The sequence below is a fragment of the Rhinoderma darwinii genome, chromosome 4 (assembly GCF_050947455.1).
Source record: "Rhinoderma darwinii isolate aRhiDar2 chromosome 4, aRhiDar2.hap1, whole genome shotgun sequence".
Classification (NCBI taxonomy): Eukaryota; Metazoa; Chordata; class Amphibia; order Anura; family Rhinodermatidae; genus Rhinoderma; species Rhinoderma darwinii.
The window spans coordinates 267,787,851-267,932,029 of NC_134690.1; the positions used below are offsets into that span (position 1 = coordinate 267,787,851).

The 144,179-nt window shown below is 42.2% G+C and overlaps 1 protein-coding gene across 1 annotated transcript; it reads left to right on the forward strand.

Annotated features, from left to right (window-relative positions):
* Nucleotides 1-11,269: 11,269 nt before the first annotated feature.
* On the forward strand, nt 11,270-98,274 carry IFNGR1 (interferon gamma receptor 1). The gene is made up of 7 exons (XM_075862467.1): nt 11,270-11,667; nt 78,145-78,259; nt 79,949-80,118; nt 86,424-86,581; nt 88,612-88,765; nt 90,241-90,365; nt 94,499-98,274. Exons 1-7 carry the CDS (start codon nt 11,565-11,567, stop codon nt 94,889-94,891), a joined length of 1,218 nt encoding a protein of 405 aa, XP_075718582.1. The 5' UTR covers nt 11,270-11,564; the 3' UTR covers nt 94,892-98,274.
* Nucleotides 98,275-144,179: the final 45,905 nt, after the last annotated feature.

Genomic DNA, 144,179 nt, shown 5'->3' on the forward strand with positions numbered 1-144,179 from the left:
ACATGAAAACATACATACATGCAAACATACATGCACATATACACATACATGCACATATACACATACAAACATGACAACATACATACAAGAAAACATATACATACATACATACATACATACATACATACATACATAACAACATACATACAAAAATAAACTCACCTAAGACGTTCCCACGAAGAGCTGAACGGTCCCGTCACTTTTCTTCTCCCATTCACAATAACATAGCGGTGGGCGCAGATGAAGTAATCACGTGGGCCTGATATGATTACGTCATCTGCGCCACAACGCATTGTTACTATGAATGCGAGCGGCGCCAAGAAGAAGGAAGATGGCAAGTGACGGGACCGTTCAGAGCGCCGTTAGAACGTCTTAGGTGATTATTATTTTATTTTATATATTTTTAGTTGTTCGCCGGGTGCTGATGCAGCACCGATGCGGCGGGTACAAAAATGTAGTGACAGGGTGGGGGAGGGAAAAGTGGCTTGCCGAAACGGGGTGAATGTAGTGTAGTGTAGTGTAGGGTTCATGACATTCACGGTAAGTTCGTCTCAATCGGGCTTACCATGCCCGCTTGAGAGGAACATTCTCCCGATGTTGCTAGAACTACAGTATCTAGCAACATCGGGAGCGCGCACACTGCAGAGCAGAGCGGCTTGATTGACATCGAGCCGCTCACGCCCCTTTTTAGAAAAGATAACCAGCACTTGCTGAGTTATCAAGTGTAAAAAAAAGGCACTTAGGAAATGAATTTTAATTTTTTTTTAACACCAAATGTTTTAAAATTCATTTCCTGCTTAGAATGTATAAAAAAAAAAATTTGAGTCAACTTGGGACAACCCCTTTAATCGCTGCACAACTTGATCTCACGAGATCATGCTATGAATGACAGCAGTAGGATGATCTTACGCTGTGTAGCGATTAATGTGGTGATAGCGAAATTTACTTTTTTCCCCTCAAATTTTACACAATTTGTCTGCTTTTAACGGAAAAATATTCAGTTTATTTAACAAATAAGGCTGCTTATTTCAAGCCTTATATGTCCTGAAAAAACATACAGGTATGCAAAGTCGTTAAAAAGATATTGGTGTTTATCCCCTTCAGGACACAGCCTGTTTTGGCCTTAAGGACACAGCCAATTTTTTCAAATCTGACATGTGTCACTTTATGCGATTATAACTTTGGAATGCTTTTATGTATCCAAGCAATTCTCAGATTGTTTTCTCGTGACACATTGTACTTTTTGTTAGTGGTGAAATTTGGTCGATACATTCAGGGTTTATTTGTGAAAATCACCAAAATTCGGAGAAAATTTGCAAAAATTTGTATTTTTCTAAATTTAAATGTATTTGCTTGTAAGACAGATAGTAATACCACATAAAATAGTTACTAGATAACATTTACTAAACGCCTACTTTATGTTGGCATTGTTTTGTTAAAGTGCTTTTATTTTTCTAGGACGTTACAAGGCTTATAACGTTAGTAACGTTAGCATCAATTTCTCACATTTTCAAGAAAATTTCCAAAACCTATTTTTTTAGGGACCAGTTAAGTTCTGAAGTGGCTTTGAGGGGCCGATATATCAGAAACACCTATAAATCGCCACATTTTAAAAACTGCACCCTTCAATGTATTCAAAACAGCATTTAGAAAGTTTATTAACCCTTTAGGCATTTCACAGGCATTAAAGCAACGTGGAGGTGAAATGTACAAAAAAAAATAAAAAAATTTGCAGTAATTTCATTTTATTCCATTTTTTTTCTGTGACACATAAGGTTTTACCAGAGAAACGTAACTCAATATTTATTGCCCAGATTCTGCCGTTTTAAGAAATATCCCACATGTGGCCCTAGTGTGCTAATGGACTGAAGCACTGGCCTCAGAAGCAAAGGAGCACCTGGATTTTGTAGCCTCCTTTTTATTAGAATATAATTTAGGCACCATGTCAGGTTTGAAGAGGTCTAGTCATGCCAAAACAGTGGAAACACCCCCAAAATGACACTATTTGGCAAACTACACCCCTCAAGGAATTTATCGAGGGGCATAAGGAGCATTTTAACCCCCCAGTTGTTTTTTTGTTGAATTTAGTGGAATTAGGCAGTGAAAATGAAAATCAAATTTTTTTTCAACTAAATGTAGAAATAAAACGTATACATTTTTACAAGGAATAAAAGCAGAAAAAGCAGCAATATTGAAAAGCAATTACTCCCAATTATGGCAACACCCCATATGTGGTGATAAACTGTTGTTTGGACACCCAACAGAGCTCAGAATGAAAAGAGCACCATTTGGCTTTTGGAGTTCAAGTTTTGCTGGATTGGTTTTTGGGTGCCATGTCGCATTTGCAAAGCACCTTAGGGACCAAAACATGAAAACCCCCCATAAGTGAGCCCATTTGGGGAACTACACCCCTCAAGGAATTTACCTAGTGAGGGTATAAATAGACCAAGGGCGGGAGCTAGAACCGTCAGGCCAGGCTGTGATAGGTTCTCCTTCTCCTCAGCCTGCAAGCCTGAGTGGTAACAGATCGCGTCACTCTGGCAGACCTTGGAGCTGATGAAGGCTGATTAACCCCGGGCGTCGACACAGAACCTGTGTCTGGCAAACCCTTTACACTTTATTCTGCAGGTCGATACGATTACGGCGATACTATATGTATATAATTTTTTTTAGATATTTTACAGCGTTTGCACAATAAAATACTTTTTTTTAAAAATCATTTATTTTTTGTATCTCCATATTCTGAGAGCCATATGTTTTTTTTCTTTTATTGGTACAATTTTGGGGTACATGCAACATTCTGATCACTTTTTATTCTGTTTTAGGCAGGCTGGTGACCAAAAAACAGCGATTCTGGAATTTGTTTTTTAGTTTATTTTTTACAATGTCCACCGTATAACATGATATCTTTATAGTTTTTGGTCGTTACGGACGCAGCGATACCAAATATGTGTATTTTTTTATTGGGAAAAAGGCGGTTATTGTTCTTTTTTAACTTCTTCTATTTTTTTTACATTTTTATTAACTTTCTCTTAACTTTTTTTTTTGTCCCACTAGGGGACTTGAAGGCATGAAGCCCTGATCGCTATTCTAATACACTGCACTACCTACATAGTGCAGTGTATTAGAGCTGTCCGTTATTCACTAACAGCAAGCCTATTAGGCTTTGCCTCCGGGCGGTGCCTAATAGGCTTCCGTACTAGGCAGACTAGGAGGCCATTGTTAAATAAAACGTATACATTTTTACAAGGAATAAAAGCAGAAAAAGCAGCAATATTGAAAAGCAATTATGGCAACACCCCATATGTGGTGATAAACTGTTGTTTGGACACCCAACAGAGCTCAGAATGAAAAGAGCACCATTTGGCTTTTAGAGTTCAAGTTTTGCTGGATTGGTTTTTGGGTGCCATGTCGCATTTGCAAAGCACCTTAGGGACCAAAACATGAAAACCCCCCATAAGTGAGCCCATTTGGGGAACTACACCCCTCAAGGAATTTATCTAGTGGTATTGTGAGCCTTTTGATCCCACTGTTTTTTTTTACAGAATTTATTGAATTTAGGCCGTGAAATTTAAAACCTAATTATTTTTTAAATAAAATGTCGATTTAGCTCAGATTTTTTTCATTTTCACAATAGATAAAGGAGAAAAAGCACCCCAACATTTGTAAAGCAAACTCTTCAAAGCACGGCAATACCCCTTATGCGGTAATAAAATGCTGTTTGGACACACGGCATGGCTTAAAAAGGAAGGAGTACTATTTGACTGTTGGAGCTCAAGTTTTGCAGGAATGGCTTGCTGCGCCATGTCGCATTTGCAAAGCCCCTGAGGGACCAAAACAGTGGAAACCCACCAAAAGTGACCCCATTTGGGAAACTACAACCCTCAAGGAATTTACATAGCGGTATATTGAGTATTTTGACCCACCTGTTTTGTTTTTTTTTTGCTGAATTTATTGGAGTTAGGCATTTTCACAAGGAATAAAGGAGAAAAAGCACCCCAATACTTGTAGTGCTATTTTTCGAGTACGGCAATACCCAAGATGTGGTCATAAACTGCTGTTTGGACACACCACAGGGCTCAGAATGGCAGGAGCGCTACTTGGCATGCAGATTTTGCTTGATTCGTTTTTGGGCGCCATGTCACAATTGCAGAGCCCCTGAGTTACCAGTACAGTAGAAACCCCTGAGAAGTGACTCCATTTTGGAAGCTACACCCCTCTGGGCATTCATCTAGGGGTGTAGTGAGCATTTTGACCTCACAGGTGTTTCAAAGATTTTATTAAAATTAGTGAAAATGGACAATTACATTTTTTTCGAAAAAAATATGTTGTTTTAGCTCCAATTTTTTATTGTCACAAGGGTTTATAGGTAAAAAAAAACAAAAAAAAAAAAAACACAATTTGTTATTCAATTTCTCCCGAGTAAGGCAATACCCCATGTGTGGCCCTAAACTGGTGTTTGGGCACATGGCAGAGCTCAAATTGAAGGAGCGTGATTTGGCTTTTAGAGTGCAGATTTGCATTTGCAGAGCTCCCTTATGTACCAGAGTACAGTGGAAAACCCAGAGAAGTGACCCCATTTTGGAAACTACACCTCTCAAAGCATTTATCATTTGCCTGGACATATGACAGGGCTTAGGAGTGAAAGAGCACAATGCACATGTGAGGCCTATATTGGTGATTTTCGCAGCATTGGCCCACAATTGCAGGGCTCTGAGGTCAAAGTATTGACCCTCATTTTGGAAACTGCACCCCTCAAGGCATTTTTTAGGGGTGTAGTGAGCATTTTAACTCCAAAGGTTGTTTTTTTAATTAGAAATAAACGCTCAGCGGATGGTGCAAAGTGAAAATTGCAATTTTCCACTGATATGCCATTTTAGTGCACAATATGTTGTGCCCAGTTCGTGCCACTTAAGACAAATACCTCATAAACTGAGCAGGTTCTCCCGGGTATGGCAATGCCATATATGTGGAAGTAAACTGCTGTTTGGGCACGCTGTAGGGTTCAGAATGGAGGGAGCAACATTTGGCTTTTGGAGCATAGATTTAGCTTGGTAGTAGTTCTGTTTGGGATTTTGTTGGTATTTCAGTTTATAATGTGGGGGCATATGTAAGCTGTGCGGAGTAGATCAGGGTATAATAAGAGGGTACTATAATGGGGTAAATAAATTATAATCCACAGATATGTGGCCAGAGAGACAGAACTTTTTTATTTTTTCTCCCCCGGAGCGGTTTTAGGGCTTATTTGTTGCAGCACAATCTGTAGTTTTTATAGGTACCATTTTGGGGTACATGCGATTTTTTGGCAAGCAAGGTGACCAAAAAACAGTAATTCTGACAACGGTGACTTTTTTTTTTATGACGTTCAGCGTGAGCTATAAATTACTTTTTACTTTATTCTGCGAGTCGATCCGATTACGGTGATACCATATAGTATATGTATATAGTTTTTTTTAAGTTTCTCAGCGTTCGCACAATAAAATTACTTAAAGCTGACATACCCGCTGTAATGGCCAGGACCGGAGCTAGCCTCCGATCCCGCCGATTAACCCCTTAGATGCAGCGATCAAAAGCGATCGCTGCATCTAGGTGGTTTCTAGCCTGTCGGCACTTGTGCGCCGCGATGCCGGTGGTTGCTATGGCAACCAGAGGCCTAACAATGGCCTCCTGGTCTGTCAAGTACGGAAGCCTTTTAAAAGGCTTACTATCAGGGCAAAGAAGATGGCACATGCTCAGGTTTCTGAGTCTGCACCATCAGCCACTGCTGTCAGTTGTTTGTTATAGCTGACACCCTGATCTAACGGCCAGGACCGGAGCTAGTCTCCGATCCACCCTATTAACCCCTTAGATGCAGTGATCAAAAGCGATCACTGCATCTAGGTGGTTGGATTGCACCCGATGGTTGCTATGGCAACCGGATGCCTAACAATGGCCTCCTAGTCTGCCTAGTACGGAAGCCTATTAGGCACCGCCCGGAGGCAAAGCCTAATAGGCTTGCTGTTAGTGAATAACGGACAGCTCTAATACACTGCACTATGTAGGTAGTGCAGTGTATTAGAATAGCGATCAGGGCTTCATGCCTTCAAGTCCCCTAGTGGGACAAAAAAAAAAGTTACGAGAAAGTTAATAAAAATGTAAAAAAAATAGAAGAAGTTAAAAAAGAACAATAACCGCCTTTTTCCCAATAAAAAAATACACATATTTGGTATCGCTGCGTCCGTAACGACCAAAAACTATAAAGATATTATGTTATACGGTGGACATTGTAAAAAATAAACTAAAAAACAAATTCCAGAATCGCTGTTTTTTGGTCACCAGCCTGCCTAAAACAGAATAAAAAGTGATCAGAATGTTGCATGTACCCCAAAATTGTACCAATAAAAGAAAAAAAACATATGGCTCTCAGAATATGGAGATACAAAAAATAAATGTTTTTTTATAAAAAGTATTTTATTGTGCAAACGCTGTAAAATATCTAAAAAAAATTATATACATATAGTATCGCCTTAATCGTATCGACCTGCAGAATAAAGTGTAAAGGGTTTGCCAGACACAGGTTCTGTGTCGACGCCCGGGGTTAATCAGCCTTCATCAGCTCCAAGGTCTGCCAGAGTGACGCGATCTGTTACCACTCAGGCTTGCAGGCTGAGGAGAAGGAGAACCTATCACATCCTGGCCTGACGGTTCTAGCTCCCGCCCTTGGTCTATTTATACCCTCACTTGCAGAATGTTCCTTGCCTGTGATTGTCTGGTTTCCTGGCTCTGCTATTCCTGCTATTTACCTGATTGACCGCTGTAACTTATTGACCCTGGCTTATTGACGTTCAATCCATGTCGCCTCGGCAGCCAATCACAGGCTGCCGCGTCACAAAAGAAGGTTGGACTGGAGGAAGAAGTGGGACTCGGCCCCAAGACAGTTATTGATAGAGACAAGTGGCTACCGATTAGTGTAATATTTTTGTCATGTTTTTCTGCCCGCCCGGCGGTTGCTAGGCAACGGCTCCGTCACACACGGATGCCTTCCGTGTGAGTTCAGTTTTTTTGACGGCCCCATTGACTTGCATGGGCCTCACGGTCACGGAATCCCGGACCAAAGTAGGACATACTCTACTTTGGAACGGAAAGGAGCAACGGACCGTCAAAAAAACTGAGGTGTGCATGGCCCCATTGAAATGAATGGGTTCAGGGTGCTATCAGTGACAAAAACGTGCATGAGGCCTAAGAATTGTTCTGACGATCGGGCGGTGCCTAGTCAAGCAAATTGTAGCCGAATACAACGCTGGTGCTCCAGCTAACGTGCATGAACGCACAACTCGTCGTTCCTTAGTACGGATGGGCTAAGCAGGCGACCAGTTTGAGTGGCATTGATGTCTAACTGAAACAGAAAGGTAAGACTCCAGTGGGCATAAGAGCGCAAAAATTGGACCACTGAGCAGTGGAAAAACATCGCCTGGTCAGATAAAACCAGATTTCTGTTGTATTATGCTGATGGGAGGGTCAGAATTTGGAGCAAGCAGCATGGCCCGTGGAGGTGGAGTACCTAAATCTTCACCATGACGACTTTCTACAGGTGTGAAGGCCAGAGAAGGTCTAAGGTGCTACTAGATAGGTGTCTTTATTAACGTGACCATTCAGTGTATACATACACAGTCGAGTCACATTATTATGACCACCAGCTAATATCCAGAGTAACCGCCATGTGCAGCACGGACAGCAGCTAGACGCCCTGGGAGTGACTCATTAACGTGCTGGTAGGTTGTCCCAGGTATCTGGAGCCATGATGACTGCTGTGCAGCCCACATTTCCAGGATCCATAGAGCGAACAAGACGATCGAGGTGGTCCCACAGATGCTCAATTGGGTTAATATCTGGCAAATTAGGGGGCCAGGGAAGTACTTGAAAGTCTTGGTTGTGCTCTTCCAACCACTGTCGAACATTTCAGGCCGTGTAACATGTCGCATTGTCTTGCTGGAAGACTCCATATGCCCCAGGGAAGACAAACAGCATGTATCGGTGGACGTGATCTGCAACGATGGATTCATTCCCGATGGATTGGCAACCCTTTGCCAATCATCGGTGGTACAAATCCGATACTGCCATGTAAATTTAAGCCTTTTTTTCCGATTCACCTTTGTTAACATAGGAGCAGCGACCATTCGTCTGCTTCGGAGCCCCATACGCAGTAGGGTTCGCTAAACGGTTGTTTTAGACACACCTCTGGTAGCCCCCTGGTTGACCTTCACGGTGAGCTGCTCCACTGTAGAATGTTGTTCAGCCCTCGCGCATTTTCGTAGCCGACGCTCACCTCTCACATCAATGGCACGTAGTGCTCCACAGTTTCCATGTGGGTTATTCCCAACGGTGCCATTTGTTCACTCACAATAAACTTTCACCACAGCAGCACACGAACAGTTCACAAATTGCGCTGTTTGAGAAATACTGCCACCCTTGACTGAAAGCCAAAAATCATCCCTTTTTGCAACTCTGACAAATTGCCCTTTTTACCCATGGCAACGAGTGATATGTGTTCAGACAGCCTATCGCACACCTTATATAACCACCAAGCCAGCCCACGATACATCACTTCCTTCATGGGCCACGCTCTGCCGACGTCAAAAGTATGAGGTGGCCATAATAACGTGACTTGACTGTGCATAAGGCTCAGTTCACGCTAGTGTCATGGCTTCCATTTATAATGGAGCCATAACCACTGTGACAAATCTTTCTCACTGTAAGAATAGCATTGCAGACTGCACTTCTGTTGCCATAGATAATACCTAAAACTTAATGTAAACCCTGATACACAAGTGTGAACAGTGTTGGGTACCTCCAATGGTCACACCGCCAGAAGTTCAAGTATAATTTTATACAACTGAAAAAAACATTTCATTTCTGCAAGCCCCATTCAGATTAATTGGACAGTCACACAAATTTCTGCAACCAATCTGCCACGTGTGAATATACCAAGCATCATTATTTGGAGGTACCCTTTAACAATAACCCCTACCCGGCATTAGTGGTACAAAAATGGCTTCTTGTCCAGTTTTTTTTTTATATAACCGGCAATGCTGAAGGAGCAATAGCTGCAGGTACAGTGAAGGAAATAAGTATTTGATCCCTTGCTGATTTTGTAAGTTTGCCCACTGTCAAAGACATGAACAGTCTAGAATTTTTAGGCTAGGTTTATTTTACCAGTGAGAGATAGATTATATAAAAAAAAACAAAAACAGAAAATCACATAGTCAAAATTATATATATTTATTTGCATTGTGCACAGAGAAATAAGTATTTGATCCCCTAACAACCATTAAGAGTTCAGCCTCCTCCAGACCAGTTACACGCTCCAAATCAACTTGGTGCCTGCATTAAAGACAGCTGTCTTCAAGATCACCTGTATAAAAGACTCCTGTCCACAGACTCAATTAATCAGTCTGACTCTAACCTCTACAACATGGGCAAGACCAAAGAGCTTTCTAAGGATGTCAGGGACAAGATCATAGACCTGCACAAGGCTGGAATGGGCTACAAAACCATAAGTAAGACGCTGGGTGAGAAGGAGACAACTGTTGGTGCAATAGTAAGAAAATGGAAGACATACAAAATGACTGTCAATCGACATCGATCTGGGGCTCCATGCAAAATCTCACCTCGTGGGGTATCCTTGATCCTGAGGAAGGTGAGAGCTCAGCCGAAAACTACACGGGGGGGGGAACTTGTTAATGATCTCAAGGCAGCTGGTACCACAGTCACCAAGAAAACCATTGGTAACACATTACACCATAATGGATTAAAATCCTGCAGTGCCCGCAAGGTCCCCCTGCTCAAGGCGGCACATGTACAGGCCCGTCTGAAGATTGCAAATGAACATCTGGATGATGCTGAGAGTGATTGGGAGAAGGTGCTGTGGTCAGATGAGACTAAAATTGAGCTCTTTGGCATTAACTCAACTCGCCGTGTTTGGAGGAAGAGAAATGCTGCCTATGACCCAAAGAACACCGTCCCCACTGTCAAGCATGGGGACATGCCCTATTTTCGGCCGTTCTTCCGGCTCCCATAGAAGTCTATGGGGCCGGGTAACTCACTGCCATCACTTGAATGTGCTCCAAGTGACGGCTGTGTCTTCCATCGCTCGCGCTCTCTCCTTCTCCTCCCCACAGTGCGAAGTGCATGTGAGGAGGAGGGTATTTTTTTTGCTCCTGGTAGGAGCGGAATCCCCGGCCGCAGCTTCGGCAACGCTGTGGCCGGGAATTGGGGATTCCACTCCAGCAGAAGTCCCTGACTTCACGGTGTCCATATACGGACAAAGTGAAGTCAGGGACTTCTGATGCAGAATCCCCGGCGATTCCGCTTCAGGAGAAGTCCCTGGCTTCACGGTCCATATATGGACACAGTGACGTCAGCGACTTCTGAAGCGGAAGCCCCGCCGATGTGGCCGGGGATTCCGTTCCAGGAGAAGTCCCTGACCTCACTGTGTCCATATATGGATACAGTGACGTCAGGCACTTCTGAAGCGGAATCCCCAACCCTTTGGCCGGGGTCTCCGCTCCAGGAGAAGTCCCTGACTTCACTGTCCATACATGGACATTGAAGTCAGGGACTTCTCCTGGAATGGTGGCGCTATCTACAGACAGGTAGGGGGGGGGGGGGTGTGCTGTGTAAAACCTGCAGGGGGTAGTGTTGCATTACCTATGGGGGGGCTGTCTGGCATTACCTACAGGGGCTGTGTGCCACCACCTACAGGGGACTGTGTGCCACCACCTACAGGGGGCTGTGTGGCACCACCTACATGGGGCTGTGTGGCACAACCTACAGGGGGCTGTGTGGCACCACCTACAGGGGGGATGTGGCAGTTATCTAGAGGGCATCTAGAGGGCAGTGTGTGGCATTATCTACAGAGGGAAGTATGTGGCAAAAATGTACACATGAAATTCATCCGATTTTAAAACGGACGAAAAAAAAGGGATGCAAGACGGGTCAAAATCAGCCGTTAACACGGCCCGGCACGGATGCAAAACGGCCGGGAAAAACTGTCCAAAACGTCAGTTTTTATCAGCCGTCACTCGGACCCTGTCGTGTGAATAAAGCCTTAGCGCTTCGCCCGGGGAGTCCTCAGCGAGTAGAGGAGCTCCCTCTGCTCCGAACTAAATCTAAAGCAGGAAGTTGACGGTTCCCTGCTTCAGAATAGGGTTCAACTGTATCTGCGTCCTGAGGACACAGATACAGTTGACAGCAGGACATACCCCCGACCTCCAGGGACAGCCGGACACCGCCCTAAAGCCGGGACTGTCCGGCTGAATCGGGGATCGGTTGGGAGGTATGTAACTTATGCAGCAGTTCTATGTCACACAGGAGCAGGCCGCGCTGTGAGGAGGCTATTGGGAAGGACCTGTGCTTGACGTGAGGCTGTACTACTGGATGTGGGAGTGTCTTCCATGTACTGGACAATACGTGCCTGGAAGCAGCCGCCGCTTCATACCTCTATACTCATGTTGAGGGGATTTCCATAGTCTCAATTTCCAGGGTTGTTCATAACATAAAAAACCGCGCCGGTGCCGCTGTCAGACATGGAAACTATTCTAACGAGAAGCCTGCCTGTCCTGCTGCTAGCTGCACTCACAGTACTTGCGGCTGGTGAGAGGCCCACCTCGACGAGCGGACCCATGACAGGTAATCTAAACAGACTGCGCTGCCCAGCAGGCACATGTTGCCAGTTTTCCTGTAACTGTTCAGCGGGCTTCAAGCCTACGTCTATGTCTTTTACCCTTCTGTATCTTACAAAAGACATACGTCATATTCACAAGGCCGGAGTGCTGGCACGCATAACTGGCAGCTGCCTTGTGTTGTAACAGACGTGTTTATAGCAAACAACCAATATATTACTGTATGGCATCTATGTGCACCACTATTTTACACTATGCTATAGAAAAATATCCCCTTCATGTATGTGCAGCAGTATATTACACTATGCTATAGAAAAATATCCCCTTCATGTATGTGCAGCAGTATATTACACTATGCTATAGAAAAATATCCCCTTCATGTATGTGCAGCAGTATATTACACTATTCTATAGAAAAAGACCCCCTTCATGTATGTGCACCACTATATTACACTATGCTATAGAAAAAGATCCCCTTCATGTATGTGCAGCAGTATATTACACTATGCTATAGAAAAATATCCCCTTCATGTATGTGCAGCAGTATATTACACTATGCTATAGAAAAATATCCCCTTCATGTATGTGCAGCAGTATATTACACTATTCTATAGAAAAAGACCCCCTTCATGTATGTGCACCACTATATTACACTATGCTATAGAAAAAGATCCCCTTCATGTATGTGCACCACTATATTACACTATGCTATAGAAAAACACCCCCTTCATGTATGTGCAGCAGTTTAATACACTATGCTATAGAAAAAGATCCCCTTCATGTATGTGCAGCAGTATATTACACTATGGTATAGAAAGAGATCCCATTCATGTATGTGCAGCAGTATATTACACTATGCTATAGAAAAAGATCCCATTCATGTATGTGCAGCAGTATATTACACTATTCTATAGAAAAAGACCCCCTTCATGTATGTGCACCACTATATTACACTATGCTATAGAAAAATATCCCCTTCATGTATGTGCAGCAGTATATTACACTATTCTATAGAAAAAGACCCCCTTCATGTATGTGCACCACTATATTACACTATGCTATAGAAAAAGATCCCATTCATATATGTGCAGCAGTATATTACACTATGCTATAGAAAAATATCCCCTTCATGTATGTGCAGCAGTATATTACACTATGCTATAGAAAAAGATCCCATTCATGTATGTGCAGCAGTATATTACACTATTCTATAGAAAAAGACCCCCTTCATGTATGTGCACCACTATATTACACTATGCTATAGAAAAATATCCCCTTCATGTATGTGCAGCAGTATATTACACTATGCTATAGAAAAATATCCCCTTCATGTATGTGCAGCAGTATATTACACTATGCTATAGAAAAATATCCCCTTCATGTATGTGCAGCAGTATATTACACTATTCTATAGAAAAAGACCCCCTTCATGTATGTGCACCACTATATTACACTATGCTATAGAAAAAGATCCCCTTCATGTATGTGCAGCAGTATATTACACTATGCTATAGAAAAATATCCCCTTCATGTATGTGCAGCAGTATATTACACTATGCTATAGAAAAATATCCCCTTCATGTATGTGCAGCAGTATATTACACTATTCTATAGAAAAAGACCCCCTTCATGTATGTGCACCACTATATTACACTATGCTATAGAAAAAGATCCCCTTCATGTATGTGCACCACTATATTACACTATGCTATAGAAAAACACCCCCTTCATGTATGTGCAGCAGTTTAATACACTATGCTATAGAAAAAGATCCCCTTCATGTATGTGCAGCAGTATATTACACTATGGTATAGAAAGAGATCCCATTCATGTATGTGCAGCAGTATATTACACTATTCTATAGAAAAAGATCCCATTCATGTATGTGCAGCAGTATATTACACTATGCTATAGAAAAAGATCCCCTTCATGTATGTGCAGCAGTATATTACACTATGGTATAGAAAGAGATCCCATTCATGTATGTGCAGCAGTATATTACACTATTCTATAGAAAAAGATCCCATTCATGTATGTGCAGCAGTATATTACACTATGCTATAGAAAAAGATCCCCTTCATGTATGTGCAGCAGTATATTACACTATGGTATAGAAAAAGATCCCCTTCATGTATGTGCAGCAGTATATTACACTATGGTAAAGAAAAAGATCCCCTTCATGTATGTGCAGCAGTATATTACACTATGCTATAGAAAAAGATCCCCTTCATGTATGTGCAGCAGTATATTACACTATGCTATAGAAAAAGATCCCCTTCATGTATGTGCAGCAGTATATTACACTATGCTATAGAAAAAGATCCCATTCATGTATGTGCAGCAGTATATTACACTATGCTATAGAAAAAAAACCTATTCGTGTATGTGCAGCAGTATATTACACTATGCTATAGAAAAAGATCCCATTCATGTATGTGCAGCAGTATATTACACTATGCTATAGAAAAAGATCCCCTTCATGTATGTGCAGCAGTATATTACACTATGGTATAGAAAAAGATCCCCTTCATGTATGTGCAGCAGTATTTTACACTATGCTATAGAAAAAGATCCCCTTCATGTATGTGCAGCACTATATTACACTATGCTATAGAAAATGATCCCATTCATGTATGTGCAGCAGTATATTACACTATGGTATAGAAAGAGATCCCCTTCATGTATGTACAGCACTATATTACACTATGCTATAGAAAAAGATCCCCTTCATGTATGTGCACCACTATATTACACTATGCTATAGAAAAAGATCCCATTCATATATGTGCAGCAGTATATTACACTATGGTATAGAAAGAGATCCCCTTCATGCATGTGCAGCACTATATTACACTATGCTATAGAAAAAGATCCTATTCGTGTATGTGCAGCAGTATATTACACTATGCTATAGAAAAAGATCCTGTTCATGTATGTGCAGCACTATATTACACTATGCTATAGAAAAAGATCCTATTCGTGTATGTGCAGCAGTATATTACACTATGCTATAGAAAAAGATCCCATTCATGTATGTGCAGCAGTATATTACACTATGCTATAGAAAAAGATCCCCTTCATGTATGTGCAGCAGTATTTTACACTATGCTATAGAAAAAGATCCCCTTCATGTATGTGCAGCAGTATATTACACTATGCTATAGAAAAAGATCCCCTTCATGTATGTGCAGCGGTATATTACACTATGCTATAGAAAAAGATCCCATTCATGTATGTGCAGCAGTATATTACACTATGCTATAGAAAAAGATCCCCTTCATGTATGTGCACCACTATATTACACTATGCTATAGAAAAAGATCCCCTTCATGTATGTGCACCACTATATTACACTATGCTATAGAAAAACACCCCCTTCATGTATGTGCAGCAGTTTAATACACTATGGTATAGAAAAAGACCCCCTTCATGCATGTGCAGCAGTATATTACACTATGCTATAGAAAAAGATCCCCTTCATGTATGTGCAGCACTATATTACACTATGGTATAGAAAAAGATCCCCTTCATGCATGTGCAGCAGTATATTACACTATGCTATACAAAAAGATCCCCTTCATGTATGTGCAGCAGTATATTACACTATGGTATAGAAAGAGATCCCATTCATGTATGTGCAGCAGTATATTACACTATTCTATAGAAAAAGATCCCATTCATGTATGTGCAGCAGTATATTACACTATGGTATAGAAAAAGACCCCCTTCATGTATGTGCAGCAGTATATTACACTATGGTATAGAAAGAGATCCCCTTCATGCATGTGCAGCACTATATTACACTATGGTATAGAAAAAGATCCCCTTCATGCATGTGCAGCAGTATATTACACTATGCTATAGAAAAAGATCCCCTTCATGTATGTGCAGCAGTATATTACACTATGGTATAGAAAGAGATCCCATTCATGTATGTGCAGCAGTATATTACACTATTCTATAGAAAAAGATCCCATTCATGTATGTGCAGCAGTATATTACACTATGGTATAGAAAAAGACCCCCTTCATGTATGTGCAGCAGTATATTACACTATGGTATAGAAAGAGATCCCCTTCATGCATGTGCAGCACTATATTACACTATGCTATAGAAAAAGATCCTATTCGTGTATGTGCAGCAGTATATTACACTATGCTATAGAAAAAGATCCCATTCATGTATGTGCAGCAGTATATTACACTATGCTATAGAAAAAGACCCCCTTCATGTATGTGCAGCAGTATATTACACTATGCTATAGAAAAAGATCCCCTTCATGTATGTGCACCACTATATTACACTATGCTATAGAAAAACACCCCCTTCATGTATGTGCAGCAGTTTAATACACTATGCTATAGAAAAAGATCCCCTTCATGTATGTGCAGCAGTATATTACACTATGGTATAGAAAGAGATCCCATTCATGTATGTGCAGCAGTATATTACACTATTCTATAGAAAAAGATCCCATTCATGTATGTGCAGCAGTATATTACACTATGGTATAGAAAAAGATCCCCTTCATGTATGTGCAGCAGTATATTACACTATGCTATAGAAAAAGATCCCCTTCATGTATGTGCAGCAGTATATTACACTATGCTATAGAAAAAGATCCCCTTCATGTATGTGCAGCAGTATATTACACTATGGTATAGAAAGAGATCCCCTTCATGTATGTACAGCACTATATTACACTATGCTATAGAAAAAGATCCCCTTCATGTATGTGCACCACTATATTACACTATGCTATAGAAAAAGATCCCATTCATATATGTGCAGCAGTATATTACACTATGGTATAGAAAGAGATCCCCTTCATGTATGTACAGCACTATATTACACTATGGTATAGAAAGAGATCCCCTTCATGCATGTGCAGCAGTATATTACACTATGCTATAGAAAAAGATCCCCTTCATGTATGTGCAGCAGTATATTACACTATGGTATAGAAAGAGATCCCCTTCATGTATGTGCACCACTATATTACACTATGCTATAGAAAAAGATCCTATTCGTGTATGTGCAGCAGTATATTACACTATGCTATAGAAAAAGATCCTGTTCATGTATGTGCAGCACTATATTACACTATGCTATAGAAAAAGATCCTATTCGTGTATGTGCAGCAGTATATTACACTATGCTATAGAAAAAGATCCCCTTCATGTATGTGCAGCAGTATATTACACTATGCTATAGAAAAAGATCCCATTCATGTATGTGCAGCAGTATATTACACTATGCTATAGAAAAAGATCCCCTTCATGTATGTGCAGCAGTATTTTACACTATGCTATAGAAAAAGATCCCCTTCATGTATGTGCAGAGGTATATTACACTATGCTATAGAAAATGATCCCATTCATGTATGTGCAGCAGTATATTACACTATGGTATAGAAAGAGATCCCCTTCATGTATGTACAGCACTATATTACACTATGCTATAGAAAAAGATCCCCTTCATGTATGTGCACCACTATATTACACTATGCTATAGAAAAAGATCCCATTCATATATGTGCAGCAGTATATTACACTATGGTATAGAAAGAGATCCCCTTCATGCATGTGCAGCACTATATTACACTATGCTATAGAAAAAGATCCTATTCGTGTATGTGCAGCAGTATATTACACTATGCTATAGAAAAAGATCCTGTTCATGTATGTGCAGCACTATATTACACTATGCTATAGAAAAAGATCCTATTCGTGTATGTGCAGCAGTATATTACACTATGCTATAGAAAAAGATCCCCTTCATGTATGTGCAGCAGTATATTACACTATGCTATAGAAGAAGATCCCATTCATGTATGTGCAGCAGTATATTACACTATGCTATAGAAAAAGATCCCCTTCATGTATGTGCAGCAGTATTTTACACTATGCTATAGAAAAAGATCCCCTTCATGTATGTGCAGCAGTATATTACACTATGCTATAGAAAAAGATCCCCTTCATGTATGTGCAGCGGTATATTACACTATGCTATAGAAAAAGATCCCCTTCATGCATGTGCAGCAGTATATTACACTATGCTATAGAAAAAGATCCCATTCATGTATGTGCAGCAGTATATTACACTATGGTATAGAAAAAGATCCCCTTCATGTATGTGCAGCAGTATATTACACTATGGTATAGAAAAAGATCCCCTTCATGTATGTGCAGCAGTATATTACACTATGGTATAGAAAGAGATCCCCTTCATGTATGTGCACCACTATATTACACTATGCTATAGAAAAAGATCCCCTTCATGTATGTGCAGCGGTATATTACACTATGCTATAGAAAAAGATCCCATTCATGTATGTGCAGCAGTATATTACACTATGCTATAGAAAAAGATCCTATTTGTGTATGTGCACCACTATATTACACTATGCTATAGAAAAAGATCCCCTTCATGTATGTGCACCACTATATTACACTATGCTATAGAAAAACACCCCCTTCATGTATGTGCAGCAGTTTAATACACTATGCTATAGAAAAAGATCCCCTTCATGTATGTGCAGCAGTATATTACACTATGGTATAGAAAGAGATCCCATTCATGTATGTGCAGCAGTATATTACACTATTCTATAGAAAAAGATCCCATTCATGTATGTGCAGCAGTATATTACACTATGGTATAGAAAAAGATCCCCTTCATGTATGTGCAGCAGTATATTACACTATGCTATAGAAAAAGATCCCCTTCATGTATGTGCAGCAGTATATTACACTATGCTATAGAAAAAGATCCCCTTCATGTATGTGCAGCAGTATATTACACTATGGTATAGAAAGAGATCCCCTTCATGTATGTACAGCAGTATATTACACTATGCTATAGAAAAAGATCCCATTCATGTATGTGCAGCAGTATATTACACTATGGTATAGAAAGAGATCCCCTTCATGCATGTGCAGCACTATATTACACTATGCTATAGAAAAAGATCCCATTCATGTATGTGCAGCAGTATATTACACTATGGTATAGAAAGAGATCCCCTTCATGTATGTGCAGCAGTATATTACACTATTCTATAGAAAAAGACCCCCTTCATGTATGTGCAGCAGTATATTACACTATTCTATAGAAAAAGATCCCCTTCATGCATGTGCAGCAGTATATTACACTATGGTATAGAAAAAGATCCCCTTCATGTATGTGCAGCAGTATATTACACTATGGTATAGAAAGAGATCCCCTTCATGTATGTGCACCACTATATTACACTATGCTATAGAAAAAGATCCCCTTCATGTATGTGCAGCGGTATATTACACTATGCTATAGAAAAAGATCCCATTCATGTATGTGCAGCAGTATATTACACTATGCTATAGAAAAAGATCCCCTTCATGTATGTGCAGCAGTATATTACACTATGCTATAGAAAAAGATCCCCTTCATGCATGTGCAGCAGTATATTACACTATGCTATAGAAAAAGATCCCCTTCATGTATGTGCACCACTATATTACACTATGCTATAGAAAAAGATCCCATTCATGTATGTGCAGCAGTATATTACACTATGCTATAGAAAAAGATTCTATTCGTGTATGTGCAGCAGTATATTACACTATGGTATAGAAAAAGACCCCCTTCATGTATGTGCAGCAGTATATTACACTATGCTATAGAAAAAGATCCCATTCATGTATGTGCAGCAGTATATTACACTATGCTATAGAAAAAGATCCCATTCATGTATGTGCAGCAGTATATTACACTATGCTATAGAAAAAGATCCCATTCATGTATGTGCACCACTATATTACACTATGCTATAGAAAAATATCCCCTTCATGCATGTGCAGCAGTATATTACACTATGCTATAGAAAAAGATCCCATTCATGTATGTGCAGCAGTATATTACACTATGGTATAGAAAAAGATCCCCTTCATGTATGTGCAGCAGTATATTACACTATGGTATAGAAAAAGATCCCCTTCATGTATGTGCAGCAGTATATTACACTATGGTATAGAAAGAGATCCCCTTCATGTATGTGCACCACTATATTACACTATGCTATAGAAAAAGATCCCCTTCATGTATGTGCAGCGGTATATTACACTATGCTATAGAAAAAGATCCCATTCATGTATGTGCAGCAGTATATTACACTATGCTATAGAAAAAGATCCTATTTGTGTATGTGCACCACTATATTACACTATGCTATAGAAAAAGATCCCCTTCATGTATGTGCACCACTATATTACACTATGCTATAGAAAAACACCCCCTTCATGTATGTGCAGCAGTATATTACACTATGGTATAGAAAGAGATCCCATTCATGTATGTGCAGCAGTATATTACACTATTCTATAGAAAAAGATCCCATTCATGTATGTGCAGCAGTATATTACACTATGGTATAGAAAAAGATCCCCTTCATGTATGTGCAGCAGTATATTACACTATGCTATAGAAAAAGATCCCCTTCATGTATGTGCAGCAGTATATTACACTATGCTATAGAAAAAGATCCCCTTCATGTATGTGCAGCAGTATATTACACTATGGTATAGAAAGAGATCCCCTTCATGTATGTACAGCAGTATATTACACTATGCTATAGAAAAAGATCCCATTCATATATGTGCAGCAGTATATTACACTATGGTATAGAAAGAGATCCCCTTCATGTATGTACAGCACTATATTACACTATGGTATAGAAAGAGATCCCCTTCATGCATGTGCAGCAGTATATTACACTATGCTATAGAAAAAGATCCCCTTCATGTATGTGCAGCAGTATATTACACTATGGTATAGAAAGAGATCCCCTTCATGTATGTGCACCACTATATTACACTATGCTATAGAAAAAGATCCTATTCGTGTATGTGCAGCAGTATATTACACTATGCTATAGAAAAAGATCCTGTTCATGTATGTGCAGCACTATATTACACTATGCTATAGAAAAAGATCCCATTCATGTATGTGCAGCAGTATATTACACTATGCTATAGAAAAAGATCCCCTTCATGTATGTGCAGCAGTATTTTACACTATGCTATAGAAAAAGATCCCCTTCATGTATGTGCAGCAGTATATTACACTATGCTATAGAAAATGATCCCATTCATGTATGTGCAGCAGTATATTACACTATGGTATAGAAAGAGATCCCCTTCATGTATGTACAGCACTATATTACACTATGCTATAGAAAAAGATCCCCTTCATGTATGTGCACCACTATATTACACTATGCTATAGAAAAAGATCCCATTCATATATGTGCAGCAGTATATTACACTATGGTATAGAAAGAGATCCCCTTCATGCATGTGCAGCACTATATTACACTATGCTATAGAAAAAGATCCTATTCGTGTATGTGCAGCAGTATATTACACTATGCTATAGAAAAAGATCCCCTTCATGTATGTGCAGCAGTATATTACACTATGCTATAGAAAAAGATCCCATTCATGTATGTGCAGCAGTATATTACACTATGCTATAGAAAAAGATCCCCTTCATGTATGTGCAGCAGTATTTTACACTATGCTATAGAAAAAGATCCCCTTCATGTATGTGCAGCAGTATATTACACTATGCTATAGAAAAAGATCCCCTTCATGTATGTGCAGCGGTATATTACACTATGCTATAGAAAAAGATCCCCTTCATGCATGTGCAGCAGTATATTACACTATGCTATAGAAAAAGATCTCATTCATGTATGTGCAGCAGTATATTACACTATGGTATAGAAAGAGATCCCCTTCATGTATGTGCACCACTATATTACACTATGCTATAGAAAAAGATCCCCTTCATGCATGTGCAGCAGTATATTACACTATGCTATAGAAAAAGATCCCATTCATGTATGTGCAGCAGTATATTACACTATGGTATAGAAAAAGATCCCCTTCATGTATGTGCAGCAGTATATTACACTATGGTATAGAAAAAGATCCCCTTCATGTATGTGCAGCAGTATATTACACTATGGTATAGAAAGAGATCCACTTCATGTATGTGCACCACTATATTACACTATGCTATAGAAAAAGATCCCCTTCATGTATGTGCAGCGGTATATTACACTATGCTATAGAAAAAGATCCCATTCATGTATGTGCAGCAGTATATTACACTATGCTATAGAAAAAGATCCTATTTGTGTATGTGCACCACTATATTACACTATGCTATAGAAAAAGATCCCCTTCATGTATGTGCACCACTATATTACACTATGATATAGAAAAACACCCCCTTCATGTATGTGCAGCAGTTTAATACACTATGCTATAGAAAAAGATCCCCTTCATGTATGTGCAGCAGTATATTACACTATGGTATAGAAAGAGATCCCATTCATGTATGTGCAGCAGTATATTACACTATTCTATAGAAAAAGATCCCATTCATGTATGTGCAGCAGTATATTACACTATGGTATAGAAAAAGATCCCCTTCATGTATGTGCAGCAGTATATTACACTATGCTATAGAAAAAGATCCCCTTCATGTATGTGCAGCAGTATATTACACTATGCTATAGAAAAAGATCCCCTTCATGTATGTGCAGCAGTATATTACACTATGGTATAGAAAGAGATCCCCTTCATGTATGTACAGCAGTATATTACACTATGCTATAGAAAAAGATCCCATTCATGTATGTGCAGCAGTATATTACACTATGGTATAGAAAGAGATCCCCTTCATGCATGTGCAGCACTATATTACACTATGCTATAGAAAAAGATCCTATTCGTGTATGTGCAGCAGTATATTACACTATGCTATAGAAAAAGATCCTGTTCATGTATGTGCAGCACTATATTACACTATGCTATAGAAAAAGATCCTATTCGTGTATGTGCAGCAGTATATTACACTATGCTATAGAAAAAGATCCCCTTCATGTATGTGCAGCAGTATATTACACTATGCTATAGAAAAAGATCCCATTCATGTATGTGCAGCAGTATATTACACTATGCTATAGAAAAAGATCCCCTTCATGTATGTGCAGCAGTATTTTACACTATGCTATAGAAAAAGATCCTCTTCATGTATGTGCAGCAGTATATTACACTATGCTATAGAAAAAGATCCCCTTCATGTATGTGCAGCGGTATATTACACTATGCTATAGAAAAAGATCCCCTTCATGCATGTGCAGCAGTATATTACACTATGCTATAGAAAAAGATCCCATTCATGTATGTGCAGCAGTATATTACACTATGATATAGAAAAAGATCCCCTTCATGTATGTGCAGCAGTATATTACACTATGGTATAGAAAGAGATCCCCTTCATGTATGTGCACCACTATATTACACTATGCTATAGAAAAAGATCCCCTTCATGCATGTGCAGCAGTATATTACACTATGCTATAGAAAAAGATCCCATTCATGTATGTGCAGCAGTATATTACACTATGCTATAGAAAAAGATCCCATTCATGTATGTGCAGCAGTATATTACACTATGCTATAGAAAAAGATCCCCTTCATGTATGTGCAGCAGTATATTACACTATGGTATAGAAAGAGATCCCCTTCATGTATGTGCACCACTATATTACACTATGCTATAGAAAAAGATCCCCTTCATGCATGTGCAGCAGTATATTACACTATGCTATAGAAAAAGATCCCATTCATATATGTGCAGCAGTATATTACACTATGGTATAGAAAAAGATCCCCTTCATGTATGTGCAGCAGTATATTACACTATGGTATAGAAAGAGATCCCCTTCATGTATGTGCACCACTATATTACACTATGCTATAGAAAAAGATCCCCTTCATGTATGTGCAGCGGTATATTACACTATGCAATAGAAAAAGATCCCATTCATGTATGTGCAGCAGTATATTACACTATGCTATAGAAAAAGATCCTATTTGTGTATGTGCAGCAGTATATTACACTATGCTATAGAAAAAGATCCCATTCATGTATGTGCAGCAGTATATTACACTATGCTATAGAAAAAGATCCCCTTCATGTATGTGCAGCAGTATATTACACTATGCTATAGAAAAAGATCCCCTTCATGTATGTGCAGCAGTATATTACACTATGCTATAGAAAAAGATCCCCTTCATGCATATGCAGCAGTATATTACACTATGCTATAGAAAAAGATCCCCTTCATGTATGTGCACCACTATATTACACTATGCTATAGAAAAAGATCCCATTCATGTATGTGCAGCAGTATATTACACTATGCTATAGAAAAAGATCCTATTCGTGTATGTGCAGCAGTATATTACACTATGGTATAGAAAAATACCCCCTTCATGTATGTGCAGCAGTATATTACACTATGCTATAGAAAAAGATCCCATTCATGTATGTGCAGCAGTATATTACACTATGCTATAGAAAAAGATCCCATTCATGTATGTGCAGCAGTATATTACACTATGCTATAGAAAAAGATCCCATTCATGTATGTGCAGCAGTATATTACACTATGCTATAGAAAAAGATCCCCTTCATGTATGTGCAGCAGTATATTACACTATGCTATAGAAAAAGATCCTATTCATGTATGTGCAGCAGTATATTACACTATGCTATAGAAAAAGATCTTCATGTATGTGCACCACTATATTACACTATGCTATAGAAAAAGATCCCATTCATGTATGTGCAGCAGTATATTACACTATTCTATAGAAAAAGATCCCCTTCATGTATGTGCAGCACTATATTACACTATGGTATAGAAAGAGATCCCCTTCATGTATGTGCAGCAGTATATTACACTATTCTATAGAAAAAGACCCCCTTCATGTATGTGCAGCAGTATATTACACTATTCTATAGAAAAAGATCCCCTTCATGCATGTGCAGCAGTATATTACACTATGGTATAGAAAAAGATCCCCTTCATGTATGTGCAGCAGTATATTACACTATGGTATAGAAAGAGATCCCCTTCATGTATGTGCACCACTATATTACACTATGCTATAGAAAAAGATCCCCTTCATGTATGTGCAGCGGTATATTACACTATGCTATAGAAAAAGATCCCATTCATGTATGTGCAGCAGTATATTACACTATGCTATAGAAAAAAAACCTATTCGTGTATGTGCAGCAGTATATTACACTATGCTATAGAAAAAGATCCCATTCATGTATGTGCAGCAGTATATTACACTATGCTATAGAAAAAGATCCCCTTCATGTATGTGCAGCAGTATATTACACTATGCTATAGAAAAAGACCCCCTTCATGCATGTGCAGCAGTATATTACACTATGCTATAGAAAAAGATCCCCTTCATGTATGTGCAGCAGTATATTACACTATGCTATAGAAAAAGATCCTGTTCATGTATGTGCAGCAGTATATTACACTATGCTATAGAAAAAGATCTTCATGTATGTGCACCACTATATTACACTATGCTATAGAAAAAGATCCCATTCATGTATGTGCAGCAGTATATTACACTATTCTATAGAAAAAGATCCCCTTCATGTATGTGCAGCACTATATTACACTATGGTATAGAAAGAGATCCCCTTCATGTATGTGCAGCAGTATATTACACTATTCTATAGAAAAAGACCCCCTTCATGTATGTGCAGCAGTATATTACACTATTCTATAGAAAAAGATCCCCTTCATGCATGTGCAGCAGTATATTACACTATGGTATAGAAAAAGATCCCCTTCATGTATGTGCAGCAGTATATTACACTATGGTATAGAAAGAGATCCCCTTCATGTATGTGCACCACTATATTACACTATGCTATAGAAAAAGATCCCCTTCATGTATGTGCAGCGGTATACTACACTATGCTATAGAAAAAGATCCCATTCATGTATGTGCAGCAGTATATTACACTATGCTATAGAAAAAGATCCTATTCGTGTATGTGCAGCAGTATATTACACTATGCTATAGAAAAAGATCCCATTCATGTATGTGCAGCAGTATATTACACTATGCTATAGAAAAAGATCCCCTTCATGTATGTGCAGCAGTATATTACACTATGCTATAGAAAAAGACCCCCTTCATGCATGTGCAGCAGTATATTACACTATGCTATAGAAAAAGATCCCCTTCATGTATGTGCACCACTATATTACACTATGCTATAGAAAAAGATCCCATTCATGTATGTGCAGCAGTATATTACACTATGCTATAGAAAAATATCCCATTCATGTATGTGCAGCAGTATATTACACTATGCTATAGAAAAAGATCCCATTCATGTATGTGCAGCAGTATATTACACTATGCTATAGAAAAAGATCCCATTCATGTATGTGCAGCAGTATATTACACTATGCTATAGAAAAAGATCCCATTCATGTATGTGCAGCAGTATATTACACTATGCTATAGAAAAAGATCCCATTCATGTATGTGCAGCAGTATATTACACTATGCTATAGAAAAAGATCCCATTCATGTATGTGCAGCAGTATATTACACTATGCTATAGAAAAAGATCCCCTTCATGTATGTGCAGCAGTATATTACACTATGGTATAGAAAGAGATCCCCTTCATGTATGTGCAGCAGTATATTACACTATTCTATAGAAAAAGACCCCCTTCATGTATATGCAGCAGTATATTACACTATGCTATAGAAAAAGATCCCATTCATGTATGTGCAGCAGTATATTACACTATGGTATAGAAAAAGATCCCCTTCATGTATGTGCAGCAGTATATTACACTATTCTATAGAAAAAGATCCCCTTCATGTATGTGCAGCAGTATATTACACTATTCTATAGAAAAAGACCCCCTTCATGCATGTGCAGCAGTATATTACACTATGCTATAGAAAAAGATCCCATTCATGTATGAGCAGCAGTATATTACACCTTGGTATAGAAAGATATGTACATGCAATATTATGGGCAGTAAAAGGGCTAGGACACCCGACAGTAAATTCGTCAATATCTCCGCGTCTCTTTTGAGGTCCTGAGTTACAGTCAGTAACAAATTCAGATTCCTGTTTGTCAGCAGTGCATCCATGCACGTTAACAATTATTTTTATGTCACTTTAAGGATATGTTTACAAATACTACGGATTTTCCGCAACGGATTTAATTTCGGGAAATCCGCAGAGTAATACAGCAGCAGCAGAGTGAACAAATCTCATTCACACGCTACGTAAAAAAAAAAAAAAAAAAGATCCCCTTCATGTATGTGCAGCAGTATATTACACTATGGTATAGAAAGAGATCCCCTTCATGTATGTGCAGCAGTATATTACACTATTCTATAGAAAAATACCCCCTTCATGTATGTGCAGCAGTATATTACACTATGCTATAGAAAAAGATCCCCTTCATGTATGTGCAGCAGTATATTACACTATGCTATAGAAAGAGATCCCCTTCATGTATGTGCACCACTATATTACACTATGCTATAGAAAAAGATCCCCTTCATGTATGTGCAGCGGTATATTACACTATGCTATAGAAAAAGATCCCATTCATATATGTGCAGCAGTATATTAAACTATGCTATAGAAAAAGATCCTATTCGTGTATGTGCAGCAGTATATTACACTATGCTATAGAAAAAGATCCCATTCATGTATGTGCAGCAGTATATTACACTATGCTATAGAAAAAGATCCCCTTCATGTATGTGCAGCAGTATATTACACTATGCTATAGAAAAAGACCCCCTTCATGCATGTGCAGCAGTATATTACACTATGCTATAGAAAAAGATCCCCTTCATGTATGTGCAGCAGTATATTACACTATGCTATAGAAAAAGATCCCATTCATGTATGTGCAGCAGTATATTACACTATGCTATAGAAAAAGATCCCATTCATGTATGTGCAGCAGTATATTACACTATGCTATAGAAAAAGATCCCATTCATGTATGTGCAGCACTATATTACACTATGCTATAGAAAAAGATCCCATTCATGTATGTGCAGCAGTATATTACACTATGCTATAGAAAAAGATCCCATTCATGTATGTGCAGCAGTATATTACACTATGCTATAGAAAAAGATCTTCATGTATGTGCACCACTATATTACACTATGCTATAGAAAAAGATCCCCTTCATGTATGTGCAGCAGTATATTACACTATGCTATAGAAAAATATCCCCTTCATGTATGTGCAGCAGTATATTACACTATGCTATAGAAAAATATCCCCTTCATGTATGTGCAGCAGTATATTACACTATTCTATAGAAAAAGACCCCCTTCATGTATGTGCACCACTATATTACACTATGCTATAGAAAAAGATCCCCTTCATGTATGTGCACCACTATATTACACTATGCTATAGAAAAACACCCCCTTCATGTATGTGCAGCAGTTTAATACACTATGCTATAGAAAAAGATCCCCTTCATGTATGTGCAGCAGTATATTACACTATGGTATAGAAAGAGATCCCATTCATGTATGTGCAGCAGTATATTACACTATTCTATAGAAAAAGATCCCATTCATGTATGTGCAGCAGTATATTACACTATGCTATAGAAAAAGATCCCCTTCATGTATGTGCAGCAGTATATTACACTATGGTATAGAAAGAGATCCCATTCATGTATGTGCAGCAGTATATTACACTATTCTATAGAAAAAGATCCCATTCATGTATGTGCAGCAGTATATTACACTATGCTATAGAAAAAGATCCCCTTCATGTATGTGCAGCAGTATATTACACTATGGTATAGAAAAAGATCCCCTTCATGTATGTGCAGCAGTATATTACACTATGGTAAAGAAAAAGATCCCCTTCATGTATGTGCAGCAGTATATTACACTATGCTATAGAAAAAGATCCCCTTCATGTATGTGCAGCAGTATATTACACTATGCTATAGAAAAAGATCCCCTTCATGTATGTGCAGCAGTATATTACACTATGCTATAGAAAAAGATCCCATTCATGTATGTGCAGCAGTATATTACACTATGCTATAGAAAAAAAACCTATTCGTGTATGTGCAGCAGTATATTACACTATGCTATAGAAAAAGATCCCATTCATGTATGTGCAGCAGTATATTACACTATGCTATAGAAAAAGATCCCCTTCATGTATGTGCAGCAGTATATTACACTATGGTATAGAAAAAGATCCCCTTCATGTATGTGCAGCAGTATTTTACACTATGCTATAGAAAAAGATCCCCTTCATGTATGTGCAGCACTATATTACACTATGCTATAGAAAATGATCCCATTCATGTATGTGCAGCAGTATATTACACTATGGTATAGAAAGAGATCCCCTTCATGTATGTACAGCACTATATTACACTATGCTATAGAAAAAGATCCCCTTCATGTATGTGCACCACTATATTACACTATGCTATAGAAAAAGATCCCATTCATATATGTGCAGCAGTATATTACACTATGGTATAGAAAGAGATCCCCTTCATGCATGTGCAGCACTATATTACACTATGCTATAGAAAAAGATCCTATTCGTGTATGTGCAGCAGTATATTACACTATGCTATAGAAAAAGATCCTGTTCATGTATGTGCAGCACTATATTACACTATGCTATAGAAAAAGATCCTATTCGTGTATGTGCAGCAGTATATTACACTATGCTATAGAAAAAGATCCCATTCATGTATGTGCAGCAGTATATTACACTATGCTATAGAAAAAGATCCCCTTCATGTATGTGCAGCAGTATTTTACACTATGCTATAGAAAAAGATCCCCTTCATGTATGTGCAGCAGTATATTACACTATGCTATAGAAAAAGATCCCCTTCATGTATGTGCAGCGGTATATTACACTATGCTATAGAAAAAGATCCCATTCATGTATGTGCAGCAGTATATTACACTATGCTATAGAAAAAGATCCCCTTCATGTATGTGCACCACTATATTACACTATGCTATAGAAAAAGATCCCCTTCATGTATGTGCACCACTATATTACACTATGCTATAGAAAAACACCCCCTTCATGTATGTGCAGCAGTTTAATACACTATGGTATAGAAAAAGACCCCCTTCATGCATGTGCAGCAGTATATTACACTATGCTATAGAAAAAGATCCCATTCATGTATGTGCAGCAGTATATTACACTATGCTATAGAAAAAGATCCCCTTCATGTATGTGCACCACTATATTACACTATGCTATAGAAAAAGATCCCCTTCATGTATGTGCACCACTATATTACACTATGCTATAGAAAAACACCCCCTTCATGTATGTGCAGCAGTTTAATACACTATGGTATAGAAAAAGACCCCCTTCATGCATGTGCAGCAGTATATTACACTATGCTATAGAAAAAGATCCCCTTCATGTATGTGCAGCACTATATTACACTATGGTATAGAAAAAGATCCCCTTCATGCATGTGCAGCAGTATATTACACTATGCTATACAAAAAGATCCCCTTCATGTATGTGCAGCAGTATATTACACTATGGTATAGAAAGAGATCCCATTCATGTATGTGCAGCAGTATATTACACTATTCTATAGAAAAAGATCCCATTCATGTATGTGCAGCAGTATATTACACTATGGTATAGAAAAAGACCCCCTTCATGTATGTGCAGCAGTATATTACACTATGGTATAGAAAGAGATCCCCTTCATGCATGTGCAGCACTATATTACACTATGGTATAGAAAAAGATCCCCTTCATGCATGTGCAGCAGTATATTACACTATGCTATAGAAAAAGATCCCCTTCATGTATGTGCAGCAGTATATTACACTATGGTATAGAAAGAGATCCCATTCATGTATGTGCAGCAGTATATTACACTATTCTATAGAAAAAGATCCCATTCATGTATGTGCAGCAGTATATTACACTATGGTATAGAAAAAGACCCCCTTCATGTATGTGCAGCAGTATATTACACTATGGTATAGAAAGAGATCCCCTTCATGCATGTGCAGCACTATATTACACTATGCTATAGAAAAAGATCCTATTCGTGTATGTGCAGCAGTATATTACACTATGCTATAGAAAAAGATCCCATTCATGTATGTGCAGCAGTATATTACACTATGCTATAGAAAAAGACCCCCTTCATGTATGTGCAGCAGTATATTACACTATGCTATAGAAAAAGATCCCCTTCATGTATGTGCACCACTATATTACACTATGCTATAGAAAAACACCCCCTTCATGTATGTGCAGCAGTTTAATACACTATGCTATAGAAAAAGATCCCCTTCATGTATGTGCAGCAGTATATTACACTATGGTATAGAAAGAGATCCCATTCATGTATGTGCAGCAGTATATTACACTATTCTATAGAAAAAGATCCCATTCATGTATGTGCAGCAGTATATTACACTATGGTATAGAAAAAGATCCCCTTCATGTATGTGCAGCAGTATATTACACTATGCTATAGAAAAAGATCCCCTTCATGTATGTGCAGCAGTATATTACACTATGCTATAGAAAAAGATCCCCTTCATGTATGTGCAGCAGTATATTACACTATGGTATAGAAAGAGATCCCCTTCATGTATGTACAGCACTATATTACACTATGCTATAGAAAAAGATCCCCTTCATGTATGTGCACCACTATATTACACTATGCTATAGAAAAAGATCCCATTCATATATGTGCAGCAGTATATTACACTATGGTATAGAAAGAGATCCCCTTCATGTATGTACAGCACTATATTACACTATGGTATAGAAAGAGATCCCCTTCATGCATGTGCAGCAGTATATTACACTATGCTATAGAAAAAGATCCCCTTCATGTATGTGCAGCAGTATATTACACTATGGTATAGAAAGAGATCCCCTTCATGTATGTGCACCACTATATTACACTATGCTATAGAAAAAGATCCTATTCGTGTATGTGCAGCAGTATATTACACTATGCTATAGAAAAAGATCCTGTTCATGTATGTGCAGCACTATATTACACTATGCTATAGAAAAAGATCCTATTCGTGTATGTGCAGCAGTATATTACACTATGCTATAGAAAAAGATCCCCTTCATGTATGTGCAGCAGTATATTACACTATGCTATAGAAAAAGATCCCATTCATGTATGTGCAGCAGTATATTACACTATGCTATAGAAAAAGATCCCCTTCATGTATGTGCAGCAGTATTTTACACTATGCTATAGAAAAAGATCCCCTTCATGTATGTGCAGAGGTATATTACACTATGCTATAGAAAATGATCCCATTCATGTATGTGCAGCAGTATATTACACTATGGTATAGAAAGAGATCCCCTTCATGTATGTACAGCACTATATTACACTATGCTATAGAAAAAGATCCCCTTCATGTATGTGCACCACTATATTACACTATGCTATAGAAAAAGATCCCATTCATATATGTGCAGCAGTATATTACACTATGGTATAGAAAGAGATCCCCTTCATGCATGTGCAGCACTATATTACACTATGCTATAGAAAAAGATCCTATTCGTGTATGTGCAGCAGTATATTACACTATGCTATAGAAAAAGATCCTGTTCATGTATGTGCAGCACTATATTACACTATGCTATAGAAAAAGATCCTATTCGTGTATGTGCAGCAGTATATTACACTAGGCTATAGAAAAAGATCCCCTTCATGTATGTGCAGCAGTATATTACACTATGCTATAGAAGAAGATCCCATTCATGTATGTGCAGCAGTATATTACACTATGCTATAGAAAAAGATCCCCTTCATGTATGTGCAGCAGTATTTTACACTATGCTATAGAAAAAGATCCCCTTCATGTATGTGCAGCAGTATATTACACTATGCTATAGAAAAAGATCCCCTTCATGTATGTGCAGCGGTATATTACACTATGCTATAGAAAAAGATCCCCTTCATGCATGTGCAGCAGTATATTACACTATGCTATAGAAAAAGATCCCCTTCATGTATGTGCAGCAGTATATTACACTATGCTATAGAAAAAGATCCCATTCATGTATGTGCAGCAGTATATTACACTATGCTATAGAAAAAGATCCCCTTCATGTATGTGCAGCAGTATTTTACACTATGCTATAGAAAAAGATCCCCTTCATGTATGTGCAGAGGTATATTACACTATGCTATAGAAAATGATCCCATTCATGTATGTGCAGCAGTATATTACACTATGGTATAGAAAGAGATCCCCTTCATGTATGTACAGCACTATATTACACTATGCTATAGAAAAAGATCCCCTTCATGTATGTGCACCACTATATTACACTATGCTATAGAAAAAGATCCCATTCATATATGTGCAGCAGTATATTACACTATGGTATAGAAAGAGATCCCCTTCATGCATGTGCAGCACTATATTACACTATGCTATAGAAAAAGATCCTATTCGTGTATGTGCAGCAGTATATTACACTATGCTATAGAAAAAGATCCTGTTCATGTATGTGCAGCACTATATTACACTATGCTATAGAAAAAGATCCTATTCGTGTATGTGCAGCAGTATATTACACTAGGCTATAGAAAAAGATCCCCTTCATGTATGTGCAGCAGTATATTACACTATGCTATAGAAGAAGATCCCATTCATGTATGTGCAGCAGTATATTACACTATGCTATAGAAAAAGATCCCCTTCATGTATGTGCAGCAGTATTTTACACTATGCTATAGAAAAAGATCCCCTTCATGTATGTGCAGCAGTATATTACACTATGCTATAGAAAAAGATCCCCTTCATGTATGTGCAGCGGTATATTACACTATGCTATAGAAAAAGATCCCCTTCATGCATGTGCAGCAGTATATTACACTATGCTATAGAAAAAGATCTCATTCATGTATGTGCAGCAGTATATTACACTATGGTATAGAAAGAGATCCCCTTCATGTATGTGCACCACTATATTACACTATGCTATAGAAAAAGATCCCCTTCATGCATGTGCAGCAGTATATTACACTATGCTATAGAAAAAGATCCCATTCATGTATGTGCAGCAGTATATTACACTATGGTATAGAAAAAGATCCCCTTCATGTATGTGCACCACTATATTACACTATGGTATAGAAAAAGATCCCCTTCATGTATGTGCAGCAGTATATTACACTATGGTATAGAAAGAGATCCCCTTCATGTATGTGCACCACTATATTACACTATGCTATAGAAAAAGATCCCCTTCATGTATGTGCAGCGGTATATTACACTATGCTATAGAAAAAGATCCCATTCATGTATGTGCAGCAGTATATTACACTATGCTATAGAAAAAGATCCTATTTGTGTATGTGCACCACTATATTACACTATGCTATAGAAAAAGATCCCCTTCATGTATGTGCACCACTATATTACACTATGCTATAGAAAAACACCCCCTTCATGTATGTGCAGCAGTTTAATACACTATGCTATAGAAAAAGATCCCCTTCATGTATGTGCAGCAGTATATTACACTATGGTATAGAAAGAGATCCCATTCATGTATGTGCAGCAGTATATTACACTATTCTATAGAAAAAGATCCCATTCATGTATGTGCAGCAGTATATTACACTATGGTATAGAAAAAGATCCCCTTCATGTATGTGCAGCAGTATATTACACTATGCTATAGAAAAAGATCCCCTTCATGTATGTGCAGCAGTATATTACACTATGCTATAGAAAAAGATCCCCTTCATGTATGTGCAGCAGTATATTACACTATGGTATAGAAAGAGATCCCCTTCATGTATGTACAGCAGTATATTACACTATGCTATAGAAAAAGATCCCATTCATGTATGTGCAGCAGTATATTACACTATGGTATAGAAAGAGATCCCCTTCATGCATGTGCAGCACTATATTACACTATGCTATAGAAAAAGATCCCATTCATGTATGTGCAGCAGTATATTACACTATGGTATAGAAAGAGATCCCCTTCATGTATGTGCAGCAGTATATTACACTATTCTATAGAAAAAGACCCCCTTCATGTATGTGCAGCAGTATATTACACTATTCTATAGAAAAAGATCCCCTTCATGCATGTGCAGCAGTATATTACACTATGGTATAGAAAAAGATCCCCTTCATGTATGTGCAGCAGTATATTACACTATGGTATAGAAAGAGATCCCCTTCATGTATGTGCACCACTATATTACACTATGCTATAGAAAAAGATCCCCTTCATGTATGTGCAGCGGTATATTACACTATGCTATAGAAAAAGATCCCATTCATGTATGTGCAGCAGTATATTACACTATGCTATAGAAAAAGATCCCCTTCATGTATGTGCAGCAGTATATTACACTATGCTATAGAAAAAGATCCCCTTCATGCATGTGCAGCAGTATATTACACTATGCTATAGAAAAAGATCCCCTTCATGTATGTGCACCACTATATTACACTATGCTATAGAAAAAGATCCCATTCATGTATGTGCAGCAGTATATTACACTATGCTATAGAAAAAGATTCTATTCGTGTATGTGCAGCAGTATATTACACTATGGTATAGAAAAAGACCCCCTTCATGTATGTGCAGCAGTATATTACACTATGCTATAGAAAAAGATCCCATTCATGTATGTGCAGCAGTATATTACACTATGCTATAGAAAAAGATCCCATTCATGTATGTGCAGCAGTATATTACACTATGCTATAGAAAAAGATCCCATTCATGTATGTGCACCACTATATTACACTATGCTATAGAAAAATATCCCCTTCATGCATGTGCAGCAGTATATTACACTATGCTATAGAAAAAGATCCCATTCATGTATGTGCAGCAGTATATTACACTATGGTATAGAAAAAGATCCCCTTCATGTATGTGCAGCAGTATATTACACTATGGTATAGAAAAAGATCCCCTTCATGTATGTGCAGCAGTATATTACACTATGGTATAGAAAGAGATCCCCTTCATGTATGTGCACCACTATATTACACTATGCTATAGAAAAAGATCCCCTTCATGTATGTGCAGCGGTATATTACACTATGCTATAGAAAAAGATCCCATTCATGTATGTGCAGCAGTATATTACACTATGCTATAGAAAAAGATCCTATTTGTGTATGTGCACCACTATATTACACTATGCTATAGAAAAAGATCCCCTTCATGTATGTGCACCACTATATTACACTATGCTATAGAAAAACACCCCCTTCATGTATGTGCAGCAGTATATTACACTATGGTATAGAAAGAGATCCCATTCATGTATGTGCAGCAGTATATTACACTATTCTATAGAAAAAGATCCCATTCATGTATGTGCAGCAGTATATTACACTATGGTATAGAAAAAGATCCCCTTCATGTATGTGCAGCAGTATATTACACTATGCTATAGAAAAAGATCCCCTTCATGTATGTGCAGCAGTATATTACACTATGCTATAGAAAAAGATCCCCTTCATGTATGTGCAGCAGTATATTACACTATGGTATAGAAAGAGATCCCCTTCATGTATGTACAGCAGTATATTACACTATGCTATAGAAAAAGATCCCATTCATATATGTGCAGCAGTATATTACACTATGGTATAGAAAGAGATCCCCTTCATGTATGTACAGCACTATATTACACTATGGTATAGAAAGAGATCCCCTTCATGCATGTGCAGCAGTATATTACACTATGCTATAGAAAAAGATCCCCTTCATGTATGTGCAGCAGTATATTACACTATGGTATAGAAAGAGATCCCCTTCATGTATGTGCACCACTATATTACACTATGCTATAGAAAAAGATCCTATTCGTGTATGTGCAGCAGTATATTACACTATGCTATAGAAAAAGATCCTGTTCATGTATGTGCAGCACTATATTACACTATGCTATAGAAAAAGATCCCATTCATGTATGTGCAGCAGTATATTACACTATGCTATAGAAAAAGATCCCCTTCATGTATGTGCAGCAGTATTTTACACTATGCTATAGAAAAAGATCCCCTTCATGTATGTGCAGCAGTATATTACACTATGCTATAGAAAATGATCCCATTCATGTATGTGCAGCAGTATATTACACTATGGTATAGAAAGAGATCCCCTTCATGTATGTACAGCACTATATTACACTATGCTATAGAAAAAGATCCCCTTCATGTATGTGCACCACTATATTACACTATGCTATAGAAAAAGATCCCATTCATATATGTGCAGCAGTATATTACACTATGGTATAGAAAGAGATCCCCTTCATGCATGTGCAGCACTATATTACACTATGCTATAGAAAAAGATCCTATTCGTGTATGTGCAGCAGTATATTACACTATGCTATAGAAAAAGATCCTGTTCATGTATGTGCAGCACTATATTACACTATGCTATAGAAAAAGATCCTATTCGTGTATGTGCAGCAGTATATTACACTATGCTATAGAAAAAGATCCCCTTCATGTATGTGCAGCAGTATATTACACTATGCTATAGAAAAAGATCCCATTCATGTATGTGCAGCAGTATATTACACTATGCTATAGAAAAAGATCCCCTTCATGTATGTGCAGCAGTATTTTACACTATGCTATAGAAAAAGATCCCCTTCATGTATGTGCAGCAGTATATTACACTATGCTATAGAAAAAGATCCCCTTCATGTATGTGCAGCGGTATATTACACTATGCTATAGAAAAAGATCCCCTTCATGCATGTGCAGCAGTATATTACACTATGCTATAGAAAAAGATCTCATTCATGTATGTGCAGCAGTATATTACACTATGGTATAGAAAGAGATCCCCTTCATGTATGTGCACCACTATATTACACTATGCTATAGAAAAAGATCCCCTTCATGCATGTGCAGCAGTATATTACACTATGCTATAGAAAAAGATCCCATTCATGTATGTGCAGCAGTATATTACACTATGGTATAGAAAAAGATCCCCTTCATGTATGTGCAGCAGTATATTACACTATGGTATAGAAAAAGATCCCCTTCATGTATGTGCAGCAGTATATTACACTATGGTATAGAAAGAGATCCACTTCATGTATGTGCACCACTATATTACACTATGCTATAGAAAAAGATCCCCTTCATGTATGTGCAGCGGTATATTACACTATGCTATAGAAAAAGATCCCATTCATGTATGTGCAGCAGTATATTACACTATGCTATAGAAAAAGATCCTATTTGTGTATGTGCACCACTATATTACACTATGCTATAGAAAAAGATCCCCTTCATGTATGTGCACCACTATATTACACTATGATATAGAAAAACACCCCCTTCATGTATGTGCAGCAGTTTAATACACTATGCTATAGAAAAAGATCCCCTTCATGTATGTGCAGCAGTATATTACACTATGGTATAGAAAGAGATCCCATTCATGTATGTGCAGCAGTATATTACACTATTCTATAGAAAAAGATCCCATTCATGTATGTGCAGCAGTATATTACACTATGGTATAGAAAAAGATCCCCTTCATGTATGTGCAGCAGTATATTACACTATGCTATAGAAAAAGATCCCCTTCATGTATGTGCAGCAGTATATTACACTATGCTATAGAAAAAGATCCCCTTCATGTATGTGCAGCAGTATATTACACTATGGTATAGAAAGAGATCCCCTTCATGTATGTACAGCAGTATATTACACTATGCTATAGAAAAAGATCCCATTCATGTATGTGCAGCAGTATATTACACTATGGTATAGAAAGAGATCCCCTTCATGCATGTGCAGCACTATATTACACTATGCTATAGAAAAAGATCCTATTCGTGTATGTGCAGCAGTATATTACACTATGCTATAGAAAAAGATCCTGTTCATGTATGTGCAGCACTATATTACACTATGCTATAGAAAAAGATCCTATTCGTGTATGTGCAGCAGTATATTACACTATGCTATAGAAAAAGATCCCCTTCATGTATGTGCAGCAGTATATTACACTATGCTATAGAAAAAGATCCCATTCATGTATGTGCAGCAGTATATTACACTATGCTATAGAAAAAGATCCCCTTCATGTATGTGCAGCAGTATTTTACACTATGCTATAGAAAAAGATCCTCTTCATGTATGTGCAGCAGTATATTACACTATGCTATAGAAAAAGATCCCCTTCATGTATGTGCAGCGGTATATTACACTATGCTATAGAAAAAGATCCCCTTCATGCATGTGCAGCAGTATATTACACTATGCTATAGAAAAAGATCCCATTCATGTATGTGCAGCAGTATATTACACTATGATATAGAAAAAGATCCCCTTCATGTATGTGCAGCAGTATATTACACTATGGTATAGAAAGAGATCCCCTTCATGTATGTGCACCACTATATTACACTATGCTATAGAAAAAGATCCCCTTCATGCATGTGCAGCAGTATATTACACTATGCTATAGAAAAAGATCCCATTCATGTATGTGCAGCAGTATATTACACTATGCTATAGAAAAAGATCCCATTCATGTATGTGCAGCAGTATATTACACTATGCTATAGAAAAAGATCCCATTCATGTATGTGCAGCAGTATATTACACTATGCTATAGAAAAAGATCCCCTTCATGTATGTGCACCACTATATTACACTATGCTATAGAAAAAGATCCCCTTCATGTATGTGCAGCGGTATATTACACTATGCTATAGAAAAAGATCCCCTTCATGCATGTGCAGCAGTATATTACACTATGCTATAGAAAAAGATCCCATTCATGTATGTGCAGCAGTATATTACACTATGGTATAGAAAAAGATCCCCTTCATGTATGTGCAGCAGTATATTACACTATGGTATAGAAAGAGATCCCCTTCATGTATGTGCACCACTATATTACACTATGCTATAGAAAAAGATCCCCTTCATGCATGTGCAGCAGTATATTACACTATGCTATAGAAAAAGATCCCATTCATATATGTGCAGCAGTATATTACACTATGGTATAGAAAAAGATCCCCTTCATGTATGTGCAGCAGTATATTACACTATGGTATAGAAAGAGATCCCCTTCATGTATGTGCACCACTATATTACACTATGCTATAGAAAAAGATCCCCTTCATGTATGTGCAGCGGTATATTACACTATGCAATAGAAAAAGATCCCATTCATGTATGTGCAGCAGTATATTACACTATGCTATAGAAAAAGATCCTATTTGTGTATGTGCAGCAGTATATTACACTATGCTATAGAAAAAGATCCCATTCATGTATGTGCAGCAGTATATTACACTATGCTATAGAAAAAGATCCCCTTCATGTATGTGCAGCAGTATATTACACTATGCTATAGAAAAAGATCCCCTTCATGTATGTGCAGCAGTATATTACACTATGCTATAGAAAAAGATCCCCTTCATGCATATGCAGCAGTATATTACACTATGCTATAGAAAAAGATCCCCTTCATGTATGTGCACCACTATATTACACTATGCTATAGAAAAAGATCCCATTCATGTATGTGCAGCAGTATATTACACTATGCTATAGAAAAAGATCCTATTCGTGTATGTGCAGCAGTATATTACACTATGGTATAGAAAAATACCCCCTTCATGTATGTGCAGCAGTATATTACACTATGCTATAGAAAAAGATCCCATTCATGTATGTGCAGCAGTATATTACACTATGCTATAGAAAAAGATCCCATTCATGTATGTGCAGCAGTATATTACACTATGCTATAGAAAAAGATCCCATTCATGTATGTGCAGCAGTATATTACACTATGCTATAGAAAAAGATCCCCTTCATGTATGTGCAGCAGTATATTACACTATGCTATAGAAAAAGATCCTATTCATGTATGTGCAGCAGTATATTACACTATGCTATAGAAAAAGATCTTCATGTATGTGCACCACTATATTACACTATGCTATAGAAAAAGATCCCATTCATGTATGTGCAGCAGTATATTACACTATTCTATAGAAAAAGATCCCCTTCATGTATGTGCAGCACTATATTACACTATGGTATAGAAAGAGATCCCCTTCATGTATGTGCAGCAGTATATTACACTATTCTATAGAAAAAGACCCCCTTCATGTATGTGCAGCAGTATATTACACTATTCTATAGAAAAAGATCCCCTTCATGCATGTGCAGCAGTATATTACACTATGGTATAGAAAAAGATCCCCTTCATGTATGTGCAGCAGTATATTACACTATGGTATAGAAAGAGATCCCCTTCATGTATGTGCACCACTATATTACACTATGCTATAGAAAAAGATCCCCTTCATGTATGTGCAGCGGTATATTACACTATGCTATAGAAAAAGATCCCATTCATGTATGTGCAGCAGTATATTACACTATGCTATAGAAAAAAAACCTATTCGTGTATGTGCAGCAGTATATTACACTATGCTATAGAAAAAGATCCCATTCATGTATGTGCAGCAGTATATTACACTATGCTATAGAAAAAGATCCCCTTCATGTATGTGCAGCAGTATATTACACTATGCTATAGAAAAAGACCCCCTTCATGCATGTGCAGCAGTATATTACACTATGCTATAGAAAAAGATCCCCTTCATGTATGTGCAGCAGTATATTACACTATGCTATAGAAAAAGATCCTGTTCATGTATGTGCAGCAGTATATTACACTATGCTATAGAAAAAGATCTTCATGTATGTGCACCACTATATTACACTATGCTATAGAAAAAGATCCCATTCATGTATGTGCAGCAGTATATTACACTATTCTATAGAAAAAGATCCCCTTCATGTATGTGCAGCACTATATTACACTATGGTATAGAAAGAGATCCCCTTCATGTATGTGCAGCAGTATATTACACTATTCTATAGAAAAAGACCCCCTTCATGTATGTGCAGCAGTATATTACACTATTCTATAGAAAAAGATCCCCTTCATGCATGTGCAGCAGTATATTACACTATGGTATAGAAAAAGATCCCCTTCATGTATGTGCAGCAGTATATTACACTATGGTATAGAAAGAGATCCCCTTCATGTATGTGCACCACTATATTACACTATGCTATAGAAAAAGATCCCCTTCATGTATGTGCAGCGGTATACTACACTATGCTATAGAAAAAGATCCCATTCATGTATGTGCAGCAGTATATTACACTATGCTATAGAAAAAGATCCTATTCGTGTATGTGCAGCAGTATATTACACTATGCTATAGAAAAAGATCCCATTCATGTATGTGCAGCAGTATATTACACTATGCTATAGAAAAAGATCCCCTTCATGTATGTGCAGCAGTATATTACACTATGCTATAGAAAAAGACCCCCTTCATGCATGTGCAGCAGTATATTACACTATGCTATAGAAAAAGATCCCCTTCATGTATGTGCACCACTATATTACACTATGCTATAGAAAAAGATCCCATTCATGTATGTGCAGCAGTATATTACACTATGCTATAGAAAAATATCCCATTCATGTATGTGCAGCAGTATATTACACTATGCTATAGAAAAAGATCCCATTCATGTATGTGCAGCAGTATATTACACTATGCTATAGAAAAAGATCCCATTCATGTATGTGCAGCAGTATATTACACTATGCTATAGAAAAAGATCCCATTCATGTATGTGCAGCAGTATATTACACTATGCTATAGAAAAAGATCCCATTCATGTATGTGCAGCAGTATATTACACTATGCTATAGAAAAAGATCCCATTCATGTATGTGCAGCAGTATATTACACTATGCTATAGAAAAAGATCCCCTTCATGTATGTGCAGCAGTATATTACACTATGGTATAGAAAGAGATCCCCTTCATGTATGTGCAGCAGTATATTACACTATTCTATAGAAAAAGACCCCCTTCATGTATATGCAGCAGTATATTACACTATGCTATAGAAAAAGATCCCATTCATGTATGTGCAGCAGTATATTACACTATGGTATAGAAAAAGATCCCCTTCATGTATGTGCAGCAGTATATTACACTATTCTATAGAAAAAGATCCCCTTCATGTATGTGCAGCAGTATATTACACTATTCTATAGAAAAAGACCCCCTTCATGCATGTGCAGCAGTATATTACACTATGCTATAGAAAAAGATCCCATTCATGTATGAGCAGCAGTATATTACACCTTGGTATAGAAAGATATGTACATGCAATATTATGGGCAGTAAAAGGGCTAGGACACCCGACAGTAAATTCGTCAATATCTCCGCGTCTCTTTTGAGGTCCTGAGTTACAGTCAGTAACAAATTCAGATTCCTGTTTGTCAGCAGTGCATCCATGCACGTTAACAATTATTTTTATGTCACTTTAAGGATATGTTTACAAATACTACGGATTTTCCGCAACGGATTTAATTTCGGGAAATCCGCAGAGTAATACAGCAGCAGCAGAGTGAACAAATCTCATTCACACGCTACGTAAAAAAAAAAAAAAAAAAGATCCCCTTCATGTATGTGCAGCAGTATATTACACTATGGTATAGAAAGAGATCCCCTTCATGTATGTGCAGCAGTATATTACACTATTCTATAGAAAAATACCCCCTTCATGTATGTGCAGCAGTATATTACACTATGCTATAGAAAAAGATCCCCTTCATGTATGTGCAGCAGTATATTACACTATGCTATAGAAAGAGATCCCCTTCATGTATGTGCACCACTATATTACACTATGCTATAGAAAAAGATCCCCTTCATGTATGTGCAGCGGTATATTACACTATGCTATAGAAAAAGATCCCATTCATATATGTGCAGCAGTATATTAAACTATGCTATAGAAAAAGATCCTATTCGTGTATGTGCAGCAGTATATTACACTATGCTATAGAAAAAGATCCCATTCATGTATGTGCAGCAGTATATTACACTATGCTATAGAAAAAGATCCCCTTCATGTATGTGCAGCAGTATATTACACTATGCTATAGAAAAAGACCCCCTTCATGCATGTGCAGCAGTATATTACACTATGCTATAGAAAAAGATCCCCTTCATGTATGTGCAGCAGTATATTACACTATGCTATAGAAAAAGATCCCATTCATGTATGTGCAGCAGTATATTACACTATGCTATAGAAAAAGATCCCATTCATGTATGTGCAGCAGTATATTACACTATGCTATAGAAAAAGATCCCATTCATGTATGTGCAGCACTATATTACACTATGCTATAGAAAAAGATCCCATTCATGTATGTGCAGCAGTATATTACACTATGCTATAGAAAAAGATCCCATTCATGTATGTGCAGCAGTATATTACACTATGCTATAGAAAAAGATCTTCATGTATGTGCACCACTATATTACACTATGCTATAGAAAAAGATCCCATTCATGTATGTGCAGCAGTATATTACACTATGCTATACAAAAAGATCCCCTTCATGTATGTGCAGCAGTATATTACACTATGGTATAGAAAGAGATCCCCTTCGTGTATGTGCAGCAGTATATTACACTATTCTATAGAAAAAGACCCCCTTCATGTATGTGCAGCAGTATATTACACTATGCTATAGAAAAAGATCCCATTCATGTATGTGCAGCAGTATATTACACTATGGTATAGAAAAAGATCCCCTTCATGTATGTGCAGCAGTATATTACACTATTCTATAGAAAAAGACCCCCTTCATGTATGTGCAGCAGTATATTACACTATGCTATAGAAAAAGATCCCATTCATGTATGTGCAGCAGTATATTACACTATGGTATAGAAAAAGATCCCCTTCATGTATGTGCAGCAGTATATTACACTATGCTATAGAAAAAGATCCCCTTCATGTATGTGCAGCAGTATATTACACTATGGTATAGAAAAAGACCCCCTTCATGTATGTGCAGCAGTATATTACACTATGCTATAGAAAAAGATCCCATTCATGTATGTGCAGCAGTATATTACACTATGGTATAGAAAAAGATCCCCTTCATGTATGTGCAGCAGTATATTACACTATGCTATAGAAAAAGATCCCATTCATGTATGTGTACCAGTATATTACACTATGCTATAGAAAAAGATCCCCTTCATGTATGTGCAGCAGTATATTACACTATGGTATAGAAAGAGATCCCCTTCATGTATGTGCAGCAGTATCTTACACTATTCTATAGAAAAAGATCCCCTTCATGTATGTGCAGCACTATATTACACTATGGTATAGAAAGAGATCCCCTTCATGTATGTGCACCAGTATATTACACTATTCTATAGAAAAAGACCCCCTTCATGCATGTGCAGCAGTATATTACACTATGCTATAGAAAAAAATCCCATTCATGTATGTGCAGCAGTATATTACACCTTGGTATAGAAAGATATGTACATGCAATATTATGGGCAGTAAAAGGACTAGGACACCCGACAGTAAATTCGTCAATATCTCCGCGTCTCTTTTGAGGTCCTGAGTTACAGTCAGTAACAAATTCAGATTCCTGTTTGTCAGCAGTGCATCCATGCACGTTAACAATTATTTTTATGTCACTTTAAGGATATGTTTACAAATACTACGGATTTTCCGCAACGGATTTAATTTCGGGAAATCCGCAGAGTAATACAGCAGCAGCAGAGTGAACAAATCTCATGCACACGCTACGTAAAAAAAAAAAAAAATCAGCTGAAAAAAACACCAGCATGTCAATTTATGCTGCCGAATTGCTGGTTTTCTGTTGCGGGTTTTCCTACGTAAAACTACATAGCGTAACCAACCTGGAAGCCCCAGCACATGCCATCCGAAAAACCACACCACAGTGGGGTGCAGTTCTCCGGGCGGAATTTCCGCTGCGGAAAGCAGCGGTAGAAAAAGTTCATACTTATTCCGGCCGTTGTCATGGTTACATAGTTGATAAGGTTGAAAAAACACAAGTCAAGTCCAACCTCTAATCCTACCGTGTTAATCCAGAGGAAGGCAAAACTCCCATTTAGGCTATGTTCACACAGAGTTTTTTTGCAGGCGGAATTTCTGCCTCAAAATTCCGTTTGGAAGTTTGAGGCAGATTTTCCTCTCCCTGCACGCCGATTTTAGCGGCGTTTTTCGCCCGCGGCCATTAAGCGCCGTGGGCATAAGACGCCGCGAAATACGCTTTCTCTGCCTCTTATTGAAGTTAATGGGAGGTCAGAGGCGTAAACGCCCAAAGATAGGGCATGTCGCTTTTCTCCCGCAAGGCGGTTTTACCGCTCGCAGGAGAAAACCGCCCCTGCCTCCCTTTGAAAACGTTAACCATTTTCGGGCCGTTTTTGACGAGTTTTGCAGCGCGGTTTCCGGGTCAAAAAACTCGTCTAAAAACTGTGCGAACATAGCCTTAGGTTGATGCCAACTGCCTCATTAGGGGACGTCCCTCCTTTGCCGTCCGGTCGGGCCTCCCTGGATGACACTGCAGCCCATGTGACCGCTGCAGCAGTCACATGGGATGAAACGTCATCCCAGGAGGCTGGACTGGAGGAAGAAGCAGGGAGTTCTGGGTAAGTATAAATTCCTTTATTTTTCTTTCTAAGTTATGATTTTTGCAAAGGTCGCAACACTTGGCTATTTGATGCGGGTTTTGCATCCCCATTGAATTCAATGGGGAAGATGCAGCATAAATTTAAATTCCGCACCGCAGGTCAATTTATTAACGTTTTCGATGCGTTTTTTTTTCTGCCGCGTGGGTATGAGATTTTCAAAATGTCATTCACTTTGCTGCTCCTTTAAATGATGGCCAAAATGCATAAAAAAAACTACGTGGAAATCACACAAAAAAAGCCTGTATTTTAAAAACCGCTTCACATGAAACGCTAGCGTATTTGACACATTTACACCGGGTTTTTTTTAGCGCCGTGTGAACGTGCCCTTATACGGGTAAAATTCAATACAAATTTCGCAGGCTCTTTTTTTTCGTCCTCTGTGGACATACCATTACTGTTCCTTGTATGCTGCTCATATTCACACCCCACAATGGTTGTGAATGATCGGTCAGGCAATATCACCCTGCGTCAAATGCCTTTTAGGCTATGCTCGCAAGTTTAGGACTTCTACTTCAGCGAATAGGTTTGAAGTGATGCCGGGTGAATGCCCGTCATCTGTTTTTATTTGGCTAAGGCTAAATTCAAACTTGCTTTATATAATCCGCTACTCAGATCTGTTTGTTTTTAGATCAGAATTAGGCTGGGTTCACACAACCTATTTTCAGACGTAAACGAGGCGTATTATGCCTCGTACGTCTGAAAATACGGCTACAATACGTTGGCAAACATCTGCCCATTCATTTGAATGGGTTTGCCGACGTACTGTGCAGACGACCTGCAATTTACGCGTCGTTGTTTGACAGCTGTCAAACGACGACGCGTAAGTCGACTGCCTCGGCAAAGAAGTGCAGGGCAGTTCTTTGCAACGTAATTTGAGCCGTTCTTCATTGAAGTCAATGAAGAGCAGCTCAAGATTACGGGCGTCAAAGACGCCTCGCATAATGCGAGGAGGAGCTTTTAAGTCTGAAACGACGCAGCTGTTTTCTCCTGAAAACAGTGTCTTTTCAGACGTAAAAGGAAGCTAGCGTGTGCACATACCCGAAGGACAAAAACAGATCAGTTAAAAATCCCTATGAAATCAAAAAAGTGGGGGGGCTTAGCAAAAGCACATGTAGAGATGTCATGGCATGACAAATTATAGTGAATCTACGTCACCTGGCATATATTTTACTTTCAGGCACACGGATGGCCGGAGATGTGCCTAATTTAATAAGCGGCGTTCACCTCCTAATAAATTAGGCACATCTTACTTCAGCGATGTTTATATTTAGACTGGCGTATAAAACCCCAGTCTTCATTAATCTCCCCCCAATATGTTAGCTTCTAAACCATGTGTGGTCCCTGCTATGCCTTCCCCATGTGGATTGTACTTAGTACTGAGGCGAAACCTTTCATCTGTCCAATTTCTTTTTTTCTCATCATACCAAATGCTGTAGTGTATTTTGAATATGACTAATTGAAGAAGGCAAACTTGTGTAAGGCTATATTCACACAACAGTGAAATAAAACGGTCTGTATCAACCGTCAGTTTTTCATGGCCGTTTTGCATCAGTGTGTCTACAAATTTTCATCCATTTCCCTGGCGTCTGACCGTTTTTTAACGGCAGTTTGTCTTCCATTTGCCATCCGTTTTTCATGGTCATTAAAAAAAAAAAAAAGAAGACGACGACGAATTTCATTTGTCAGGGGTTTATTTTGTCCCAACCCCCTGAAAACACCGCAGTGCCCATGTAGATAGTTCTCCAATGCCCCTGTATATAGTGCCACAGTGCCCATTGTAGATAGTACCATAGTGCCCACATATAAAGTGGCAGTGCCCACATAATGCCACACAGTGCCCATGTAGATAGTGCCCTTGTAGATAGCGCCACACACCCCACCCTGTAAATAGTGCCATTGACCAGTTTTCCTTACACATCCCATTAAAAACAACCCCACAGCATGATGCTGCCACCACCATGCTTCACTGTAGGAATGGTATTGGGCAGGCGAGGAGTTGCCTGGTTTCCTCCAGACATGACGCTTAGAATTGAGGCCGAAAAGTTCAATCTTGGTTTCAACAGACCACGGAATCTTGTTTCTCCCAGTCCGAGAGTCCTTTAGTTACGGGCTTGCGTGTGTCTTTTACTGAGGAGAGGCTTCTTTCTGGCCACTCTGCCATAAAACCCACATTGGTAAAGTGCTGCAGTGATGGTTGACCATCTGGAAGCTTCTCCCATGTGCACACAGGATCTTTGGAGCTCAGCCAAAGTGACCATTGGGTTCTTGGTCACCTCTCCTACCAAGGCCCTTCTCCCCCAAATTACTTAGTTTGGTGGGGCGGCCAGCTCTAGCAAGATTCCTGGTTGTTCCAAACTTCTTCCATTTAAGGCTGGATTCACACGAGCACATTACGTCCGTAATGGACGGAACGTATTTCGGCCGCTAATCCCGGACCGGACACTACGATGCTAGGAGCCCCTGTCTCGCTGCAGGACAACTGTCCCGTACTGTAAATCATGTTTTCAGTATGGGACAGTAGTTCCACAGAGAAGCAGGGACTCCTAGCATCGTACACCGGCTCCCTGCAGTGTGTTCGGTCCGGGATTAGCGGCCGAAATACGTTCCGTCCATTACGGACGTAATGTGCTCGTGTGAATCCAGCCAAAGGGTATGTCTACACTGAGGTTTTTGCAAGCAGAAAAATCTGCCTCAAAATTGCTTCATGAATTTTGAGTCAGATTTTGACCTGCCTGCCCTTTCTTTGCAGCGTTTTTCGTGGCTTTTTCCGCGGGCATTGAGCGCCGTGGGCATAAAACACTGCAAATAAAAAACAAAATGCTTTCCCTGCCTCCCATTGATTTCAGATGTGAGGTCAGGGTCGGAAACACGTGAAGAAAGAGCATCTTTTACCTGGGAGTTTTTTTGCAGTTTTTTCTTTAATGGGAGGCGGAGGAGGTTTTTTTCCCCGCGACCGCCTCCCATATGAATCAATGGGAAATTTGCGTGTCAAAAATCAGCGTAAAAAACTGTGTGAACTGGGCCTAATAATTATGGAGGCCACTGTGCTCTTGGGAACTTTCAGTGCAGGAGAATTTTTATTTTTTTTGTACCCTTCAGATCTGTGCCTCCACACTGAGCGCTACAGGCAGTTTTTTCCTCCACATGGCTTGGTTTTTGCTCTGATACGCATTGTCAGCTGTGTGACCTATATAGACAGGGGTGTGTCTTTCCAAATCATGGGGGGTGTCTTTCCAAATCATGTCTAATCAAGTGAATTTACCACAGGTGGACTCCAATCAAGGTGTAGAAACATTTCAACGATGATCTAGGGAAATAGGAGGCCCCCAGAGCTAAATTTCAAGTGTCATAGCAAAGGGTCTGAATACTTATGTCCATGCAAGATTGTAGTTTTTCATTTTTAATAAACTTGCAAAATGTTCTAAAACTCTGTATTCATTTTGTCATTATGGGCTATTGAATTCAAAGTGATGGGGAAAAACGTGAATAATTTTTTTTTTTTTTTTAGCACAAGGCCTCAACGTAACAAAATGTGAAAGGGTCTGAAGACTTGTCGAATGCACTATACACTTACTCCATATACATTAGCACACTGTTAGTTTACCTAGTATCCCAGTCTGCCTCTCAGTGGGTGTGTAAGGCTGGATTCACGCGAGCATATTACGTCCGTAATGGACGGAACGTATTTCGGCCGCAAGTCCCGGACAGAACACACTGCAGGGAGCCGGGCTCCTAGCATCATAGTTACAGTGAAGGAAAAAAGTATTTGATCCCTTGCTGATTTTGTAAGTTTGCCCTCTGTCAAAGACATGAACAGTCTAGAATTTTTAGGCTAGGTTAATTTTACCAGTGAGAGATTATATATATTAAAAAAAACACAAAACAGAAAATCACATTGTCAAAATGATATATATTTATTTGCATTGTGCACAGAGAAATAAGTATTTGATCCCTTTGGCAAACAAGACTTAATACTTGGTGGTAAAACCCTTGTTGGCAAGCACAGCAGTCAGACGTTTTTTTGTAGTTGATGAGGTTTGCACACATGTTAGATGGAATTTTGGCCCACTCCTCTTTGCAGATAATCTGTAAATCACTAAGATTTCGAGGCTGTCGCTTGGCAACTCGGATCTTCAGCTCCCTCCATAAGTTTTCGATGGGATTAAGGTCTGGAGACTGGCTAGGCCACTCCATGACCTTAATGTGCTTCTTTTTGAGCCACTCCTTTGTTGCCTTGGCTGTATGTTTCGGGTCATTGTCGTGCTGGAAGACCCAGCCACGAGCCATTTTTAATGTCCTGGTGGAGGGAAGGAGGTTGTCACTCAGGATTTGACGGTACATAGCTCCATCCATTCTCCCATTGATGCGGTGAAGTAGTCCTGTGCCCTTAGCAGAGAAACACCCCCAAAACATAATGTTTCCACCTCCATGCTTGACAGTGGGGATGGTGTTCTTTGGGTCATAGGCAGCATTTCTCTTCCTCCAAACACGGCGAGTTGAGTTAATGCCAAAGAGCTCATGTAATGGCAGGAAGGAGGTGAAGGGAACAAGTGAGCCCTAATCTACCCACCGCCCTGTCCCTGCCTACTTGCAACGACCCGCCCTAGGCGACGGGGTACAACTTGGCGGCGGTCCCTACGCTGTCTAAGTGCAAGGAGTACAAACAGGGAACACGCAAGGGAATACAGTAGCCCACAGAACGCCGCGAGGAAACGGAGCGGTGAATGAGCCAGTCAGGATCAGGAAGTAGTGGAGTATACAAACGGGAGCACGGAGCAGAAGCAAGCCAGGGGCAGAGCAACGCAGGATAAACGGAACTGAAGCAAGGCAGAAGCACGGCAGAAGCAGGCTGGAGCAAGGCAGCAGTGGGGCCAGGAATCCAAGAAGAATAACAAGCAAGGAGGAAGAGAAAACGGCAGGTATAAATGGACAGGGGGCGGAGCTAACTCTGACTGACCAGGCCGCGATAGGCTCTCCCACTCCTGAGCCTGCCACCCTGATTGGTGGGAGCAGGTGTCAGTCTCAGAGGTCTGGCCTCAGGTGTCGACTGATTAATCCTGGGAGTATACCCAGACGTAGTGCCTGGCAGATCCTTTACAGTACTCCCCCTTTTATGAGGGGCCACCGCACCCTTACTAAGAGGACCCGGTTTAGTGGGGAAGAGAAGGTGGAACCTCCTGATCAATACCCCAGCGTGAACATCTCGAGCAGGTACCCAAGTCCTCTCCTCCGGCCCGTATCCTCTCCAATGGACCAGGTACTGGAGGGAGCCCTGGATCATCCTACTGTCCACAATCTTGGCCACCTCGAATTCCACCCCCTCAGGGGTGAGAACGGGAACAGGAGGTTTCCTCGAGGGGGAGCAGGACGGGGAGCAGCGTTTCAGGAGGGAGGCATGGAAGACGTCGTGTATACAAAAGGATGGGGGCAGCTCCAGACGGAAGGATACAGGGTTGAGGACTTCAATGACCTTATAAAGGTCCAATAAATCGGGGAGCAAACTTCCTGGACGGGACCTTAAGGCGCAAGTTCCTCGACGACAACCACACCAGATCCCCGACGACAAACCGGGGGTTAGCAGAACGTCTACAATCAGCCTGAATCTTTTGTACGCTCTGGGACGCCTCTAGGTTCTTCTGAACCTGGGCCCAGACTGTGCACAGTTCCCGATGAACGTCCTCTACCTCGGGATTATTGGAACAACCAGGGGAAACGGAGGAGAACCTAGGATTAAACCCGAAATTACAGAAAAACGGTGAGACCCCTGACGAGTTACTGACCCGGTTATTCAGGGAAAATTCGGCGAGGGGAAGGAATGAGACCCAATCAAATTGACAGTCAGAAATGAAACACCTTAAATATTGTTCCAGGGATTGGTTAGTCCTTTCCGTTTGGCCATTAGTTTTCGGGATGGAAGGCGGAGGAGAAGGATAGATCAATCTCCAACTTTTTACAAAAAGCTCTCCAAAATAAGGAAACAAATTGTACCCCTCTGTCCGAAACGATATTGACTGGGGCCCCATGGAGACGCAGAATGTGTTTCACAAACAAAGAAGCTAACGTCTTGGCGTTACGTAGTTTCTTAAGGGGCACAAAGTGGCACATCTTGCTGAAGCGGTCTACTACCACCCACACCACCAACTTGCCCTGAGATGGAGGCAAATCGGTGATAAAATCCATGGAGATATGGGTCCAAGGTCTCTGGGGAATGGGCAAGGAACGTAGTAAGCCCGCAGGTCGGGACCTAGGGGTCTTGGACCTAGCACAGACCTCACAAGCGGCGACGTAAGCCCTAACGTCTTTAGGCAACCCAGGCCACCAATAGTTTCTGGTAATGAGGAGTTTGGTACCCAAGATGCCAGGATGACCAGATAGAGCGGAGTCATGGTTTTCCCTGAGTACCCTTAGCCGGTATTGCAGGGGGACAAACAGTTTGTCCCCAGGGAGGTTCCCGGGAGCTGAACCTTGATCAGCCGCGATGTCAGAGGCTAAGTCAGAATCAGTGGCAGAAACAATTATACCAGGGGGTAAAATACAAGCAGGATCCTTCTCAGAAGGAGGATTAGCCATGAAACTACGTGACAGTGCATCAGCCTTAATATTTTTGGACCCAGCCCTATAGGTAACCAAGAAATTAAATCTGGTAAAGAATAGTGCCCAACGAGCTTGTCTAGGATTAAGCCTCCGGGCAGATTCTAGGAAAACAAGATTCTTGTGGTCAGTAAGGACCGTTACCTGGTGTCTGGCCCCCTCCAAGAAGTGACGCCACTCTTCAAAAGCCCATTTAATGGCTAAAAGTTTGCGGTTGCCAATATCATAGTTACACTCCGTGGGCGAAAACTTCCTAGAGAAGTAAGCACAGGGGCGGAGATGGGTGAGGGAGCTGGTACCCTGGGACAAGACGGCCCCCACTCCCACCTCGGACGCGTCAACCTCCACAATAAATGGCTCCCTTTGGTTGGGCTGAACCAGCACGGGGGCCGAGATAAAGCACTTCTTGAGGGTCTCAAAAGCCTGGACGGCCTCAGGGGGCCAATGGAGGACATCAGCACCCTTGCGAGTGAGGTCCGTAAGAGGCTTAGCGACGACCGAGAAGTTGGCAATAAATCTCCTGTAATAGTTAGCGTACCCCAAAAAACACTGTAGCGCCTTCAGGGAGGCAGGTTGGACCCATTCCGCCACAGCCTGAACCTTGGCAGGGTCCATGCGGAATTCATGAGGAGTGAGGATTTGACCTAAAAATGGTATCTCCTGTACCCCAAACACACATTTTTCGGTCTTCGCTAACAGATTATTTTCCCGAAGGACCTGGAGGACCTTCCTGACATGCTCCACGTGCGAGGACCAGTCCTTGGAAAACACCAGTATGTCATCAAGGTACACTACAAGAAAATTACCCAGGTAATCTCTCAGAATTTCATTAATAAAATTCTGGAAGACGGCAGGGGCATTACACAACCCAAAGGGCATGACTAGGTATTCGAAATGACCTTCGGGCGTGTTGAACGCAGTTTTCCACTCATCCCCCTCTTTGATGCGGATAAGGTTATATGCCCCCCGTAGATCGAACTTAGAGAACCATTGGGCCCCCTGAACCTGATTAAAAAGATCCGGAATCAAAGGAAGGGGATACTGGTTCCTTACTGTGACCTTATTCAGGTTCCGATAATCAATGCACGGCCTAAGACCACCATCCTTCTTCCCCACGAAGAAGAAGCCAGCACCTACAGGAGAAGTCGAGGGGCGAATGAAACCCTTGGCCAGGCATTCTTGGATATACTCCCTCATAGCTTTACGTTCAGGACATGAAAGATTAAATATCCTCCCCTTAGGAAGCTTGGCACCAGGCACCAAATCGATGGCGCAATCGTAATCTCTATGAGGGGGCAACACCTCGGAGGCCTCCTTAGAAAACACATCAGCGAAGTCCTGAACAAACTCAGGAAGCGTGTTTACCTCCTCCCGGGGAGAAATAGAGTTAACCGAAAGACATGACATCAGGCAATCACTACCCCATTTGGTGAGATCCCCAGTATTCCAATCAAACATGGGATTATGCAGCTGCAACCAGGGAAGACCTAATACCAGATCGGACGATAATCCCTGCATCACCAGTACAGAGCACTGCTCCAAATGCATGGAGCCAACACGGAGTTCAAAAACAGGAGTATGCTGAGTAAAATAACCATTAGCAAGAGGAGTGGAGTCGATACCCACTACCGGGATAGGATAAGGTAAATCAATAAAAGGCATTTTTAGAGACATAGCAAATTCCACAGACATGATATTAGCAGATGAGCCCGAATCCACGAAGGCACTGCCAGTGGCAGACCGGCCAGCAAACGAGACCTGAAAGGGAAGCAAAATCTTATTGCGTTTAGTATTAACGGGAAATACCTGTGCGCCCAAGTGACCTCCCCGATGATCACTTAGGCGCGGAAGTTTTCCGGCTGCTTATTCTTACGCCTGGGACAGGTGTTCAGTAGATGCTTGTCGTCCCCACAATAGAAGCAGAGACCATTCTTCCTGCGAAACTCTACGTTGTCGAGGGGACATGGAGGCCCCGAGTTGCATAGGTACCTCCGAGTCCTCCGTGGAAGAGCTAGGAGACGGGACCTCGGGGGGAATCGCAGGGCAGTCAGAGGGGAAAACATTGAAACGTTCAAGCTGACGTTCCCTGAGACGTCGGTCAAGTCGTACTGCTAGGGCCATAACCTGGTCTAGGGAGTCAGAAGAGGGGTAGCTAACCAGCAGATCCTTCAGGGCGTCAGATAATCCTAACCTAAACTGGCACTTTAGGGCCGGGTCGTTCCACCGAGAAGCTACGCACCACTTTCTAAAATCAGAACAGTATTCCTCAACAGGTCTCCTACCCTGACGTAAGGTCACCAGCTGACTCTCGGCTAAGGCAGTCCTGTCAGTCTCGTCGTAAATGAGACCGAGGGCAGAGAAAAACCGATCAACGGAGGAAAGTTCAGGGGCGTCAGGAGCCAAGGAGAAGGCCCACTCTGGGGGCCCTTCCTGGAGTCGGGATATAATGATACCCACCCGCTGGTTCTCGGAACCTGAGGAGTGAGGTCTTAGGCGGAAATAAAGTCTGCAACTCTCCCGGAAGGAGAGAAAAGTCTTACGGTCCCCTGAGAACCGGTCAGGTAACTTGAGGTTGGGTTCTAAAGGTGAGGTGAGGGGTACTACAAAGGCAGCGTCAGACTGATTGACCCTCTGAGCCAGGGCCTGGACCTGTAGGGAGAGGCCCTGAATCTGCTGGGTCAGGGTCTCAAGGGGGTCCATGATAGCGTCAGCGTAGAAGAAATGGTAGACTAGGTAAGGGCTTGTTATTATGTAATGGCAGGAAGGAGGTGAAGGGAACAAGTGAGCCCTAATCTACCCACCGCCCTGTCCCTGCCTACTTGCAACGACCCGCCCTAGGCGACGGGGTACAACTTGGCGGTGGTCCCTACGCTGTCTAAGTGCAAGGAGTACAAACAGGGAACACGCAAGGGAATACAGTAGCCCACGGAACGCCGCGAGGAAACGGAGCGGTGAATGAGCCAGTCAGGATCAGGAAGTAGTGGAGTATACAAACGGGAGCACGGAGCAGAAGCAAGCCAGGGGCAGAGCAAGGCAGGATAAACGGAACTGAAGCAAGGCAGAAGCACGGCAGAGGCAGGCTGGAGCAAGGCAGCAATGGGGCCAGGAATCCAAGAAGAATAACAAGCAAGGAGGAAGAGAAAACGGCAGGTATAAATGGACAGGGGGCGGAGCTAACTCTGACTGACCAGGCCGCGATAGGCTCTCCCACTCCTGAGCCTGCCACCCCGATTGGTGGGAGCAGGTGTCAGTCTCAGAGGTCTGGCCTCAGGTGTCGACTGATTAATCCTGGGAGTATACCCAGACGTAGTGCCTGGCAGATCCTTTACAGCTCAATTTTAGTCTCATCTGACCACAGCACCTTTTCCCAATCACTCTCAGAATCATCCAGATGTTCATTTGCAAACTTCAGATGGGCCTGTACATGTGCCTTCTTGAGCAGGGGGACCTTGCGGGCACTGCAGGATTTTAATCCATTACGGCGTAATGTGTTACCAATGGTTTTCTTGGTGACTGTGGTCCCAGCTGCCTTGAGATCATTAACAAGTTCCCCCGTGTAGTTTTCGGCTGAGCTCTCACCTTCCTCAGGATCAAGGATACCCCACGAGGTGAGATTTTGCATGGAGCCCCAGATCGATGTCGATTGACAGTCATTTTTTATGTCTTCCATTTTCTTACTATTGCACCAACAGTTGTCTCCTTCTCACCCAGCGTCTTACTTATGGTTTTGTAGCCCATTCCAGCCTTGTGCAGGTCTATGATCTTGTCCCTGACATCCTTAGAAAGCTCTTTGGTCTTGCCCATGTTGTAGAGGTTAGAGTCAGACTGATTAATTGAGTCTGTGGACAGGAGTCTTTTATACAGGTGACCATGTAAGACAGCTGTCTTTAATGCAGGCACCAAGTTGATTTGGAGCGTGTAACTGGTCTGCAGGAGGCTGAACTCTTAATGGTTGGTAGGGGATCAAATACTTATTTCTCTGTGCACAATGCAAATAAATATATATAATTTTGACAATGTGATTTTCTTTTTTTTTTTTTTAATATAATCTATCTCTCACTGGTAAAATTAACCTAGCCTAAAAATTCTAGGCTGTTCGTGTTTTTGACAGTGGGCAAACTTAAAAAAATCAGCAAGGGATCAAATACTTATTTCCTTTCACTGTATGTACGATGCTAGGAGTCCCTGCCTCTCCATGGAACTACTGTCCCGTACTGAAAACATGATTACAGTACGGGACAGTTGTCCCGCAGCGAGGCAGGGACTCCTAGCATCGTACATAACTATGATGCTAGGAGCCCGGCTCCCTGCAGTGTCTGTCCGGTATTAGTGGCCGAAATACGTTCCGTCCATTACGGACGTAATATGCTCGTGTGAACTCCGCCTTATAGTAGAGTGGTCATTTGGGTCTGTTCACACTTCGTACTAATGGTTGAATAACTAACTACTGACACAAAAATACACACATGCAGTTTTTGTTAAATTAGTTGGGTATATGTTTTTCAGAAAAAAAATTGCTGCACCACAGACAGGCACAGTAGCAGTATAGTAATAGTATGTCATGCTGACAACTATTTAATGCCCATGACGTACCATCACGTCAACGTTAAGGGGTTAAAAACTGTCCAATCTCTTTTACATTCAATCTTTGTGCTCCATTAAATTACAAAGAATGTCATTTCTGATAATTTAGGTGACTCATTACGGTTTACTTCCTCTTTGTTTTGCCATGTGATTTCCTTCTTCTTCAATGCAACAAGTGTACAATTTACACCATCACTCATGTTTTTAAAGGGCTAACATCAGAACTGCTGCACAAGATACTAAGCTAGACAGAGACCAAGCCACGTGCAGAAAAATTCCCTTGGGCTCTCGGAGTATAAGGGCTTGTCCACACGTAGCGGAATTGCTGCGTATTTTCCGTCCAGAATTGCGGACGGTAAATACGCAGCAGAATACTGTAGCAGCAAAGTGGGTGAGATTTAAACAAATGTCATCCACACGCTGCGTAAAATTTCCGAGCAGAAATTCACCTGCGGTGCGTATATTTCATAATGCATCATGTCAATTCCTGCTGCGGAAAGTGGAATGTATTGCTGCGTTTTCCAGAGGAGATGTCACCATCTTCCAGCATTGAGAAAAACACAGCAAAATCTACACCATTTTCTGCAGTAAGAAAATGCTGGAAATGGTGCGGTTTCTCAGAATTGCTGCAGAAATTTACTGCAGCAATTTCGTTACGTGTGGACATACCCTAAGGCTGGGTTCACATGAGCATGTTACGTCCATAATGGACGGAACGTATTTCGGCCGCAGGTCCCGGACCGAACACACTGCAAGGAGCCGGGCTCCTAGCATCATAGTTACGTACGACGCTAGGAGTCCCTGCCGGACAACTGTCCCGTACTGTAATCATGTTTTCAGTACGGGACAGTAGTTCCACGGAGAGGCAGGGACTCCTAGCATCATACATAACTATGATGCTAGGAGCCCGGCTCCCTGCAGTGTATTCGATCCGGGACTTGCGGCCGAAATACGTTCCGTCCATTACGGACGTAATGTGCTCGTGTGAATCCAGCCTTACTGTCTGTTTTAAATTAAAACTGGCTTTTTCCTCTCCCTGTGACCTCGATTCAACTCAGATTTTTAAGCAAGTTGGAAATCAAGATGTAAAGGCTTGTTTAAAGAGGCTCTGTCACCAAATTTTGCAACCCCTATCTGCTATTGCAGCAGATCGGCGCTGCAATGTAGATTACAGTAACGTTTTTATTTTTTTAAAACAAGCATTTTTGGCCAAGTTATGACCATTTTTGTATTTATGCAAATGAGGCTTGCAAAAGTCCAAGTGGGTGTGAACCCAACTGGGCGTGTATTATGTGCGTACATCGGGGCGTTTTTACTTCTTTTACTAGCTGGGCGTTCTGACGAGAAGTATCATCCACTTCTCTTCAGAACGCCCAGCTTCTGGCAGTGCAGACACACAGCGTGTTCTCAAGAGATCACGCTGTGTCGTCACTCACTTCCTGCCCCAGGTCCTGCATCGTGTCGGACGAGCGAGGACACATCGGCACCAGAGGCTACAGTTGATTCTGCAGCAGCATCGGCGTTTGCAGGTAAGTCGATGTAGCTACTTACCTGCAAACGCTGATGCTGCTGCAGAATCAACTGTAGCCTCTGGTGCCGATGTGGCCGACATGATGCAGGACCTGGGGCAGGAAGTGAGTGACGTCACAGCGTGATCTCTTGAGAACACGCTGTGTGTCTGCACTGCCAGAAGCTGGGTGTTAACGAACAGAAGTGGATGATGCTGATTCATCAGCATCATACACTCCCATTCCTAACGCCCAGCTAGTAAAAGAAGTAAAAACGCCCCGATGTACACACATAATACACGCCCAGTTGTACTTTTACTGTAAACACGCCCAGTTGTACTTTTGCAAGCCTCATTTGCATAAATACAAAAATGATCATAACTTGGCCAAAAATGCTCGTTTTTTAAAAATAAAAACGTTACTGTAATCTACATTGCAGCGCCTATCTGCTGCAATAGCAGATAGGGGTTGCAAAATCTGGTGACAGAGCCTCTTTAAGCCCTGCTCACATCTGCGTTGGAGGCTCCGATGGGAGCCTCTGTCGCAGATACAGCTGAAAATACAATAAGCAATAGTGCAGAATGCACTATTGTTTCTGGTAAATCCCCAACAGAACTCATTAGGGTATGTTCACACAGGGCGGATACGCTGCGTGAACGCAGACAGACCAAATTGTGGTGCAGTTTTTCGACCAGAATGTCCTCTGCAAAAAACTGTACAGAAAAAAAAAATGGATACTTACCATGGTGAAACTGAAACAGCACTGCACTCATTAAACCCCATTCCAGGCTGCCAACGTGGCATCGGAACATATGTAGCCGCATGGCAGTCATGAAGGGGTTAAGGAAGCAGTAGTTTAGGTGTGCTGATTAGGTGTAGCTCAGGGGTCTCCCGGGTAAGTGGGTCGCATATAGAAAAAATGGGAAGTTGACGGGCCGCATTACTTTCAAATTTGATACAATACAATTTATTGTTAATCAATTAGTTATTTGAACTACTATAATAATACTACATTACTATAACCATACTACATTACTATAAAGAATACTACATTACTATAACAATACTACATTACTATAATAATAATAATAGATGACTATAATAATACTAAATTTCTTACTATAACAATACTACATTACTCTAATAATATTACATTACTATAATATTACATTACTCTAATAATATTACATTACTGCCACAGCGGCCCCTGCCGATGCTGCCACAGCGGCCTCTGCCGATGCTGCCACACAAACCCCCTGTAGATTGCTCCATTGCGGCTCCGGAGCTCTAGGAGTGGAATCCCCAGCCAGAGCGTTACCGACGCTTTGGCCAGGGATTCCTCTGCTGGAGGAGCCCCTGACGTCACTGTCCATACACAGTGACGTCAGGGGATCCTCCTGGACCGGAATGTGATGTCAGGGGCAACCCCAGAACCGGTGTCTCAGAGTGGAGCAGTAGTATAGGCTCTACTCTGGAACTCTGGGGAAGCCACTGATAAGTGTCCATGTATGGATGGAGATGTCAGGGGCAACCCCAGAGCTGGAGTCCCGGGCAGAGCGCTAGTAGTGCTCCTACTGGGACTCCAGCTGTGCTCCTGACGTCACTGTCCAGCTCTGGGGAAGCCCTAGACATCGCTTTCCATATGTGGACAGCGATGTCAGGGGATTCCACAGAGTCTCGCAGCAGAGCCTATACTAGCGCCTCCGTGTCCCACGGGACACAGATGACAGCCCTAGGGGCCGCGTGCTTGAGACCCCTGGTGTAGCTAATAACGGTTTAGGTAGGACGTTAGGGTAGTGGTCGTATGTTAGGGTCCATTTTATAATAAAAAAACTACATAGCATTTTAGGTAGTTTTAGCTGTACAATTTTTCTTAAGGTAGTGTAAATTTTGCATAGCGTAGCTTTACAGGCTTAGTCTAAATTTACTGTAGTATAATTTTTATACAACTTTTTTAGCACTAATATATAGCGTTACAGATTTAGTGTCAGTGATGGATGTTCAGTACTGAAGTTCGTTTACGAAATTTTACATTTATTTTATATTGTAGCATTAGAGTTGTAGTCTAAATCTACTATAGTATAATTTTTATACTGCAGTTTTTTTTAAGCACTAATACATAGTGTTGCAGGTTCAGCGTCACTAAATTTTAGTTATCGTCAGGAAATTCTTTACAGTTTTATATTGGCAGAATTTTTTTTTATACAAATTTTTTTTTTCTAAACTTTTATTTTCCTTTTCTCTCTTTATTTTTTTCCTCAGCAATTTTGATATACACGTGTAAAGGCATAACACACACAACCCCCTGTGTAAAAATAAATTCAGTATTACACGTGTTCAAACACAACACACCCTAATAAAACTGTCCTAATCATCCCAAAGGGTCTATTCACCACAGGAGGCATACAGGGCATACTGGACTCTGAGGGTATGTGCACACAACCTATTTTCAGACGTAATGGAGGCGTTTTACGCCTCGAATTACGCCTGAAAAGACGGCTCCAATACGTCTGCAAACATCTGCCCATTGCCTGCAATGGGTTTTACGATGTTCTGTGCAGACGAGGTGTAATTTTACGCGTTGCTGTCAAAAGACGGCGCGTAAAATTACGCCCGCGTCAAAGAAGTGCCGGACACTCCTTGGGACGTGTTTGGAGCCGTTTTTCATTGACTCCAATGAAGAACAGCTCCAATTATGTCCGTAAAAAGCGCTGCGAAAACCGCGAGTACATGCAAAAACGTCTGAAATTCAGGAGCTGTTTTCCCCTGAAAATAGCTCTGTAATTTCAGACGTATTTTGCGCTGTCGTGTGAACATACCCTGACACTGATTTGGCCAGCGAGGGAGAAGAGGAATTTGTGCCATGCATATTATCCTCATCATGATCCGTTTTTTTTTTTTTAAAATATATTTTAGGCACCATGTCAGGTTTGAAGAAGTCTTGTGGTGCCAAAACGAAAAACAAAAGTGACCTCATTTTGGAAACTACACCCCTCAAGGAATTTATCCAAGGGTATAGTTAGCATTTCGACCCCACAATTTTTTTGCTAAATGTATTTGAATTAGTCTGTGAAGATGAAAATCTACTTTTTTTTTTTAAAACAAATACTTAGAAATGTTTCATTTTTATAACGAATAATGGAGAAATAACACCCCAGCATTTGTAAAGCAATTTCTCCCGATTATGGCAATATACTATATGTGGTAATAAACTGCTCTTTGGACCCACAGCGGGGCTTGGAAGGGAAGGAGCGCGATTTGGCTTTTGGAGCTCAAATTTAGCTGATATGGTTTTCGGTTGTCATGTTGCACTTTCAAAGCCCCATGAGGGACCAAAACAGTGGAAACCCACCAAAAGTGATCCCATTTGGGAAACTACACCACTTAAGGAATCTATCTAGGGTTATAATGAGCATTTAGACCCCACAGGTCTTTTGCAGAAATTAGAATTAGGCCTCATTTACACGAGCGTGTGCGTTTTGCGCGCGTAAAAAACGCAGCGTTTTGCGTGCGCAAAAGGCACTTGACAGCTCCGTGTGTCATGCGCGGCTGCATGATTTTCGCGCAGCCGCCATCATAGAGATGAGGCTAGCTGACGTCAGTCACTGTCCATGGTGCTGAAAGAGTTAACTGATCGGCAGTAACTCTTTCAGCACCCTCGACAGTGAATTCCGATCACCATATCGAGTAACCTGTTTAAAAAAAAAAGAGGTTCGTACTTACCGAGAACTTCCCAGCCGTTGCCTTGGTGACGCGTCCTTGGTGACGCGCCTCTCGACATCTGGCCCCACCTCCCTGGATGACGCGGCAGTCCATGTGACCGCTGCAGCCTGTGCTTGGCTTGTGATTGGCTGCAGCTGTCACTTGGACTGAATTGTCATCCCGGGAGGTCAGACTGGAGGAAGAAGCCGGGAGTTTTATCGGTAAGTCAGAACTTTTTTTTTTTTTTTTTACACGTTCACGTATATTGGGATCGGAAGTCACTGTGCAGGGTGCTGAACCACTTTAACTATTTCAGCACCCTGGACAGTGACTGTCTCCTGACGTCGCGTCCCGCAACATTTTTTGCCGGGTTCGGCCAAAACGAGTTCGGTCGAACCCGGTGAAGTTCGGTTCGCTCATCTCTAAGACACTCCTTTTGGATGTTTGTAAACAGAAAAGCACGTGGTGCTTTTATGTTTACATTCAGAGTTTGACAGCTCTTGCTCCAATCACGCAGTTCGCACGTAAGTGCTTCCGTGCGACCTTCGTGGTTTTCACGCACCCATTGACTTCAATGGGTGCGTGATGCGCGAAAAACGCACGATTATAGAACATGTCGTGAGTTTTACGCAACGCACTCGCGCTGCGCAAAATTCACGCATCGTCTGCACTGCCCCTTAGGCAGTGAAAATGAATATCAACATTATTTTCACTAAATTGTTGAGTTTTTTTTTAATTTTCACAAAGGATAAAAGGAGAAAAAGCATCCCAACGTTTGTAAAGCAATTTCTCCCAAGTACGGAAATAGCCCACATGTGGTTATAAATTTTTATTAGAAATTAATTAACCCTTTCTGGACTGATCCATTTTTTGCTTTTTTATTTTCGTTTTTCCACTCCCAGCCTTCCAAGAGCCATAACTTTCTTATTTTTCCATCAATAGAGTGGTGTGAGGGCTTTTTTCTTGCGGAAGGTATTTTCTATTGACACCATTTAATGTACTGGGAAACTGAAAATAAAATTATTCGCAGGCTGAAATCTGAAAAAAACTGATTTCTCCATTGTTTTTTAGGTTTTGTTTTTACTGCTTTCATCGTGCAGTAAAAACGACAACTTTAAAAAAATTTCCTGCGACTCAATACAATTACGGTGATACCAAATTTAATAGTTTTTTTTTAATATATATTTTACTACAAAGTAAAAACGATTTGTTAAAAAAAAAAAAAAGAAATGTGTTTTTACACCACATTCCGAGAGGCATCACTTTTTTAAATGTTTTGGTCGATTGAGAGGGTTTATGTTTTGCAGGACGAGCTGTAGTTTTCATTGGTACCATTTTTTGGTACATACAACTTTTTGAGCACTATTTTTTTTAAGAGCTAAGGTGACCAAAAAAGCTATTTTGGAGTTTAAAATTCTTTATTACTTACGGCGTTCACCATCCGGGTTAAGTAATGGTATATTGTAATAGTTCGGTCTTTTACGGATGCAGTGATACCAATTTTGTGTATTTTTTTTACATTTGCAAAGGGTTTTCTTTTGGACTTCAAATATTTATTGCATTTTTTACACTAATAACTACCGTATTTACTTTTTTTTTTACACATTTTATTAGTCCCCCTAGGGGACTTGGTTCAAGTCCCCTAGGGGGACTAATAAAATATGTAAAAAAAAAAGTAAATAGTTATTAGTGTAAAAAATTTATCGATCGCGCTATTACAGGAGCCAGTAAAAATTAAAATATACTGAAATACATTAGTATTGCAGTGTATTGTACCAGCGATCTAATGACTAATGTATTGCAGTATATTTACAAATTTTACTGGCTCCTGTAATAGCGCGATCGCTGTTCCTCTCAGTTAGTCCCGGGGTGTCAACTGTAATACACAGCTGACAACCGCAGCGTGTGAGCCCACTCCATACATCACCCCCCTCACCACGACATGCTATTAAGTCATGGTGCGCAAAGGGATTAATGCGCATCGGATGGTGCGGAGTGAAAGTTACAATTTTCCACTGATATGCCATTTTAGTTTACAATATCTTGTGCCCAGTTTAGGCCACTGAAGACAAATACCTCATAAAATATTAATCGGGTTCTCCCGGGTGTGGCAATGCCATGTCTGTGGAGGTAAACTGATGTTTGGGCACGCTGTAGGGCTCATAATAGAGGGAGTGCCATTTGGCTTTTGGAGCGCAGATTTTGCTAGGTAGTTGTTCTGTTTGGAGTTTTGCTGGTATTTCAGTTTATAATGTGGGAGGAATATGTAATCTGTGCGGTGTACATCAGTGCATAATAAGAGGGTATAATAATGGGGTATATAAATAATAATCCGCCAGTGGCCAGTGTCTCACTGATAAATGGTGCCAGTATCCGCTTTTGGAACATTCGTCATCGCCGTGGACTGATAACCATAACTTTTTTTTATTTTTTCACCACAAGAGCTGTGTGAGGGCTTATTTGTTGCGGCACAATCTATAGTTTTCATTGGTACCATTTTGGGGTACATGCGGTGTTTTTGATCACTCTTTATTCCATTTTTTGCCAAGCCAGGTGACCAAAAACCATCAATTCTGACAATGTTTTTTATTACAATTTTTTTTTAAGGCGTTCACCGTGGGCTATAAGTGACAATTTTACTGTATTCTGCGGCTCGATTATGGTGATACCATATGTATATAGTTTTTTTTTAGGTTTTGCAGTGTTTGCGCAATAAATCACTTTCTATAAAATTTATTTTTTGTGTCACCATATTTTGAGAGCCATAACTTATGTTACAGTCAAAAAATCTTTGTAAGAACTTGTTTTTTTGCGGGACAGGTTGTACTTTTCATTGGTACTATTTTGGGGCACATGCGACTTTTTGATCACTTTTTATTGTATATTTTGGGAGAGGTGGTGACCATAAAAAGTCATTCTGGCTTTGTTTTTTACGGTGTTCACCGTGCGGGAAAAACAACATCATAGTTCTATAGCGTGGGTCGTTACAAACGCGGTGATACCAAATATGTATAGATCAGTTTTTTTCTATAAAAAGAGACTTATTATAGGAAAAAAAGCATTTTTTGTTTATGTAACTTATAACTTTTATTTTTAAACTTTTATCAAACCTTTTTATTAACTTATACTTTTTTTTTGTACTTGTCCCACTTAGGCTATGTTCACATCTGCGTCAGGGCTCATTACAGTATTCATCCCATCAAAACGACGGAACCCTTGCACAACGGAGACAAACTAAAACCATTGGCACCGGATCTGTTACCATTGAAATCAATGATGTGAACGAAGCCTTAGGGACTTGAAGACTTGCAGCTCTGATCGCTGCTATAATACATTACACTACCTAGGTAGTGTAATGTATTCTGTCATGGTGAGGTGACAGCCACTCTGACAGGAAGTCTAAGGACCAGCCTCCAACTGGTCCTCATAGGCTTCCGTACATAGCAGCCCGGAGGCCATTGTCTGGCCTATCTGGCCTCCGGTTGCCATGACAACCATCGCCAGCCCCTGTGATTTCATGTGGGGGCTGCTGATCTGCTCTAAACTCCTTAAACGCAGCTAAAAGCAATCAACCGCCGCATCTAAGGGGTTAACTGCCTAAATCAGCGGCGATGGGCCGTGCGGCGGTTAACGGTCAAGGTACAGACGTAACTGCACGTCAAGGTGTGCAAAGTTACTGCTCACCTTGACGTGCAGTTACGTCAAGGTGCGGGAATGGGTTAAGTGCCTCTCCACCAGAAATACTGTGGCACGGCACAAAAAAAAAAAGCAAAGAGGCCTCCCTACAACACTGCTTGGCCAACGTGTCAGAGCAGGGCACAATGCAGCGAAAACACATTGTTGGTCAAGTATAAGGACTAGAGGGATGTCCTTCACTTGACCACAATGCACGGTAGTGGCAGCACCCCTGTCCCTGTACGAGATACCACCACAGTGACCCTCAAAGTGCTGAAGCTGTATAGGGCCATGCAAAAAACAAGGGTGTGATACAAAAAGGTGGCTGTGCACATGGTACAGATGGCATTGTATAATGCATATGTGCTATTCTAGTGTGCAGACCGGACAGGGTCATTTCTTATTTTTCAAGAGGTGATTATTAAGGCCATTGTGTTTGAAAACCAGGAAGGGGAGGGCCCAAGCAAATCTGTTGAATGCAAGCGTACCACACATCTATGAATTATTAATTCTTTTTATGTACTCTTATTATACTCTGATTTTTTTTTCACAACTTTACCTAGGCCCCCAAAATGCTAACTATACCCCTAGATAAGTTCCTTGAGGGGTGTAGTTTCTTAAATGGGTCACTCTTTGCGTGTTTTCACTGTTTTGGCCCCTGGGGCTTTGCAAATGCGACATGGCAACCGAACACCAATCCAGCAAAATCTGAATGCCAAATAGCACTTCTTCCCTCCTACACCTGCAGTGTGTCCAAATAGCAATTTATAACCACATATACAGTATTGCAGTCCTCAGGAGAATTGGCTTTACAAAATGTTGGGGTGCTTTTTTTCCTTTAAGTCCTTGTGGAAATTAAATTTGTTTTGCTAATCCTATATTTTATTGGAAAAAATTTAGATTTTTATTTTCACGGCCTACTTTCAATAATTTCTCCAGAAAACCTGTGGGGTCAAAATGCTAACTATACCTTTAGATAAGTCCCTTGAGGGGTGCCGTTTCCTAAATGGGGTCACTTTCGGAGTTTGCTACTGTTTTGGTCCCTCAGGGGCTTTGCAAATGCGACATAACCTCCACAAACTATTTGAGCTCCAAAAGCCAAATGGTGCTCTTACCCTTCTGAGCCTAATAAGCCCCAAAATCCAAAATAGGGTCAAATGTGGGATATTTCTAAAAACTGCAGAATCTGAGCAATAAATATGGATTTGTGTTTCTCTGGTAAAACCTTCTGTGTTGCAGAAATAAACTAATTTAACGGGATTTTCTGCAAAAAAAAATATATTTGTAAATTTCACCTCCACTTTGCTTTAATACCCGTAAAGTGCCTAAAGGGCTAAGAACATTTCTAAATGCCGTATTGAATACTTTGAGGGGTGCAGTTTTTTTTTTTTAAATGGGTACATTTATGGGGGATTTCTAATATAGAAGGCCCTCAAAGCCACTTCAAAACTGAACTGGTCCCTAAATAATAGAATTTGGAAATGTTCTTGAAAATGTGAGAAATTGCTGCAAAAGTTATAAACCTTGTAACGTCCTTGAAAAATAAAAGGATGTTCAAAAAAAAGATGCCAACATAAAGTAGACATATGGGAAATATTAACCAGTAACTATTTTGCATGGTATTACTATCTGTTTTACAAGCAAATACATTTAAAGGACAGGTGTCGCAAAAAAAATAATTTTTATATCAATTTGCTTTTAGTGTTTTAATAAAAAAAAAATATTTTTTTTTCTAACTTTCTCTTCACTATGGCGGCTGCCATTTTTTTTTTTCATCTCTGTATGTGTCGACTAACGACACATACAGAGATGGAATACGGCACATACATCCACAGAGAGAATGCGAACGGGAGCCGCTCGCATTCACTATGGTGTACGCCGTCTGTGTGGGAACAGCGCATGCGCCGCTCCCACACAGTCCAAATGGAAGGTCTTCGGCCGAGCGACATCCGGCGCCATTTTCTTGTGGACCGGAAGCCGCGGCTGGACAGTAATATGACTACTTCCGGTCGCGGCTTCCGGACATGTGTTCAGAAGCGTGTGGACGGACCGGAGGGAGCGGCGGCGGCTGGAGTAGGTAAGTTATGTTTGTGTATGTTCGTGTTTTAGTGTGTGATTACCACTGTATGTAAGCCTACTACACTGTGTATTCACTCAAAAAATGGTGACACACAGTGTAGGAGGTTTCAACATTCAATCCCCTCCTTTCTCCTGGCACTAGCCAGGATAAAGGAGGGGGGATTGTTTGAGGACGCTAGAGCGAGTGTGTCTTCTCAAATTTTGCAGCATAAAGCAATGTGGTTGCTTTACCACATGCCAATGCTGCAATTTTGGGAATTGCTCCCTCTAGTGACCAGCACAGAGAAATGTTATAAATTAGAATCTAATTTATAATATTTCCTGACTCGTGAAAAAATTAGAACAATGTCTAATCATGTATTTACTAACTGTTTAACTAAAAAAAAAAATAATAATTCTAGCGGCACATTCGCTTTAAATTTAGAAAAATGCTAACTTTTGGAAAGTTTCTCTAAATTTTGGTGTTCTTCCACAAATAAACACTGAATGCATCGACCAAATTTTACCACTAACTTAAAGTGTAGCTAAACGGTCGACAAACTTCTGACATGTCATAGAGACGTCAGAAGTTTGGATTGGTGGGGGTCCGAGCACTGAGAAACCCAACAATCGCTAGCACGAAGCAGCTGAAGTGCTCGTGTTAGCGCTCAGCTGCTTCGTTCCTGTTCGGCTTTTTCCGGAAAGCCGATGTATCGGAGTACGGGCTCTTGTAATGAGTCCGTTCACCGATACATTTATTTCCGGAAATAGCCGAACAGACACGAAGCAGATGAGCTACACTTTAAAGTACAAAGTCACGAGAAACCAATACCCAAATTTGTTGAAAAAAATAAAAAGCATTCCAAAGTTATCACATAAAGTGACATATTTGAAAAAAAAATTGTCTGGTCCATTAGGCGAAAACAGTCTGTGTCCTTTTAAGACATTAATTTTCAGGCAATTGTAAAGATAATTGGCCTGGGTAATTGCACAAACCGATCAAAAATAGAAGTTTAATGTTCTTGAAAATTTATTATTTTAAATGTTATCAATGTCATTAAATGTGCGTACAATAATTGTTATGTAAACATCCATCTTTAGGGTCATAATGATTTTGTGCGTGTAGCATGTAAATAGGCCTTCAGGAGATCCAGAGTAAACCATTACGGAGGCTGCAGACATTTTTTGAATAGCTCTGAATGTTAGCATATATATATATATATATATATATATATATATATATATGAGTAGTGCTGTATTATGGCTCTATTTTGCAGACAGCCATAATAGGGCACCCATTGAGGTGCATGGGGTTTTACTGCACCTCCGTATGCCCCAGATTGCTATTAGGGGAGAATATTTCCTACTTATGGCATGGCAGAACACAGTCCTCTCTGTTACGTGCATGAGGCCTTATACTTCTGGCCACTGACTCACGAGGTGCCCGGCTTTCCCAGAAACAGCCGAGCATGCCTTGCTACACTGTTTCCGGAACTCCCATAGTGAATAAAAGTTACGGTAACAGCATAGCACACCGAGCTACGCTGTTTCAGGAACTTGGGAGCTACAAAAACAGTGGAGCTCGCTGTGCTATGCGGTTTCAGGAATCCTCATTTACTTCTATGAAAGTTACGGAAACAACTTAGCAAAACGTGCTCAGCTGTTTTTGGAAAACCCTTCAACCTTTTAAGTCAGCGGCCAGAGCTGAGCGGCAGAAGGTAGGACGTGGGCCAGGGGGCGGTTTCTCTAGTGATGGATGCATGTACCACCTCTGATGTGCACCTATTGTACATTTATGGCACGATAAACGTGCCTGGATATGCTATAAATGTCTGAGATAAGAATAGATAGAAATACCGCCTTAATTTTACATACACTTTGATAACTATGTAATTTGCTTTGCTGTCCCAGAGCAAACTGCTACGTGTCAGACATACTTGAAAACTGTCCAAAACAGGAAGTTCTATTCTTGTAAAACAATGTCCTAAATAAGGTGTAATCTGGTGCTGTACTTCTTGGTACAGTGCTTGATAGGAGAAATGCTGCAGTCTTTCATGCATCTACTGCAAGTGCTAGTTCATATAAGTTTGTAACTGCTATATACCACAATGTATATACAGCCTTACGCTAGAGATTGTGAAACCTTCCCATATTACATGTTTAACTTTTTACTAAGAAAATAATCAAGGGGTTGTCCACTTTTTATTTTTTCTATTAATTTATTGATAGAATAGGAAATAGAGATTTCTAATATATATGTATTTAGAATTCTGCTCACATACCTTTCTTATATCAACGCAGTTGTCTCTTGTCTAAAAATGAAAAAACCGGTACTGCCCAGATTTGTCCATAAAGTACCCATAGGATAACTGAATGGACAGTCATGTGACCCACATCATGTGTGAGAGTAATAATATAAAATGTTATTAGTTATATAGGTGGAAAAGTCACAGGTCCATCAAGTCAAACCTTTAACCATTTCAGGTCAAGACTATTTTTCATTTTTATGCGTTTGTTTTTACCTCTCCGCCTTCAAAAAATACATAACTTTATTTTTTAGTTGACACGGCCATATGGGGGACTTAATTTTTACAGGACAAGCTCTACATTCTAATGGTACTATTTAGTATTATGTGTGACGTACTGGAAAGCTGGAAAAAAAAATTCAGAATGCAGTGGAATTAGAAAAAAAAACAGCAGTTCCGCCATTTTCTTATGGTTTTGTATTTACGGTGTTCACTGTACGGTGAAGATGACATCCTGCGCCTCAGTACAATCACGGTGATACCAAATTTATATAGTTTTTGTTATGTTTTAGTAGCTTTAAAAAAATAATTCAAGTTTGAAACCAAAAATTTTTTTGCATCGCCATATTGTGACCCTCGTAACTCTTATATTTCGGTATACAGAGCTAAGTAAGGCGTCTTTTTGTACATGGACATATGTAGTATGGTGGTTTAAATATGTAGTTTTTGTTAATAACATTTTGGGGAGTGTCCGGCATTTCGGTCACTCTATTACATTTTTTGGGGGGTTGAAGTGGCAAAAAAAACCTGAGATTCGGCCATTTTCACCTTTTTTCCCTGCTACGGCGTTCACCGTTTTGGAAATTTTTTTATTTTTATAGACACGGGGACACCTAATGTGTTCATGTTTATTTTGATTATATTTTTTTTTATATGTGATCTAAGTAAAGGGGGGTGATTTGATTTTTTTTTCTATTTTGTAAAACTTTTTTTTTAATGTATTACTATTTTTTAGTCCCCCCTAGGGGGCTTGAACCTGCGATCATTGGATTGCTTATGCCATAGACTGCAATATCACAGATATCAGTCTTCCTATAGCAGGGCTGGGACTGTTCAGAAGGCTCCCAACTGCTAGAGGAATACACAGGCTCACGCGATCGTGCTGCGCGTGATTCTGTCCGGCCCCGAAGGCGAAAGCTGCATTTAAAACCCCTCAGTCACATCTGACACTGGCACTTAAGGGGTGGAGCGGCAGGAAAGAGTTAATGTATATTATTAATTTAGAAAATAGCTGAATTTACCGTAACCATTTAAGAGATTTGTAAAAGTTTTACTTGTAAGAATAGATACATTGTTTAAATTCTGTATAGATAAGTCCCATGACCACTTATGAAAGAACCATGCAATAGGCAGAATGTATGGGTGAGGCTTATCAAAGAAAGTATTGAAAGCCAGAATGTATATGACTAATATTTTGAATGTGTAAGCGGAGAAGCAAAGTGTTACTAGATTGGTGAATAATAGGCTACTGAGGAGCAGAAACTATACCTAGCAGCACCTCATCGGGTCTGTCAGTCTCTGTGAGGGGCAGCTCTTAGGGTATGTTCACACGGCAGCGTCCGTAACGGCCAAAATTACGGGGCTGTTTCCAGGAGAAAACAGCCCCGTCATTTAAGCCGTAACGGGATGTGCAGGCGCTTGAACGCCGCGTCCATTACGGACGTAACTGGAGCTGGTTTTCCATGGAAAACGGCTCCATTTACGTCTGAAGAAGTGACATGACACTTCTTTGGCGCGGGCGTCTATTTACGCGCCGTCTTTTGACAGCGACGCATAAATATACGCCTCGTGTGAACAGACAAACGTCAGCCCATTGCTTTCAATGGGCAGATGTTTGTCAACGCTTTCAAGCCGAACTACGTCCGTAAATAGGCCGTGTGAACATACCCTTGCACACGACCGAGTTCGTACAGGTGAAACGGGACTCCTGGCATCATAGACATTTTATGATGCTAGAAGTCCCTGCCTCCACATAGAACTGCTGTTCTGTACTGAACAAAGCGATACTGTACGGAAGTTACAGCAGTTCCGCAGGGACATCTAGCATCATAAAATGTATATGATGCCAGGAGTCCCGTTCACCTGTACCGCGGTCAGGCCGGGACTGACAGTTTTTCACTGCCCGACCACAGTCATGTGCAAGAGGTGATACTTTACTATTTGCATAGCAAGGAAAGACGCAGTAAAAAAAATCCACTGCTTTTTCACCAGAGATTTTTTATTTGATTATTTTTAGAGGTAAATTTTATGTTTTTGTTTTTCTACACCCCATTCATTATGTACTTGGTTATGGAATTTTGGTGTGGATTCCGCAATGTGTGAACATACGTAGCCTTAGTCTACTTTTAGCCACTTCAGCTTGCAGAATAAGAGACCTTTCACATATACGATACCTATGACATATCCTGTGGCTATGCCATAAATGTCTTTCTAAAAGTGGGGAAACTTTTTAGGCCTCTTTCTAGGGCTGAGCAATTAATCTAAAAATAATATAAATTCATCACAATTAATTGACATCATCTTGCGAATTTAGTTTTAAACTGGATCTGCATCTCCCGGACATGAATCCAATTAAAGTCAATTAGTCAGAAGACCGAACATGGCGTTTTGCAGTGCACCCGCCATGTTCTCTCTCTTCAGTGCCCTCGCTCATTAGTGCAGCGCCCATATCACATCATGCTGACCGCATGCGCACACTTGTTGTCAGGATTGGGGAAATGGCTATATTACACAGCCGCAGCCCCGCTCGGACTACATTCATGTGTTAAATTACTGGGCTGTGCGACCGCACAACATCGTATCGTAATATATGAATTAAAGTTGAGGGTGCACGGCGTTAAAATAGTACTGATAGATCGATGCATCATGCAACCCGAATTGAAACAATAATAAAAAATTAAAAAAAAAGCAATTGCTATCTCTGTGTCTTTAATTATACGCCACAATTGCTTCCTTTTTGGTTACATAGGCTCCCAAAAGAAAGGAAAGTACAAAAAGTGATCAAAAAGTTGTATGTGCCCCAAACGGATTCCAATAAAAACGACAGCTCTCCACTCAAAAAGCAAGCCCTCACACCGCTTCATTGATAAAAAAAAATAAAGTTATGGCGACACAAAACCAGTTTTTATTTTGTAAAAGTCATTACAAAATAAATATATATATTTTGTGACAACTTGGGGTAAGTTAGCTCACATGGCGATCCACACACCATGGTTGGCACACTTTAGAACTTTCACTCCAACACAGTGGATTTGGTTTGAAACTGGCCACAACCAGCTTTATTGTCTTCATACAGGAAAAGCAGTTTTACAAGACAGTTCAAAATAAACCCTGGGCCGTCCAGCCTCTAACTAAACATACAGCTTCCCTAGCTATCAGGGTGAAAGGCCTTCTGCCCAGCACCTCACAACAAAACATATGTTCTTACCAGAACCTCTGACTCCCACTGGCTGGCAATACCGGTCTTCCTCAGACTGGGAGCCTTGTGTGAATAGATCTTCACCTTTCTTAAAGCAGTCCTCACAGTTGGCAGCTAATGAGACTCATAAGGCAGCCCAAACCCTGGACTGTCCTGTAGACGGAGTGGAACTTTTACTATTCTACCACACCAGCAACCCAGACCTTTTTCCGGGTTTCTTGCCTAATACCATAAAAACAAAACCCAAGAACAATAGAGAAATGGTTTATTTTTTTTATTCCACCCCACAAAATAAATTTTTATACCTTTCTAGCACCTATAAGGTACATTTAAATGGTTCCATTAAGAACTACAACTCTGCTCGCAAAAATAAAAAAGCCCTTATAAGCCCTCCTTCACACGACCGTGTGTGCCGCCCTGTCCCGTCTGTGATCCGTGGAAAGATAGGACATGTTCTCTTTCCACGGATCGAAGAGTGAAACGGACCCGATTCACCCACTGAGATGAGTGGCTCCGTGAAAACTATTGGGTGCCCCTTGGATTCCGTGAAATATGGCCTAAGCGTCACTCGGTCATGAGCAATGGGACTCTGGCTATGCCGATGGAGAAATAAACGTTATGGCTTTTGGAAGGTGGGGAAGAAAAAATGTAAATGATAAATTGTTGCGGCTGTAAGGGGTTAAACTGTTATTACTTCACACCTAAACCCACATCAATGACAATTCACACCAATTGTTTCACTTTCCATTTTTACATTTCTTCAGTAACATAAAAATAAATGTCACTAGCCACACGATCTTTCAAGTGATACTGACCACAATTAACACCTCGCTGTGAAGAGGCGTTTTGGTTTGTATGACAACAGAGTTCTGAGATTTCATTTAAAGCGCTGTGAGACTGGTGGTTTAAATAAAGCCTTAGAACTGATGGCATACTAATCATGGCACGTCTTCACAGTATAGTATTGATTGTGGTCAGTTCTCACTTCAAAGAATTATGTGGCTAGTGACACCCGCTGTAAAGACACACATTCTCCCTTATGCCGGAGTTCTTGTGAACAGCACTTCAGTGTTACTGAGTGAATGCGGACATGGTTCACCTCCTGAAGCACTGCCTGTCCTTCCTATTCAGATGGCTATGCGCACCTACTATTTTTAATACTTTATGGCCAACTTCTAGAGTAGATGTGGGGTATTGGAGAACACCTATTTTTTTTGCGCTATTTTAAGATGTTGAAGCTAATGCAAAAGACGCAGGAAAAAAAGCTCTCCAAATGGGCGCCACAGGTATTTTCTGCCTCCTATTAATTTCAATTGGAGGTCAGAGGTGGAAACCACTTGAAGACCATCAGCACCCCCACTCACAGTAAAATGACCATCATTCTCCCACTCACACTAAAATAACCATCATTCCCCCACTCACAGTAAAATGACCATCAGTCCCCCACTCACTAAAATGACCATGATCCCCCCACTCACAGTAAAATGACCATCAGCCCCCCTCTTTCACTAAAATGACCATCAGCCCGCCACTCACAGATGCCCCTTGTAGATCGTGCTACACAGCCCTCCTGTAGGTAGTGCCACACAAGCCTCCTGTAGGTAGTGCCACACAGCCCCCTTGTAGGTAGTGCCACACAGCCCCCTTGTAGATAGCACCCCCTTCCTTTAGATAGCGCCACTGTATCTCCTTGAAGGAGTGGAATCCCCCTGTGGCCAGTGATTCCGTTCCTGGACGGAGCGCTTGATGTCTCTGTCCATATATGGACATTAGGGGCAACTCCTGATGCGGAATCCCCATCCACAGCGTTGCCAACACTGTGGCCGGGGATTCCACTCCAGGAGAAGCCCCTGACGTCCCTGTCCATCTATGGACAGGGACGTCAGGGGCTTCTCCTGGAGCTGAATCACCGGCAACGCTGTGGACGGGGATTCCGCTTCAGGAGTTGCCCCTGATGTCACTGTCCATATATGGATAGAGACATCAAGAGCTCCGTCCAGGAGCGGAATCCCCAGCCACCAACGGGGGTGCCATCTATGGAGGTGGGGGATGCTATCTAAGGGTATGTGCACACACATTGTCCTGCAGCGAGGCAGGGACTCCTAGCATCGTACATAAGTATGATGCTAGGAGCTCGGCTCCCTGCACTGTGTTCGGTCCGGTACTTGCGGCCGAAATACGTCCGTCAATTGTGAGGAGGAGGATAGAAAGCACGGCTGTGGCAGTGGTTTAAAGGAGTTTCTCACGGCACCCCTGTTGGGAACCACTGCTCTAAGGCTTTGTGTATTTTGATTCTGGTTTTATGCCCTGAAATAGGTATAAAAAAACCGCTTTGATTAAACTTTCCATTGACTTTTATGGTAATACATGTCGTTAGTGCATACTGCACGGTTATTTTTACATGTGTAAAATTTAATTATGTGTTGTGTAAAAAAGAAGCGTCATGACAATTCTTGGGCCATTTTACACATTGTGTATTCCATTGAATTCAATAGAATGCAAAAAACACAACAAAATACACGTTTTCATTGAAAAACAGCTCTACAAACGCGTGTTTCTGACATGTATTTGAAGTGGTGTTTATTTTCAGCCTCCAAATTACACCGCATTAACGGTAACATCAAATTATTATTATAAAAAATTTTTTAAGTGCCATTAAAGGGTTATTCTCACCTGACATTTCTGGTCTGTAAACAGGACCCACACATAAATCGAGAAAGGGTGTTACACGACCCCGGTACTGACTGGTGAGTGGCAGTCGATGGTGAATTGTATTTTTGTATTGTTTTATGTTAGCTTTTCTGAAGAGGTGGGTTTTTTTTTTGGTTTTTTTTTTATTTTTATTTTTTAAGAGTGTAAAATATGTATTTAATCTCGGACATTCGAGAATTTTTTTTTACAAAATATCTGTATACAAAAACCATGGTACAATCGTAACTTCAGTGACGGGCTCTTACGTTACACAGGCACATGTGCATAAGCTACTTTTTAGGTTGCTTTTGAAAGCTTGGATGGCAGGAGAGACTGTGTTGGTGCAGTGAGTTTCAGGGTATGGAGGATGCACGGAGATACTGCGTTTCCTTGTAGTGGCTGATCTTTGGGAGTTACAGAAGCTGGACCTGCGGCGGTCAGCTGTTTACTGTGTCCGCATCCAATTAAAAAGGGGTTGTCTTCCTGAAAATATATAGCCTACATAATTTTGTACACATAGGGCAGTACTAGGTCGGCAATATCTAGGCGCCTTTGTTTTGTTTTTCACATAATTGTATTGAATTTTTTTTATTACATTCAGCATTGACACCATACTTATCAATGTCTCCTGACACCGTGCGTGGCTTTCAAGTCATGCGCATCTGACTTGCAAAAGTATTTTACCACTTTTCTCAAAGTGGCAGTGAACCACGCCTGGCAGGGGTGTGCTCAATTTTGGGAACTTCATAAGGTAATTTTGAGGGTTATACAAATCTACATCACAAGCTGTGACTGCAACACCTTAGGGCAAGCCGACATATTTGATTGTATCTTAGTTCTGACCCTCAAGTATGTAAGGCTAGGTTCACACCACGTTTTTTTGCATCCTGTTGAAATATAAAAAAAAAATGTGTTCTTTTTTTTAAATTCTTTTTTTTTTTTTTTTAAAGTGTTTCGTTTTTTTCAAGTTTATTGAAGAAAAAGACTGTCAAGCAGGATGTTTATCCTGTAGCCATAGATTTCTGTTGTAAAACAAACCGATCAGTCAGAATCCTATTGGGCAACAGGACAGAAAAATGAATCTCCGTTTGTCCAGATGGATCCAGATGGAAACAAGTCAAACATAAACTTTTTGTCACGATGGAAGCCCTATTGAAACCAAAGCATCCATGAACGGATTTCTTTTTTAGAAAGAAAACTATTAAGCAAATCAATTGGAAGTTCCAACAGGATAGTCAAACGTGATGTGAACAGGCCCTAACTGTTTTGGTACTGTGTGCATAGAATACATTACACATAGAAGTCTTCTTTTTAAAATATGTCCTTGGTGATGACTTTTGTATCATTTCTTTATTTTTTTTCCCTCTTCCAGTTCAAGATCCTTTTAACTTGAAGAAGACATCATATAACTTTAATACTACATTATACTGGGACTACAACAAAAGTTATATTTCACCCAAATTTCAAGTGGAATACAGATATTACAAGTAATGCATGTTTTAATAAATTGTTATTATAATTCACAAAGTTAAAGGGGTTGTCTAATTTGGAAAATGCCTTTTTTGGTAGAATAACTACCATAAACTGAGCACAGTTTGTCTCACTACTGAGACTCCCAGCGACCACCTATAATCTGTAGGGAAATTGGCATCAAGTGTTTCAGTCTCCTACAGCACCGCCACAGGGCAAATAAAGCATTACACAGTGATGTAATGCACAGAACTGTGGAGCCCTTGAGAATGAGAGATGCTCTTGGAGTACTCTCCTCTCTGGCTGATAGATAAGGGGCTGGAACAGGGGACTTCACTTTTATTAACTCTAAATTTTCTAATGGGATATTTGAAAAAACAGAAAACCCCTGTAAGCTCTTAGGGATGTGCCTGGTGATAAGCTTGCTGACTGTTTCCAATGACTACAACTGTCAAAACTGATTTTATGTGGATTATTTCTGTATAGAAACTAGAGTAATGGTGTTTCATGGGAACCGGTCACATTGAACTTGCTGTCCAATCTGCGGTCAGCATGTTAAACTGCAGAATTTGGTAAGTAGATTAATATATAGTTTGTGAGAAAAGATTCATTTTTTATTGATTTAAATCACTGCTCACTCTGGGCTTAGGAGTCTAGTGGGCGGTCCTATTTAGTGATTGACCATTATTTCCGCATGCACACTCATACCAGGAAGGCTGTCATTAAGTACGACCACCCACTTGACTCCTAAGGCTAGCCCAGAGTGAGCAGTGATCTAAATCAATAAAAACCAGTTATTCTGAATATTTTCCCACAAACTATATATTAATCTGCTCTTCAAAACCTGCTCTATAACATGTTGCACAGAGATTGGACAGCATAATTAGTGTGACAGGTTCCCCTTAAAGTTGGACATGTTTTACGTGTGGGATTCATGCATAACTGGCTATTCATGGATCTCTTCTTTACAAAGAATCTACTTATACAAGCATGGAGATGGTGTAAATAAACCTTCCCTGCATGTAGCATTTCCCAAGACCACTCAAAGCTTGAGCTAATAAAGTCAATTAAAGGAATTGTCCAGTCATAAAAAATGAATGGCCTATACTAAGGATAGGCCATCAATACCTGATTGGTGGGGGTCCTACACCTGGCACCCCTGCCGATCAGCTGTTTTGTAGGTACCACTAGGCTCGTATGAGTAAATGTGAGAAGGCTGCAATGACAGTAATGAAGTGACTGTAATGAAAGGGACGCAGTGCTGATCGGTGTGAGTGTCGTGAGTCGGATCCCCACCAATCAAGTGTTTATGACCTATCCTGAGGATAAGCTATCAATATTTTTTATGATTGAACAACACCTTTAAAGCTGAAATAAAGCATTCCAACATAAACTTGTGTGTAATCTGAACAAGCATGTTTGGTAGTAGCAGGAATAAGCCACTGCCATACACATCTGAAGGGGTGTACAATCAGATCAGGCATGTCTGCTTATCACCACAGACATGTCAAGATCTGCTAACAGAAATCTCCGGTCTACTGCCAGCTCCGAGATATTCAAGTGTGGCTATAGCTTCCTCTTCTAGTACTGAGATAAATCATACCACAGGCACATACACCTTTTGTGTGTTCATGACAGAAAATATTGCCAATCTATTATTGTTAGATTCTAAAAATATAACTGCTAACTTGTCATTTGTATTTCAGATACAATATCTGGACCATTGTAGAGACTTGTGCGAACATTTCACATAATTACTGTGATCTTTCTGAAAAGATTATCGATCCTTATGTTCATTATCAGATTCGCGTGAAAGCTTTTGTCGGGTCTGAAATGAGTAAATATGCAAAAACTGAATTCTACTTGATTAATGACGGTAAGAAACTATGATTTTATAAATTGGTTTGTGCATTTGGAGTAGTCTTATCACAGGTATGCATAAGCATGCTATATATCAGCCCCATGTATTTTTCAACTAAAATATAGCCATGACTGGGTAAGCAGCAAGCTTGCATCGTCTAGCTGTCTGTTCATACAACTTCATGTCATTGAGACATTTTTTGTTACTCTCCTCGAGGAGTCATATATGGACTCTATACTTCTTACTGTCTGTACAGTGCTTTCTAAGGAGAGCAGACAAATGCCAATGGGAATTAAAGGTAGGGCACCTATACCCACACCAATCAAAGTTTTTGAATATCTTTGTGAGAATGACAGATAGAATACCAGCTGCTTCTTCCCTAAATAGTTCTTGCATAATTTGGAGGTGTTCTTCGTGTCATTGTCCTGTTGTAGGATGAAATTGGCTCCAATCAAGCGCTGTCCACAGGGTATGCCATGGCGTTGCAAAATGGATTGATAGCCTTCCTTATTCAAAATCCCTTTTACCTTGTACAAATCTCCCACATTACCAGCACCAAAGCAACCCCAGACCATCACATTACCTCCACCATGCTTGACAGATGGCGTCAGGCACTCTTCCAGCATCTTTTCAGTTGCTCTGCATCTCACAAATGTTCTTCTTTGTGATCCAAACACCTCAAACTTCGATTCGTCTGTCCATAACACTTTTTTCCAATCTTCCTCTGTCCAATGTCTGTGTGCTTTTGCCCATATTAATCTTTTCCTTTTATTAGCCAGTCTCAGATATGGCTTTTTCTTTGTCACTCTGCCCTGAAGGCCAGCATCCCGGAGTCGCCTCTTCACTGTAGACGTTGACACTGGCGTTTTGCGGGTATTATTTAATGAAGCTGCCAGTTGAGGACCTGAGAAGCGTCTATTTCTCAAACTAGAGACTCTAATGTACTTGTCTTGTTGCTCAGTTGTGCAGCTGAGCCTCCCACTTCTCTTTCTACTCTGGTTAGAGCCTGTGTGTGCTGTCCTCTGAAGGGAGTAGTACACACCGTTGTAGGAAATCTTCAGTTTCTTGGCAATTTCTCGCATGGAATAGCCTTCGTTTCTAAGAACAAGAATAGACTGTCGAGTTTCACATGAAAGCTCTCTTTTTCTAGCCATTTTGAGAGTTTCATCGAACCCACAAATGTAATGCTCCAGATTCTCAACTAGCTCAAAGGAAGGTCAGTTTTATAGCTCCTCTAAACAGCAAAACTGTTTACAGCGGTGCTAACATAATTGCACAAGTGTTTTCTAATCATCCATTAGCCTTCTAACAAAGTTAGCAAACACAATGTACCATTAGAACACTGGAGTGATGGTTGCTGGAAATGGGCCTCTATACACCTATGTAGATATTGCATTAAAAACCAGACGTTTGCAGCTAGAATAGTCATTTAGCACATTAACAATGTATAGAGTGTATTTCTGATTAATTTAAAGAGGCTCTCACCAGATTTTGCAACCCCTATCTGCTATTGCAGCAGATAGGCGCTGCAATGTAGATTACAGTAACGTTTTTATTTTTTAAAAACGAGCATTTTTGGCCAAGTTATGACCATTTTTGTATTTATGCAAATGAGGCTTGCAAAAGTACAACTGGGCGTGTTGAAAAGTAAAAGTACAACTGGGCGTGTATTATGTGCGTACATCGGGGCGTTTTTACTACTTTTACTAGCTGGGCGTTCTGATGAGAAGTATCATCCACTTGATGTGCGGTATAGCCACATTATAGCTATCTTGAAGTGAAGGTTTACTATTCAGCCTGCACAATGTTCCATTCATTATAGTGGCCACTGGTTGGCTGTTGTTGGCTGCAGTGATCAGCGTTGACTGGCTGTTTTATTTCAGCCAATTGTGTGCATGCTGCCCAGATGTTCTACAAGTTGTCACTGGCCAGTGGCTTCGCAGGTTGAGCCGGCATTTTTATTATGATGACCCAGTAGAGGCTATTGTATGTTGATATTTATGCAACTTAATTACTTAAAATTTTAGTTTACCTTTAACCCGTTAGTGAACGCCAATACGCCTCTTGACGTCGGCCACTAACGGGCTTTATTCTGATGCATACGCCTTTTCACGCCGCTGCATCAGAATAAATTATTAGGATGAAAACCTCCCTGCTCTCAGCTACCTCTGGTATCTGGTAGCTGAGGGCTTGGAGCAACGTTCAACCCCTTAGATGCGTCGCTCAATAGCGAGCACCGCATCTAAGTGGTTTTGGAGGGAGGGGGCTCCCTCTTCCACCCCACCGGCACCCTGCATGCGATTGCAGGGTGTCGGTGCTTTTTATGGCAGCCAGGGTCCTAATATACTTTGGATATGCCATAAATGTCTAAGATGGGAATACCCCTTTAAATAATCAATTGCATAATTTTACTGCTGCAGGAGTGACCTGGTAATAACTTACAGGGATGCTAGGGAAATTCCAATTCCTCTTCTTTCCCTTGATATGCTATTGTTTAGTGTAAGGTATATCATAACAACCCCTTAAATAAGAAATCAATTTCAACCCTAAGTACTGAGGGATTTTTCTTTTTAGAGTGAACTAATATTTATGTTTATGGAGTTTTACTTCATACAATAAGTGTATATTGGATTTAAATTGTTTGCAGTGTTAATTCTTCTGTTTTATCATTAACCACTTCCTGACCAGAAGTTTTACCCTTCCTCTTCCATGTGCCAATTTAACCCCTTCCCGACATTTATCGTATGGATACATCATGGAAAGCTAGTACTTACCGCATTTTGCGGTATCCATATGAAAAATGGTGGACACCGGCTCAGAAGCTGAGTCAGTGCCACCATCCACGGAGCCAAATAGCACTCTTTCCTTTTTAAGCCCTGCTGTGTGTCCAAACAGCCGTTTATGACCACATGTGGGGTATTGTTTTACTCAAGAGAAATTGTTTTTACACATTTTTCTGTGCTTTTCCTCCTTGTGGAAATGTAAAAAAAATAGCTAAACCTACATTTTCTTTGAAAAAATTTAGATTTTAATTTTCACGGCCTAATTCCAATAATTTCTGCAAAAAACCTGTTTGGTCAAAATGCTCCCTATACCACTAGACAATTTCCTCAATGGGTGTAGCTTCCAAAAATTGGGTCACTTGTGGGGGGTTTCCAGTGTTTTGTCCCCTCAGAGGCTTTGCAAATGCGACATGGCCTCTTCAACCATTCCTGCTAAATTTGAGCTTCAAAAGCCAAATGGCGCACTTTCCCTTCTCAGCCCTGCCGTGTGTCCAAACAGCCATTTATGACCACATGTGGGGTATTGTTTTACTCGGGAGAAATAGCTTTACAAATTTTGTGGTGCTTTTTCTCCTTTAGTCCTTGTGGAAATGAGAAAAAATTAGCTAAACTTACATTTTATTTGAAAAAATGTAGATTTTAATTTTTACGGCCTATTTCCATTAATTTCTGCAATAAACCTGTGGGGTCAAAATGCTAACTATACCCCTAGATAATTTCCTTGAGGTGTGTAGTTTTCTGAATGAGGTCACTTTTGGGGGATTTCCACTGTTTTGGCACCGCAAGAGCCCATCAAACCTGACATGGTGGCTAAAATATATTCTAATAAAAAGGAGGCCCCAAAATCCTCTAGGTGCTCCATTTTTTCTGAGGCCTGTGTTTCAGTCCATAAGCATACTAGGGCCACATGTGGATTATTTCCTAAATCTGCAGAACCTGGGTAATAAATATTGAGTTGCATTTCTCTGGTAAAACTTTCTGTGTTACAAAAAAAATTGATTAAAATTGAATTTCTGCAAAAAAAATAATAATTTGTAAATTTCACCTCTACTTTCCTTTAATTCCTGTGAAATGTCTAAAGGGTTAAGAAACTTTCTAAATGCTGCTTTGAATACTTTGAGAGGTGAAGTTTTTAAAATGAGGTGACTTATTGGGGGTTTCTAATATATAAGGCCCCCTAACCACTTCACAACTGAACTGGTCCCTGAAAAAATAGCCTTTTGAAATTTTCTTGAAAACGTGAGAAATTGCTGCTAAAGTTCTAAGCCTTGTAACGTCCTAGAAAAATAAAAGGATGTTCAAAAAATGATGCCAATCTAAAGTAGACATATGGGGGATGTTAATTAGCAGCAATTTTGTGCATGTCTTACAAGCAGATACATTTAAATTTAGAAAAATGCAAATTTTAGAAATTTTTTGCAAAAATTTTGGTGTTTTTCACAATTAAATACTGAATGTATCGAGCAAATTTTGCCAGTGACATAAAGTCCAATGTGTCACGAGAAAACAATTTCTGAATCGCTTGGATAGGTAAAAGCATTCCAAAGTTATTACCACATAAATTTAAACATGTCGGATTTGAAAAATGAGGCTCTGTCAGGAAGGTTAAAAGTGGCCAAAGAGGGAAGGGGTTAAAATTAATTAGATTATATGAAACATTTTAATTTTACAAATTAGCAAAAATGGAAGAAAGTGAGGGGCAAATGCTTTTTCACAGCACTGTACCCACAATGTCTGTAGTGAACCACCATCTTTGTGTGACTGGTAGCTGAAGTTTCTAAACCTGAAGCACAAAATGATTAGCATTAGGGCACCTAGGGTAGAGGCGAAATGCTGAATGGATTTTGCACAAATGTGTTGCATGCGGGTTTCAATCCTCCGAAACCACTAAGATGCATTCATAGTAAGGGTATGTTCACACAGCCTATTTTCAGACATTTTTTGGGCCGTAAACGACCCGAAAAACTGCTAAAAATACGGAGGCTGAACGACTACAAACATCTGTCCATTGATTTCAATGGGAAAAAGGCGATTTGTTTCCTGACAGGGCGTTTTTTTTAAGGCGGCCGTTTGAAAAAACGACTCGTAAAAAAAAACGTCTCGTAAAGAGAAGTGCATTTCACTTCTTGAGCTTTTCTCTACAGATGGTCGGATACTGGATCCTACCCGGCTCTTCCCAGCACCCCCTGGTGGTGGTGGGTACCAGGGTAATAATGGGGGTTAGTTGCAGGCTTTTTACCGGCTAACACTAAGCCCCACCTTAGTAATGGACGCGGTCAGACAACTGCCATTGCCAAGGCGCTAATAAAGTATTAAAAAAAACACAGACGTAATAAAGTATTTTTTATTGAAATAAGATCTCCCCCACACAACCCTCTTTCACAATTTTATTTTTAAAAAAAACATAGATCATTGCAGTAGTCCAATGAATTTACGACGTAGACCAAACAGTCCAGCGGAACCTGCAAAACAAAAAAATTAAGTTAGTAATATGAAGAATAAAAAAACTTCTTACCTCCAACGACTTCTGTCTTCCCTGCGCTGCAATAGAAACTAGACATCAATAAAAAATAATTCCCCATTCATGTAACTCTGCTAACTGTCAGCTGAAAAGTCATCCACTACAGGGAAAAATGTTACCCCATAATGTCTGATTCCCAGGTCTTTAGTTGTGGTACTCCGCCAGGGGGAAACATTTTTCCCTCTGGTGAATGATATTTCCATTGACCAGTAGCAGAGTTACACAACTGAAAATAAAAAAATCGCCATAATGTATCTCTGCTACCTGTCAATTGAAAAGTCATCCACCACAGGGTCTCCCTCTTGACTTTCATTGTTCTCAGCCTTTTGGTTTGTCCTTCAGCTGCTGCTGCTGCCGTGATGAGCAAATGTTATACCCAAGTTAGGAAAAGTAACACAAAGACGATATAACCTGACCCATAATATCTGTGATATCCAGACAGTCTAGAGATCCGCAGTGAGAATGTGTGCGTGTTATTTGAAGAAGGATCTGGCCGTGATTTGATGGGCTTATGCGGGATATTGGGCGTGGTTAGGGGCGTGGCTTAATATTGTCCCTCTTTTCCGAATTCAATTGTTGGGAGGTATGAACAAGCCTTATCCTTCAGTAATACATGCTTCACTCCTGTATCACAATCAGACTATGTTAACACAATGTATTTTTAAAAATCAGACATCAAATTGGCAGAGAAACCGCAGCAGAAATCTGAGACTGACCCTCGGATATCTGTAGTGTTTTGCAGTTAAAAATTACCGCCTTTCTGCACGCAGTTTAGCCCCATGGGGCTAATCTGCCTTTTCATGGCGGTTTTGCATCAAGAAGTGACATGTTGACGCAGAATTTCACAGGGACTCGCCCTGCTGATGGGTCGGCATGAATGTAGTGGGAATTTTTAAATCATCCAGAGTACGAACATCTTTTTAGTCCAATAGATAAACATTTTTTGAAAGGATTATTCTTATTTTCTGTTTCATTTTTATATTTAATTGTGTCCTTTTTGTGTCTTCTTTTTAAAGGTATTATTGGACCTCCTACTCTAAATGCCTCTGTTGATGGGAAGTTTATTAACATTGATATTTGGTACCCACATGTGCCAAATGTTAATGAGAAAAGGAACGTAGGAGACTATGTGACGGACCTTATATATGACATATCTTTTGGAAATGAAATAGAGGTATTTTATTAATTACAAAATAGTTTAAAAATAACAATTTACCAAAAATGTATGCTAATCCTGTTTTTATTCTAAACATATTTTTTTATATTTGAGTCTATCCACATTTAACAATAGGCTGGCACTTCCTGTTGTCTGTATCACACTTGTTGGCTTTGGTGTATAGGCTGGGACAGAGTCAGCAGAGGGCATGGGATTTTGTGACTGCTCTATTGTACTTCTGTAGGCCTAATTAAGGCAGGATAGCAATAATATTAATACTTTATATGCATCTCCCTGGTATCTGGAGAAGGGCGGTACCAGGGAGATGCATATAAAGTATCTATCTATCAATAGAGCTCTCATTCATTGCAGTTGCCATAAAATGCACGTTGTCTATATCTAACCCTTTAGTGACCGGCCTATTTTGGGCCTTAATGACGGAGCGATTTCAAACATCATAACTTTTTTTTATTTTTTGTAAAACATAGCCATGTGAGGGCTTGTTCTTTGCGGGACAAGTTGTATTTTTCTATAGCATAATTTTGAGGTAGATATAATTTATTAATGAACTTTTATTTACTTTATTGGAGGGTAATGAGAAAAAAACCTTAGAAATTTCACCATTCTTTTTGACATCGTAAATTAACGCATTTACTGTGTGGTATAAATAGCATAATAACTTTATTCTGCAGGTTATGATTGCGGCAACACCAAGTTTATATAGTGTCGTTTTTGTTTTTGTGTCACCATATTGAACTCTGGGTGGGTAGGAAGCCGCTTCACTTTATTTAAAAATGCCCTTGGGCAAAATAGAAGTATGTCATGGTAAATGGGCTCACATAGTTTGATCAAAATGTACGTTAAGATCCTCACGTTGTCTAAGTACAGTAAACTGATTATTTGTGGTCTTGTTGCTCGCATAGTGCTTGTAACATCCACAGCCGCGGACCGTCGTGCTTACCTGCCCCCAGCGGCCATGGACAAGTGAGTGCCGGGCGGCATCTCCCTCCTAAGTGATGCCGGCACTCACTTCTGCATAGCTGCACTAGTTCCCATGGGGTCCGAGCACGCGCTTGCGTCCTGCCATAAAGGGCCAGTGCACACACATGAGGAAAATTTGTAATTAGCCCATGATCACCCCGGACTATAAAAAGGGCTCTGCCCTTTCATTCATTGCCTGAGCGTTGTTGTGTTTACCCATGTTAGTCTTAGCAAATGGTCCCTTAGTGTTATCCTGTTCCCGTTGTTTCCCGTGCCCTGCTACCTGTATTCTGTGCTATATTTGTTCCTGTGCCTTAACATGTTGCAGTCGTGTGGTGCCACCGGTCACGCCTGCTGATATACACCACATCTGGTGTCTACAAGTTCATCTGTACTGAGTCTCCATTACTGTCTGGACTATTAAAGATACTTTTGTACTAGGGCTGTTGTTTCGCCAGCTGCTACTCCGCTACAGCGGTGCGGCCTAGTGGGTCCACATACGCACGGATCGTGACAGTGTTGTTGCAATGGATTTTTGTTTTGCACCTGCACATTTATGTCATTTCGTTAGGATGTGCTGATCAACTTTTTGTATTAAAAACTACAACCTGTCTCACACGAAAAACAAGCCCTTATGCAGCTATGTCGATTGAAAAAAAATAAAGTTATAACTTTTGGAAAGCAGGAAAGAAGAACCAAAATAAAAATAAAAAAATGGCTGCGGCAGCAAGGTGTTAATACAAACCCAGAACCTTGTCTTGAGGAGGTAGTCCTATAGCAGCACACAGAGCGCACTAAGTCAATGCACACATTGGCAAGTTCTTGAGTCTTTCTTTGAGCGCCGGTGAACTGGAAACATTTTTGAAGCCACCTCTTCCTACTCATTGCTTCAAAATGGAGTGGATGAGCAGGTCCTGGTGAGTGACGTCACCAGTTGGTGTCCGCACGCTCTATCCACTTAGACAGTTCTGCCGTCTATTAGACAGCAGGGTTAAAGTACAAAAGCCTAAAATAATACATTTTAAGTGTTATACTCCTAGTAATTAATATTTGTGTTTATGCCCCAGGAAACAGAAGAATGTGATCATTTTGGATGTAGCATCAGTATTTTAATTACAAACAATAGCAAGTATTGTTTTTCGGCACAAGGCATTTCCGACACTGTCCCTATGACTATAAAAAAATCTGAGGAAATATGCATAAGTACTACTGTAACGAATGGTAAGCTATGAATATGTTATGCTGTTCCTATTCGCTATCAACAAAGTATTGTGTCCTTCAAAATTGATACTAGTAAAGCTTCATGCACACGACCGTGCTCGTAATTACGACTCGTAATTACGAGCACGGCCGGCCGCGGGCAGCCGGCCGCTTTTGCGAGCCGTGCTGTCATTATAAAGTATAGCAGCACGGCCCGTAAAATAGAACATGTTCTATTTTTTTAACGGCACGGGCACCTTCCCGTGAGAAAACGGGAAGGTACCCGTGGGTAACAGAAGTCTATGAGCCCGTTATGGCGGGTCGTAATTACGACCCGCCATAACGGGTGTTTTTACGGTCGTGTGCATGAGGCCTAAGGCTGTGTTCACACCTTGTTGTTCATCGTATGTGCTGCGAAAATGTAATCCACCCCACCTTGTATTCCATGTTTTTTTTGATTAGCGCAAGATGTATGTGGAACTTGTGTTTTCCCGATTTTATACAAAGTGTCTGCTGCTTCTGAAGCTTTGACACTTAAACAAACCGTTACTAATTGTCTTAAAGGGGTTTCCACTCTAAGACAATTAGTAATTTAATTACGCAACATGTGAATTCACCCTTATTCAGCACCAGGAAGAAAATACTGATTTTTATTTATCAAACTTAATTTGTGCTGATTTCTTAGTCATTCGTGGGTTCCCTGGCAACTACTTCCTCCTTCAACATCAGTGGTGACCAGAAACGTTCCTCAAGATCGAACAGTGCATGTTTTTCAGTTCTTTTCCTAGACTTGCAGAAGAGATTTTTAGTGGATTGTTTGTGTATATTGAAGAACAGATTTGACCACCACTGCTCTACAGCTCCCATGGCCACGATTCTCCTTCTTGCAAAGACTAAGTTCATGCAACTTTGTGCCGGGGAAGTATGAATAGAAAAGCATTGAGCACTGTGCTCATTACAAAGTATGACTGCACCTGTCTTCTGTATTAGAGCAGTCACACATTTAGGCCTGATTCACACGAGCGTGGCGCGTCTTGGACGTGAAAAACTGCAGTTTTTCACGTCTGAGGTGCATCCGTGCTCAGCGCTGTGGGACGCGATGTCACGCATCCCCCATAGTTGAGAGTTTATGAAGGGATGCGTGATGCGTGAAAAGATAGGACATGTCCTATTTTCCCACGGACCCTTCACACGGTGCGTTAAAACAACGGCCATGTGTTCGACCACATTAAATTACATAGGTCCGTGGGACGACCGCTGTTTAACACGTTCGTGTGTATCAGGCCTTAGTAGTAAGCACAGTCCTCTATCGGTTTACCTATAGCACAGGTTGTTTTAGCTTCGTTTTTGCAGTGTCGGGAGCGTGGTGATAGGAGTGCACTCTGAACAAATGAAGTACTTTTATGTATGGGGAATAAACTGTCAACAAACTATGCCTAGCTATAGAGATACAGGTCAGTGCCTGAAAAATAATTGTTTTATTTCTTCCCTCCTAGGTACTTCTAACAAACTATATGCTATAATTTTTTCCATTTTAGCAGTGGTGTTTTTTTTGCTTGCTTTAAGTCTCTTCATTTTAAAGAAAAGAATAGAAGCCAAATCCATGCTCCCATTGTCATTGGTAAGTTGATAAGTTTGTAGTTTTATGTCTATTTACACATTCCGGTCAATTTGCCATGATTTTCATGGAAGTGCTGCAAAAAATGCAATTTCACCGCACTTTGACCACACTAGGCAAAAAAATATAAGGATAGACTCCCAGCCAGAGCATCGGTAGTGCTCTGGCAGAGGACTCCGTAACTGGAGGTGTTATGAACTTAGATGTTATCATTTACAGGTAAATCCTGTGTGTCACAGACACACAGGATCCGCCGACACTGAACCCGTCAGGTCCGCGGGACTGACGGATTCAGTGTAAAACGAGCGATGCAACTATTCTGTATAGAGAATACAGAACAGCTGTATCTCCAAAAGTAAAACTATTTTAAAAAAAAACAAACTATTTTTACAAAGTTACACTGACTAAGCAATTTATTTTACAAAAAAAAAATGCCCTCAAAGGTTTACATAGCCTTTAAGTTATGGCAGTCAGAATATAGGGAGGTAGAAAGAAAAACAATTATGTGGTCCTGAATGACAGAAATGGCTTAGTCTTTAAGGGGGTAAGGTTGGAGCAAGGGGTAAAATGGTTATCCCCTTTCAAAGGATATGCCATAAATGTCTAAAAGATGCGGGCCGCACCTCTGGCCAGCAACTTCCCCCCATTTTTTTTTTATTATTTATGTTTTTTTTTTTATTAATATATTATGTTTACTTTATTTTTTTGTATTAACACTTTTTTACAATACTGGGGGCTGCTATGTTTTCTTTCATCTGTGTTTGTGTCTCTTAACGACACATACACAGATTGAATATGGCAGCTACAGGGCATAGGACATAACGAACGGGAGCCGTTCGTTACATCCTCTGCCGTCTAGCTCTGTTCTGCGCATGCCTAGTTCAGAGCGACGCAGCATGGAAGCCGGTTTGTAGGGGGAAAGCCGGTGCCATTTTGGTGAAGACCAGCCAAATGCATGCATGTATGTGTGCGTGCGTGCAAGGGGGGAGTGTGTGTGGCATAGTTTTAAAAAAAAAAAATAACAATTTAAAAAAATGACGTGGGGTCCCCCCCCCATTTTCAGAACCAGCCAGATACAACACAGCAACAGCAGCCGTGTGAGGACTTGTTTTTTGCGTAACGAACTGCAGTTTCGATCAGTACCATTTTTAGATAAATGCAACTTTTTCATCTCTTTTTATTTCATTTTTTGGGAAGTGAAGTGACCAAAAAATTGTGACTCTGGTATGGTTTATTATTATTTTCTTTTACGGCGTTCACCGTGCCGGATAAATAATGAAATACTTTTGTAGTTCAGGCCGTTAAAGACGCGGTGATACCAATTATGTATAGTTTATTTTATTTTTTTATTAATAATAAATGACTGATAAGGGAAAAAGGGGGATTATTACTTTTGTTACTTTTAAATCTTTTATTTTTTATATTTACACAACTTTTTAAAACTTTTTTTTACTTCTTTGTCGCACTAGTGTACTTGAGTGCAGGAGGCCCTGATCACTATTCTAATACACTGCACTACATGCGTAGTGCAGTGTATTAGAGCTGTCAGCTACTCGCTGACAGCAAGCATAGTGGGTCCTGACTTAGTCAGGACCCACTAGGCTTCCGTAGACGCCATTATTAGGCGTCCGGTTGCCATATCCACTATCGTGTAGCGGGCCGACGATGGTCGCTTAACCCCTAAGAAGCCGCGATCGCTATTGAATGCGGCTTAAAAATGGGTTAATCAGCGGGGACACAGTGATCGGTCCCCGCTGAAGGAGCTGCAGAAACTGCTGTAGGAGACAGCAGCTGTCACAGCTCCTGTATGTGTTGGGAAGACGGCTGAAATGGCTGTTCCTCCCTCGACGTACTATTCAGTCGCTGAGCGCGAACGATGCACTTAGCACGACGGAATAGTATGTCGCTGAGCGTTAAGGGGGTAAGGTTGGAGCAAGGGGTAAAATGGTTATTCCCATTCAAAGGATATGCCATAAATGTCTAAAAGATGCGGGTCGCACCTCTGGCCAGCAACCGCCCCGTCAGGGGACCCCCATTATCAACATAGATGTGGGTCCCAGCTCTGGCAGACACACCTATAAATGCCATATAAATAAATGTATCCCGTTATGATTTCAAAGTTTATAGGAAATGTCCTATCCTAGATGCATCTCCTATTTATCTATCTTTAGAAAATACAGTTTAAAGGAAAGGTGCATAAAAATGGTTTTTTTTATTAACACTTTTTTACAATACTGGGGGGCTGCCATGTTTTCTTTCATCTGTGTATGTGTCCCTTAACGACACAGATGGAATATGGCAGCTACAGGGCATAGGACATAACGAACGGGAGCCGTTCGTTACTTCCTCTGGCGTCTAGCTCTGTTCTGCGCATGCGCAGTTCAGAGCGACCCAGCATAGAAGCCAGTTTGTAGGGGGAAATCTGGTGCCATTTTGGTGAAGACTGGCCGAATGTATGTGTGTGTGTGTGCGCGTGTGTGTGTGCGTGCGTGCGTGGGTGTCTAGGGGGAGTGTGTGTGGTATCGTTTAAAAAAAATAATTTAAAAAAATGGCGTGGGGTCCCCCCCATTTTCAGAACCAGCCAGATACAACACAGCAACAGCAGCCTAGCATTACAGGGGTGGGAACGGCCACGATTTTTGGCCCTTCCCAGCCACATAATACCAGTCTGCGGCTGCCCCAGTGCCCGAACATCACTACAGATTGTCGGGTACTGGATCGTTCCTGGCTCTTCCCAGAACCCCTGGTGGCGGTGGATATCGGGGTAATAATGGGGGATTAGTTGCAGCCTTTTTACTAGCTAACACTAAGCCTGGCCTCAGTAATGGACGTCGTCAGACAGACAACTGCCATTACTAAGGCGCTAATAAAGTATTAAAGAAACACAGAGCCATAAGAAAATACTTTTGTTGAAATAAAAACTCCCCCACACAACCCTCGCTAACCATTTAAAAAAAAAAAAAAGTAGATCATCGCAGTAGTCCACCGAATCTACGACATAGTCCAATAGGCCCAGTGGAACCTGCAAAAAAAATAGTTAGGCCTCAAACACACTTCAGTGAAATGCTTGAGTGTTCTATCCGTTTTCCCATTAATTTCTATGGGGCCATGCACACTTCCGTTTTTGTTTTTTTATACAGGGTTTTTGTGTGCGCTTTTTGCAAGTTTTTGGGCGCGTATTTAGGACTCCCACTGACTGGGAACATTGAAAAATTTATCCTGTGCTGCTGATCTATACCTATCGACTGGGAACATTTGGCGCATTTTAAGCACCAAAGAATTGATCCAACGTTTCTTTTGTACGCAACTTGTTTTTTAAAAACGCTTGCGTAAAAAGCTAACTGGTCTCTTTACCATTGATGTAAATGGGAAGCTTAATAAAGCGTTTGACTTTTTTTGCGTATTTTTTTACGTGTTGTGTGCGCTTTTTTTGGGCGCATAATTAGGACTCCCATTGACCATGGGATCATTTGGCGTGTTTTACGTGCAAAAGAATTGACTCAACACTTCCTTATTTACACAACGCGGTTTTTTAAAAACGTGTGTGTAAAAAAAGCGCATTGTATGTACTAACCGCGCGCTTTCCCATTTGCGTAAATGAAAAGCGTAATCAAGCCTTCTTTTTTTAATGCAGTTTTCGGTACGTAAAATGCGCCCAAAAAAGGTGTCAAAAACACGTTGTGTAAACCGAAAAGTCATTCACCACAGGGTCTCCGTCTCCCTCTTGTCTTCCTACATTCTTAGCCTTTTACCTGCTGCCATTGTAAAAGCACTCCCAAAATGGGAGCTGGACACTGCTTAGCAATTTGACACCTTTTCCTGGCTTGTATCCAAAATAGGGAGGGGGTGAGTCTCCCTCCGACATTTACATCAGCTGTAAGTCAGGCTGCTTTGCCTGATTCACCTTGCTGTAATTCTGGGAAGTGCTCCCTCTGGTGGCCAACATAGGAAAACATGACAAATTATTATTTAATTTTTAATACTTTCCACTTTGTGGAAGGAGAAAAAATACCGATTTCACTCGGGTTTTCATTTACTTGTAGTGTCTTCTATTCATCACAGTTTAAAAAAATACATTGATATTGAATGAAGATTTTCCTCATATTTTACTGTTTGTTTTTTTTTAAATTTTACAGAAAAGCTTTGCAGAAGTCATGACTACTAAAATTTATATTCCGTCTGATCAAGTGACCAAGTATGATCAAGTGTCTGCATCTCCAGTCGACTCATCTGAAGAGAAAATTACACCACAGGAAGCAGATAAGGACTTGAGTGTGCCAGATGATTCAAATGACATAGAGCGTAATAATCATGGAGACAAAAGCTCTCAAGAAGAAATGGAGCAGAAAGCATACGAAGACCAAGATAGAGAAGAGGAGTCAAGCAATAACCACTATTACCGTACTGAAAATAGTGATTCTAGTATTGTTTGTGTAACGGAGGACGACGTTACCAAGCAGGAACCATTCAGAGACCATAAACCAGTAACAAACTCTTTTGGATATGACAAGCCACATTGTATTTTATAAACTATAACAGGTGTGGGCATTCCTCATGCTGAATTTTGACTTGCAGAACCCCATGCACACTACCGTGCCCGTAATCACAGCCCACGATTGCGGGCACGGCCGGCCGTCATTTTCAGGCAGTGCTCCCATACAAAGTATAGGAGTATGGCTGAAAAATAGGACGCGCTCCATAATTCCCAGCACGGTTCTACGGCAGGAACATCCATCCGTAGCGCTACGGAAAAGTGTCGATAGAACCGAATGGGTCAGTTTTACGGTCGTGTGCATGGAGCATGAGCGTGTCTGCCAAGTCCAGGAACTTGGAGTACATAAACAAGTCTTCCGATGTTACCGTAATAGCTTTCAAAAGGAATAACTGTTTGCCTGCTCCTCTTTAATTATGAAACTAGCATTTTACTAACGTTTTTAAAGCATTACAGAATGTGGACATGAGTGCCGTAAATGCAATATTTACACAAGTTATCTATATATACCCATGCTTATGATGAGGAAACAAAATACCTAAAGCATCTCTTTCCATTGACTCTTGTTGACAATTAGTGATGTGCACACACCATGAAGAAGGGGGGGAAGCAGCGACAGCCTTGGGTGACTCGTGGATTATGTAGTTTTGAGTATTTTTATACTGTTGACGTTAGTTATACTGTTCGGTGGCTTAGTGGTTAGCACTGTTGCCTTACAGAACTGGGTTCAAATCTTACCAAGGACAACATCTGCATGGAGTTTCTATGTTTTGCGTGGGTTTCCTCCTACACTCTAAATACCTTATCTGTATGTCTTTGTCGTGTGAGCCCGACTGGGGACAGCAAGTGAGGTCAACTTCTATACAGCCCAGGGGAATATGTTGGCGCTGTATAAGGCCTAATGCACATGACCGTAAAAAAAAGCTATACGGTCCGCAATTACAGACCCGCCCGATTCTATTGGCCACGGACACCTTTCTGTATCGCTATGGAAGGGTGTCCGTGCCTGGAATTATGGGGCATGTCCTATTTTTCGTTTTTTACGGGCCGTGATCCCATAATTTGTATGGGAGCACGGCACAAAAATGCGGCCGTCTGCAGCCCGCCGTGCCCGCAATCGCGGGCTGTGATTACGGGCGCGGCCCTGTGCATGAGGCTTAAGGCCCCATGCACACGACCGTATTTTCATCTATCACGAAATACTGTCCGTAAATAAGGATCCGTAAGTATCCGTATTTCATCCGTGTATACGGAAGGGTGTCCGTAAATATGGTCCGTATTGCATCCGTACATACGGATCCGTAAAAAATGAGGGAGGGTGCAAATGATGTCATCAGCATATTGCATAGCAACGCTTCCGTAAATACGGACGGTATACGGATGCACATCCATAGCCGTCCGTATTTACGGAAGCTCACATAGACTTCTATGGGAGAGTCCTTGCTGTACTTACAAGAATAGGACAGGTTCTATAATTTTTTCAGCACTGACACCGATCAGTAAAAATACTGAAAGGTGTCTGTGGCCAATAGAAATGAAGGAGTACGTAATTACTGTCCGTAATTACTGGTGAAAAATACGGTCGTGTGCATGGAGCCTAAATACTAGAAATAAATTTAGTGGTTCTCCGGGGAAATAGGTAAGGATGTCAGTATAAGCCATAAATATCTGATCGTTGGGGGTCCAAGTCTCGTGCCCCCTCTGATCAGCTGTTTGAAGGGGCTGCCATGCTCCGGCAAGCCCTGCTTCCACCTCATTTCTTTATACATCTCTATACTTTACAACACTGGCATTCTTTAAGCTGGAGCTTGGTATTACAGCTTCTCCCCATGGATCCCCACCAATCAGATATTGATAGCCTATACTGAGCATAGGCCATCAATTTTGTTTCCCCAGATAAGCCCTTTTAAGTAAAATTGTTTTTTTATTTTTATTTATATCTGCTTTTTATCTGGATCAACTCGTTTTTTTTTAATTTGCTGCATATCCTATTTATCAACATGTAAGATTTCAGATCTTCTGCTTTACCTACACTTACCGGACTGAGCCTCTGCTGTCTTTGAGTAGTCGAATTGTGTTTGACAGCCGGCTCTCCTGCAGCTGTATGAGAAATCTTAAAGAAAACAGCACCACACAGTCATATGTGGATGAGTGAAATGTTTATAGTCCCAAGCAGTAGAACTATTTCCGTGTTTTCGCCAGCAATGCATACTGTGTAAAAAAAAAAGCCATAAAATACCGAATTGTATCCTATTTTACATAAGAGAAACCTATTTTTCTTTCTGTTAATACATGTATGGATATTGCATAATTCTGACTAATAATTACTACCAGTGCTGACACTTCTATTTGCAGAAAAATGTATTTGTTTTTATAAAACCGCAGGGCTGGACAAATTCCAGGCGCAAATTTATAGCCTCTGAGTGTAAACAAGAATTTTCTCATTCACTCACCGCAAACACATACATCCATATGACAAACAAAAGAATTGGGACACACCTCTTAACCCCTTCCCACTAAATTACGTGTCTGCTACGTCGGCATTGCAAGTAACTTCAAGCAATCCGACGTACCAGGCAAGTTCTGTAGATGAAGCAGGCACAGGAGCTGTGCTCGCTTCGTCTTCAGCGTGTGTCAGCTGTAAAATACAGCTGACATCCCGCTGCAACGGGGTCGATCGCAGTTACCGCCGTTTAACCCCTTTAACTGGCTAACAGAGGGAGGGGGCTCCCTCTGTACCCCACCATCGCCCCTATGATCGCGGGTACCGATGGTTGCTATGGCAACCAAGAAGCCTAGCAACAGCTTCCTGGTCGGCCAGGTACGAAAGCTTATTAGGTCCTTCCAAAGGCAGGACCTAATAAGCTGTTAGTTGAAAAATGACAGTTAGGGCATGTGCACACGATAACTGCATTTACGGCTGAAATTACGGAGCTGTTTTCAGGAGAAAACCGCTCCTGAATTTCAGACGTAATTGCATGTACTGGCGTTTTTCGCCACGTCTTTTACGGATGTAATTTGGAGCTGTTCTTCATTAGAGTCAATGAAAAACGGCTCCAATTACGTCCCAAGAAGTGTCCTTCACTTCTTTGACGAGGCTGTAATTTTACGCGTCGTCTTTTGACAGACGCGTATAATGACAGGTCGTCGGCACAGTACATCCGCAAACCCATTGAAAGTAATGGGCAGATGTTTGCCGACGTATTGGAGGCGTTTTTTCAGACGTAATTTGAGGCGTAAAACGCCTCCATTACGTCTGAAAATAGGTCGTGTGAACCCAGCCTTACAATACACTTCACTACTTACGTAGTGTATTGTACAGGGGATCAGAAGATCAGGTCTTCAAGTTCCCAAGTAAGTGTAAAAAAAAATGTTTAAGAAAAACAAATCTCTCTACATATAATAAAACTGTAAACTTTGTGTCTGTACATTGAAAATATTTGCGAAAAAAAATAATTGGGAATAACGTATAAGTGATAGAATGCATTAAGATCATTTTTGTCTGTTTGTGCACGCATCACGTAAAAACTACTGACCCAATTCTCATGGAGTTTTTTTAGAAAAACGGGTCAACTTGAAGTAACATTTAGTTTTATTTTATCGCAATCAGTTCACTCAATCAGAAGATATGCAAATTTTGTTTTCAAAAATTCATTTACATTGCATTAGTACAACAACAACAAACACATGTAAACCATGGCAACCAATCACATTTTTACTTTCATTTTGTATTGTCTTGGAAAAATAGACACCAGTAGGTTGCTGTGGGCAACTACTCAAAATGTAATCTATACTGATTGATTGCAACCCCTCCCTTACATAACAATCAGATTGCTGCAAATTTTTCAAGCTGCCTCAGACAAATTACAGCGGTGATATGATTGGTTGCTAAGGACAACAACTCCAACTTTCGTCTATATTGTGTTTTTATGCATCGGAGGCACATATAACTACCAAACAGGTTTCTGCTTTCATTGTCCAAGCTGCCTCAGAAAAAAAGAACTGTAATTTGATTGGTTGTTATAGACAACAGCTCCAACATTTGTCTACATTGATTTTTACACAAAGTAAGGAGATATAGCAACCAATAAGATCGCTGCTATCATTCACCTGCTGCCTTACAAGAATGTAAACTACAATCTGATTGGTTTCTATGGACAAAAGTTTCAACATTTGTTTATTTTGGTTCTTACACATAGAAGGGAGATAAAATAACCAATCAGCTTGCTGCTTTCATTCTTCTAGCTGCCTCACAAGAATCTAAACTGTAATTTGATTGTTGCTATGGACAACAGTTCCAACCTTTGTCTGTATTAGATATTACACATAGAAGAGACATAAAGCAACCAATCCGCTCGCTGCTTTCATCCACCTAGCTGCCTGAAAAAACTAATCTGATTGGTTGTCTCAAAGGGCTTGGACAGCGGCCTCTCAGTCTAAAGAGAGTAAATGCCTTCCAGAAAAAGATCAAATATTTCTCAAAATAGCAGAAATGCAAAAATAATGAGACTAAGGGCCTGTTCACATCACCGTTCGCTTTCCGTTCCAAGGTTCTGTCGGGTGAACCCCGCAACTGAAAGTGACAGCACAGCTTCCGTTTCAGTCACCATTGATCTCAATGGTGATGGAAACATCGCTAATGCTTTCCGTTCGTCACCATTCCAGCTGGTTTCCGGTTTTCCGACGGAATCAATAGCATAGTCGACTCCGCTATTGATTCTGTCGGAAAACCGGAAACCAGCTGGAATTGTGACGAACGGAAAGCATTAGCGATGTTTCCGTCACCATTGAGATCAATGGTGACTGAAACTAAAGCTGTGCTTTCAGTTTCACTTTCCGTTGCAGGGTTCACCCGACGGAACCCCGGAACGGAAATGAACGGTGATGTGAACAGGCCCTAATTAGGTCTCAAGAATTTGAAGATCATGAGGCGACACTTACTGCAGCTCAAGAACGTCAGGCCAGAAATCGCGCATTAGAAACTTCTACCCAGTGTGAGTCTCGGCTTAGTACACAGCGTGCTCGCATGGCGGCCTCTCCGTCACTGCAGAGGAACGCGAATCACGACTATCTGCTGACCGACATCGCATCGTCGCGCGAGTCTGAACTTTCAATGACAGAGAATCTCGCTTCAGTTGTCAGAGAGCTAGAAAGTAGAGAAGCGCGATTAACCGCCGATCGCAAACGTCACAACTATGCCAGAGCTCTCGAAAGCGAAGACCAATATCAACGATGATTGGAATCTGCTAGAGAGAATTATGAATGCACCCGCCAAGATAATGAAAGTTATTTATTGACTGAAAGGGAAAGAGTAGATGAAATACGGCAGGCAGAAACAGCAGGACAACGTCAATCACGCTTAGAGGCTGATCAAATTCGACACTCTTAATAGAATGTCTATTTCATCAGAAGATTCAGATGAGTCTCAGGAGTATGGTGCGGCAAACAATGTTCCTTTGGTCAATAAGGAAACAGCAGGTATTCCCCTAGGATTGAATATGCTGAATTCGCTTCCGTAGGTGGTATGGTCGTAATTTGCAATTTTTGCGGTGCTCTCAAATGGAGAAAAGAACCAAATGGAATCTGTTGTTCAAGTGGTAAAGTTCACATTGAAAAATTTCAAGAACCTCCAGAGCATATAAAACAACTTTTAAATGGTGACTATCCACAATCAAAAAACTTCTTAGACTGTATCCGTTTGTATAACAGCACATTCCAAATTACATCTTTTGGGGCAAAACTAATTACAGAGGGACCATTCATGCCAACCTTCAAGGTGCAAGGCCAAGTTTACCATCTCATCGGATCTTTGCTACCACAAAATGAGCCAAAATTTCTTCCGATTTATTTCAGATTAAATTACAATGAACAGACCAAGATCAGAAGTCAGAACTTTCCACAACTAAATAGTAACCTTATATCTCCACTTCAAAATATGCTGCATCAGGAGAATCTGCACGTGCATAGTTTCAATGCTGCATTACTGTCTATTCCGCAGGGGCAAAGCAATGACTACAAAATGATCATCAGCGCAGATAGACGCCCTGCTGAACACCGTGCCAGGTATAACGCCCCCCTTTCACAGATGAAGTTGCAGTGGTTTTAGTTGATCAGGAGTGCGAGTGTTGCGCACTCACGACGATTGCCTGCAACGCATTTTCGAAACATCTTAATTTATTGCCACGGCAAAGATGGGTACAATTTTGGACTCTACCAAGTTAATCCTACTACTAGGGTAACAAATTTTCATAAAAATACATCAGCCCAGCAATTTTATTCACACCTGCTGCAGACATGGCGTAATCGTTTTATCTATTTGCAACGATTTCGAGGATTATTCAGCCAATTTATCATGGACATGTATGCGAAAATAGAGACTGAGCGTTTAGTGTACATACGCACTAACCAGACATGTTGATGCGCTGAAGATTACTTGCATCTGCGAGACACCATGCAACAAGATAACGTGGAAAACTTAGGGCAATTAGTAATCCTGCCATCCAGTTTTACCGGTCCGCATTACATGCATGAGCGTACACAAGGTGCTTTCTGCTACGTCCGAAAATACGGTCGGACTGACCTTTTCATAACGTTCACAACTAATCCAAAGTAGTACGAAATTTGCCAAGAACTTCTTGCAGGACAGACGTCTTATGATAGGCATGATATTATAGCCAGAGTTTTCCACTTAAAATTGAAGTTAATGATCGACCTGATCACAAAACAAAAAGTTTTCGGTTCAGCTCTTTGTTTCATGTACAGCGTTGAGTGGCAAAAGCGTGTCTTGCCACACGTCCACATTCTCCTGTGGCTGCAAGAAAAAATTTGTCACAATACTGTTGACACAGTCACAAGTGCTGAATTTCTTGACCGGAACGAGGATCTGATATTGCATGAGATTGTAAAGACGCACATGGTTCATGGGCCATGCGGCGCTTTAAATAGAAACTCTCCTTGTATGCAGGAGGGTCATTGCTCTAAAAGATACCCGAAAGCTCTATTCAACTTTGTGAAACAGATGATTTCGCGAAAACACTGTTATATAACGAAATTCCGTTATATTATACTTATAATAAGCAACAAGGTGTTTTCAACCGTAGAAGACGTGGAACAGCTGTGAATGGCGAGCCCATTATTTTAAAAGAACACGTCATTGGAAGAGTCTGCATCCAAACAACTCTGAATTCTATTACTTACGCTTACTTCTACATACAGTGCGAGGACCTACTTCTTTTGCTGAATTGTGAAAAGTTGACAATATTGAATATCCTACTTACCAGTCTGCTTGCCGAGTGCATTGGGATGGCGCTTTGGCCAAAGCATGCGTCAGCGATAGTCCACATCGCTTGCATCATTTGTTTGCCATTTTGCAGTTTTTTTGTGGACTTTTGGATGCTGCACAGTTGTGGCAAAAATATCAGGAAAAATGAGTTGAAGACTTTTTCAGGAATGCACAACTAAACAATAACGGCGAACTGAACGACATGTTGCGTGAAAGTAATATGAATCAATGTTTGCTGGCTATCCAAGACATAGGATTACCCCCTATAGATGTAACTGTCTCTCAATATGGTATGCCCGCATCAGCTTTAAACGGGGAACGCATTAACAGGGAGTATGCGTCAGAAATAAACTATAATCCAGTGGAACTGGCCGAAACATTGCAAAACGGTGTCTCGAGTCTGACAGCGGAACAGCGTATGATATTCGATCGCGTGTGTCATAACGTAGATGGTACTTTGGGAGAAATCCTGTTTTTAGATGCACCCGGTGGGACAGGTAAAACATTTCTCACCAAAGTCATCTTGGCCCAAATACTCAATCAAAGCAAAATTGCTCTTGCTGTCGCTTCATTGGGCATAGCAGTCACATTGTTGCCCGGAGGCAAAATCGCCCATACAATGTTCAAGATCCCGATTAACTTAAATCTTACGGAAAGCCCAGTTTGTAATGTTTCTAGAAACAGCGACAAAGCAAGGGTTCTACGCGATTGCTGCTTAGTAATATGGGACGAGTGCACTATTGAAAACTGTAAAGCGGTAGAAACAGTAGATGGAATCTTGCAAGATATCAGACAAAATGACCGGCACATGGGTGGTATGACAATGCTTTTCTGTGGCGATTTTAGGCAGACTTTGCCAGTCATACCACGAGGAATGAGGGCAGATGAAATTAGAGCCTGCCTAACGAGCTCAAGTCTGTGGCGCAACGTTATACCGATGCATTTAACAATAAATATGCGGGCGCGAACAGGAGGCAACCCAAATGCACAAGAGTTTTCAGATTTATTACTAAAAATTGGTGACGGCACGTATCCGCAAAAAGAAGGGAAAGTTATTTTGCCTGATAATTTATGTTGTACTGTTCCATCACTGCAAGACCTTATTTCTTCTGTGTATAGTGAACGCAAATAACAAATCATGAAAAGTCTTGGCTATGCAAAAGAGTTATTTTGACCCCTCGCAACGACCAGGCAACAGGAATAAACGCTGAAATATTGTCGTGTGTTCATGGGGAAGGTGCAGAATATATCTCTATCAACAGAGTCATTGAACAAAAAGACGCTACCAACTATCTGGTGGAATTTTTAAAATCCCCTAAGCACACCCGGTCTTCAACACACAAAATTAATTTAAAAGTCGGCGCCCCATAATTCTCGTTAGAAATTTAAGCCCACCAAAACGATGTAACGGCACCCGACTAAAAATCACAAATCTACAACAAAACGTGATAGAAGCTGAGATTTTAACAGGATGCGTTGCAGGTGAAGAAGTCAAAGATTAGGCAATACTGGAGCGCAGATACACTATATATATATATATATATATATATATATATATATGTAGGTGCATGGGTATGTATATTAGTAGGGGCATGGCCTAAGGGCGGGTTCACACATGGCGGAATTCCACTTAAATTCCGCTGCGGACACTCCGCAGCGTTAATCCGCAGCGGAGCCGTTTCTCCATTGACTTTCACTTTAAATTAGCAGTGTTCGTTTACACGATGCGTACAATTCCGCTGCGGAGCATAGGCTGCGGAGCGGAATTTGGTGTCCGCAGCATGCTCTGTCTGTTGCGGAGCAGTGGCGGACTCATGGCGGAATTTCTCCATTGACTTCAATGGAGATTCAAAGTTCCGCAATGAAGTCCGCAGCTGTCATGCACATGTCATGTGTGCTGCGGATGCGTCTTGCTTTTTTAACTTGACATTTCTTCATTCTGGCTGGACCTATGTATTTCTAGGTCTACAGCCAGACTGAGGAAGTCAATGGGGCTCCCGTAATGACGGGAGCGTTGCTAGGAGACGTCAGTAAATAGTCACTGTCCAGGGTGCTGAAAGAGTTACGCGATCGGCAGTAACTGTTTCTGCACCCGGGACAGTGACTACCGATCACAATATACAGCAACCTGTAAAAAAATATAAGTTCAAACTTACCGAGAACTCCCTGCTTCTGTCTCCAGTCCGGCCTCCCAGGATGACGTTTCAGTGTAAGTGACGGCTGCAGCCAATCACAGGCAAAGCACAGGCTGCAGCGGTCACATGGACTGGCGCGTCATCCAGGGAGGTCGGGCTGGATGCCGAAAGAGGGACGCGTCACCAAGACAACGGCCGGTAAGTATGAAAATCGTTTCCTTTCACTAGGGAAAGTGCTGTCCCTTCTCTCTATCCTGCACTGATAGGGAGAAGGGAAGCACTTTTCCCGCAGTCTGCAGCAGCCAGTCCGCATCAATGTACTGCACATTTTGTGCAGATCCGCAGCAGAATCTGCAACGCAGATTCTGTGCGGCATCGATGCGGACAGTTGCGGAGGAATTCCGCCATGTGTGGTCATGCCCTAATAGATCACCTGTCAGTTTTACACTGACAGGAAATAATGCTTTGGTATACCAAAGCATTATATAAGCGATCAGCAGATCGCATATTGAAGTACCCTAGTGGAACAAAAAAAAAAAGTGAAACTGTTAAATAAAGTTTATGAAGAAAAAAAAAGATTACCGTAAAAAAAAAAAAAAAAAACTTTTTTCCCCAAGTAAAAGAGTAAAAAAAAAAATAACACATACACATATATGGTGTTGTCGCGATCGTAACGACTCAAACAATAAAGTTAACACATTAATTAAGCTGCCGGGTGAACAGCGTCCAAAAAAACCACAAAAAAACAATGCCAAAATTATTTTTTCTCCCATTCCGACCATAAAAAATAAAATAAAAGCTAATCAATAAGTCCCATGTACCCCAAAATACTACCAATGGAAACTACAAATTGTCCTGCAAAAAACAAGCCCACATATGGCTACATTGATGGAAAAAACTAAATTACAGCTCTTGGAATGTGGCGATGCAAAAACAAGTAATTTTTTTTTAAGTGTTTTTATTTTGCAAACATAGGAAAACATAAAACCTTTACATATTGGTACCCACGTAATCATGCCGACCCATAGAATAAAGGTATATTTCTAAAAACTGCAGAATCTGGGTAAGGGCGGGTTCACACGTGGCGGAATTTCACTTAAATTCCGCTGCGGACACTCCGCAGCGTTAATCCGCAGCGGTGCCGTTTGTCCATTGACTTACACTTTAATTTAGCAGTGTTCGTTTAGACGAGGCGTAAAATTCCGCTGCGGAGCATAGGCTGCGGAGCGGAATTTGGTGTCCGCAGCATGCTCTGTCTGTTGCGGAGCAGTGGCGGACTCATGGCGGAATTTCTCCATTGACTTCAATGGAGAGTCAAAATTCCGCAATGAAGTCCGCAGATCTTATGTGTGCTGCGGAGCGTATTGGTTTTGCTACCATGACATTTCTTCATTCTGGCTGGACCTATGTATTTCTAGGTCTACAGCCAGACTGAGGAAGTCAATGGGGCTCCCGTAATGACGGGAGCGTTGCTAGGAGACGTCTGTAAATAGTCACTGTCCAGGGTGCTGAAAGAGTTAAGCGATCGGCAGTAACTGTTTCTGCACCTGGGACAGTGACTACCGATCTCAATATACATGTATCTGTAAAAAACATATAAGTTCATACTTACCGAGAACTCCCTGCGTCTGTCTCCAGTCCGGCCTCCCAGGATGACGTTTCAGTCTAAGTGACGGCTGCAGCCAATCACAGGCCAAGCACAGGCTGCAGCGGTCACATGGACTGGTGCGTCATCCAGGGAGGTCGGGCTGGATGCCGAAAGAGGGACGCGTCACCAAGACAACGGCCGGTAAGTATGAAATTCTTTTACTTTCCCTAGGGAAAGTGCTGTCCCTTCTCTCTATCCTGCACTGATAGGGAGAAGGGAAGCACTTTTCCCGCAGTCCGCAGCAGCTAGTCCGCATCAATTTTCTGCACATTTTGTGCAGATCCGCAGCAGAATCTGCAACGCAGATTCTGTGCGGCATTGATGCGGACAGTTGCGGAGGAAATCCGCCACGTGTGGTCATGCCCTCATAAATATTGAGTTGTGTTTCTTTGGTTAAACATTCTATGTTACAGAAAAAATAGATTCAAATTGAATTTCTGCAAAAAAAATAAAAATATTTAAATGTTGCCTCCACTTTCCTTTAATTCCTGTGAAACGCCTAAGGGGTTAAGAAAGTTTCTAAATGCTGTTTTGAATACTTTGAGGGGTGCACTTTTTAAAATGGGGTGTTTTATGGGAGTTTCCAAAAATATAGCCCCCTCAAAGCTACTTCAGAACTGAACCCTATAAAAATATATTTTTAAATATTCTTGAAAATTTGAGAAATTGCTGCTAAAGTTCTAAGCCTTGTAACGTCCTAGAAAAATAAAAGGGTGTTCAAACAACGATGCCCACATAAAGTAGACATATGGGAAATGTTAACTAGAAACTATTTTGTGTGGTATTACTATCTGTCTTACAAGCAGATACATTCAAATTTAGAAAAATGTTTTTCACAAAAAAGCAATGAATTTATCCACCAAATTTTAGCCCTGACATAAAGTACAATTTGTCACGAGAAAACAATCTCAGAATCGATTGGCTAGGTGAAAGCATTCCAAAGTTATTACCACATAAATTTACACATGTTAAATTTTAAAAGTGGGGCACTATCATTTAGTCCAAAAGTTGCTGCGCCTGGATGGCGTTAATCATTGAATTCAGTTGTTTCATTGTCCCATTGCCCCATGTGTGTAAAATCAAGCACCTAGCCTGTCCGTCTACCTTTATAAACATTTGTGAAAGAATGGGTTCTAAAGAACTCACTGAATTCCAGCATGGTACTTCCACCATTGCAAAAAGTCAGCTCGTAAAATTTCTTCCATCCTAGATATTCCACGATCAACGTGAGTAGCATTATTGCAAAGCTAAAGTATTTAGGAACCTCACCGATAAAGTGGCAGACCTCGTAAAGTTACAGAGTGAAGTCGCCAAGTTCTGAGAGGTGCATAGCACATAAAACTGCAGTTCCAAGCCTCAACTGGCATTAACATCTGAATGCTCTTCACAGGGATTCCGGCCCTTCGGAAATCTCCCTGAGGTATATGTTTAACGTATTCCTGTGACGGATGCCAAACAGTGGCATCCGTCACACATAAGCTCCCATGTAAAAAAGGTATACTGCGCGGTATGCTTCTTTTTTTTTTTGCCGGATCCCTCATGATTGAATAGTGTAGTATTCTATGTTATGCCATCTTCCAAAACAAAGGTATACCGACGGAGGTGTACCAACCTGACGGAAACGAAAAGGACACTCTTTTGGCCTCCATCGAGCTATTGGAGCCCTATGGACACTTTTTAGCCTGTACGTAAGGAGCTTCCCCAACGTACACGCTAAACGTAGGACCAAAACGTGGTGTGAACTGGCCCGAAGTTGTATTGTAAAAAGTAAAAAACTTTTTTTAATAAGTCAATTGGAAAACAGACAAAAGTCATTAACCCCTTAAGGACATGGACTAGTTGGCACGTTCAGGACACTTTTTCAAATCTGACGTGTCAATTTATGTGGTAATAACTTTGGGATGCTTTTACCTATCCAATTGATTCTGAGATTGTTTTCTTGTGACACATTATACTTTAAGTTAGTGGTAAAATTTAGTCGATACATTCAGTATTTTATTGTGAAAAACAACCAAATTTTGCGAAAAATTGCAAAACTGTGCATTTTTCTAAATTTAAATGTATCTTCTTGTAAGACAAATAGTTATACCACACAAAATAAATGCTAATTAACATTTCCCATATGTCTACTTTAGATTGGCATCGATTTTTGAACATCCCTTTTATTTTTCTAGGACGTTACAGGGCTTAGAACTTTAGCAGAAATTTCTCACGTTTTCAAGAAAATTTCAAAAGGCTATTTTTACAGGGACCGGTTCAGTTCTGAAGTGTTTTTGAGGGGCCCATACAATGTAAACCCCCATAAATTGCCCCTTAAAGTATTTTTTGCAGAAGTTAATTTTGAATCCTTATGTTTCTATAAGGCCAGGTTTACACGAGCGTGTGCGTTTTGCACACGCAAAAAACGTGGCGTTTTGCAAAAGGCACTTAACAGCTCCGTGTGTCAGCCCCGTATGATGCGCGGCTGCGTCATTTTTGCGCAGCCGCCATCATGACCCCTCCGTTTGGATGTTTGTAAACAGAAAAGCACGTGGTGCTTTTCTGTTTACATTCATAGTTCGACAGCTGTTGAAGTGCTTCCGTGTGGCATGCGTGATTTTCACGCACCCATTGCCTTCAATGGGTGCGTGAAGCGAGAACAACGCACAAATATAGGACATGTCGTGAGTTTTACGCAACAGACTCACGTTGCGCAAAAATCACGGACTGTCTGCACTGCCCCATAGACTAAGATAGGTCCGTACGACACGTGTGAAAATCACGCGCGTTGCACGGACGTATTATACGTTCGTCTGAACAAGCCCCGACACAGAAGGTTTTACCAGAGAAACGCAACTCTATATTTATTGCCCAGATTCTGCAGTTTTTAGAAATATCCCACATATGGCCATAGGGTGCTAATTCACTGAAACACAGACCTCCGAAGCAAAGGAGCACCTAGAGGATTTTGGTGCCTTTTTTTTATTCGAATATATTTTAGGCACCATGTCCGGTTTGAAGAGGTCTTGTGATGCCAAAACAGTAGGAACACCCACAAAAAGACACCATTTTGCAAACTACACCCCTCAAGGAATTTATCAAGGGGTATAGTGAGCATTTTGACCCCACAGTTTTTTTGCTGAATTTAGTGGAATGAAGCCGTGAAAATGAAAATCTAAATTTTTTCCAATAAAACGTAGAAATTTCCCATATTTACAAGGCATAAAGGAGAAAAAACACCCCAACATTTGAAAAGCAATTTCTCCCGATTACGGCAATATCCCATATGTGGTAATAAACTGCTGTTTGGACACGGCTGGTCTCAGAAGGGAAGGAGAACTGCAATGGTTTTTGGGTTCCATGTCGCATTTGCAAAGCCCCTGAGGGACCAAATCCATGGAAACCCCACAAAAGTGACACCATTTGGGAAACTAAACTCCTCAAGGAATTTATCGAGAGGTATAGTGAGCATTTTGACCCCACATGTTTTTTGCTGCCTTTAGTGGAATTAGACCGTGAAAATGAAAATCTACATTTTTTCTAATACAATGTTGTTTTAGCTCAGATTTTTCCATTTTCACAATAAATAAAGGAGAGAAAAAAACCTACATTTGTAAAGCAACCTCTTCGGATCACAGCAATACCCCATATGTGGTCATAAACTGCTGTTTTGACCCACGGCAGGGCTTAGAAGGGAAAGAGCGCTATTTTGCTTTTGGAGCTTAAATTTTGCTGGAATGGTTTGTTACGCCATGTCGCAAAGCTCCTGCAGGACCAAATCAGTGGAAACCCCCCAAAAGTGACCCCTTTTGAGGAAACTACACCCCTGAAGGAATTTATCAAGGGGTATAGCGAGCATTTTGATCCCACAGGTTTTTTTTCCGAATTTAGTGGAATTAGGCCATGAAAGTGAAAAGCTACATTTTTTTCCGATAAAATGTGGACTTTTTCAATTTTTACAAGAAATAAGGGAGAAAAAGCAGCCCAACTTTTGAAAACCAATTTCTCCCAATTATGGCAATACCCCATAAGTGGTCATAAACTGCTGTTTGAACACACGGCAGGGCTTAAAAGGGAAGGCGCACCATTTCGAACTCAAATTTAGCTGGAATGGTTTTCGGGTGCTATGTCACGTTTGCAAAGTGCCTGCGGGGCCAAAACCGTCGGAACCCCTCAAAAGTGACTCTATTTGGGAAACTACACTCCTTAAGAAATCTATCTAGTGCTATAGTAAGCATTTAGACCCCACTAGACTTTTGCAGAATTCATTGGCATTCGGCTGTAAAAAAGAATATCAACATTTTTTTCCTCTAATAAGTAGACATTTTTCATTTTCACAAGGGATAAAGGAGAAAAAGCACCACAACATTTGTAAAGCAATTCCTCCAGAGTATGGAAATACCCCACATGTGGTCATAAACTCCTGTTTGGACACACGGCAGGGCTCAGAAAGGCAGGATCGCTATTTGGCATGCAGATTTTGCTATATTGGTTTTAGGGCGCCATGTTACATTTGCAAAGCCCTAAGGTACCAGAGTACAGTGGAAACCCCCAAGAAGTGACCCCGTGTTGGAAACTACACCCCTCAAGGCATTTATCATTTGCCTTGACATATGACAGAGCTCAGAAGGGAAGAGCAACATTCACATTTGAGGTCTATTTTGGTGATTTTCACAGCATTGGCACACAATTGCAGGGCTCTGAGGTCAAATTGTAAAACAAATCCCCAAGTAGTGACCCGTATTTTGGAAACTACACCCCTTAAGGCATTTTATGGGGTGTAGTGAGCATTTTTCCTCCACAGGTGTTTTTCATTAGTAATTAATGCAGCCAACGGTGCAAAGTGAAAATTGCAATTTTTCACTGATTTGCCATTTTAGTGCAAAATATGTGGTGCCCAGTTTGTGCCACCGGAGACACACACCTCGTAAATGGCTAAGCTGATTCTCCAGGGTATGGTGATGCCATATATGTGGACGTAAGCTGCCATTTTGGCACTCTGTAGGTTTTAGAAGGGAGGGAGCACCACTTGGCTTTTGGAGCATAGATTAATGCCTCATGCACACGGCTGTGCCCCTAATCACGGCCCGCGACCAATCACGCGGGCCGCATTTTCAGGCCGTGCTCCCATACAAACTATGGGAGCACGGCCCGTAAAAAACGAAAAGTAAGACATGCTCCATAATTCCCGGGACGGTTCTGCGGCACGGACACCTATCGATAGCGATACCGAAAGGTGTCCGCGGCCAATAGAGCCGGGCGGGTTCGTAATTGCAGACCGCATTACGGTTCGCAATTACGGAGATTTTTTACGGTCGTGTTCATGGGGCAGTTGTTCTGTTTGGGGTTTTTCTGGTATTTCAGTTTTATAAAGTGGGGGCATATGTAGGCTGTGCGGAGTGTTCAGTCTCGCACTGATAAATGGTGCCTGATTTTATCCGCTTTTGGAAACTGCACATTTTGTGTCTCCATTCTTAGAGCCAGAACTTTTTTATTTTTCAGTCAAAAAAGCTGTGTAAGGGCTTGTTTATTGTGGGACGGATGGGTTGTAGTTTTTATTGGTACTATTTTGGGGTACATGATACTTTATGATCACTTTTTATTCTATTTTTTGTGAGGGTTATGTTAAAGAATAATAGCCAATATGGCATTGTTTTTATTTATTTTTTTTGCAGTGTTCACGGTGTGTAAAAAATAACATTATAATTTTAGAGATTGGGTCGTTACGGACGCGGCGATTCCAAATATGTGTACGTTTTTTAATGTTTTCATTTTTTTCCTACAATAAAAACCTTTTAGGAAAAAAGGCAGTTATTGTTTTTATTAACTTGAAACTTTTATTTTTACACTCTTATTCAACTTTTTTTTGTCCCACTAGGGGACTTGAGGGTCTGCACCTCTGATCTTTACTCTAATGCATTGCACTACCCACGTAGTGCAAGGCATTAGAGCTGTCAGTCAGTCACTGACGGCAAGCCTATTAGGTCCTGTCTGTGAGCAGGGCCTAATAGGCTATCATACGTGGCTGACCAGGAGGCCATTATTAGACCTCCGGTTGCCATAGCAATGATCGGCATCCTCACGATCACATCTTGTCGATGCCAATTGCTACAAACCACTAAGATGCCGCGATGGCTTTTGATCGCGGCATCTAAAGGGTTAATGGCAGGGATTGGAGCTAGCTCTGTTCCCTGCTGTTACAGCACGGTATCAGCTGTAACATACAGCCGAAACCAGCAGTTGATGTCGCAGGCTCAGCTTCTGAGCCTGCGCCATCTTGTTACTGCGGCCGGGCGACTTTTAGGTCTCGTCTCTGGGCGGGATCTAACAGGCTTCTGTACTTGGCAGACAGGAGGCCATTGTTAGGCCTCCGTTCTGCCAGAGCAGTCATCGGAACCCCGCGATTTCATTGCAGGGTTCCTATCTGCTTGTAATTACCATAGATGCAGCGCTCGCTTTTCAGTGCTGCATCTAAGGGGTTAATCAGCCGGATCGGAGGCTAGCTCCAGTCCTGCCCTTGAAGCAGTGATAGCGTTAAGCTGTTCTGCCCTTGAAGCAGTGATAGCGTTAAGCTATCACTGCTTTAAAACGGTGTCTGCAAACACAGTACCCTGTTAATGCTATGATAATGGATCGTCGGTTTGCGTTAACAGGACAACGCCTATGACGGACTATTACGTCACATAGCGTTAAGGGGTTAAAAAACAAACAACACAATCAGTTCTGTTCATCTAAATGGGGTTGTTTCTTTAGCCGGTGTGTGGATTTTTACAAGTTCCAATCACATCAATGGAATTGATTGTCAGGAGGGAGGTCAATGTAGAAAAAAAAGGGGTAGTCAGGTTAGAGAGGGGTCAGACTATATTGGTGGGGGGAGAAACAGAATGTGTGGAGAGGACTAGACAACAGGATAAGGAGATCCTTTTGTTACAAAACAGAAGTGTAAATAAAAATGCCCAAATAATGTCAAGTCACATTTCTGATAATAAAAGTGAAAAACTGAAAGGCAAGTTAAAGTGTATGTTCACAAATGGCAGAAGTCTAGCAAGCAAAATGGGGGAGCTGGAGGCCTTGGTACTGGAAGAAAATATAGATATAGTTGGTGTTGCTGAAACATGGCTGGACTCTTCACATGACTGGGCTGTAAATCTACAGGGTTTTACACTGTTTCGGAAAGACAGGTCAAATAGGAAAGGCGGTGGTGTATGTCTGTATGTGAGAAGTGATATGAAGGCGAGTGTGAAAGAGACAATAGTGGGTGAATACTGTGAGGCGGTTGAAACCTTGTGGGTGGAACTAGAAAGGGAGGTAAACACTGAAAAAATAACTTTTGGTGTAATCTATAGACCCCCCAATATAACTGAGGAGATGTAAGGTCAGCTATATAAACAGATGGAGCGGGCTGCACAGGCGGGTACTGTAGTGATAATGGGAGATTTTAATTTCCGGGATATTAATTGGTGTCATGGTTCGGCTTCAACTGCAAACGGGAGACATTTTCTCAACCTGTTGCAGGAAAATTTTATGGGCCAGTTTGTGGAAGACCCGACTAGAGGTGAAGCTCTGTTGGATCTGGTCATTTCTAATAATGCAGATCTTGTTGGGAATGTCAATCTTCGTGAAAACCTTGGTAACAGTGATCACAATATATTTACATTTTACCTATACTGTAAAAAACAAACGCAGGCTGGGAGGGCAAAAAAATGTAATTTTAAGAAAGCCAATTTCCCCAGGATGAGGGCTGCAATTCAGGATATAGACTGGGAAGAACTAATGTCAAATAATGGGACAAATGATAAATGGGAGATTTTCAAATCTACTTTGGGTAATTATAGTGCAAAATTTATTCCTATACGTAACAAGTAGAAAGGACCGTATCCAGAGAGTTGTGGTAATAAGTGGTGTACCCCAGGGTTCAGTGCTGGGACCACTATTATTCAACTTATTTATTAATAATATAGAGGATGGGATTAATAGCACTATTTCTATTTTTGCAGATGACACCAAGCTATGTAATATAGTTCAGTCTATAGAAGATGTTCGTGAATTGCAAGCAGATTTAAACAAACTAAGTGTTTGGGCATCCAGTTGGCAAATGAAGTTTAATGTAGATAAATGTAAAGTTATGCATCTGGGTACCAACAATCTGCATGCATCATATGTCCTAGGGGGAGCTACACTGGCGGATTCACTTGTTGAGAAGGATCTCGGTGTACTTGTAAATCAAAAACTAAATAACAGCATGCAGTGTCAATCAGCTGCTTCAAAGGCCAGCAGGATATTGTCGTGTATTAAAAGAGGCATGGACTCGCGGGACAGGGATGTAATATTGCCACTTTACAAAGCATTAGTGAAGCCTCATCTAGAACATGCAGTTCAGGTCTGGGCTCCAGTTCATAGAAAGGACGCCCTGGAGTTGGAAAAAATACAAAGAAGAGCAACGAAGCAAATTAGGGGCATGGAGAATCTAAGTTATGAGGAAAGATTAAAAGAATTAAACCTATTTAGCCTTGAAAAAAGACGGCTAAGGGTGGACATGATTAATTTATATAAATATATTAATGGCACATACAAAAAATATGGTGAAATCCTGTTCCATGTAAAACCCCCTCAAAAAACAAGGGGGCACTCCATCCGTCTGGAGAAAAAAAGGTTCAACCTGCAGAGGCGACAAGCCTTCTTTACTGTAAGAGCTGTGAATCTATGGAATAGCCTACCGCAGGAGCTGGTCACAGCAGGGACAGTAGATGGCTTTAAAAAAGGGTTAGATAATTTCCTAGAACAAAAAAGTATTAGCTCCTATGTGTAGAAATTTTTCCCTTTCCTTTTCCCGTCCCTTGGTTGAACTTAATGGACATGTGTCTTTTTTCAGCCGTACTAACTATGTAACTATGTAATAAAAATTTCTGCAACAAAATCTGCTCCGTGTGAATCCCCCCTTTCATTGGTAGTTCCCCTAAAACAAAGACAGTCCCAGCATCTCTATTAGGCCTTGTTTACACAGCGTAGATTTTGTGTAGGTTTTTTTAAGCCAAAACCAGAAATGAAACCTAAACAAATGAAACAACCTCACTCAGATGAATGGAACTGATTTTCAGTACTTTTACGCAGCGTATCCGCCCTGTGTGAACATAGCCTAAGACATAAGAGGCAACCTACAAATTGTTGAATACCCTGATAACAGGCAGTTTCGCACAAAATTCCATTACCAGGGGCAGACTGTAACAAAATGTGTTTTTGCTGTGTGGTTTTGGGCCACACGTCAAAACTGCACTGTGTGAATACACCAGAAGAAAGCAAAATCCATTAATTAATACAGAAAATTGTGCTAAAAACCAGCCACAGGTTAATCATATTTATCTTCCTTCTTTGATTTCAATGGGAGGCGGAGGCGTTTTTTCCCCTCTAGCGGATAAACCGTCTCACGATAAGTGACATGCCCTAACTTCGGGCGTTTACGTCTCTGACCTCCCATGGACATCAATGTGAGGCAGAGAAAGCATATTTCGCTGCGTTTTTTGCCCGCGACGCTCAATGGCCACGGGCGAAAAACGATGCGAGAAACACGGCAAACGGCGTGCAGGCAGATCAAAATCTGCCTGAATTCCAGATGGAATTTTGAGGCAGAATTTTCTGCCTGCAAAAAACTCTGTGTGAACATACCCTAAAGTTGGGGCTAGACCTAGACTTTTGTTTTCTAGTGAGCGATAAATCGCTGCCCATAGGAATGCATTAAGTAGCTTGAAAATATTTTCAAAAGCGTTCCAGACAAGTTCTGAAATCCCAGCATATAGCAAATAAAAATAAATCGCTAGCAAATCTCTTGTCTGGAGCGATTTTGAAGAGATTTTCAAGCTACTCAATGCATTCCTATGGACAACAATTTATGACAGCGATTTCTTTTGTAGTGGAATAATTTGCTCTAGCCTAATGCAGTCCTATGGACAGCGACTTATCTCTTACTACAAAATAAAAGTCTAGGTCTAGCCCCAGCCTAAAGGCCCTTATACAAGGATTCGATCCCGATCATCGGCCCATGAAAATATTCATTTGTCATCTGATTGCATCTTTGATGCAACAGTAAAAACAAGCCGTGTAAACAGGTTGTGCAGCCGACAATGATACAAGCTGTATGGGGACGAACGATCTTGTACAGTACGATGATTTCTCCATGTAAATGAAGCTAAACTGGTGGGGCTTGGCTGCTGACTGGGATGTCGACTTAGTGAGAGTTCTTCCATCCATACGTTCATTAGCAGCTCAGAGTGGCAGCTTGCTGTCATACTCATATTACTCCGGTGAAACTTCTGGCTGAAGTCGGTGGGCACCTTTTCGCAGCATGACCTTCAGAAAACAGCAGCAGAACGGGCTGAAAATACTCTAGAATTACTTCTAGACAGCAGGATGCTTTCAAGATGACGCTGGTGCGCTTTCATAAGGGTACACATCGCCTCCACTCCTCTGAGATGCCTCATGCCCTGAATAGAGCATGCAGAACAGCGGAGATACATCTTCCCACAACCAATCAGAGGAATTTGTCTTAGCCGGTAAACGTGTTGCCGACAACTCCAAGCCTGCCTCTCCCAATATTAGTAGCCCAGTCCATAAAAAGGCAAATTTTTCCACTTCTGTAACATCTCAATTTGGCACCTCTCCTGCCACCTGCACTGCTTGACCTCACAGATATTCCAGACGATGCCCCACTAACTACTATAGCAGGGGTAGGTAACTTTGTTTGTATGTCGTGCCGAAAAAAATTAATGATGAAGTACTCAGTGCCATGCAAACATAAAAGTCATATTAGACAAACTGTCACCACGTATGTGACATAAGCCAATTAATCAGTTAAAGGAGTTTTCCCATCAGGGACATTTATGACATATCCACCTCTGGGACCCGCACTTATCTCTAGAACATCGCCCCCTAAACCACGTTCTACCGCTCTGTTGCGGCTGAAGCATGTGATTTCGGACAATGAAGAAGAAAACAGCATCTAATCTGTATAATGACCTTTCAGCCTTCACTGTACAACTCTGCCGACACTTCCATCAGGTTACTATCACCCCTAGGGAATATCATATCAAATTGAGCTACCCCATTAAGCTGATAATCTCAGAAACCGCAACAGAAGGGATTTCTCTTTTGCGCCAATCGGATCACAAAAATTCTACTGGCCTCAGCCCACTACCCTACCAAACCCCAACAACATATCCATCCGGAATGTGAAATGGAGCAAGGAAACTGCATTTTGATTGGCTCATTGGTTGCTTCAGGTAACATCTAGTTTACCTATGTGAGCTTCCAGTTAATTGTTTCTTTCTCTCCCCCCGAAGAGGACTTTGCAATGCACAGTAGGTGCCATGATTACTGTATTTAACTTTTTCAGATTTTCTTCTTTCAGTTTTTACAGTTTTTTTTACTACTCTATCTACCTACCTATCTACCTACCTGGGCATCCGCATAGTTATCCTTATTCTAAATGGCCTCCATGGCAAATCCATGTATTTCACAAGCATTTTATGTGTAAAATATCATGGCTGTCACTTTATCATCTCTAAATGTGCGAGGGTTTAACAGCCCCTATAAACCTATTTGGGAAGGAGGCTCTTGTTCTGAAGTGTGATGTAATGTTTGCGCAAGAAACACACACTTGTTAGCAAAAAACATGCCTAAATGTTCTCACTCCAAATTTCCCCATGTTATCTGTGCTTCATCCCCCACTAAAAGGAAACGGGCCCTTATCGCCATCAAAGATGTGCTTGCTTTTTCCCAACATCAAGTGATCATAGATCCTCAAGGCAGATTCATTATTTTGGTTTGTGAGTTAAATAATGTATGGTACACGCTAGTCAACAATTATCTGCCAAACTCCCAATAACTTTAATTTTCAGTAGAATTTTATGAAAAGTGCAAAGTAGCAAAGGGATTATTGAATATTGGTGGAAGTTCTGAACCTCTCCATAGACACCTTCAATACCCACAGGCCACGATCCTCCTTTCAGCAGACTCTACACACACACACACACACACACACACACACACACACACACACCCACACAGAATTGTACGATACTTGGCAATGTCAACATGGCAATGAAAGAGATAACACTTTTTTTCTGCCCCCCATGGGATCTACTCCAGACTAGATTTATTTTTCTAAGTAAATTAAGTCTTGGTCATATTTTTCACTCCTCCATTGACACCATTAAATGTTCTGACAACGCCTCCATTTCCATAGTCCTTAACCCATAGGTCCATACGTTAACCCATAGGTCCATAAGACCATATGTCCCCTCTTTCTCTTCCTGAAGATTGAATGACCTTCTTCTAAACCACCCTGATACTAGGACACATGTAGAGTCTCACCTCAAACTCTACTTTGAAGTTAACTTTCCCACTACTGAGAAATATTTCACATTATGGAATGCCTATAAAACATATATGGGCGTTCCGTAATGTATATATATGAGGAGAATCTACACTCATGCTGCTTCTCGACTTAAAGAGGCTCTGTCACCAGATTATAAATGCCCTATCTCCTACATAATCTGATCGGCGCTGTAATGAAGATAACATCAAGAAGTAACCCAAGCACTCAAGCGTATAAATAAGTAAGATTCGTTTATTATTTTGTTTTCATCAGTTTTATCTTCTCTGAAGTAAATCTTCACAAGATTTTGGTAATTTTTTACTGCCGATTTTTATTATTTTGACGTTTCGGCCAACCAGGCCTTTATCATAATCGCTTAAACTGTATAGACTCGTGGAGCTGTGTATTGAGGCATCTGCCAGACGCTCTGCATATGTGTCTGTTTCCGTGTTACGTGTCCCTTGGACTTATAACAGAAAGTGGGAGTGCCTTGGATTGCGCGATCTAGTGTGCATGCGCACACGGCGTTGCGTGATTGTGTGATGTGAGTAGTTGAAACGCACGCTGGCCGTTGTCATGGTGCTGTGGAATGCATCGTAAGGTCAAAATATTGGCAAGACAAATGGGCATAATGATGTGAGTAACCTGTATCTGGTCGCACAGTAATTCGTATTTTTCTTAGCGGGCCTTACTGTCACGTACTCCCTTCCTGTTGCTCCCTCGGTCTCCAGGACATTGAGAGTTACTGCAAGACATTAGCTACCTTGTTTGTCAAACACATCCTGCGTCTCCATGGCGTCCCAGTCAATATTGTTTCTGACAGAGGGGTACAATTTGTTTCATTATTTTGGAGAACTTTCTGTAAGAAGCTGGAGATTGATCTGTCCTTTTCCTCGGCCTTCCATCCTGAAACTAATGGCCAAACTGGGATGACTAATCAGTCTCTAGAACAATACTTAAGGTGTTTTATCTCAGACTGTCAAAATGATTGGGTCTCCTTCATTCCCCTCGCCGAATTTTCCCTTAATAACCGGGTCAGTAACTCGTCGGGGGTCTCCCCCTCCTTCTGTAATTTTGGGTTTAATCCACGGTTCTCCTCCATTTCACCTGGTGGTTACAACAATCCCGAGGAAGATGTCGTTCATCGGGAACTGTGCACAGTCTTGGCCCAGGTTCAGAAGAACCTTGAGGCATCCTAGAGCATCCAAAAGACTCAGGCAAATAAAAGACGTTCAACTAACCCCTTATTTGTGGTCGGGGATCTGGTGTGGCTGTCTTCTAAAAATTTGCACCTTAAAGTTCCGTCCAAGAAATTTGCTCCCCGGTATATAGGGCCATACAAAATCATTGAGGTCCTCAACCCTGTCTCCTTCCAGCTGGAGTTACCCCCGTCTTTTTAGATACACAACGTGTTCCATTCCTCCCTCTTGAAAAGCTGCTCCCCGTCCTTGTCTTCATCGAGGAAACCTCCGGTCCCTGTTCTTACTCCAGATGGGGTAGAATTCGAGGTAGCCAAGATTGTGGACAGCAGGATGGTCCAAGGCTCCCTCCAGTACCTGGTCCATTGGAGAGGATACGGGCCTGAGGAGAGGACTTGGGTACCAGCCCGGGATGTTCACGCCGGTATATTGCTCAGGAAGTTTCATCTTCGGTTCCCCAACAAGCCAGGCCCACCTAGGAAGGGTCCAGTGGCCCCTCATAAAAGGGGGGGTACTGTAAAGGGTTTGCCAGACACAGGTTCTGTGTCGACGCCGGGGTTAATCAACCTTCATCAGCTCCATGGTCTGCTAGAGTGACGCGATCTGTTACCACTCAGACTTGCAGGCTGAGGAGAGAGAGAACCTATCACAGCCTGGCCTGACGGTTCTAGCTCCCGCCCTTGGTCTATTTATACCCTCACTTGCAGCATGCTCCTTGCCTGTGATTGTCTGGTTTCCTGGCTCTGCGATTGCTGCTATTCACCCGATTGACCACTGTTACTTACTTGACCCTGATGTAATGACGGGGTAGGGAGACAGACAGGTGAGCCCTAATCTACCCGCCACTCAGTCCCTACCTACTTGCACGGCCCATCCTCGGCGACGGCGTACAACTGGGCGACGGTCCCTACGCTCAATAAGTGCACGACAGACCAACAGACAAGGGTACACAGAAGCTAAGGGAAAAGGGGGAGATGCCCACGGCAACACCGTGAGCACAAGAGTAGTGAACGAGCCGAGTCAAACCAGGAGTGTACGAGGTACCAAACGCAGAGCAGGAGAGTAGTCACTAAAACCAGGGTCAATTTGAAGCAGAGGTCAATAATATAGCAGGAGCAGCAGAGCCATGAAACCATACAGAATCACAGGCAAAGGAGGAGCAGGAAATGAAGGTATACATAGACAGAGGGTGGGAGCTAGCTCCATCTGGCCAGGCTGCGATAGGTTCTCCCACTCCTCAGCCTCCCAGCCTGAGTGGTAGCAGATCGAGTCACTCTTAGGGTATGTGCCCACGTAGTGACCAAAAACGTCTGAAAATCCAGAGCTGTTTTCAAGGGAAAACAGACCCTGCCTTTCAGACGTTTTTTGACCAACTCTCATTTTTTGCGGCGTTTTTCGCGCCGTTTTCGCGGCGTTTTTTACGTCCGTTTTTGGAGCTGTTTTCATTGGAGTCTATGAGAAAACAGCTCCAAAAACGTCCAAAGAAGTGTCCTGCACTTCTTTTGACGAGGCTGTATTTTTACGCGTCGTCGTTTGACAGCTGTCAAACGACGACGCGTAAATAACAGGTCGTCTGCACAGTACGTCGGCAAACCCATTCAAATGAATGGGCAGATGTTTGCCGACGTATTGTAGCCCTATTTTCAGACGTAAAACGAGGCATAATACGCCTCGTTTACGTCTGAAAATAGGTCGTGTGAACCCAGCCTAACAGACCTAGGCACAGATGCAGGCTGATTAACCATGGGCGTCGACAAAGAAGCTGTGTCAGGCAAATCCATTACACCTGACTTGTCTGACTATTCTCCTGCTCTTATTTTGATACTACGTACTCCCCTGGTTTGATTCGGCTCGTTCACCAATGCTTGTTGCTCACGGTGTCTCCGTGGTCAACTGCCCCAACCCCCCCTCTTGCTTCTGTGTGCCCTTGTCTTGTGTTGTCTGTCTTGCACTTACTGAGCGTAGGCTACGACCGTCGCCCAGTTGTACGCCGTCACTTAGGATGGGCCGTGCAAATAGGCAGGGACTGAGTTGTGGGTAGATTAGGGCTCACTTGTCCGTCTCCCTACCCCGATTCATTACAATTGCTTTTTTGTTTTATTTATTTAATTTCCAGCCCCTAATAAAACATTTGCATGTCTTGGATAACCCATTTAACACACATTAAAAAGAAGAAAATAAAGAAGGGAGGGTGACTTATGATGAGTTAAACAATGGTCACAGGACCTCCTTCCTCTATAAGTGAGGTCCCAGAGGTGGGAATATGTCATAAATGCCTTTATTCGGAATACCCCTATTCCGACCAAAGGCATTCATTGCATATACCCACCTCTGGGACCTCACCTTTTGAGAATGAAGGTCCGGTGACCATTGTTTTACTCATCAAAGAGGCACATCATGCTACTGCTTTGAGGCCAGAGGTGAGAAGGGGCCCGGCACTGAACTCTTACTGCTTCCAGACCTAGGCCTCATGCACACGGCTGTACCCGTAATCACTACCCATGATAGAAAGTACGGCTGGCCGTAAATGGCCGCGGTCAGCCCCCCGCATTTTCAGCCCGTGCTTCTACACAAAGTATGGGAGCACGGTCCATAAAAAAGCAAAAGATAGGATATGTCCTATCTTTTGCGGAGGCTTTCTACGGCCCAGACACCTTCCCAAATATACGGGAAGATGTCCGTGGTCAATAGAAGTGAATTGGTCCGTAATTGCGGTCCGCAATTATGGACAAATTCTATGGTCGTGTGCATGGGGCCATAGAGCTATTGCATATTTCAGCGGCCGCCACTAGGAGGAGCTCACTATATAGAGATTTTTTACAGCTTCCATTGAGTTCAATTGTTGCTATATAAATCCCTATTGACTAGCTAGGGGTGGCTACCCGTGTTTTATCATGTACTTTGTGAAGGGAAGCAGGGATTTTGGAGCTCTTATAGAGAGGATGGCAAGAGCCCTCATAATTTTTTATATGAAATATATTAATGAGAAGCCACACTAGGTGTACACCACCAGTAATTTAATAGTAAATGATAAGGAGAGGGTAAGGTGGAAAAGTGTGTGGAGGTATGACAATGGTTAATAATAAATACTTTATTAGTTTTTATTTTTCTATATGTTAAAAATGAACAAACAGCATATTGAATTATCGCAGAGTCCCCTATTGTTCTGCAAAAAAGGAAAAAAATGTACCCTATATTTTAATGTATGCCCAACCTTGCTGAACTGTGGTCATATATAGATATTGACCATAGATTGATCTAGCAACCATATATTATATTGTTGCTCTTGACCCCTGACTATGTAAAAGGAGTCAGGGCAAATGGAAATGGTTATGCTTATAGGCCAGTCTCCCTATCATATGTGCTGCTAATATCGCTCTGGGTTGTATACCACTGCGAGTCTAATGTTGACCATCGCTATTCCTCCGCTCGTGCACCGAACGGGGCAAGTATAGCAGCGGCGAAATATCAGGCTGGAGGAGGACTGCAATGTGAGCTGCCAATAACGCTCTGATTAGTATCAGGGTATGTTCATACGAGGGCGTCCGTTACGGCTGAAATTACGGGGATGTTTCAGCCTGAAAACATTGCCGTAATTTCAGCCGTACCGGCATGTGCAGGCGCTTGAACGCCGCGTCAATTACGGACGTAATTGGCTCTGCTATTCATTGGAGTCAATGAATAACGGCTCCAATTACGGCCAAAGAAGTGACAGGTCACTTCTTTGACGCGGGCGTCTATTTACGCGCCGTCATTTGACAGCGGCGCGTAAATTACGCCTCGTGTGAACAGACAAACGTCTGCCCATTGCTTTCAATGGGCAGATGTTTGTCAGCGCTATTGAGGCGCTATTTTCGGACGTAATTCGGGGCAAAAACGCCCGAATTACGTCCGTAAATAGGCCGTGTGAACATACCCTGATTGTTAACCAGCGCTGTTGTTCCTCTGCTCGTGTGTCGAACGGGGGAAGTATGAAAGCGACTGAGTAGCAAGCTGCAAGGGGACTGTGGCGTGGGCTGTCAAAAGTGCTCTGGTGATACCAGAGCACCGAGAGTCCAATGTTAGCCAACGCCATTATTCCTCCGCTTATAAGCTGAACAGGAGAAGAGTTGCAACAGCTGCAACAGCAAGCTGAATGTGGACTGTGGGAGGCACGATGTGCTAAAGCCCTGCCTTCCAGTGAATCTGCTCACGTGCAAGACGGGGGCTGCCAACGGCTCGTGTGAGAGCCGGGTCACTGTTTAGAGGGAGAGACTAACAGTTAGATTGTGCTAGATTCTAGGGCTGAGGCTGTTGTACATAGATTAAAAGATAGAATGCCCGATGCGCGTTTCGCCGGTATTTCCGGCTTCTTCTAGGGGGGATTTTGGAGCTGTATGGGGTAGATTTTCTAAAGGAGTTTGTCCATCAGGGACATCTATGGCATACCCACAGGCAGGGGCGGATTAAGGGTACCATGGGCCCCGGGCACTTTTTCAGGTCTGCCCCCCCCCCCCCCGCGAACTCCAAAGACGCTGTACCGTATATATTTGCAGATTTCTGTTTAATTTAGCTGTAAAAGCAGAATGAGCCATATAGAATAAAGAAAGCAGAATGCTTTGAGACACTGAAGTGGTCAGGAGCTTTATAACTTTTTTATTTTTACGTCAAAGGAGTGGTGTGTGAAAGATTAGTTTTTTGCGGGAGGAGTTATAGTTTTTATTGGCACCATGTAAAGTACCATATAATGGGTGAATTGGAAAAAACTGAGATTCCTCCATGGTTTTTTGGATTTAGTTTTTACTGTATATATTTACCTTCTCTTAAGGTAAAAGTAGATTTAACATATACTTTTACCTTAAGAGAAGGTAAATATATACAGACCCAGAACCAAGCTCAGCACATATATACAGCCCCAGAACCAAGCTCAGTACATATATACAACACCAGAACTAAACTCAGTGCATATATACAGCACTAGAACCAAGCTCAGTACATAAATACAGCACCAGAACCAAGCTCAGTACATATATACAGCACTAGAACCAAGCTCAGTACATATATACAACGCCAGAACCAAGCTCAGTACATATATATAACTCCAGAACCAAGCTCAGTATATACATATAACTCCAGAACCAAGCTCAATATATATATATATATATATATATATATATACAGCACCAGAACAAAGCTCAGTACATATATATATACACACACACACACACACACACACACACAGCACCAGAATCAAGCTCAGTACATATATACAGCACCAGAACAAATACAGTTCAGTACAGAGATCATTTGAAAATTCAGTTAAAAACCTGCCATATAAATTTGTACATCATAAAACGACAGCTCCCAGTATAGCCTGAACAATGGTTAGGATATGCTGGGAGTTGCTGTTTAACAAAAAGAATGCTACCATCCGTCATCTTGCTGCAGATCATGCAGTGACTACAGTACTGATCAGTCACAGGTAGAATAAACATTTATATTGAGTGACTCACCGGTGACGCCTGAGATTCTTTTTCGTTATTTTTCTCTTTTCTTCTCCATCCGATCCAGACCTCTATGATGACTTCTCCCGGGCACGGCCCATTTCTGCAGTTTGCAGCTCAGATGTCTTTGGCTCCTTACTTTTCCAACATTTCCGCACCTGTAAACGAAGATAAAATTCTCATGATGCCACACTCTATGCTTCTAACTATAATAGTATCATAAAATGAATATTATAGTACTATACACTGTACTCCTGAATATAATAGTACTATACACTGTGATCCTGAATATAATATTACTATACACTGTACTCCTGAATATAATAGTACTATACACTGTACTCCTGAGTATAATAGTACTATACACTGTACTCCTGAATATAATAGTACTATACACTGCACTCCTGAATATAATAGTACTATACACTGTACTCCTGAATATAATAGTACTATACACTGCACTCCTGAATATAATAGTACTATACACTGTACTCCTGAATATAATAGTACTATACACTGCACTCCTGAATATAATATTACTATACACTACACTCCTGAATATAATAGTACTATACACTGCACCGGCCCCTGGAATGCAAGAAGAGTGAGTCTGAGAAACTGGTGGGGGGGCTTGGGCACTCCCACATCTCTGGGGAGGAGGCATGTGTCTCTTTGTTCTGAATAAAGAGTTTTTCAGTCTTCCTCCTGGCTGAGAGAGGAGCTGTACCAAACATTACTCTGTGTGGTGTACTTCTCTCCAGGCATGCCTTCAGCTTTCAATTTACAGAGGTGGTTATTCGGTGTGAAATACGGACCTGACAATAGTACTATACACTGTGCCCCTGAATATGTGTGTGTGTATAGGCGACAGCATATCTATAGCACTACGACCCTACAAACTATGGATAGGATTAGATACAGTGGCTCAGCACAGTATCACACATGATAGGATTAGATACAGTAGCTCAACAGGCAGTATCACACATGATAGGATTAGATATAGGGACCAGCTCGCTGACATTGCGGTTCCAGCGCTGGACCCAGAAAAGGTAAGTATAAGAATTGTTTTGCTTTTTTATGTGTTACTAATTATTTTTGTGTGTTTGTGTTATTTTACAGGTTCGGTTGTTGGACTACGTCGGATTCGAGGACTACTTCAATGACAGCGTTTTTTTATTCTCAATAAAATGGTTAATGAGGGTTGTGTTTGTTTTTTTATTTCAATAAAATATTTTTTAGTCCTTGTATTTTTTTAAACTTTACATTTACCGCCTTTTTAATAGCTGCTGGCTGATTGACAACATCCATTACTAAGGCGAGGCTTAATGTTAGCAGGCAGAGAGGCTAACACTAACCCCCATTACCCCAGTACCCACCGCCACCAGTGGTACTGGGAAGAGACGGGTACGAATCAGTACCCGACCATCTGTAGTAATGGTCAGGTACCGGGTCAGCCACAGGCTGGTAATATCAGCCTGGGAAAGGCCAAAAACAGTGACCCTTCCCCCCTGGTAATGCTAGGCTGCTGCTGTTGTATCTGGTGGGGTCCCCCCCATTTTTCATAACCAGCCAGCAGCAGCAGGTTAATATTACCAGGGGGGAAGGGCCACAGTTTTTGGCCTTTCCCAGCCTAATAATACCAGCTTGCAGCCGCCCCATGGCCCGACCATCACTACAGATGGTCAGGTACTGGATCGTACACGGCTCTTCCCAGCACCCCTGGTGGCGGTGGGTACTGGGGTAATAATGGGGGTTAGTGTTAGCCTCTGTACCGGCTAACACTAAGCCTCGCCTTAGTAATGGACACTTTCAATCAGCCGGCGTCCATTACTAAGGCGGTAGTAATAAAGTTTAAAAAACAAACAAAGACATAAAAAAAATATTTTATTGAAATAAAAACCACCCAGACAACCCTCATTAACCATTTTATTGATAATAAAAACGCTGTCATCGAAGTAGCCCTGGAATCCGACGTAGTCCAACGACCGAACCTGTTGGAAAACACACAAAAAACGATTAGTAACATGTGTGGTAGGCTTAGATACAGGGCCCATGTGTGATACTGTCTGTGGGACCCTGTATCTAAGCCTACCATGTGCTTATGTAAGATGCTTAGATACAGGGCCCAACAGACAGGGTCACACATGGGCCTTGAATCTAAGCCTACCATGTGATTGGCTTAGATACAGGGCCCAGCAGACAGCATCACACAATCTGTGATCCTGTCTCACGGGCCCTCTAAGCCTGCATGGGCCCTCTAGGCTTAAAGGGATTGTCCAGTCCCTAAACATTGATGGCCTATCCTTAGGATAGGCCATCAATAGCTGATGGCTTGGGGTCCGTCTCCCGGGACCCCCAATCACCTGTTTTGAAGGGGCCGCAGCACTCGAACGAGAGCTGCTTCCCCTTCATTTCACTTACTCGCTCACACTGTGAATCGCCCACACAGATTCAGTGTGAGCAAGTGACCGGAATGAAGGGGAAGCACCAGCTCTCGTATGAGCTCTGCGTCCCCTTCAAAACAGGTGATTGGCGGGGGTCCTGGGATTCGGACCCCAAGCCATCAGCTTCAAGCAGAAGGGGTATCAAACTTACCCTGCTCTTCAGCCGCGGCAGATGTCCTGACTCAGGATGGTGGTGACGTCATGCGCTGCGCACCGGAAACAGGAAGGTAAGTACTGTAATTACTATAGTAACGGGCCGCGGCTCCCGTTACTATAGTAACTTTTTTATTGTGTAGTGTAGTGTATAGCCACTGGTTGGGTGAGCGGTCCCGCTTCCCTCCGGTTCTCTGAACCGGCTGTAATTTTAACAGCCGGTAAGGGAGAACCGGGGCGAACTGGGCCCCCTTCCAGCCTCGGGCCCTGGGCACTTGCCCATATTGTCCTCATTGTAATCCGCCCCTGCCCACAGGCCATAAATGGCAGATAGATGCGGGTCCCACCTCTGGGACCCACACCTATCTCTAGAACGGGACCCGCTAAACGCCGTTCTACTTTTCTCGCTGCCTCCCGGGCCACTTCCTGATTATATGGTCGGAAATAACGCTAACAGCATAGCTCGCTGAGCCACGCTGTTTTCGTAACTTTCATAGAAGTGAATGGCAGTTATGGAAAGAGCATCAAAATGTGGTTTCTGCATCAAAATTAGCACCAAAAAAGTCTGAATGAACTGACCCTAAGAGGAGTAACAGATGAACGACACAACGTAGAGTTCTAATAAAAGATGCTCCAGAATTATTTTTTCATGGGGAATACAATTATTTACCAAAACAGTCATGTCAGAAAAGCTCCATCTGTAAAGATCTGTTATAAAATTATGGTGAACAATACCTGGCCACACCTCTGAACCTGACCAGGTTGTAATCTAAACACAATTCTGTATTCTCTGATGAGAGCCCAGATGACAACAACCTTCCTGAATTGTTCCAAAATGTAGTGCTCACAACAGACACACACTGGGGCCACATAGTACCTACAAAACAGTTCGAACAGCCACACAGTAATCACCTATACTGTTGCGCCCATCGAATATAATTTTCCATATAGTTGACCATAAAATAATCACACAGCAGGGCCCACAGAGTAGTTTCAGTTACAACACTGGCCATTAAAATGTGCTAGATCCAGTGACTCTACAATACAAAACATGTGCAGCAGAGTAGAACTGCATAGCGGGAATAGACTTTAGAGTGCTGCGCAGTTCAGGAGAAGTTTGGTACAATGAATAACTGGCATTGTTATTAAGTTGGTGCAGGCTAACCTAAAGTGTTGAATCTTAGGGTATGTGCACACACACTAATTACGTCCGTAATTGACGGACGTATTTCGGCCGCAAGTAGTGGACCGAACACAGTGCAGGGAGCCGGGCTCCTAGCATCATACTTATGTACGATGCTAGGAGTCCCTGCCTCTCCGTGGAACTACTGTCCCGTACTGAAAACATGATTACAGTACAGGACAGTTGTTCTGCAGCGAGGCAGGGACTCCTAGCATCGTATATAACTATGATGCTAGGAGCCCGGCTCCCTGCACTGTGTTCGGTCCGGGACTTGCGGCCGAAATACGTCCGTCAATTACGGACGTTATTAGTGTGTGTGCACATACCCTTAGGAGTCCCCCATACTTCATCCTTAACCCCCTCAAGGAGATATAGACTTTGCCGGTATGATTCCCAGTTTGTGGTCCTCATGATAGTTCCGAGTAGACTGTTTGGCCACAGATGGCGGGTGTGAACCGGTATGTGGTTAAACAAATCTGACTTGCCAACAGGTGGGCAATGTCAAGTGCAGTAATCAGTATCAGGAGTTAGGTTCAAGCCGAAATGTCAGTACACGGATAAGTCAAGCCAGGCCAAACACAGGAAAACACAGCGTACAACAGGAAAATGCCATGACCTGCCTAAGTAGAGTCGTGTGTTAATGAACCTTCCCTTACCCATCCTATCCCTCCACCCCCACCTTTAGGAAAGACACGTGACACCGAGGTTGGATGTGAAATGGCCACAGCAGCCGTTTATTAATTTCACAGTTTTATAAAAACTATTTAAATCCGAAACATTCGGATAACTAGTTAGGAATCCACCAGAGAATTCCTCCTAATAATTCACATGACCCAACATGGGTCAGAATCGTAAATAACAATTTTAACGTTAACATTAACCCGAGCAGAGGAAGTCCTTGAAGCCCTTTCAGATATTCCTTTTTTAAGAACACACCGAGTTAGCCATCTGCAAACCACCAATTACCTCCAGCCGTCAACCAGCTCGGAAGCACCGTTCACCTCTGCAGATGGCTCCAACCACTAGAAGTCCACTTCAAAGGGATAACACCCGATGAAGCCCTCAAGTGATATACCGACCACTAGAAGTCCACTTCAAAGGGATAACACCCGATGAAGCCTTCAAGTGATATACCTTCCACCAGAAGACCACTTCAAAGGGATAACACCCGATGAAGTCTTCAACCATGTACCTTTTTTGGGGGACGCATACCCCCGATGCGACCCCCCCACCATTTTGTACTGACTGGCCTCAAGGACTCCCCCCGCCAGCTGCCATGACAACAGAAGCTACTCCGGAAAAAGGAAAAACAAGTTAAATAAGCACACAAATCAAACACAACACTCATAGACAGACGTACATAAAGACCCACAGGGGTAACAAACCAAGGGCGGGAGGGTGGGAGCTTGTCTCTCCCTGTGTTACTTCTCCCGCTGCTTCCGGCTCAATGCCGAAAACAGCGGAAAGCTCAGGAACGGCCCCCTGACTCCTCCTTGTCCCTCCTCCACCTCCTCCTAACTCTCCCTCCAACTCTCCCTTAACTATTAACCCTTTCCCTACCAGGGAGGTCATGGAGGCTTCCCCTTAAGCCCTGCAGGCTGCGTCCAGCCTCTTCTTGACCTGCCTAAGTAGAGTCGTGTGTTAATGAACCTTCCCTTACCCATCCTATCCCTCCACCCCCACCTTTAGGAAAGACACGTGACACCGAGGTTGGATGTGAAATGGCCACAGCAGCCGTTTATTAATTTCACAGTTTTATAAAAACAATTTAAATCCGAAACATTCGGATAACTAGTTAGGAATCCACCAGAGAATTCCTCCTAATAATTCACATGACCCAACATGGGTCAGAATCGTAAATAACAATTTTAACGTTAACATTAACCCGAGCAGAGGAAGTCCTTGAAGCCCTTTCAGATATTCCTTTTTTAAGAACACACCGAGTTAGCCATCTGCAAACCACCAATTACCTCCAGCCGTCAACCAGCTCGGAAGCACCGTTCACCTCTGCAGATGGCTCCAACCACTAGAAGTCCACTTCAAAGGGATAACACCCGATGAAGCCCTCAAGTGATATACCGACCACTAGAAGTCCACTTCAAAGGGATAACACCCGATGAAGCCTTCAAGTGATATACCTTCCACCAGAAGACCACTTCAAAGGGATAACACCCGATGAAGTCTTCAACCATGTACCTTTTTTGGGGGACGCATACCCCCGATGCGACCCCCCCACCATTTTGTACTGACTGGCCTCAAGGACTCCCCCCGCCACAGCGAAACAGGCCTTGACCACCTTAAGCCTGTGAGTTCCGCCACACCACCACCGCCCTTTCTATTCCTTCTGCTATCGCCAAGCTCCAAAGATCAATGCCAACCTCGGTCAGATGAACCCCATCACTCCTCCAGAAGTTCCCCACTCCTGACTCCAAATCCCTGTGCCGCACGCAAATGCCCCCGTTTTTTGCTACAAAACGGGACACCGCCCGATTAACTTTAATGCGAGCCTTATTGACTCTCTCCACTGACCTAGCCAACCGCCAATGCTTTCTTGGGACTATGTCCGACCACACTATCACCAACTTGGGATAAGATACCCACAAACACAACATATCATGTTTGATATCCCGCACCAACTCACGAAATGGGCGGACTCCTAAGTCATTCCCACCCACGTGCAACACTAAGACCTCCGGAACCCTATCAAGCCGAGCATATGTCTGGAATTCCGCCAACACCCTGCTCCACGACATACCTCTAAATCCCAGCCAATGCACAACCGCATCCTGTCGCGGAATGCGCAACTGGCGACCGTCAGGGCGGACGTCCGCCCTCAAAGCCCCCCAGTGCACGTAAGAATGACCCAGCAACCACACCAAACACGGAGGCGAATCTGAAACAGAAAAACAATTAGACACCACCATATAAAACATTTCTTAAGCGTTAACAACAAACCTCATAACAAATGGGGGCGGACATAGGACTTAAATCTGTTGGACTCCCAATGACCAATGCGCCAAACCCCTTCATCATCCAACCCCCAGCGCCCCGCTTCACTTGCTGCGCCAATCCTGAAGGAATGAGATGAATATGAACCCGCCGCGACACCAACCGCCGTCAGACATTTTTTAAATACAGCTCCAAACTGAAACCTGGACAAAAACGACCCGTCCACATGACGTAACAAAGGCAAATCTGGAGACCCCGCTCGCGGCTTAAAACCCTGCATGCACTCTACTGGGCACATAACCGACCCCGGGAGGGCGAACAAAACTATCAGCTTACCCTTCCCTAATTGGTCAGTTTTTGACCGACGCAACCATACCTCCAGCCGATCTGCGAATAAGCTCACTTCCCCAGATCTCAGCCCCCCTGCCTGTTTGGTACTTGGCGACACCAACTCACCTATTCTAAATGCCCCAAAGAACGCTAACGAAAAAGCTAACCGAAACAAATCCCTTTCGTCTGAAGAACGACAGACCGATGCTAATGAACCGCCCAACGAACTAAGCAAAGCAAACGACACAGGCCTTCTACTATCCGCCTCCACTCTACCTCGGCGCAACCCCTTCAAAGCCTGTAGCACCAGAAATTCCTTAGATACATCCTGAAAGCTTAAAACCAAACGCCACCGCAGATATGAACCGGTTCACCTTTGCCACTGAAAACCCCGCCTCCCAGGCGTCCCCTAACCAGTACAAAAGTGCCACCAACCTGTCTCTATCCGTATTGACGTCACCCAACTCTCTTACCCACTCCTCCCACTGCCTCCAAAAAGCAGAATAAGCACTCCACGTCGTGCGCGCCAAAGACCTTTGTACCAGTTGTTCTACGGGACCGAGACCAGATCCCAAAGATGTTCCGGACAAGCCAAACCGAGACGTTCCGCTCCCGGTGCCAATTGCCGAAACCGGTCCCACTGCGAGCGAGAAAGGGCATCAGCGATACAATTCCGTACTCCCGGCACATGCACCGCCACCACCCACGCGTTCAACGACAAACACACCAACACTAAATGTCGCAACAATTGAACTACCGGAGGAGAGGACACCGTGATGTTATTAATGGCCAGCACCACCCCCATGTTGTCGCAGTAAAAACGAACCTTCTTATCCCTGAGCCTGTCCCCCCAAATGGTCGCCGCCACCACGATGGGGAACAGCTCGAGCAGGGCCAGATTCCGCGTGAGTCCACTGGACACCCAACTAGCCGGCCATTGACCTGCGCACCACGGACCTCCCCCGTAAGCCCCAAAACCGCCCGCCCCAGCCGCATCCGTAAAAATATTCAAATCACTCGTATCCTGCGCTGGGGCCATCCACAGCGAGCGACCATTGTACTGGCCCAAGAAGTCATCCCAAACCTGAAGATCAGCTCGGTGCTCCTCCTTGAGCCGCACAAAATGATGCGGCGCACGCACTCCCGCCGTTGCTGCCGCCAACCGTCTACCAAACACCCTCCCCATTGGCATAATCCGGCAGGCGAAATTCAACTTCCCCAGCAGCGACTGAAGCTCCCGCAGCGTCATTTTCTTCAGTCTACAAGCCCGCCGTACCTCCAGCCTCAAAGCACCCAGCTTATCCGCAGGGAGACGACACTCCATTGCCACCGAATCTATTTCAATTCCCAAAAAACAAATCGTCGCTACCGGGCCCTCCGTTTTTTCTGGCGCCAAAGGGATCCCAAAATCCCTCGCCACCTTCTGTAGCGCATAAAGCAAATTACCGCAAACCGGCGAACCCCCCGGCCCAACGCACAAGAAATCATCTAAGTAATGGATCAACGAGTCGACCCCGGATACTCCCCTCGTTACCCACTCCACGAAGCTACTAAACGCCTCGAAGTATGCACAAGAAAGGGAACACCCCATCGGAAGGCACCGATCCACGTAAAAAGCCCCATTCCAAAAACAGCCCAACAGCCGTTGGCTTTCTGGATGAACTGGCAACAACCTGAACGCCGCCTCGATGTCGGTTTTTGCTAGCAGCGCGCCCGGACCCGCAGCCCGCACCAAACCCACCGCCTTATCGAATGAGGTATAAACTACGGAGCACAACTCGTGATCTATCCCGTCATTTACTGACGAACCCTTGGGATACGAAAAGTGTTGAATTAAACGAAATTTTCCGGGCTCGCGCTTAGGAACAATACCCAACGGGGACACAACTAAATCTTTTACTGGCGAATCAACAAAAGGCCCCGACATGCGACCCAACGAAACTTCTTTTAACAATTTGTCCGACACGACCTTGGCATGCAAGTAAGCCGATTTTAAATTCCTCCGCGTAACCGGAACCTCATAAGGAGGCGGAGGAATAACGAAACCAACACAAAACCCCTCGTAAAGCAACTTAGCCGCCGCCCTATCCGGATACTCATTTAGATAAGGGGCCATCTTTTCCACCCTCACCGGTGAAACCCCCTTGACCAGCCGCGGAGGACTGGTTCCCTGACCTCTTTTTTCGCATACATTTTGCCGCCCCGTGTGATGCACTATTACACTCGGAACACACGTGCTTGAACTTGCACGTGGCCCCGAACTTACACTGGCCTTCATTAAATTGCCAGCAAAACCCCGCCTTTCCCCCGCCGCCTTGTCCAACCTGACTAGACTGGCCTCCTTGGCCGGCACTCCCGGGAAAGGACTGCCTAACCGGAGCCGTAACCCGTAACCAGAGAGCAATATCCTTCTGGTCCCACCGAATCGCCGGCCGAACCGCTTTCCGCTGACGGAATTGCTCATCGTATCGCAGCCACGCCTGACCCCCATACGCCCTATGAGCCTCCCCAATGGCATCAAAATAACAAAACAACGCCGAACAATTTTCCGGCGCCTTTTCCCCTATCACACTGGCTAATATGGCGAACGCCTGCGACCAATTAACGAACGTCTGCGGGATAAGCCTATACCGCCGCCGTTCCTCCTCGTCCTTTTTACTCTCGTCCCGCTTGCTCTTATCTAAATTAAATTTAGCAAGCGGCAAGAGAGAAAAAATCTCAACATATTCGTCCTTCCAGATCCGCTCACGCACCTCCTGCTTTAAATGCGCCCCCAACGGACCTTCGAAACAAACATACACCTCCCCACGAGCACGATCATCAATACGCACCCGATCGCCATCTTTTTGCGCCTCGGTCTGTACCGACACCGCGACCGCCTCTCTAACCGCCGTCACGGGCCGCGCTTGTAACAATCCCACATCCCTGGGACCCTCCCAAACTACCGCCGGGGACACTTCCGTGACTACCGGCGCCACCGCCCTATCTAGGCGCCCGACCAGCTCTCTCAAGCAACCCACTAAATCTGCCAGACCCGCGCCATCACGCCCGCCCGCGCCACTACCGGCCACCGATGCGACGCTAGCAACCCCCCCGCCGACACCCGACATAAAAATCGCTGGATATGACAATGATGGAGTTATACACTCACCGGGCTGCACAGGCGCTGTGTTCCCGTCAGCCGGACCATCCTGACCTCGACGATACGCGTCCAGTTCACCTTCCTCCAGCTCCTCTCTCGCAGACGACTGGCCATCCCACCGACATCTTCGGAACGGAGATGATGAAGCGCTGACCGATGGGCTGGCAACCTGCCGCCCGACCGCCGGAACCCAGACTTCCGACCGGACCTGTTGCCTCGACGTCGCTGTAGATCTAGGCGTCCATCTTGATGATCCTGAAGAAGCCTGCCCCCTGGCCGGAACATCACCAGGCGGGGCGGCCGTACCTTGTCCTCCGAATCTTCCATCCGATGGGGGAGGGGTGACAGGGAGCCCGGCCTGCGACTCCCTGCATACCGCCGGACCCCGTCGCGGCTTGGGATTCCTGCCAGGACGCAGGGCCTGGGAAGGGGCGGTCCTCCCAGCTGCCTGGCCTGCAGCGTCCGTGATCGGGCTCCCTCTCCGACGCTGTGTCCGCGGGACTGCCTCAGGACTGAGGCGCTCTGGAGGTCGGGACCGCCGGGAGGGACGGGTCGACCCGGCCTGAGTCGCCGTCACCCCCGGCAACGCTCTCTGCCTGCTCCGATCAGGAGCGGTTGTTGCCGACTCCCCCCCCCGCCGCCATAGTAAGGCTAGGAAGGGGGCCGGGGGAGGGGAGCCTGTCCTCTGCAACAGACCCCGAACGCCGGGCCTGACGTGGCGAAACGGCGTCCGGGATCCTAGTTAATGCAGCCACGGTCTCCTCCAGCCATCCGGGACCGTGGTGCACAGCAGCGGCGCGCAGCCGCTCTAATAATAATGCCTCCGACATAGTGAGTAGCGCGGGCAACGGGGAGCTTGTCTCTCCCTGTGTTACTTCTCCCGCTGCTTCCGGCTCAATGCCGAAAACAGCGGGAAGCTCAGGAACGGCCCCCTGACTCCTCCTTGTCCCTCCTCCACCTCCTCCTAACTCTCCCTCCAACTCCCCCTTAACTATTAACCCTTTCCCTTAAGCCCTGCAGGCTGCGTCCAGCCTCTTCTGGAAACTCACCACTGCAACAGTGAAATAATCCCCCTTTAAGGACAAGGAGGAGTAACGTCACGTGCTGCCCCAGGACCAGGTCCTGCGGCTATTGCCATGCAGCACAAGTTGTTAGAGCCATGTCGTACCATGACATCACAGCTTTAGACAGGCAGACACAATAGGGAGTATGCTGCAGCTGTCAAATGTCACCCAGGAAATGTACTATAGTTATATTAACCCTTTACGACATGCAACCTACAGTTACAAAACCACGTAACTGTACATTGCAGAGTTGTCAGCTGTGTATAACAGCTGACACCCTGCTGTAATGACAGGGACTGTAGCTAGCTGGGATCCCTACTGATTAAACACTTAGATGTCAAAGGTGGTTTGCAGCCGATCGGCACTCCCGCGATGCGATCGCGGGGATACCATGGTTGCTATGACAACAGGAAGCCTAACAATGACCTAATGGTATGCCAAGTATGGAAGCCTATACTGTGCCTTATAGGCCTGCCGACAGTGTAAAACTTTGTTAGATAGGGACAAAAAAGAGAGAAGCGCTTCATGTTTGGGGACCTTACGTTGTTCGGGGGGGGGGGGGTTATGCTCACCCTTTTTAGCTGTGTAATGAGGCGCAGCTACTATAGTTAATGTATCCTATCCACGGAACTGTCGGCCTTGAGTAGTTTCTGAGTCTCTCGAAGGGAGATGGTCATGGCCGGCCTTAGCTATGTTCGACCAGTGCGGTCGCACAGGGCGCCAGCCGCCACACGGCAAGAGGGGCGCCAGCGGGTGTGTGTATCCCTGTGCCGTTGCAACTACCAGCGGGGATACACACACTAACTGCAGTCGCACCCGGGCGCTTCTTCACTTAGTGGCTACCGCTGTAGCACCCATAGCGGCTGCTAGCGGTGACACCGACATGAGGGCGGTGGCGCCGCTAGCAGCTGCTGTGGCTGCTATAGCGGTAGCGACGGCACTATAGCAGAGCAGGGAGATATCTCCCTGCTCTGCTGTCTACTAGCGCCACTGTAGCTCCCTTCAGCTACAGCGGCGCTAGTAGACAGCAGAGCAGGGAGATACCTCCCTTGCTCTGCTATAGTGCCCCCCTGTAGATATCAAACCCCCCCCTACCAGGATAGCGCCACCGTAGCTCCCTGAAGGAGCGGAATCCCCGTGTGGCCGGGGATACCGGTCCTGGAGCGCTGCTTGATGCCTCTGTCCATATATGGACAGTGACATCAGGGAAAACTCCTGAAGCGGAATCCCCGGTCACAGAATTGCAGACTCTATGATCGGGGATTCCACTCCAGCAGAAGCCAATGACATCATGGACACAGACCAAAGTGTGGAAATAAACTAAGATATAACTTTTATTTAATCTAGTTAAAAGGATTATTCCTTTACTCAGACTAAATAAAAGTTATAACTTAGTTTATTTCCACACATTTATTTGATAGCTGGGAAAGCTGGGTATTTTGTGTGCTCCTGCACAGTTGTCCTTTTTAGAATGTCTATTGCCCGCCAGCTATCGGTCATTTCATACTCCTTGCACTACTTAAAAGGGGGCTGTGGGCAGTGTGGCACTACCTACCAGGGGGCTGTGTGGCACTACCAACCAGGGAGCTGTGGGCTTTGTGGCACTACCAACCAGTGGGCTGTGTGGCACTACCTACTAGGGGGCTGTGTGGCACTACCTACCAGGGGGCTATGTGGCACTACCTACCAGGGGGCTGTGGACTGTGTGGCTCTACCAACAAGGGGACTGTGGGCTGTGTGGCACTACCAACCAGGGAGCTGTGTGGCACTACCAACCAGTGAGCTGTGTGGCACTACCAACCAGGGAGCTGTGGGCTGTGTAGCACTACCAACCAGGGGGCTGTGGGCCCTACAAACCAGGGGACTGTGTGGCACTCCCTACCAGGGGGTTGTGGGCTGTGTGGCACTCCCTACCAGGGGGCTGTGGGCTGTGTGGCACCCCCGACCAGGGGGCTGTGCGGCACCCCGACCAGGGGGCTCTGCGGCACCCCCGGCCAGGGGGCTGTGCGGCACCCCCGACCAGGGGGCTGTGCGGCACTCCCTACCAGGGGGCTGTGCGGCACTCCCTACAGGGGGCTGTGCGGCCCTCCCTACTGGGTGCTGTGTGGCACACTCTACAGGGGGCTGTGTGGCGCTATCTACAAGGCGGCTGTGTGGCGCTATCTACAAGGGGGCTGTGTGGCGCTATCTACAAGGGGGCTGTGTGGCGCTACCTACAAGGGGACTGTGTGGCGCTACCTAGAAGGGGGCTGTGTGGCGCTACCTACAAGGGGGCTGTGTGGCGCTACCAACAAGTTGGCTGTCTGACGCTACCCACAAGGGGGCTGTGTAGCGCTACCCACAAGGGGCTATGTGGTGCTACCCACAAGGGGGCTGTGTGGTGCTACCCACAAGGGGCTGTGTGGCGCTACCTACAAGGGGGCTGTCTGGCGCTACCTACAAGGGGCTGTGTGGTGCTACCCACAAGGGGCTATGTGGCGCTACCTACAAGGGACTGTGTGGCGCTACCTACAAGGGGCTGTGTGGCGCTACCTACAAGGGGGCTGTCTGGCGCTACCTACAAGGGGCTGTGTGGTGCTACCCACAAGGGGCTATGTGGCGCTACCTACAAGGGGCTGTGTGGCGCTACCTACAAGGGGCTGTGTGGCGCTACCTACAAGGGGCTGTGTGGCGCTACCTACAGTTGGAATCTGTGAGTGGGGGGCTGATGGTCATTTTACTGTGAGTGGTGGGCTGATGGTCATTTTACTGTGAGTGGGGAGCAGATGGTCATTTTACTGTGAGTGGGGGGCTGATGTTCTTCAAGTGGTTTCCACCTCTGACCTCCAATTGAAATTAATAGGAGGCAGAAAATACCTGCGGCGTCTGTTTGGAGCTTTTTTTCCTGCGTCTTTTGCATTCGCTTCAACAGCTTAAGAAAAAACACAAAAAAAAGGTCACACAACACTGTCAGTTGCTGAAGGAATTTTGAGGCAGATTTTGCCTTACAAAAAACGTGTGTGAACATACCCTACGAGTGGAGTGCTTGTTCTTAGCCGTTTTCTGTCTTTCTCAAAACTACTTTTGGTAGGGGGGCCCTGAGGAAATTTTGTTTTTCCAGTGCTGCCTCGAGTCCGAAAAGGTTGGGAAACTCTGTACTAGGGTCCCGTCATGGAGCAGCACAGTTCGTCATGGGAACGGGGCCCAGGTGAGTACAATGTTTTGTTTTTTTTTGGGGGCACTGTCTACAAGGGAGAGGTGCAGGGACTGTATGGCACTGTCTACAAGGGGGAGGTGGGGGACTGTATGACACTGTCTACAAGGGGGAGGTGGGGGGACTGTATGGCACTGTCTACAAAAGGGAGGTGGGGGGACTGTATGGCACTATCTACAAGGGGGAGGTGGGGGGACTGTATGGCACTGTCTACAAGGGGGAGGTGGGGGACTGTATGGCACTGTCTACAAGGGGGAGGTGTGGGGGGCCATATTGCACGATCTACAAAAAGGAGGTGGGGGATTATCGCACTGTCTACAGGGAGGCTAAATGGCAAAATCTACAGGGGGGCATTATACTGTGTGGGGGCTACTAAGCGGACATTATACTGTGTAGGGGTACTACAGGGGGCATAATACTGTGGGCACAATTAGAGGACAAAATACTGTGTCCTTGAAGGGGTTGTAATATATTATATTATTAAATATTATTATTATACTGTATGGGGGCACTAAAGGGGCATTATAATTTTTTTATGGGGCATTTTTTTTTAATGATGGGGTGGGGCGCCGACAGATCATTTTGCACAGGGCGCCATCTATCCTAGGGCCGGCCCTGGAGATGGTAATTCGATAAGAATAGAAAGGTTTAAAAATGAGTAGTTACTCTGAGACTCTCTGTGGCGCTGTTTCTCAAGGAAAAATGCAAAGGCTCTTTCTTCTTCATGTATAAGAGTTTTATTACATAAAACGTAAACACAGTGCACAAGATTATGCATTTCGAGCTCGAACTGCCTCTTCATCAGATACAAACACTTTTATACATACAAAAGAGACAGTTTAAAACTGACAGCTCTAATACAATGCATAACAAAGGAAGTGCAATGTATTAGAATACCGTTCAGGAGTGCAAGCCTTCAAGTCCCCTATTGGGACTAAAAATTTAAGTTAAAAGAAGTTAATAAAAATGTTTTAAAAAAAATAAAAGATTTAAATAAAAAAACAAAAATCGCCTTTTTTATGCACCGGATTCACACGAGCGTGTGCGTTTTGCGTTTAACAGCTCCGTGTGTCATCACCATATGATGCGCGGCTGCGTGATTTTCACACAGTCGCCATCATTATGACACTCCGTTTGGATGTTTGTAAACAGAAAAGCACGTGGTGCTTTTCTGTTTTCATTCATAGTTTGACAGCTGTTGCGCGAATCTCGCTTTTGTGTGGTGCGCGTGATTTTCACGCACCCATTGACTTCAATGAGTGCCTGAAGCGCGAAATAAGCCCAAAGAACGGACATGTAAAAATCACGTAAAAATCACGTAAAAATCACGCAACTGCTGCACGGCCCCATAGACTAATATAGGTCTGTGCGACGTGCGTGAAAATCACGCGCGTTGCACGGACGTATATCCCGTTCGTCTGAATAAGCCCTTACAGAGGGAATGCCAAGCTTTCAAAAGTTATCTATTTGCATTTCCCTCATTCTTATATATCTGTCTAATAACATGAATCAAGAGGGAAAACTGCTGAACACAATGTGTTATTGTGCCACCAAAGCATAACATATACTAGCTATGTATTTGCATAAATTCCTTCTGCATTTGAAACAATGAGCTGTGTGTTTATCAGGTGAGCCATGAGTTGGTTCACTTAGAATATCTAAAACACCGTGACCTGTATATTACTCCAGTCTACTGTACAATAGTAATATATCCTACATTCATGTCAGCAGGGGCGTAGCTATAGGGAGTGCAGCAGTAGTAGTTGCGCCCAGGCTCTTGTGCCTGTGGGGTCCCGAAGCCCCATCTGCCAGATAAAAAAAAGATACCAGTATTATAAATGGCACATGCAGGGGCCGACACAGACAGCTGGGGACTCTATACAAGAACAGTATATGGGCTCCTTGCTCTCCAATATTTCATCACAAATTACCCCCTTATGTCTCTCTAACAATCAGTGGAGGATCATCATATGGGCGGTTTGTGGGGCTGCCCAGGGCCCAAAGCTTCTAGGGGGCTGAACCGTATAACATTTAAAAAAATACTAAAAGAACTATGCAGCGCGCTAGCCCTGCTGACGGCCGCTGCTGATGGGGAGGAGGAGCCGGGAGAGCAATTGCAGGGGCGGGCTGGGCCAGGATAGGGCTAGCAGATGTGCGGCACAATAGGCACGTCTGCTAGTGTTTAGAGCACGCCTCTCTGACACTCCACGCGCCGCCAGAGAGGAACGGGAGAGCAGGGCGGTGAGGTTAGGGTGATCCTCCTGCTCCAGCCAAAATTAAAGTGATCGGCCGACGCTAGGGGGATTATACAGCAGTGGGGGGGGGGGGGGGGTAAACCATCTAACTGACTGCAGAGGGCTCTATGGGGGGATATTAATTTCCTCCCATAGGGCCCTCAGCAATAATAATAATAATAATAATAATAATAATAATAATCTTTATTTATATAGCGCCAACATATTACGCAGCACTTTACAATTTAGAGGGAACATAAACAGACAATATCAGACATTATATAGTGACAAAGCTCATTTACAGTTCAAACAGGAAGACTGAGGACCCTGCTAGCAAGAGCTTACAATCGATGAGGAAATAAGAGAGACACAAAATGTAAAAGTGTTTGTTCAGTACAATGGTCCAGCCATTTTTTTATACACATGGGGTAGTACACATAAAGATGCATGAGCCAGTCACCAGCCATTATCCGTGTATGACGGACATGAAGTGCATTAGGGTGCAAGGAGTGTGAGGGAATCTTATTCTGATAACTAATGGGTCCAAGGAAAGGAGTCAGATTAGGCAATGTTATAGGCCTATCTAAAAAGATGTGTGTTCAGGGCACGTTTAAAACTGTGAATATTGGGAATTAATCTGATTGTCTGTGGTAGCGCATTCCAGAGGACTGGTGCAGCACGAGAAAAATCTTAGAGACGGGAGTGGGAGGTTTGGATTATAGAGGATTTTAATCTAAGGTCGTTGGCAGAAAGTAGAGCACGAGTAGTCTGGTAGACAGAGATGAGGGAGGAGATGTAAGGAGGTGCAGCACTGTGGAGAGCTTTGTGTGTGAGAGTAATATGTTTGAATTTCATTCTGAAGGGGATGGGCAACCATTGTAGTGATTGGCACAGGGTAGAGGCGTTGATATAGCGGTTGGTCAGAAAGATGAGCCTGGCTGCTGCATTGAGGATAGATTGGAGAGGGGAGAGTTTAGTGAGGGGAAGACCGACTAATAATGAGTTACAGTATTCAAGACGAGAGTGAATCAGAGCAACAATAAGGGTTTTGGCTGGCTCCTCAGTAAGGAAAGGGCGGATTCTGGAGATGTTTTTGAGGTGAAAATGACAGGAGCGTGTAAGTGATTGAATGTGAGGAGTAAAGGTAAGATCGGAGTCATAAATAACCCAGAGACAGCGGACGTTCTGCCTAGGAGTTATGGTAGTGCCACTAACTAAGATGGAGACATCAGGTTTAGGTAGGTTAGTAGATGGTGGGAAAACAAGGAGCTCAGTCTTAGAAATATTCAATTTCACATAGAGAGAGGACATGATGTTAAAGACAGCGGACAGACAATTGCTGGTGTTTTGTATTAGAGCAGGGGTGATGTCATCGGAAGGTATATAGTTGGGTGCCAACAGCGTAGAGATGGTACTGGAAGCCAAATCTGCTGATAGGGCTGTGTAAGAAAAAAAAAATAGGAGCGGACCTAGGACTGATCCCTGACGAACCGCAAGTGGAAGAGGAGAAGTAGAACCGGCAAATGGCACACTGAATGAGCGGTTAGAGAGCTAGGAGGAAATCCAAGAGAGAGACATGTCTTTAAGTTCAATAGAGTGGAGCATGTTAAGTAGGAGTTTGTGGTCTACAGTGTCAAAGGCTGCAGAGAGACCCAGAAGAATCAGGAGAGAGTATTTACTGTCTGATTTAGCCTCCAAGAGATCATTTGAGACTTTAGTAAGCACAGCCTCTGTGGAGTGTATAGTGCGGAAACCAGTTTCTAAGGGGTCTAGAATGGAGATAGCAGAGAGATAGCGGAGAAGGCGAGAGTAGACGAAGCTTTCCAGGAGTTTGGAGATGAAGGGCAGATTAGAGACTGGTCGGTAGTTAGCAGGGATGGATGGGTCAAGAGTTGGTTTTTTCAGTAATGGGTTTATAATGGCATGTTTCAAAGAGGAGGGAAAGATTCCAGAAGAATGAGAGAGGTTAAAATTTTTAGTCAGGTGACTAGTGATAGCTGGGGAGAGGGAGAGTTGGACGCTCAACTCCCCCCTGCTGTATAATAACTACTGAGGGCTCTATGGAGGATTATTCCCACTTCATAGAGCCCTCTGCAGTCAGTTAGATGGTTAGACCCCCCTTGCAGTATAATCCCCCCTCCCCATAGAGCCCTTAGTAGTTATATCGCAAGGGGGGGTTAGATTGTCTGACTCACTGCTGAGGTTTCTTCCCTCATGGAGCCGTCAGAGTCAGACGCTCAGACCCCCCTCATAGAGCCCTCAGCTGTCAGTCAGACAATCTGACCTCCCCGTGTAATATAATCCCCCCATACAGCCCTCAGTAGTTATTTTACTGCAAGGGGAGGGGTGTCTAACTGCTTAAATGTAACTAAACTTCTAAAAACGTTTGAAATATCAAAGTGAAATGTCAGAAGTTTTGATCTTGGGGGGTCCGATCACTTAGACTTCCACTGATCGCTAAAACAAAGTAGCAGAAGCACTCGGGTGACCGGTGTGCCGCTTTGTTTCTGAACGGCTTTACTCAAAAAGCAGAGAAA

Coding starts and splice junctions, on each gene's coding strand:
- IFNGR1 (XM_075862467.1), top strand. CDS start 11,565: ATGGAAACTATTCTAACGAGAAGCCTGCCTGTCCTGCTGCTAGCTGCA. Junction 11,668..78,144: donor GACGAGCGGACCCATGACAG/GTAATCTAAACA, acceptor TCCCTCTTCCAG/TTCAAGATCCTTTTAACTTG. Junction 86,582..88,611: donor CTTTTGGAAATGAAATAGAG/GTATTTTATTAA, acceptor TTTATGCCCCAG/GAAACAGAAGAATGTGATCA.